Source organism: Hyaena hyaena, unplaced genomic scaffold (assembly GCF_003009895.1).
Source record: "Hyaena hyaena isolate Hyena2069 unplaced genomic scaffold, ASM300989v1 scaffold_120, whole genome shotgun sequence".
Classification (NCBI taxonomy): Eukaryota; Metazoa; Chordata; class Mammalia; order Carnivora; family Hyaenidae; genus Hyaena; species Hyaena hyaena.
Genome location: NW_024080752.1, coordinates 3,497,079 through 3,641,257, shown reverse-complemented (window position 1 = coordinate 3,641,257; position 144,179 = coordinate 3,497,079). Strand labels below are relative to the sequence as shown.

Below are 144,179 nucleotides of genomic sequence, written 5' to 3'. Positions count from 1 at the left end.
TGGTCTTGGCAAAGACTGATTTTCTTAGAGTGATCCTATAGCACTTCTGGAACTTGCATCCAAGAGCACAAAGCAGCTGACACCCTCCCTCTCTCTACCATTCTCTCTTCTCTTGTTTTTGTTTTCTTACAGAGTGTTTATTGCTGCCAACATCGTGTATTTGTTTGCTTGCTGTCTGTATCCTCCGCCACTAGAAAGTTAGTAGCAAGGAGCCAAGGCTCCTCTGCCCTCAATACCTAGAATGCCACCTGGCACACAATAGCCCTTCAAGATAACACACTTTAGTTAACTGGTTAATTATACTTCAACTACACACATGCACACTTTGATTGACTGAATTGAATGTATGTCTAAAAATCCAAACACCTACCCTACTGAAAGCTCCTTCTCCTGCTCCAGGCCCAAAAGCCTGATTACCTGGATTTGTCATTCATTCCCAGTCAGTGTCTTGGCAACCAAGAAATTTCAACCCTCCAAGTCCTCACTGTCTACAAAGATGAAGTCTTCTAAAAGCAAGTTGTGCATTCTGCTGCTTCTTCCAAAAGCAAGAGCTGCCTCGGCATGTACGACCTGAACTAAAGCTGGGCTGTGAAGGGGACAGAGCTCAGCACTCTGTGCCCCTCACCCAACTAAGTAGACTCCTTGGCCCACAGCAAATGGAGAAAGCATTTGTTGTTTTAAAGTCCCTCAAGGCAAGCAGAGTCGATAGTGTCTTAAATATATAATCTTCTGGGGAATTTTAGAATTAAATAAGGGAACTTTTAAATGGATTCAGAAGAAAAGTTTCCCTTTGACAGTAGGCAATCCAGGATCCTGCAAATGGAATGTCTTGGGTGCTAGAAGCCCAGATAAGCAATAAAGATCTTGGTCTGTTTGGTACTTTCATGACACCCTAATATACCAGGATATGGACTATCTACAATTGGCCAAAGAACGCTTCCAATTCATCTGAAAACAAGTACCAGTTGTCTGTGGGCAAGGAAAGTATGACAGCCATCTGCATCACATGAGATGGCTATGCCATGTTGCATACCAACAGGCCTACTCCCATTGAGAAGCCCTCACACACAGGGATTTTCTTGAGCTGAGAGAAGTTTCACCTCTGCCTACAGACCTTAACACAGACACAGTCACTCAGCTGGAGGTCATCCCTCTGGCAAAAAAAAAAAAAAAAAAAAAAAGCACACTGAGAACTCTTAGAGGGCTACAACCTGTCGACCTCTCGCAGGAATAACTTGACACCCATGTGGGTGGAGACTCCGACAGCTCTTTCTGCTGCTGGACATGGCCAGAAGTGCCATCCATGCGACCACCTGCTTTTACACAGAGGTTTATTTACACTGTCTCTTTTCACAGTGTTATCTCATTGGATCCTTGTGATAAAATGATGACAGACCCTGAATAAGCATACGATACTCCTTTCACAGATGAGAAAACTAATTCTTAAGGGTTTAATGTTCTGTTCAAGGGTCACAGAGCTGGTTAAGGGAGAAGAACACTTTATGCTTCTCTCTTAAAGAAGAACACTTTAAGAGAGAAGATCTCTTTATGCTTGAAGCTGTGATATGTCATGTTATCTCCCTGATCTGGAGAAGTTTACCATCTCGGGAAGACTCCAAGCCCTGCATCTTTCAAAACTACAAGATAGTGGATAGTGATGTTGGACATTGACTTAAGAGATCAGTGCCTCTTATCGATGTGGCATCTGCTGACAGCAATTCCCCCATGGTACCTGGGTCAGGTAAGAGTTTTCCCGGTGATGCTTACTCCCCTCCACCCACCAAGTGCCCCATGCTCCATGATGGGTATAGTCTGGGGAGATATTTAAAATGAAAATGAATTCAGTAAACCGAAAAACCCTCGATTAAAGATACTACACTGTGTCTCTCCTCCACCCACCCACCCAAACTCTCATTATAAGTAACAAAGAGCAGAAATTGCTCTATCCTTAATACTCAGAATCCTGCCTGGCAGACAGCAGCCCCTCAAAATATACTTTGGCTGATTGAATTGAATATGTTTTTAAAAATCCAAACACCTACCCTGCTGGAAGCTTCTTCTGCTGCTCCACATTCAAAAGCCTGAGTATCTGGATTTTTTCATACAGGGTTTTGTTTTTGTTTTTTTTTTTTTTTTTTGGCATCAAGAAGAATGGTAAGGCCAGCCATCCTCTGTGGGTGGCAGATGTTTAATCTCACAGTGACTTGAAGAGTGACTGCCATATCCACCACCTAAGACACTAAGTACTGTGCTTCATTCCACACCAAGTCAACCATCCTCTGCATTTGTTAGAAAACAGGAATTGCGTTGTACAAAGGTGAATTCTCCTTGACCAAAATATTCTCCATGTGCTCTTTGCAGAAACTCCGTAAGGGCTTTGTATCTACTATTCCATTTTAATGTTTATTGAGATTCAAAAGCTGCACCTAATAGCTTTAAGCTAAGTCCCTGGTGGGGAGAAGCAAGTGTTAGTGCTGTGTCCCAGCCTCCTAAGAAACTTTTAAGAGATTTTACCATTGTATAGGCCTAACCCTAGGAGATGGGAATCCTGTTTTCTATTGTTCTTGGAGAAAGTCTCTAAAGTGGCTAGACTGGTTCCTCATAACGAAAATGAGAATTGGAATACTGGCCCTACTCACATCAGCTGCTTTTGTCATACTAATTGCCGATGCTCTCCTGATGGACCCAGTGAAATCCCAGGTTGTGTCAAAGCATTAATACATTCAAAAGAGAAGTCTTAACAGTGCTGCTTACAGGAAGAACAACTGAATAATTGATCCCAACAGCAATTTAACTAGAGACCTATGGTTTAAAAAGCAAGCTTTCTCTTAAACCCTGGAAGACCTTCATTCTTCTGGACACTTTATCCTTCCCTTTTGTCTTCATTTAGCTACTTCCTCCACTCCTTTCTTTGTGTATGTGGAAGTTGTTAGGACTGTTCTACAAGTACTTCCAATTTTTTGCCTTCCTGGCACATAGTAGGGTCACACGTCTTTGAAGTTGGGGCAGCTCCTGACTTGGCCAATAATATTCAAGTAGACTGTCACTTTGAGGGCAATTTTTCATATATCCTTTCTCTTGCCATTGGAGACCTCAATCCAGGTCCCTAAGGGAGAATAACACAAAGTAGAGCCCCCCAGCCAATTTGCTGTGGGTACATGATATAAGCAAGAAACAAACCTTTTTTGTCGAAGCTGCTGAAAAGCTGGGCTTGCTTGTTAATAGAATGACCTAGTCTATCACAACTATGACAGTAACCACAAAAGGGAAGAAGAAATATGCCGGAGTCTAGGGACATGGGCTTTGAGAGTCAAGCAGGCCTGTGTTTGAATCTCAGCTTTGCAGGTACTAGCTGTGGAACCTGGGGAAAATCACTTTCCATCTCATCTCACCCTTATCTATAAAATAGGGACAATAGCTTATCTGTTCCACAGGGTTATTACGAGGTTCCAATATGGTAATGCGTGTGTGGTGCTGAGCACAGTGATTGGCACATGGAAAGGGCTCAGGAAATGGCAGTGACCATACTGGAATCACAGTGTTATTCTTTCTAATCCTCTTCAGTTCCACCTGCTTCCTAGTTTGGGGAGCTGATGAGTAAGTCTCAACTACTGTGAAGGGACTCAATCAAGACTACTCTTTATAGGAGTGTGATAAACACCACGATGCAAGGTGATATGGGAATGTGTAGGAGGGGCTCCAACCCAGCCTCAGGGAATTGGGGCCGTTTTTTTGGAAGAAGGGAATGCTGGTGTGAGTCATGAAAGGCAACTAAGGAGAGGTTGGAGGAGAGATTTCTAGGCAATGAGCATAGCATAGTATGGTAAGGACAAGAATATGGGGTGCTACAAAACTACCAAAGACTTCAATATGACTAAAATCCAGAGACATAATTAGTTGTCTGTCCACACAATTCAGAAGCTAGGTCTCATTTACTTCCATTTTTAGAATCCAGCACCATACCTGGCACATAGTAGGATCTCAATAAATGTTTAGAGAATGTCTGATGATTATAAGCAAACTTTAGGCCACTCAAGCTTAAGTGTGATGCCAATTTCTCCTCATTCTTCCATAAATTTCCAAACAACACTTCTACCCAGCCCACTTCTCAGACCCAAATAAATACAGGCTAAAAATATAGCCCAGGTCATGAATCATAAATGAGATGGAAAAGCAGTGACTCATAGAAGTTAATCTGCTTTCCCAGGAGAGTGTTGCTGGATGTCCTTTGCTCTGAAAGGTGAGGCAAAATGCCAGCACCATCAATGCATGGATAAAGCTAATGTAATTCCCAGGCCTGCCATTGGGCACCCATCTGATATTCTAAGGCTCCCATTCAGAGGGGCCAAGGGGCGGCAGCCCTGTGCATCCCACACAAGGCAGCAAAGGGATGGGCCCAGCACAGGGGCTAATACGTGTGTGCCCAAGAAAATGGTATAGGGCCCTATCTAACTGTCTCAGTGGTCCAACATGTGCACCATCTTGTTGGCTATGGTCTTAATTTGGTAGCCAAATTGGTAATTTGGTTGCCTTGTAGCCAAGGCAACACCTGTGCAGAATGACTTAGCAGATGATCAACCAATTATGTTTTGTTATCTTTATTTAATTAAGTTGGGAACGTTAATCTAATTGTGACCCTATGTGTAATGTCCCTTCTGCCAACCCATAATCACTTAAAATGTTACATCTTTGGGGATTTAAGGCCTTATTTGTCAGTTCTGAGCTCCTCAAAAATATTAAATAAATTATACCCTACACCCTCAAATCACACAAATCTGACTCAGCCTTCAGTATTTCAGAGCCGAGTTTCTGATTGAGTCAAACATTATTGGAGGAATACTACCCACTCACAAATGAGAGCATCTGCAAGTACCACTACAATGGAGACAAACTTAACAGCTCCATTAAACTTTCTCTTCTATTCCCTTTCCCCCACCCAACAGTGTCTGCACCCATCCCACCCCCACTTTAGAGATTCACGGGCCCTTAAACTTTTGTTCCTGCCCCTGCCTATCAAATTAAATCTCACTCTCAGCAAAAAATCTGAAATCTTAGATAGCAGTATATATATATATATATATATATATATATATATATACAACTAAATTACTATTAAAAACTATAAGTATCATGAAATTAAGTATTACTGGAAAAGGCCAATGTTTTTGTCATCAGTTGTCATACTTAGTCAAACATGATGTCCACAGTAGGAGCATTTGTATATGTGGCTTTAGTCTTTCCAGCTATCTAGGATTATAAGCATGCCGAGTGCATGGTCATGTTTAGAGGCCATGGTGGCCAAAGAACCTCATTCATACTATCCTTTTCCCCCAAGTCACAGCACTCAAGTCCTCCATGAATGGTCGGTTGTTCTGCTATGCTGAAACCACAACTCCCATTAGTCAGTCTCCCACATGATGCTAAACTGCTGAATGACGTCGTATTAGTTTTCAGCTTTTATGGTGTCTCCGAAAAAGAAGCAGCCGCCAACAATATGCCTTTGCAGAATTGCAGCCCAAATGTTAATCATCTCTCATTACACTTCTTTTTACTTGAAACACAAGGGTTTTACTTGAAACACTAGCTCAAGCCAGTGAATTCTGACTCCTGATACTATGACTAAAAGGATATGAGTTTTTGAAAATTTAGAGATTATCCATTCAAACTCCTCTACTTTTCAATGGATAAAAAATTAAGTGGCTTATCTGATGTCACTCAGCATTTAAAGGGCAGGCAGAGTAGAGTCCACTAAAGACACAAAACAAATTTGGAAACATATAAAGAGAAGCAGATGAGTGTGATATGGTGGAAGTCAAGGACACACAGAGTTTCTTGGAGAAAGAGACTGTTAACTGAACGCAGGGCAGTGAAGATGACCAATAGGCTAAGAGGCTGAAAAACGTCCACTAGAATTTGCAAACTGTTGGCTTTAATTGTTGGCTTCAGTTGATCAATATCAGTAAAGTAGAGGAGTAGAGGGCAGAGAGCAGGGGATTGAGAGGGTGATACAGAGGGGAGGAAGTAAACCAGAAAGCATAATGCTCTTGTTTTTTTGTTTTTGTTTTTGTTTTTTGCTTTGAGAACTTTATATTTTAACAAAAGAGGAGAGATACGCTAAGGAGAGGAAGTTATTTAAAAAATGGGACAGACGTGAGCGTGCTCATTTGATAGAAAGGTTGACAATAACAGGAGGGCGGAAGAGGATGCAAGATCACAGCCCCCGGGGAAACAGAAGTGGAGACTGTCCGTGAAATGTGTAAGTCCTGATTCAAATAAGTTCTTATAATAATGAGTCAGATTCTCCCAAGTGCCTGAATCAAACAGCTTTCAAAGTTGGAAGAAACATTTGCCCTTTTCATATGTCTGGCTACTATTTGGGGATTCTTAAATATTCTTATAGCCTCCCAGGACTGAGCCTATGTTTGTATAAATGGAAATGCTGTTAGGATGGACAGCACAAGCCTATGATTTCAGTTAACTGTAGGCTTGCTTCAGAATCAAATCTCAGAGGTATAGCAAAGAGAACTAGAAAGGGATGACCAGCTAAAGTCAATCTTTTTTACAGGAACAAAGCCCTAGACTCACAAAGCCTTTGCACTGGAAAAAACTATTTGCCCCATCCTCTTATTTTCAAAGCATTTGAAAGACTTGAATAGGGTCATGCAACATCACAAAACTCTAAACAGGTACAGAAATTCGCAAATCTGTTAGCTCTATCACACACATCAAGCTCCCAACAAATTCTAACATCGATTTTTGAACTAAACTCAAATAATGCCTTTAGAAAAGTAACACCTTCAGAAAGCAACTCAAATAGAAATTCAGATTCAATTCAATGCTGATTTTATAGCTTGTACTCTTTTTTAAAAAACCTCAGCATCTTGAGCTGAAGAGGAAAAAAAAGCGCAAGAAGACCTCTGTTTTCCTTTAAAGTCCATTAACATGAGGTGAATTATTAGTACGATTGGTTATTACATTAAGTAATGGCTTTCTGTAGGGTGCCTGGCTGACTCAGTCAGTAGAACATGCGTTTCTTGATCTCAGGGTTGTGAGTTTGAGCATCATGTCAGATGGGGAGAATACTTAAAAATAAAATCTTTTTTTTTTTTAAAAAAAGGTAATGACTTTCTACAAGGATATAGAGTTCAATTTATCTATGAAAAGGACAGGAATGTGAAGATTCTAGGGGCAGGGGAGTCAAGTGGTTGGTTATAGCTGATAATGAGGAGTCTAGTTCAGATTTGAGATTCTCATGGAAATCAAGAAGTTTCTTTCCTTCCCTAGCCACTGATTATATTTCAAACTTAAAAACCATTGCCCTAAATACCCCTGACCAATGGCATTCATGAGTACACAAACGGAAACCAAGAAGAGTAGGTGCTACCATGCAGATGGCTCTAGGCTAGCCATTCCCAAAGTACCTGAAGAGGGTCTCTGTTCATAGCATCATTTCCTTTAACATTCTTCTGAAATCCCACATCCTCCAGAAAGTCTTCTGATGCTTCCACTGAAGAGATGGATGCCCAATTCAACCATTACCAACAACCCTCCTTTTCAACAGTCTGAGCCTATAAACTTTGAAATGGTCCAGGGAGGGGATGAGTAAAGCTCTGCACAGCTATGAGTATAACACTGCATCATGACCTGCCTTTGTCTCACCCATTTAAAACATGAGCTCCTAGGATGCATGTCCTCAATGCAGGCAGAGACTCTGGGTTGCCTATCTATATCCTCCCCCCTTCTTCCTTTCCTCCTTTCTTCCCTGCTAATAGAACCACCCCCCCCCCCCGACCATGTGCCCAGCTTCAAAACCATTTCCCAGCTTCCCATGAAGCCAAGAGACTGGGGAGACATAAAAGGGTGTCATCAGGTAGGATTTCACAGAAAGCTTCTTATAATGCAGCTAGAAGGTGCCCCATTTTTGTCTTTGCCCTTCCTTCTTCCTGCTGCCTGGAAAATGTTCCAATGGCTGTGCCACAACCTTGAGTTAACCTGAGAATGGAAGGCATGGGTTAGGGAGGGCAAACATATGGAGGGAAGGACCCTGGGTTATTGATGACTATGGGACCACTATGCGGTCCTGGCCTACCTACCCATGGACTTTTTTACATGAGTGAAAAAAAAAGCCTCTATCTTGTTTAAACCCCAGTTATTTGAGCCTTTATGATAACCTAATCCTAAAAGATACAGAGGCCTTTTAACCTATGCTTTGTAGATGGCATTCGAGGAGTCTGGGTTCCTCTGCAGTTCACTTCCTACCAAGTGAGAGCTCGGGGAACAGGTTTTAGACTAGAATCAGTTCAATAGATCTTCAGCAGATTTCCCTATGTACCAGAAAAGTAACATTCAATCCCTATTATACGAACTTATAGCTTATAAATAACACCTTAAATGGCAAGAATACAGAAGCAAGTGACCAAAGAGATTTTTTTTAATTAGGTCAGGGGTGCCTGGGTGGCTCAGTCATTTAAGCATCTGAATCTCGATCTCGGCTCAGGTCATGAATCTCACAGTTTGTGAGACTGAGCTCCATGTCTGGCTCAGTGTTGACAGCACAGAGCTTGTTTGTGATTCTCTTTCTCTCCCTCTCGGTCTCTCTGCCTCTCCCCCACATTTGTGCGTGCATGCACACACACGGGCACGTGCTATCTCTCTCAAAATAAATACATAAATAAGCATTTTTTAAGAATTAAGTCAAACGCTAAAGCTTATGCTTGTGTTTTTCTCTTAGGAGAGCATCTCGATCCTTCATTCAGAGCCCATTTGCTCTTGATTCAGATACAGTGTTAACAGGTCATCCTCTCAGGAGGCCAGAAACTCAAACTGAAATGCTGTGTTCTCCTAAAGACAGGGTACCTGTCAAGAGCAAATAGTGCCAGCTGACTGGACCCAAGGAATCTGAAAAATTGTGGATATACGGACATATAAATTCAAAAAGCTCAGCCGTTTGGAGACACAGTGTGCTAGCACAACTAGCTCATCACAGTTCTCAGCTCCTGTGGGTATGTCCTGGGTCCTAGTACAGCCCCAGGACTATTCCACTTGAGCTTGGCCCAGTGACAGAGAAGTGATAGCACCATGACTATTAGAATGAAGACTCCTTTTCCATCAGAAGAAAAAAGTGATTACATTCCAGTCTGTACCCTCTCACAGGTGTAAACCCATGAAAGTTCAAAACACATGTCCATGCAAAAACTATGCATGACTGCTCATTGCAGCATCATTCATAATAGCCAAAAAGTGAAAACAACCCAAATGTCTATCAACAGATGAATGGGTCAACAAAACATGGTGTACTCATACAATGGGAAATTATTCAGCCATAAAAAGGGATGCAGTACTGATGCATGCTACAACATGGAAGAATTCTGAAAATACTTTGCTAAGTCAAAAGAAGCCAGGCACAAAGGACCACCTATTACGTGACTCTGTTTATAGGAAATATCTAAAGTAGGCAAATCCGCAGAGACAGAAAGTAGATTCATGGCTGCCAGGGGCTGGGGGTCAGGGGTAGGGAGCTTACAGGTACCTCGCTTCTTTTTGGAGTGATAAACATATTATAAAATCTGATAGTGGTTATGGTTGTACAATTTTTTATTATACTACAAACCACTGAACTGTATCCTTAAAGTGTTAATTTTATGGTATGCAAATTCCCAATAAAACTATAACAAAAAAATAAACCACAGATCTGGAGGGAAACATCTGGCATTTCCCCCTCAAAAAAACATTTTTTTATTCAGTTATCAACCATCTTTAAAGAAAAAGGAGCATATAGTCTTCATTATGCAGAGATTTCCACGTAAAGTATTTTAAGTTTTAGAGGATTGACTTCTAAAGGGAGAAGCTTCAGTTATCTGAAAAAGTCCATGATTTCCTGGTGATGTCAACTAAATGAGTTGACTGTATCAGGACTCCAACCGGTGGGTGTTGACAGTGTCTGTGGGCACCTCATTCAGAAGAAACAGCCCCCCTCTTAACTCACTTGAACAGTTGGGCGATGACTCACAGACTTTCTGTCCTTTCCCTCCCACAGGGTTGCTCAGTGAGTGTAGGAAGCATTAACTCACTAGCAGGTGAGCCACCTCGGAGCCTTTCTGGAAGTCAGCGGGGTATAAATCATAATAAAAATATGACTCGTGAGTGTGCACATTATGCTTTCTGGAGCCCTCTGGGATCAATCCTCGCACCCTGCCAGGACACAAGAGCCTCCCACAGCCACGCCCAGGTCCTACGTCATCCTTCCTGTTCTTTCTTCCTCCATTCCCCCCTCTTCCTCCTTCTTTTCTCAGGTAATAGCATCCTTAGGGAATCGGATTCTTATATTTTACAAAGGGAGACTTGGAAGTTTGCCACACATCCCTGGCAAGAATCCCTTTCATTTGCTCCATGTTGGGGTTCGCTGCATGGCTCTCTCCCCACCTCCCCGGTCATCTTTATTGCTCTCCGTGCACACTCTGCACATGCCCTCCTCAACTCATTCCCACCCTTGGACTAGGCACAGCGATACGGTGCTCGCAGTCTCAGTCTTCATTTCCGCAGAATTTTGCAACTTGTTACTGCTCATCATAAAAGATAAAGAATGTAAGATCTGCTGATGAATAAAGGTTTCTTTGTTTTTGAGTGAATAGCTTATAGCTACTCCAGATGGGTTAACATATTTTTTTAAAAACTCGTCTCTGTATTTAAAGGGATTAAAAAGAGAGACTTGAAATAACTTAGACGGGTCCTGAAAGTCCAGCATTATGTAGACAGCCATGTGTTGGCTCCCATAAGCTGTCTATGCATGATGTATATGTTGGGGAGTTGAGGGTGGGAAGAGTACAGAGGTACTCTGAAAAGTTTTAGACGTTTATTCCAAACTTTCAGGACCTCCAAGATATTTTCTTTTCAAATCAAAAATTCTTTCCAAGTCTGTCTTCATTTAGCCAGAATAAGTATCTTTAACATCATTTCAGAAAGCAAAAGAAAACCAGCACAAAAATAGATGAGCCTCTGGTCAAGGTACTCCCTCCACCCTGCCCCCCCCACCCCCCCACCACCAAAGACTCCTTTCTTGGCTGAAGTACCCGCCTCCTGCTCTCCAGCAAAGCCCCTTGGTTCCGGTTCCGGTTCCGTGGGCAGGAGAGAACAGACCCTGCCTGCCCAGGGGATATTCTTCCACAGTCGGCACCTTCTCCCATCTGTTCAAGGGACACCACATACAACTAGTTTGACTTGTAGAAGATGAATTAAAGTTGAATGGTGAACAAGACATAAAGACTTTAAAAAAATACCATCCTTTCTAGCCTTACATAAGCTCGTCAGTACACTATAATGTCAGTAAAGATTCACACTAGAATTTTCTTTAATTCCAGCATTACTATCTAAGAGAAATACATCAGACAAAACTATAGGCTTTGCTTTCTAAAACAATATGCACGCTTACCTTTTCAAATACACACTCATATACTGGGTGTAGTTGCGGCAGGATGGCTAGTCTTACTTAAGACCCTCCTCCTTTGCTGGGGAAATGGCCTGTCCGGATGGATGCCAGCATCTCCAGCTACACAAGAAATGGAAGAGCATGCTCCTAGACTGAGGACCAGGATCCCATCATATTGGGAGCCCCCACCTCCAGCTTTGTAACAGTGGGGAGAGCAGCTGAGAAACAGAAGACAGCAAGCTGAAACAGCACAGTGAAGATGAAGCTTTCCTCCCAGGGTCAGGAAGTCAGGGAATTGTCTCTGAACAAAGGAGTGGCCAGAGTGTGGCTTTTTCTCTGGGACACTATGTTGTTCCTGGGGCGGGTGGGGAGAGGGGGGATCAGCACATAGTGACATGTGGAGGTCCCCCCATCTACTAGTCACAGGGAGAAAAGCATGTTGCAGAATGGTGTGCATGCTATAATCTTCACCTGCATCAACAAGTATGTTTATGTGTATATATAAATATGCAATTCTTGGGGAGCCTGGGTGGCTCGGTAGGTTAAGCATCCAACTTTAAATTTTGGCTCAGGTCATGATTTCAGGGTTCATGGATTCAAGCCCCACAGTAGGCTATGTGTTGGCAGTGTGGAGCCTGCTTAAGATTCTTTCTCTCTCTCTTCCCCTTCCCAGCTCTCTCTCTCTTTCATAGTAAATAAACTTCAAAAGATAATAATAATAATTTTAAATATGCAATGCTTAGGAAGAATTCTGAAAGAATACAAAATAAACTGTCAATATTGGTAATTACCCTAGAAAAGGGACATTCATCTTCTATCTTCTGCATTGTTTGAATTTTTACCAAAATAAGTATGTATTACTTTGACATTTCAGAAAATACAATAAAGAAAATTAGATTAAACAAAAAGAGTTCAGAAAAGTTAGTCTTCATTACTCTTACTCCTTATTGTATTAAAATTTTTTTATTTGAGATAGAGAAAGTGGGGGAGAGGGACAGAGAGAGAGAGAGAGAGAGAGAGAGAGAATCTAAAGCAGGCTCCACGCTCAGTGCAGAGCCTGATGTGGGGCTTGATCCCACAACCCTGGGATCATGACCTGCGCCAAAATCAAGAGTTGGATGCTAACCAACTGGGTCACCCAGGCCCTAATTACTGTTTTATTATAAAGAATACAGATCAGGACCTGCCAGATGAAGAGACACATAGGGGAGGGTTTGTGAGTATGTCCACCACAGAGCTTCTGTGGCTTTTCTTAGTGAAATTAGGGCATGTCACCCTCCTGGCACATCGATGTGTTTACCAACCAGGAAGCTCTACTGAGCCTCAGTGTTTAAAGGTTTTATTGGGGCTTCACTCTGTAAGCACAATTGATTGAATCACTGGCCATGTATTTGAACTTACTCTCCAGCCCCCCTCCTCCAACCTCCCATCTCTGGAGACTGGACTGATACCACAGGGCTCAGAGCCCCAACCCTGTCACCACATGATTGATCTTTCGGGCATGACCAGCCCCATCCTGAAGCTCTAGGGGCCCACCATAAGTCACCTCGTTAGCATAAACTCTGGTGTGCTTGAAGAGGGGTTCATGAATAATGAAGATACTTCTATCATTTGGGAAATTACAGAAGTCTTAGAATAGACATGCCAGGAACCTGGGACAAAGATCAGGCAAATTCATGATTATACAGTAAGTGTTTATTCAGATCTTTTGCCTGTTTTTTAAACTGGGTTGTTTATTTTCTTATTGTTGAGTGTTAAGTGTTCTCCAAGCATGCATCTTCTCTTTTCTCGCCCTTAGCGCTTCCCTTATTGTACTTAAAAAAAAAATACAAATCAGAGAACAATCTCATTCACCCGGATCTGGTGGCCTGTGCACCCCCAGAAGTGCTGGGTAAATAAGAGCTAAGACATAGCCATTCTGGTGAGTAGAGCATCTTTTTGCTGAGTGTATTTCCACTAGCGAGTGTTATTGCACCTGAGAAAGATATGTACTTTTTACATGAAAACAAAAGCTATAGACAACAAATTAGATCTGCCCTTGGAACAAACTTTATCCTGTTTGTTTATGTTTCCAAAATGCTACAGAGATGCAAAGGGAACCATATAAAATGCAGACTATTATTAAGAAAAACATAAAACAGGGGGTCTTCACCGCATTGTAAGCTGGCAGTAATGTTGACGCCAGTGGGGGTAACTCAAACCTCCACATGTTTTTGGTTTTCTTTATAAAGAGAAGGGTTTAGGCCATACATGAGTTTCTAAATTTAAACCTCCATCCCCAGAGATTGTCTTCCAGTTGCTGATTCTGTTTCATCTCCTGAAAACAGGGTCATGAATAGGATTCTGCAGGGGTCAGGAGACCTGTTGTATTCCCAGGTGTTTTTATTCTCTAGTTTGCCTTGTCACACTCTCTATACATCGTTTTCCCTGATATATACATACTCTCCCATTTGAAGAGTTAAGTACAAAAGTATTCATTAAATGCTGTCTGCTCTTCAAGGGCAAGATGTTGTTGTCAAGTTTAGTAGAAAAAAAAAAGTAGAATGTAAAACATGCTCATTGTGATGACAAAAGTTGGAAATGCATCCTGAGACACATCAACAAACCGAGATGCTGAATTGTTAGCACACTATACGACAATAGAACTCTGCTAACTGCTTGACACTCAGCCAACTTGCCACAGCCCGTAGATGTGCCCACGCCCTCTGCTGCTACCCTGTGGACTGTAGACTCCCTGAGACCCCAGGTGTGTTTGAGCCACCCCTGTATACAGCAGTTGTAACTGCCATTGACATCACATCATTTAAATAGATATTAAACAAACTGAAAATATGAGTTTAGATTTTTTTAGTTTCTGGGGTGCCTGGGTAGATCAGTCAGTTAAGAGTCTGACTCTTGGTTTCAGCTCAAGTCATGATCTCACGGTTCATGGGTTTGAGCCCCACACCAGGCTCTGCACTGGCAGCAAAGAGCCTGGTTGGTATTCTCTTTCTCCCTCTCTCTCTCTCTCTGCCCCTCCTCCACTCACACTGTCTCTGTTTCTCACAAAATAAATAAATAAACTTTTAAAAAACATAGTTATTTCTATGAAAATTAAGTCACAAATTTTGGGAAGATTTTATGAAGGCAAGTTGCCTTAAAATAAAGCTAAACTACATGTGGATAAAACAACTCTAAAATATTTTAAAAATTAAACGTCTATACTCAGTCTGCTTTGAACATCTCTCTAACAGCTCGTAACAGCTCATAACCCTTCAAAGACACTGAAAGGATTGTAAATGAGGAACTATGGGTAGAATTTATACAAGAACAATGAAAGGGGTATTAAACATTGAATCTGTAAAACTGGGAGAAAAGGCATAGACTCTACAACACAAATGTACATTTACATGCATTTCACTGAACCATCAAAAGTGCAGGTGAAACATTACACTGATGCACCAAAGTATTTTCTACACGAATATATCATTTTCCACCTTACCATGATCATTCATCTCCTAGTTTCAACCAAAAGCTGTAACAGCAGCATTTCACAAAGCGTGTTTCATGAAATAGTAGTTCCATAAGAAGCTGGTCAATAAGTTTTAAAATGCTACCTACTTCGGGGGCCTGGGCGGCTCAGTCATGATATCACCATCTGTGAGTTCGAGACCCGCGTCAGGGTCTGTGGACAGTTCAGAGCCTGGAGCTGGCTTCAGATTCTGTCTCCCTCTCTCTCTGCCCCTCCCCCACTCAAGCTCTGTCTCTAAAAAATGAATAAATGTTAAAAAAACATTTTTTAAATGCTACCTACTCTAGTCCTCACCTTAGAAACCGCAGTAGGGATGGGGGGAAATGGATGTGTATAAGAAATGTTATAAAGGTGGGATCGACAGGGCTTGATAACTGAAGGTTGTGTGGAGTGTGACAGTGAGTGACATAGAAGTGCCTCAGACTTCTGGCTTGGACGACTGGGAGATGCCACTCACTGACAGGGCAAGAGGAGAGAGTGTAGATGCGGGGTATCCAGTGGTGTGTTTGGTCTGCAGTAGTTGAATTGAATATCTTAGTGAAGAGGGGTGTAAGAAAATCAAATGCCAAACCAGTGATCTTTCAGTTCTCATATTCCTTCACAGATTCTATGACTACTTCACAGATTTGAACATTGTGCTGTCCATCATCTTTCCCCTCAAAATTCCGCCACCTCTCCCTAGATGACCTGGTCCTCTCTCCATCCTGCTCCTCACGCTGCTAGTTCTGTCACCAATGCCTTTTCTTCCTCCCTCTCCACACTTTATGTAAACGCTGCATCCCAAAGCCCTCTTTCATCTGCACTCTCCCTTCGGTAGGCTTGTCTATTCCCTTAGCCTTGATGACAACACCAACAAAAATAATTTCTCCTCAGTCCTAACTATTCTATTTTCTGCTGGAGATGTCCACCTGGATGCTTTGAGGCCACCTTGAATGCATCACATGAAGAACGGAACTCACCCTTCACTCCCAAACCCTTCCTGCCTCTCCCCTTCTTCCTTTAACAGGTCTCACATCTGCCCTCACTCCTCTGCCACTGCCTCTGCTCGCACCCCGCTTCTCCCTAGACCTCCCTTTCCCCAGTCTCCCTCTTCCTGGATCCTCTCTGAGTACTGTACCCATATGATCTCTCTAACACATAGCTCTGAGATCATGGGGGAAGGGGAGGGGGAAAAAAGTTACAAACAGAGAGGGAGGGAGGCAAACCATAAGGGACTCTTAATGACAGAGAACAAACTGAGGATTGATGGGGGGTAGAGGAGAAGGGAAAATGGGAGATGAGCATTGAGAAGAGCACTTGTTGGGAAGAGCACTGGGTGTTGTATGGGAGCTAATTTGACAATAAATTACATTAAAAAATAAATTAAAAAAAATAAAACATAGCTCTGAATTTGTCGAAGTTCTGAGTTTATCCTTAGGCTACTAAAAAAAATATTCAACGGTTTTCTGTTGGAAAACCCAACCTTTCAGATACTATACAAATTTACTATAGGCTCAGTCTATCTTATTTTCCCACTGATCTTCAACATATACCTCACACACTGTCCAACCAAGTCAAATCACTCACCATTCCCCAAACACATCCTCTGTTTTCCCACCTCCATGCCTTCCCACTTGTCATTCTTTTTGCCTTGAATGCTCTTCCTGCATCTCTGCCCATGGAAACTCTACCTGTTTTGCAAGATTCAATTAAGATGGCTCCTCCATTCTGAAAGCTTCTCTAATCATCATCCCCTTTCCTCTGTGATATCCCATGTGCTTGACTTGGATCACCTTGACATCACGTATTATGTATTGCCTTACGTTACAGTAATTTGTGTGGACATCTTTGCTCCCTTTTCATACTGTAATCTCCTCATGCAAGAACTATGTCTTACTCATCATGGTCGTGAAAAAAGCACTGACCTGGGAGTCAGGAGACTTGAATTTTAGTCCATGCTAGAGCATGAGCCCGGTGACCTTGGGTAAGTTAACTCACTGTGAAATAGAACTTTGTAGTCAATGTATCAGTCTGAGTCCTGAGTCCTGAGTCCAGAATTAAAGGCGTCCTGCTGAGAGGAGAAGGGAGGGGCAGTGCCTTTCAAGGAGCTGGATTTGTTACTAGGTTAAAAAAAAATATGTCTGAATTATATATTTCACCATTTCCTAATGAATGATTCATATAAATTATTATCTGATGACACTGAAGGAGAAAATCCAATTTCTGGGGTTGTCCTTATAGCACATAGTCTTTTTCCTCAAGCTGCTTGCTTTCTGGCACTTCTTCACCTCTAACTAAAGGAAATTTCCAACTCCAAGACAGGCTCTGTTCTTACAATTTACTGGTAAGTTACTTGTTAAAACTGTTAATACAGGGGGGCTCAGTTGGTTAAGTGTTCAGCTTCGGCTCAGGTCATGATCTTGCCATTCCTGAGTTCAAGACCTTCATTGGGCTCTGTGCTGACAGCTCATGCCTGGAGTCTGCTTCGGATTCTGTGTTTCCCCCTCTCGCTCTCCCCCTCCCCCACTTAAGCTCTGGCTCTTTCTCTCCCAAAAATAAATAAACATTAAAAAAATTTTTTTAAACCTGTTAATGCATTTCCATGTGGAAATGAAGGTACCAATACTGGTAGAATACCATGGTTAGGAAACCAAGCTAGCCTGTAAATGCCATTTAGCCCAGAGTGCATTGAGTCAGGGTCAAGTCTGCTACAACATACCTGGTCCCTGGCTGACCTGCCTCTCTCATTCCCACGCCTTGAGATCTTGGTGTGGAAGCCATAGGTATACTGGATGGGTGGCAGTGAGGAAGTTACCTATAACTTTTAGAGAATTTGTGCAATTAAAAGAGAAGAAAGAAGGAAACTTGAGAAAATTAGAAGTAGGTTAGGTTAGATTTGTCAAAAGCTAAACGACTAATCAACTGTTTATTCTTCCATATCCTCTTACCTCCTAATGCACATCGCAGGGTCATGTTCTTCAACCACTGCCTCAGAGCTGCTCAGCTGGCCCCTACTATGTGACAAGCTCTGTACTAAGCTTTATATATATATATATATATATATATATATTTTCATTTATTCCTCTCCCTCACCATAGGAGAAAGCTTATCAGCTTTTATTGTTATGTCTCTGGAAAAATTCATTGTCCCAAACAACTGATATACAAACTAACTTTTGACCCACGATGTCTTCATAAAATAGGGACGGCCTGTACCAGGCCTGGGGCCCCACTATCTTTAATAGATAATGATAGATAATGATGGGCAAAGGCTCTGTGAGTTGGGAAGGCACGGTAGCTCTTGTGCCCTCACCCAGCCCCCTGGACTCTGTCCCATCACATAGAGAAGTCCTGGTGCATTGCCCAAGAAGAAGACCTTCTCAGCTTCTCTCCAGATATTCCAAATTGGAAAATGAAAGACAAAGGGCTTAGGAGTATCTTTCCATTCAGGTGCCACAGGAGGGTATGCACCTCAGGGGCAGACAGGTAAGATAAGTGAGTGAAACTGGGTGGGACGGTGGCTCCTTGGCCAGCCTTGGCCATCTGCCGACACATGGGATGGCTGGCCCAGGGCTGCCAACTCTTCTGAGAAACCAGATATCCAGAGTTTAATATGGAACTTTTTAAATTTTGACAACTAATAAAAAAGGCACTTTTTTCTAATTTGACCAAACAAAACGTGTATTTAAACTGTTGGTTTATGAGTTCTGTGTTCTAGATTCTTTTCTGGGTAGGACACTACCTGTACTATGCATTCTTTCCTCTCTCTTTCTCTCTCCTTTCCTCCCCTCTGTCCCTCAATCCCATCAGCTTTCCACACATAGTATTTTTTCCAACTGCTCCCAAGAACCTTTAGCTTCATTTCCCATCAGAACTCTTGGCTGCCAGTGTCTGACCCTGACAAATGAGAGCAGTTCTTTAAACTTCATTCCAGCTTTGTCCACCTCTACGTGTGAGCTGTGCTTTCCTTTAGTGCCCTTTGGCTGTGCCTTCCCTCCATCAGCACCCCTTTTGGTTGCTAGTTGCTTCTGGATTTCCCATTCACTTGCTTCAGCCATCTGTCTTTCCTGTCCTTTGGGGGCAGTGATGGGAAGAGGGTGGGTATTCATACCAGTGGGTCTCTGAACATTATGGGCCCCCAAGCTGCATTCTGGCCAAGCCACGGGGACATGGCAAGGCTTGCTCAGGGGAATGGCTGGAGGGGCAGCCAGGGAGGCTGGATCCTCAGCAAGGGGCTCTCAGAATGGGTAAGGACTCTGGTGTGCACATGGAGATCTAAACACAGGAGTGCCTTCTGTCTTTAGGAGACTATCAATATTCTAAACAATGAACTGAAGGTCAGAGCCATTTCCTCATTTAGAGGTGCAAAATAAGACCCTCGATTTACTATGTGATCCTGGTGAGAGGCTGGGAGAAGAATTATGCCGAAATTGAAATTATTTCCACCCAAACAAGAAAGGGCTTCGTGTCAGATTTCACATGATTTTTAAAATATATTTTTAATGACATTTCTTGTACACACCTGAGTTTATGGTTACAAATTTATACTTATTTGTCATCATGGCTATGATATCAATAAATTTCATGATTTCAACCAATTTTCTCAGTCAAAAATCTAATTCCCAGAGGCCTCCTGACTTTTCCAAATACCTGCTTGCTAAACTTTCCTGTCTCAGATATAATCTCTTCATATAATGTCCATTTGTGGGCAGCACTAAGGCCTATATCTTTTGGTGACCACAGTCTTGATGCTTCAACACAAATCTGACCAGATCCCTCTCACTCTGCCTCTGCCACCCCCCAACCAAAATCTGAAGTTTGTATCATTTAGGAGAGAGAAAGAAACCCCAGGTACCTCATTTCCCTGCTGTTAGGGACGGGGGTTGTGGAATGGCCTGGCCTCATGAGCTACGCGCATCATTTAGATCACTATTCTGATGGAACAGTCATACTGGGAAACAGAGTTGGTTCAATGAATCCGTGTGATAACATGGTATTGGCTTTAGAGTAATATGAAAATGGAAGTTAGGGGAGAAGCCATATTAGGGAAGTGACCTCCACAAGTTGTGGAAGATGAATTAATGGAAGCCAGTCCATGCACACTGTACAAGTCCTGGTCTACACCAACACGTTGTCATCCACAGGGACCTCCTCAAACACAAAGGTGAAAAATTGACAAAGCCAAGGCATTTTGGGCTCCTTGCTTTTTCCTTCTCATTGCTTTTTATGACAATTTTTTCTATTAGAAAAAAAAGTTTTCATTCCAGTCTTTTTTGTAGCATTGTAATCAATAGAGACATTTGGCATAGAACGTTTAGTTCAGGGAGTGAGGACAGGTGAAGCAAGATGGAGGTAAAAAAAAAAAAAAAAAAGTTCTGTACACAGAACTGGGAGTTCTTGTCTGGGCTTCACAACTAGCTGTGTGGGTTGGGGCAAGTTACTTCATATCTCTGAGCCTCCATTTCTTCAACTGTAAAATGAAGGTTTTGAACTTTGGGATCACTAAGCCTCTTTCTCTCAGGTAATGCTCGAGTGGTCAGGGATGGGCAAGGACTGGACAGATCAAAGGATGTATGAGCGTTTAAAGGGAATAACAGGAACAATAGGTCAAATCTACCAATATATTCTAAATTCCAGCAGGATCTACTTTTACATTCACTCTAAGAAAGAAACAGGAAAGAAAATATAACACCCTCACTGATAAATTGTCAGTTTTAGATGGAAATATTTCCTCCCACCGATATTGCCTCCTTTTCAACCACCAATAACTCAGAAAAGAGAGAAATTAGCAGAGGTAGAAAGCCATCCTGTTACATGTGGGGGCTTGACCCACACCACTCAGGTCTGCCTTTATTTTGCATAAATCATGGGACTATCTCGTCAAGGGTTTCCCAGAGTTATAAATCTCCCTCTTTCAAGGTTCAGATTACTAGACTGGCTATGTGTGTGGTAGGGCCTTTTTCTCTTAGCACTTTTATCCGGAGAGAATCGAGAAGGGTTAACTCCTGCTGTTCCTACAGTCCTCGGGTTGGACACCAAGCCCTGGCCTGGCCTGACAGGCTAGACCATGTAAGCAATGATCCCAGTCACCATCATTCATCCTGGCCTGCCCCCTGACCTGGCCTCCCCTCCACTCCTCCCTGAAATCCTACACCTGGATGCTTTCCCATGACATGACCCCTCTCACACTGCTCTATAGAACAGAGCATCTGTGCCCAGGACACCACTCTCAGCTTTTTTGGTGAAGCCAGCTTAGTGTTATTAAGAGAGTGCTAAGGACATTTCTTCTCTCTATTAACACAAAGGTGTTAAAAATTATTTCCTTTAGGAAACTGTCCTGAATCCATTTTCCAAGCAAAAGAGATTCTAACAGAAGGAGATTTCAGACCAGTTGGGAAAGGAGACCTGAAGTCTCAGGAACTTAGGCAGCATTTTGTTCAAATCTCTTTTTTAAATATGAGACAATGAGGCCCGAGGTGAAATGACTTACCTAAGGTCACACAGCCATTAATGCAGCCCTTGTAACTCCTATATCTGTCCCCTTCAGTGTGAAAGATATTAGGGCAGACAGAACATCGTAGTACCATGGGTTACATGTAGTCTAGACAATAGTCAATACTTGTCTACTGGCTCTGTAATAAACCATAATATTAGACAAGGGAGGATGGATGGTAAGAGTAGGCTGTGAGATTTACAAAGGAAGTAAAGAAAATTCTTCACATGAATTCATACTTGCACACAAAGCTGATGAGCCCAATACCCAAGAACACTTACATGGGCAAACACATTGCAATAAATGTTCTTGGGGGACTGTTATGGTTTGAGTTACAGACCCCTCAAAAATAAATTGAAGTCTTAACCCCCAGAATCTATGAATGTGACCTTATTTGGAAGCAGGTATAATCAAGTTAAGATGAGGTTATACTGGATTAGCGTGGGCTGGAATCCAATGACCGGTGTCTTTATAAGAAAAGGGGAATTTGGATGTGGTCACAGAGCCAAGGAAGCCATGTGAAGATGGGGGCAGAGATTGGAGTGATGCTTCTCAAAGCCAAGAAATGACAAAGATGGCGGGCCACCACCAGAAGCTGGAAGAGGCAAGGAAGGATCCTCTCCTAGAGACTTCAAAGAGAGCATGCCCCTACCAATACCTTGATTTCAGACTTCAAGCCTCTAGAATTGTGAGAGAATAAATTTCTGCAGCATAAGCCACCTAGTTAGTGATACCTGTCACCGCAGTCGTAGGGAACTAATACAGTCTGGGGAAGTTGTTGGGGTGGGTTGGGTTGAAGTGAGGAGGATGAAATCATGCAAGTCAATGCAACCAGGCAAGGTCTACAGCTCGGTCCTATAATAAAGCTGTCTGCCCAGTGTGGTCCTTCTTCTACAACACTCCATTCCACAAATTTCCAGGACTGCAAGGTGCAGTGAGAGGGTGGGAAGAAGAGCACTGGAGAGAAACAAAACGTGGTTTGAACCCTGTCTTATATTCACTTGGGTTGGAAAGTGTGGGGTAGAGAATGTACTTCTGAGGGCTTGGTGTCATCATTTGGAGAAGGGAGCCTCCCTTGGACAGCTATGGTCAGAACTACTGGCTGGGGGCGGCTCCCACCTGGTTGGTGTCTTTGCTTCTGCTTTATTTAGGCTATCAACAAAGTTATAAGCAATTTGGGGGTTGGGAATGGGCAAGGTTTTAAATACCTCCTATATGAAGAGCAGAGCCCTGGAGTCATTAAATGGTGCCTGAGCGACCTACAGACCAATCCTCTCATTTCAGAGATAAGTCACGTTGTATATTTTCCACACTCACCACAGACTATGTTGGGCAATTGAGAGACCTCCAAGTGAACATTTGGTGATGGATAAAGTGACTTAGGAATGCCTCATAAAGAAATGGGACTAATCATATGGTAAGTACAAAAGTCACTATTTGGCACCATTGAACTCACTTCACTGCTTTGCTCAGACTGGGGTCTGGTTGTCCCATTTCTGCTGTGATATCTCTTAAAGAATAGTTTTCTGGCCTACTGTCCTTGAGAGATCTTCAGGGGTGGGGTGGGGTAGGGTTCAAGGTCTGAGCTTAAATGAAAGTTACTCAAACATAGGTGCTCAGAATTCATAAAATGTTTTCAGCTGCACAACTGATTCTATATCATAAGACCAAAAGAAGAGTCCATTTTTAAAGGAAAGATATTTAACTCAAAGTCAAACCTAACTTAGAGTAGAAGGCAAATACAGTTCCTATTGTAAAGATAAAAGATGCAAGAAAACAAAACAAAGAATAGCTGTAACTCTGCCATTTCTCCCCAGAATGAATGAAATACCTTCCATTTCCACCCAAGCAACGACCTTTCTTGCTTTCCCTGTGTTTTTTTTTTCTTTCTAGCATTATTACATATGACATATCATATTGGCTTATTTATTCAATCAGGGCCCATCTCCACTCACTAGAATGTGAGTCCCATGGAGGCTCTGACCTGGTCTCTTTTATTCACTGATGTATCCCCAGAGTCTAGAACAGTACCTATCACATACCTGGTTCACAGTATATATGTGTTGAATAAACAGGTGAATGAATAAAAAATAGGTTTGGGCAGGGAGAGGAGCAGTCACATGATATGGATGAGGAAGTTGATATGTGGCTACCTTTGCCTACAAAAGTTGCCCCCATGTCCACTAGCCATCAAGAATCTCTCTCTCACTTCTCTGCTCTGATTCCATCATCACTAACCAACTTTTGACTTAAAACTTCCTATGTGCATCTTCCTACAGATGGGAATACAAGGATCACAATTCAGGTGCACTTGGTACAATAATTTTTAACTGTAAATTAATATGCTGGCACTTCATTTTTTTTAAATTGGTTCACATCTAAAAGAATACTGAGGAACAGGATCTCAACCAGGATGGAAACCTGTGTTGAAAAGAGCAAAGAATGGCACACAGGGGGCTTGAGTTTTAACTCTCCTTTTGACTCACCTGTGTGGCCTTAAAAAAAATCACTTCTCTGGGCTTTAGTTTCTCCAAGAGGCATTGAACTTGGTGACTTCTGAGTCCCTACCAACTTTCAAAGTTAGGATTCTATAAAATGAATAAAGTAGGCTCTTCCATGTATTTTGACTTCCTATGAGAAGTGATAACTGGGGTCTTATGTCACTGTCTATTGGCAACAGTGTGGGTCACTTGGGTCGGGGGTGTGTGCCTTCCCTTGGGTCTGTTATCAGCACCATGAAAAGACAGATGATGTCCTCATTAAAAATCTAACATGTCAGTGGAATCACTCCCTAGGGAAAGTGGAGATCACACAGCAACTCCTTTCACATTCAAAATTGTACAGGTGTGTAGGTGTGGGGAGTGGAAGGTGGTACAAGAGGGAAGGCAAGGCAAGGCAGAGAGCAGAGGAGGTCTAGGTGATGGGAAGGCAGGTGCAGAGAACACAGGTTTGGGGTTGCTCATTTTCTCACTAGAGCCTGGCAGACACTTAGGTTGACAAATGAGAATGGGCGCATGAACTTTCAGTAGATACATGAAGCTATTTCCATTATGAGCCGAGTCACTCTGGGGGAGGGCAAGAACTGAGTGTCCCATAAATTTGTCTTCCTTAGAGGTTTTACTTATCCATTTGCCAACACTGTCCCAAGCCTGCTCTCTCTGTAACCCTTTTAGCATTCATTATCTGGCCTTCCTTGAGATCTTAATTGTCTATTTGTGATAGTTATTGGGTTATCTCTCAAATTTACACCTTCAGATCAGGCTTCCGACCTGAGTGCCGGTCTTATATGACTGTTTACCTACAAATTAATACCACTTATATGTCATTATTTTAAGCATAATATGTCAAAAGCAAAGTTAGCATGACCCCCTTCCCAACTCACTCTGTTTCTATCAATGACATCACTAATCCCATGAGGCTTAAATTTGGAGTTATTTTTCACTCCTCAAAACTTTTGCTCAACAATCACCCACAACCTCCATAAACAACAGTAACAAACTCACCAATCTACCCATTCTTCAATAAATGTTCACTATTCTATTATTTGTATCATGAGCTGAAATGATCTGATCGATTGCCCAAGACTGTGGAGGCTTCTCTCAGAGGCTCTGTCTTCATCTCCTTTTCCACACCTCCACCTTAATCCATGCCCCCACCCCTTCATGCCTAAACTCTCAGAGTTTCCTTCTGACTGGCCTCCTGATCTCTATTTTCCCCCTGCTTCCATCCATCTCAAATAAATTAAGATTGATCCTTCGGGAAACACTTTCATCAAGTCACAGCTTGCCAACAAATCAAGCGAGGGTTCTTGGTTACCAATCACAGTATTTACAAACTCCTCCTTTGACATGTAAGAGCTTCAGTCAATTGCTTGCTCTTCCCCAAGCTACCCACAATCTATATTTGTCTTTATTCAACTCACATTTGCTGGAGCACCACCTATGTGCCAGCACTCTCTGTGCCACCTGCCACCCTCCAGTATTCCCCACCTCCACGAAGCCCAGGTTAGATGATCCTCTGCGGCAGCCACCACAGAGACACCTGCCTTCTAGACTGCTCACGTTCTTGCCCTGCCAGGAATCCCCTCCCTTCTGCCAATCCAGATCTGAGATCTCTTCCAAGACACACCTTCTCCTGAAGGTTTCTCTTGTGAGAGACTCCCAGACCACAACCTTTCCCTTTCTCTGAATTCCTTCAGCATCTGTGCACGAGATATCTATTTCTGAGCATTGTTCTCTTATTATTTCACATGCATTTGTTGGCCTCCTGGATTGAAATGTGGACTCTGGAAGAGCAGGGGCCAAATCTTCTTCTCTTCTTTTACCCACATCTGGAATGAGCCAGGGCAAATAGGAGACCAGGAAGGGCCCTGATTTTGCACACAGCTCATGGACAAGGCCCACTTGCCGCAGTGTAGGCAATAAAGGCAGAAGGGGGCGGCACCAAAGACCTAAGACTGGCTCCTAGCATAAGCACAGAGAGTCTCGGCCATATTTTGAGAGGTGCCTGTTAAATGCTGAGTTACATTTATAAAAATAATTCAAGTCCCTTACACATCATGCATTCCTCTAGCACAAAAATCTCTACTGAAATACAATGGCCGATAGAGCCTAGCAGATCTCAGTCACTAAACAGACTTGAAATTCTCGACTCTTCTTGGCCAGAATGCTAGGTCCAGGGGGGACAGGAAGGTGCCAGCTCCCTGTCTCTATCAGAAATTGTCCTTGCTCCTGGAAGCTACCTATACATTAGCATCGGTTCATGTCCTTGAACCAAAAGTTATCTGACTTCAAGACAAGCCAGATATTCCTAGGAAAGCCTGTAAGCCCAGCTCCCTTCCTCTCCTTGGTTGTTACACAAGGTCTTGTCCAAACCATGACCCCAGCCAGGGTGTGCAGCCCCTTGCCTAGAGCAGGGAAGATGCCCCTTTCCCCAGGAGTTCCTAGAAGGAGGACAGGGAGGGAGACAGACTTACCCTCACATAGTAGTTCATGCCCATCCCCAACAGGTGCTGCAGAAAGTGCCTGTCCTGCCTGCTCCCGGGGGTTGGCTCCCCAGGGCCAGGAAGGGGGCAGGCATCGGGAGTTAAGACAGCTGCCCTGTGCCCCACCAGGTCTGGTTGCGGCAGAGGTGCAGACCCAGCCCTATTTAGACTGGTTTCAGGGGAAGCTGGGCTGCTGGGTGCCGGGTCCTGGCTTTCCTGGAGCTTCAGCCGGGGCACCTCTTTGGTACCCAAGCAAAAGTTTTTCAGACTCAGCAAGGTGGCTGGGTTGGCCAGCTTCACGCTGGCCATGCGAGGGATCAAGGTGCACAGTGGGGTGGGGCTCTCCTGGGACGCCAAGGTGGCATCTTCAGCCGCCGGCAGGTGAGGTGCCAGGGTGGGGTAGGGAGGCGGCGCCGAGCCCTTGTTCCCCACCGAGCCTCCGGGGCTGCTTTCGTCCAAGGACGTGATGGACTCATTCCGAAAACGGCTGTACTTGGCCCTGTGCAGCATCCCGGGGTGCCCGAAGAGTCCTACATACAGCACAAGTCCTGCCAGGCTGTCCTGACCGCGTTTTCGCATAGCCTTGGCAGTGCTGAAACAGGATACTGTTGCATAAATCGCCTCTTCGTCTGCTACATAAACGGCACGGAAAGCAAACGCCTCAACGCCCCGTGCAACTCGCGGCAGCCACCTCTCCAACTCTGCTCTCGCCCTCGCCCACCTCGGCTCCCGGGCCCTTCTGGGTGACAGCCCGGGGGGCGGGGGGCGGGTGGGGAGGAGATAACGCCTCCCCAGATGATTTCAGTCCCTCCCTGGCCCTAGCGGCAGCACTCGGTGTTCTCGCCTTGGATTCCTTGCTGGGAAAGCCTGGACCAGGCTCGCGGCGGCAGGGATCGCTCACCGCCAACTCTCAGGCACCGAACCGGGCCGAACACGGGCCAGCCCGTCCCGCCGCATCGCCGACGAGCGGTGCAGGAGTCCTGCAGAAATATTTAGCGCCCCCCACCCCCAGCCTTCCCTTCTGCACACAGGAACTTTCAAACCTGCTCCCTCCGGCTCCCACAGGGCGGGGCAATGACTGGCCTATTAACCCTTTATTTGTTCCAGTGATTGTTCATTGGAAAAAGAAAACCTATATGTGAGCCAAAGGCCCTTCAGCCTGAGTTCGTTGATTCTGACGGCTGCCCTCTCTTGGAAGATCGTGTCTTGCATCCCGTCCGGGCCACAAGCCAGAAGTACTAGTGACGGGCGCTGCTCCGCATTATTTCTTGGACTTGGCGATCCCTCCGTGTTCCTCAGATTCCCTCCTAGCCTGTCCACCCTAGCTCAGAGCTTCCCTCCCTCCTAGACTGGTCTCGGAGCTTCTGTTAGGAGCCCGTGGCAGCAGAAGGCTGAGATGTGCAGGATGATGCAGAGTGTTGAAATTTTTATGAATGAACTTTGCTGAATGAATTTCTCTGTGTGTGTGCAAGCTAATAAATCTGTGAATGAAGCTGAGAATAGCTGTAATTGACTGATGGTCTCAGGGGTGCTTGGGTTTTATCCAATCAGGCGGCAGCTTGATGACTCATGCACCATAAATATACTAAACTAGTAGCCAGGAGAAATAAAGCTGGAAAGAGAGATTTTATCTTGTGATATCTGATGAAAGGGTTAAAAGGAACGGCAATTGCTACTAGGAATCATCAGAGAGCTGGGTCGCAGCAGGCTAAAAGGTCTAATTTCTTTTTTGTTGAGATGGTAGGGAAAGCCAAGCAGAAGAGCTAAAATTTAGATCCATTGTTCCACGGATATTAGGACATATGGTACACAACTCCGGTGGGAAGCCGTGATGCATTTTTCTTAGAAACACAGTTCTTTTTTTATTGATTGCTGTTTCCATCTCCCGTCTGGTGCAACTTCCTGTACCTATCAAATGCATTCTGAAGACATGATGACAACTGCAAAGGCTTAGCACACAGGAAGGCAGGAAGGGAGTCAGGAAAGGGAAATGCAGGTTCTTTTAGGAATAGAGAAGAGGAAACTGCTGAAACACGGGGGAAGATGTGGACATCACGTATCACAAGACACAAGAAAATCTCTGCGTAAGGTTTCGTGTCTCTGTAGGCCAAGCCTCTCACATCTGAAATTGTTCATTAATTTAAAAATTAAAACAAACTGGCAACCACGGGAATCAGGGACGGCACCTTCGTTGTCTTACTTTTGGCAAGGCTGCATTAGGCTCATGTGTATTCATGACTTTGGTGGCCTGAGCTCCCTTGGGATCTAAACGCAGGTTCTGAATTAAATGGTTGCTTATGACCAACCGAACAGCATCCTTGCAGGCTTCCTCCTCTTCGCAGAGAAACAATGCACCTTTTCACGTCCTGCCTGCCAGAGCTGTTAGGATGTGTTCTTCCTTGGGCAGGCCCGTTTTGCATCTGCATAAACCTTCCCTTCACACCTTCTTCTCTCTGCCTTGCTGACCTCTTCTCCTACCCCCACACCTTCCCCTGGGCAAAACTCGGAGAGTGGCTAAGTCAGTTGGACCCCACATCCCCAGGGACTGAGTAGACAAGCCCTGAGCAAGGTGTGAAATAGCCTTCTTCTTTATCTTCCTTCCCCTCCGGTCTTTTCCCCTCCCAGACATGTTCACTCCGTTGCTGTTACAGACTCCCATGCTATGCTGCCTTAAGAAAGTTACTTTACCTCTCTGTACCTGAATGCCCTCATCTGTTAAAAGCAGCTATCTAATGGAGATTTTATAAGGATTTGTGAGATAATGCTAATCCCTATGAAACACTTGCACCATGTGCCATACAGTGTCTGCCTCACTGAGCACACACCAGTCACCGTAAAGAAAGGCCATTTGAACCACGGCCACCTGACCCTGAAGCTAGTACTCTTACCCATTGTGTCTATACAGAGTTACAGAGTCCACATCATTGTAGACAACTGAAAACTGAGCACAGAGCAGGAAAAGCTGAGAAAGCCAACACCATTCAAAGAAACAATTTCTCAACAATCGTGTGGGCCCGGTGAAAGAAGGAAGAACAGGAACACACCTGGTTAATGGGAGTCCTTGCTGAGGTCTTCATGACTAGAGGAAGGGGTGCTCAGGGCAACCAGCCCACCCAGGTAGGCACTGTGCTGGCCAGACTCCAGGGGCTCAGATGAGCCCACATTCCTCAGGAGGACTGAGTGTTAGGACAGTTGAGGGGCAGGGTGGATCAGGTGGGCCTAGGTAAGGTAGAAAGCGGTCATGGCCCCCGTGGGTTGCTTCTCTGTCTCTGCGGACCCTGGAGACCTTGGCTGTCCTCGGCAGCTCTGCCAGGGCCTTTTATGAGGGTGAAAGAAATCAGATCTGAAACTTGGGAGTGGGAACTGCCTCAGAGGCCAGCCAACATTGTCAGGCAGCTCTGAGGCCAGAGAAGGGTTGAAAAGCTGCCCCTTCAGCCCAAGAGAAGGCTCATTAACTGAGTGCATCTCCATTGTAGGTGGGTGGGCAAGGTGGATGGTTTCTTTTTTCCCAGAACATTAAAATATCCTTTTCAATTAGTAATGATGGAAATAATTAAAATCAAAACTATGATTTATGGAGCAAAAGACAGTTTACCTGCATTCTCATTCAATCACTATAACAACTTCTGGAGGCTGGGACTGTTTTCATCTCCACTCTATAGATGTGGCAATGAGACTCAGAGTAAGTTTAGAGGCTTGACCAAGGTTTCCTGGCTATGGAACAATGGTGATGGATCCTTCCAGCAGCTCTGACTGCAGAGCCGGTACTGGTGGCCACTATACTCTGCTTGCCTCCCAGGGCACCAGGGAGCTCAAGTCTAGATCCAAGGCCCATCATCTCCATGTCACAGAAGAGGCATTGAAGGTATGGCACTCTGGTTTACTGGCTGGTCCACACAGCCAATGAGCCTACACAGCAGATCTAGTGTACAACTGAGCAGTGACTCACTTCAACCACACGCCCTTACCCACTGTGATACCAGCCGGTGTGTACAGGAAACTAACTGATGATTGGTGCTCACTAAATGTTGGTTTTTGCTCCCTTCTCCTCCTTGGAGATCATATCTATACAAGTCACCCTAAACACTTCACAGGATTGCCAGGAGTAAAAGTATAAATAATAGATAAGAAAAACCATTCCTGTCATTAAATCATCAGGTTATCATTAACCCCTCTCATCACTGCCTTTGGGGAACAGAGTTCTGCTTAGACCAATACATATACCTCCTTTGCTTAGAGACCTCTCCCCACCCTCTCCAAGGATGCCTACTGTGAATCAACATGCCAGCTTCTTTAGGGACAGCCTGCCCAGGCTGGGCTTCTTGAATGGAATGGGCAGGTTCAAGAAAGACTTGGGTCAGGCTGGACCATGATAGAATTTGCCAGGTCCTGCTAGGATTTCTTAGAGGAGTGGGAGAGAAGGGGGCCTGGCCAGCCCTGGAAGATAAGCCCCATGTGAGATTTGGGGTGGAGGCAGGGTGCACCAGAGAGTGCAGGGGGGAGGGGACAAACAAGACAAAAACAACTCTGGGGGATGACAGGCCAATTGCTACTCTGGAGCCAAGCAGAGTAGGTGGCATCCGTGTACTCTACGGCACAAGGTCTATTACTCCAGTCACCAGAGCCGCGTCTAACACAAAGCAGACCTACCCGGGAAGAACTCACACTGAAGATGAGTTTAGCAGCCCATCAGCAAGTAATGAAAACACTGCTGAAGCTCTATTTCAGGGAAAAAAGAGGTCCACAAGGCAGTATTTACATAGAGTTCTTGGCAAGGACCAGTTTAAGAATGGGGAAGTGAAGTGGTAAGAGGAAGGGTTGAGTGTCTGAGAGTCGGGACCTCACTGCACAAAAATGGAGGCAGGTCTATTCCTCTAAGAATTATTATTAACTCCCAAAGCAACATCTTCCTTTTGCCTCCTGAACCAAATGCTCTCAGTTTTCCTACAGTCTTCAGCCTCGGCAGGCTAACAGCTCTCTGATGATTGCTATTGGCCCTTACTGGCTCTTCTCAAACCAGGGCTTGCCAGAAATAGCACAGGAAAATGGGTATTTTCCTAATTGCTGAAAATGAGATAATGTACCTGGAAGTGCTATGTAAAGTGTTAGACATCATGTAGATGACACATAGATGAGTTATTCAGGGTCAGGTTTAGATGCAAAAACACAAACATCCAAAAGAACAGTGACTTAAACAAAAAAAAGAAAGATTTCCCTGGAGGTTGGAAGTCTAGGGATAGTGTCAGCTGTTGGCCACCCTGTAAGTATAGTTGACCCTTGAACAACACAGGAGTTAGGGATGCTGATGCCCTATGCAGTCAAAACTCTTGTGTAACTTTTGACTCCCCCAAAACTTAACTAGTAATATCCTACTGTTGACTGCAAGCCTTACTGATAATATAAACAGTCAATTACCATATATTTTGTATGTTATATGTATTATATACTATATTCTTACAATAAGATAAGCTAGAGAAAAAGAAAATGTTATCGAGAAAATTGTAAGGATGCCAAAATAGATTTATAGTCCTGTACCATATTTGTTGGGGGAAAAAATCTGCACATAAGCAGACTCATGCAGTTCAAATCCATATTGTTCAAAGGCCAGATGTATATCTCTCCTCCTCATTGTCCAAAATGGCTGACGGTGTTCCAGCCATTTCATCTGCACTCTGGGTAGCAAAATGGATGACAGGACAATGAAGGACATGCTACTCACTTTAAAGAAACATCTTGAAAGCCCAATACAATGTTTCCACTTATATCACATTAGCCAGAACTTAGTCACATGGCTGCACCAAGCTGTAAGGGAAAAGGAAATCTTCATCTGAAAATGAAGAAGTCTTTTGTCTGGTGCGCATAAAATCATGGTCTGTTACTGAGGCAGGAGAGGAGATTGAATAGACAGTAGTATCTCTGCCATACTTATATTCTCAGACGTCCTTCTACTTTGACAGAATTTAAAGCTATCATAGGATAAAAATGTCCTTGGTCAATGTGGCCTGTTTTTCTCCCTTTTTTCTGCACCTGTGCATGTGGACACATGTGCACAAACACATGCATACACACACATGCACACACACACACACACACACACACACACACACACAAAGCATAAAAATGACCCATGTGAAAACAGGTGCTGTCAGAATAAAAGTCTGCCTCTGCATAGCCCGTGGGGTTGGGGGAGTCTCTTGGGCTGTAAAAGGTGATCAGGTGCTTCCAAGGGCCAGCAGCAGGTGGTGACAGGCAGTGCATCCAGGCCAGTGCATGTGGCAGTCTCAGTGCTTAACTGGGATCAAGGATATCTTACAAGAAGGAGTGAGTGGGTTGTGGGACAGGAGGTCAGAGCACAGTCATCAGGAGGTGTCCAACTCAGGAACAGGATTTCAATTCTAATTGTGGACTGGCATAAGAAAAAGGCAAAGACAGGGTCTTGGCCAGATTGAAATTCTGGCACTCTGAATTGGCTAATCCAAAGTTCACTTCCAGCGTTCTTTCCCTTTGCCCATCTCTACAAGGAAAGGCTAAATACCCACTTTCTCAGGCTTCCTAGCTGCAGGGTAAGGGCATATGACACAGCTCTGTTCTATGGGATATAATGAAAGTCTCGTGGGTCTTCTGGTAAAACATCTGTCTTCCTTATAACAGGGGCAGAGGAAACTGAACTTCCTTTTCCCACGTCTTCCTATCTTCAATGCAGATGTGATAGCTGAAGCTGTGGCAGCCATATTGCAACCATAAAGGAAAAGCCAACCAAATTATCAAGCCAATGGCCTTGGCATCACTGATTCACTGAAACAAGACCAGCAGCCATCTCAAAATATGTTGTTATGTGAAAAAAAAAAAAAATTTACTGGTTTAAGCAGCTCAAGCAGCTAGCTCTTGGTTAAGTGTTACCTATTACATATGGCCAAAGCATTACCATCTGATACAACAGAAATGGCAAAAAATAGAGGTACAAGATGAGCAGGGCCTCTGGGAAGTTATGAGAGGACACTATGGAGTCTGGTAGAAAAAGTCCAATGCTGGGGTTCATAGGTGGCTCAGTCCATTAAGCATCCGACTCTTGATCTTGGCTCAGGTCATGATCTCACAGTTCATGAGTTTGAACCCCACATTGGGCTCTGTGCTGGTGGCATGGAGCCTGCTTGGGATTCTGTCTCTCCTCCTCTTTGCCCCTCTCCCACTTGTGTGCACACACACACTCTCTCTCTTTCAAAATAAATTAATTAATTAACTTAAAAAGAAAGGAAGGAAGGAAGGAAAGAAACAGAGAGGGAGAAAGGGAGGGAGGGAGAAGGAAGGTTGGTTCCGTGTGATCAGTGTTCCTCCTCATCAGGGAAATACAAATCAGAACCACACTGAGATACCACCTCACGCTGGTCAGAGAGGTGAAAATGAACAAATCAGGAGACTCTAGACGCTGGTAAGGATGTGGAGAAACGGGCACCCTCCTACACTGTTGATGGGAATGTAAACTGGTACAGCCTCTCTGGAAAACAGTGTGGAGGTTCCTCAGGAAACTAACAATAGAACTCCCCTATGACCCAGCAATAGCACTGCTAGGAATTTACCCAAGGGATACAGAAATGCTGAGGCATAGGAGCACATGCACCCCAGTGTTCATAGCAGCACTCTCAACAATAGCTAAAACATGGAAAGAGCTTAAGTCTCCATCAACTGATGAAGGGATCAAGAAGATGTGGTTTGTTTATACAGTGGAATACTACATGGTAATGAGAAAGAATGAAATCTGGACATTTGTAGCAATGTGGATGGAACTTGAGGGTGTTATGCTGAGTGAAATAAATCAGACAGAGAAAGACAGATACCATATGTTTGCATGTATAGGTGGATTAGGAGGAACTTAACAGAGGGCCATGAGGGAGAAGAAGGGGAAAAATCATTGAGGAGAGGGAGGGAGGCAAACCATGAGAGACTCTTGAATGCTGAGAACAAACTGAGGGCTGATGGAGGTGGAGGAGAGGGGAAGGGGGGTGAGGGACATAGGGGAGGGCACTTGTGGGGATGAGCACTGGGTGTTATATGGAAACCAACTTGACAATAAACTATTTAAGGAAAAAAATAAAATATTACTAAGATAAAAAAAGAGCTTTATAAATAATAAATATGTATTGTCCATTGTGTAAGCTACGTTGGTGGTAATTTATTATAGCAGCAATAGAAAATGAATGTGGATTTGACAGCAGGGATAGGGTGCTACTGTGACAAATACAGAATGTGGAGTGGCTTAGAGACCGGGCAACAGCAAGTGGCCGGACGAACTTTAAGAGGCATAATAAAAAAAAGCCTACGTTTCTCTGAGTGGACTGTTAGTAGAAACATGGACGTTGCAGGTACTGCAGATAAGGTCACAGAACAAACTTAAAGACACGTTACTGGAAGCTGGAGGAAAGAGAATCTTTGTCAAACCTGACAGAAAACTTAGTGGAATTGTGTCCTGCAGTTGTACAAAAAGCAGAATCTGTAAAAAATAAAACTGAACACTTAGCAGAGGGGATTTCCAAGCCAAGTGTCAAAAGTGAGGTCTAGCTTCTTTGCTGCTCTTAGTAAAATCAAAGAGGAAAGTAATAAATTGAAGGAAAAAAATGTTTACAAAAATCCCCAGGATTTGGTAGGTTTGATAACCCTCAGACTATCTGGATGGCAAAAGTAGTTAAAATTTAAAAAATTCTGTCAGAAATGTGTGCTCTGTAGAAAAATGCCAAAATCGTGATACCTCAGAAAGATCAAAAAGGTCAGAGTATAAAGTCACACTCATAATAACTCCAATCAAACTAGAGAGCTTAAGGTGTGTTCTCTCAGCCGTATCAACAGAAGCCAAAAATAGAGATGAGATTATCTTGGAAAGGTCTATGAATAAGCCTCTTGTCTAATGGAGTAAATCCCTATAATACACAGGAGACCCACAGCTTCCTTAAGAATGTCACACCAGCAGAACACTGCCGGCTCAAGCTGAAATAGACAAAACCCAAAATGAAAGAAGGTTATCAAACCACCAAAATTCTCTATGCAGAAAACGGGCTGATAGAACTGCTCGGCAACAAACACATAGTAGCCTTCATGAAAAAAGAAGACTGACTGAGAAGACAGCCACGAGCTCAGGGGACAGAACCATAGCCACAGAGGATTATTGCCACACCTCGACACCTAATGGAATTTTCTCAACTGGATGTAGAAATTGCTGAAGACCAATAACTCTTTTTTGCTTTCAAGTGTCTGCCTTTTTGAGCTGAAGTACCTAGAGCTGTTATCCTAAGTCTGTCCCACCATTATATTTTGAGACCAGATAGTTTGTTTCTTTAGTTTTATGGGTCCACAAATGGAAAGAAATCATGCCCCAGAATGGCTCATTCCCAGAGCTTCACCCAAACCTGATTTCGATGATTTAGATGATAAAACTCGGGACTTGAGAGCTGATGAGATTTTGGACTTTGAGTTGATGCTGTATGCTAGGTTGAGACTTTGGGGAACCCAGATCAAGGTGAATGTATTTTGCATGGTGGACAGATGTGAGCTTTGGTGGCCAAAGGATGGAATTACTTATGGAGAGTTAGAATAATAAATTTGTGTTGTTTAAGCAGCTAAGTTTATGGTAATTTTTTAATGGCAGCAATATAACCAATAATACTAATACAGACACCTTGTATGATGAGTCTCGGGAAAGGAGCATTTTGCACCCTGAAATTAAAAGCAACAACTACCAAAATAAATAAGTAAATAAATAAATGAGAAAAAAGTTTTGCCCCATCTAATTCTAGTTCCCCAAATAAATGATAGAACTGCAAGATTGGGGGTGCATGAGTGGTTCAGTCGCTTAAGTGTCTGACTTTTTATTTCGGCTCAGGTCATGATCTCCCAATTCATAAATTCAAGCCCCGAGTCAGGCTCTGTACAGTCGGAGCCTGCTGGGGATTCTCTCTCTCTCCCCCTCTCTTTGCTTCTCCTCCATGCTCTAATTCTCTCTCATAAATAAATAAATAAATAAATAAATAAATAAAATAAGCAAAACAAAAGAACTTCGGGATTAACTGTACAAGGTGTTCAGTTTTTTTATTATGCTCATTATTATTTATTGTGCTCATAATTATGAGCACAATCTAAACTTCCATTCCTGAAACAGACATTTGTCGATCTGAGCCTTCATTTCTACAAAGTAAAATGGGAATGGGAAAACATATTCTTTGCCAAGGTATGCCCCTGAAAAGCTATGGACTGTTCATTGTTCATTAGCCTGTTCATGGCACTAGCCTACTGTAATTGAAGAGGATGCCTTTGCTGAACCACATCATCACTGCTTAGCCAGAGAAGTAGTAAAGAGGTTTTCCAAGGATATGCTTTCCTTCAATGATCATATACATGTCCATGGCTTCTATTCGTAACCAATACTAAACCTCAATATTCTTTCTAGTCTAAGCTCATAAGTTCCAGATTCAAATTTCAGACAATCTTCAAACTCAGCAGGTCACAAATACAGGCTTCTACCTTGATCACCATCACCTTCCTTTCATCCATCCAGCTGTCATCTCAGACTCCTTCCCCCTACATGCCTCATCAAATATGTCCACCTTACCCTTTGAATTGCCTTTCAATGTTATACTCAATTTTCCATTCATATATGTTCCCAAAGTGGTCACACCCTGGTTATCTCTCACTGAGACTTTCCCTTCATACACCCATACATTCTTATCAGTATTATCTTTCTTTCTAATTTAAAAGTATGATCGGGGGCACCTGGGTGGTTCAGTTGGTTGAGCGTCCAACTTCTGCTCAGGTCATGATCTTAACAGTTTGTGGGTTTGAGCCCCTCATTGGGTTTGGGTTTGAGCCCCTCATTGGGCTCTCTGCTGTTAGCACAGAGCCTGCTTTGGATCCTCTGTCCCTCTCTGTCTGCCCCTCCCCATTTATGTGCTCACTCTTTCTCTCTCTCTCTCTCTCTCATTAATAAATATAAAAAAATTAAGTATGTTCCTATCATTCCTTTATTAAAACCCTTAAGGACTCCCATGATTTACAGAATAAAATTCTAATCCTTCACCATGGACAGCCCTAACTAGCTTTTCAACCGCTTCCCCAGTCATTATTCCTTCAAAATCCTATTTCTAGGGGTGCCTGAGTGGCTCATTTGGTTAAGTATCCAACTCTTGATTTTGGCGCAGGCCATGATCTTGTGATTTGTGAGTTCTTGCCCTGAATCTGGCTCTGCACTGAAAGCACCCAAAGCCTGCTTGGGTTTCTGTTTCCCTCTCTCTGTCTGCCTCTCTAACTCTCTCAAAATAAATAAAAAATATAAATAAATGAATAAATAAATAAATAAAAATCCTATTTCTAGCAAAGCATGCTACTGGCCATTACTCAAGGACAAAGGAACTATATGGAAAAATGACAGTATTCTGATACCACTGTCCTGAGAAGTTTGACTAATTTCCTCTCCCCTGATGCACCCTCTTCCTCATCTTCCTCAGATCCTAAATGCTGCATCTCTCAACTTCTCAAAATCTATTCCCAGATTCTTCATTCACCCTGCGGCAAATGATTGATAACATTTTAAAGTGGTCTTGGTGGTGACTGCCTTTAAATAGATTTTATTCAGCTCATGAAAGAGGGACCAAACCAGCAGGATGGTAACTCTGGTTCAAATGTGGATTAGCAGGGGTTTGTACAGTCTACCAGGAAAAGTGTTATAAAGTAAGTGTGCCATGTTAGAGACAAAATTGGCTAATGTTCGACAGGGTAATAAACAAGAACCTTTGGGGTTATCTTTTCTACTGGACAAAAATTATTTGCCTCTGTTCCAGACGGGATCTACAAGTTAACATGTAACTTCAGAGTCTGAGCCCTTAATTAATAGTAAAAAGCAAAGTGACAGACACAGCTACCTCCCTCCAGATAATTAAATAATTCTAGGTTGAGCCTGTTAAACAATGCTTCAGTCTAACACTGAGAGGATATACTGTCTACCTTTTTACCTTATTCCCTGATGTTTAATGGTTTTTCCAAACATACCAGTGGAAGCAATCAAACTGGAGGACTTGCTGGCATCAGTCAGTAGATGTATTTGAGTAGATTAGAATTCTAATATGTGCTCCTTCTCTTGGTACCAACCACAAATCTAGCTTTGCTGGTAAAGAGCATAATGGAATTTGGGTGGACCTGCTCTGAATGGCTAATACCATCTGATGAGCTCAGTGATTTTTGGATCAAAGCTTAAAATTTGATCCACTGGGGTTTATTCTAGTGACCCAAGTCTAGCCAAGACTTTGAGAAGCAAATCAGGCCTATTTTCTGTCTACCTTTTCCTGGAAAACCTACAAGGGCAAACTTGTCAGATGCAACCTGGAACAAAGGGAAACCCTTGGTTCTGGAAGAGACAGATGTGAACTTGAATCCTAATTCAGCCACTGAGGCACTCAGCTGATGGACTCTGAAACTTTGTTTCCTCACTTGCAAGTGGATAGTTATAAGTATCAAAGCCAGTGTAGAAATGGTTCCCAAATGTTGGTTCCCAAACCAGGGCTTATCTGTGAAAAAGTTTTTGCCAGTTTCAATAGAAATGGTAATGATTTTTAAAGTATCTAATAGGAGAAGTAAGCTGTACAGTAAGTGTTTAGACTTAAATGTAAATACTGTTGTCGTTCTTAAAATTGGAGATTGTCCTTCCTATTTCGTGCATGTGGTATAATTTTTTTTTTTTTTTTGGTTCGGAAGTAGTTTTTTAAGTGGTTTTATGTGGCAAAATGAAAGTTGGCAGCCATATGTCCATCTCCAAAAGATTTTTTAAGGTTTATTTATTTAATTATTTTGAGAGAGAGAGGGCACTAGTAGGGGAGGGACAGAGAGAGGAGAGAATCCCAAGCACGCTCTGCCCTGTCAGCATAGAGCCCCCTGTGGGGCTTGATCTCACAAACCACAAGTTCACGGCATGAGCCGAAATCAAGAATCAGACACTTACCCACCTGAGCCACCCAGACGTCCCTCCAGATGAGTTTTACACTGCTCTGGGAACCACGGTAAGAGTGCGTGGGGGTACTTTGGGAACTAAAAATACATGTACAGAGTGAGCTCCTATTATTGTAGCCAAGACTGCCACTGCTTGCACGGTGATGATGATGTTATCCAGCTGGTCCTGAAGGCTCCTGGAAACCCACACTAAAGCAGCGCCTCCCCTGGGGGTCCAACTGGGGGCAGGCATTGCACAGAGAAAGAACGTGGGGCCCCGGGGCAGCATGGGCCTCTGGGTTAAGCCCTGGCTTTCTCTTTAAGAAGAGGAATTTCATCCCACAGACTTTTACTTCCGGGGGGTGGGGGGTTGAGCGGGGAGTTAACATCATGCTAGGACCCTCACTCTTGAGTGGCTACAGCACCTCCCTGGCCTGAGTCAGTGATGAGAGAGGGAAGAATCCAGTCTGCTGTAGGAGAGCAGGGAGAGAGAAGGAAAGGAAGGCCTGCTACTCCTATTTGAGAACCACAATCCTGTTAACATTTTAATATGTACCTTCAGTGTCTTTTTTTTTCCTGCATAGACTTTTTTCCAAACAAAAATAACATGATATTGTACATACAGTTTTCTACCTTTTTTCTCCCATTAAATAAAAACCATTTTTCCATGTCACTACACAAACCATGTTATTTTAATTGCTATGTGGTAACATTATGCAAATGTGTCATAATTTAACAGTGAGTGGGGGCATTTAGGTTTCTACCCACACGGGCACGGACACACACACACACACACACACAGCACACACTATAGGGCAGTGATAACTCTTGTAGCTAAATCCCTCCATACAAAACGTTAACTGCAGACTCTAGATAATGTGTTGTACATGAATATCCCATTCTTCCAACTTTTCTGCATGTTTGGAATTTTTTATAATAAGATTAGAATGAACAGTTTTTCGTGTCCTCGAATACATAATGAGTTCCTATAAGTAGCACTGCTGGGTCAAGGAAGATGCCAGTTTTCAAGGTCAGGGATGAGAGCTGGATGATCGGTTTCCGGGATGAACTCTGGCACAGAGTTCCTCCCAGGATCCTCCCAGGCCGGCCCAGCGCCCCCTCGGAGCGGAGCGGAGCTGCGGTCCCGGCCGCGCGCCTCTCCCGGGAAGCCCGGCGGCCGCAAGAGCGCCCTGTCTGCGCTTTCGCACGGCCTCCCTGGAAAAGACAGCGGAGGGCCAGTCTGCCAGGCGCGCAGCATCAAAGCTGCAGGCGCTGGGAGAAGAAAAGGGCCAGTGTGCATTCGCGAAACTCAAAAGCCCTTCTCCAGGCGCAGCGACTCACGGGGGAGGGGGAGAGGGCGCTGAAACTGCGCTTTAACAGAGTGGGCAGTCAGGCTGTGGGTGCCCCGCCAGCACAAAAGGGCCTCAGTGCTGGAGAGGAGGCAGCCCCAGGGCTTGGTGGCAGCATAAAGGGAAGCTGTGTCCCTGCAGCACTCAAGTTCACCTTTGTCTTCTGAGTCCAAGTCAAAGGAAGGTTACAGAAGGAGCCTGAAGGCTCTCCTCCCTCTTCAGGGGTCTGGTCGCTAGGAATGGCCAAGTTCATTCCCCAAGATGCTGGGAATTCAGATGAAAATAGAAATGTGCTTGCCTGCTAGCTGGGACCTCGGTCAGTGTTTATGTCACTAGCTGTGTCCTCTAGCTAGGGCCAACAGGAGGGGAAGGCCAGCACAAATTACTGGAACTCATGACCCCGAAGGGGATCCAGGCAAACATGGTACATGCAGTAAGAATTTGCCTTTGTTTGGGAGCGGGATACAGATTGGAGGTGAGCGGATTTCTTTCCACCAGACCCTAGGCGGCTATGGGCAATACAGATGCTGCTGCTGCCCCTTTCCCCAAAGAGAAAGGCCACGTTATATTCTGGCCTGATAGCTGCAGCCCATTGATCAGCAGGGGGAGGTCAACCGCTGAAGGTTAAAGGCTGCCTTTCTCGCACCTGACCTTTGCTGAGTCTTCTCCTAGAGCTGGTACAAAATCAGTCATCTTGGACCAGGCCTCTGTTGGCACTTACAGAGAATTACCTAAATATTTACAGTGGCTCGATGCAGAGTGAGGAGTACCTACAACGAAGCACCATTCACAAGTGCCCCAACCCCACCCCATTCAGCCACACATCCCCATTGTACATAAATTTTGTAATCCTACTTCTCGCTATAGAGGTGAGATAGTTAAAAAGACAAACAAATAAAGGAGCTAACACACAAACTCTGAATCCCAGACCTGAGTTTCATTCCTAACTTTGCCACTACTATCTATGACTTTGCACAGTTAACCCTATTCAATGGTCTTATCTGTAAAATGCACATATGATAATCTGCCTTATAGAATTGCTATTAAGATTAAAAGGAGAAAGCATAGGTGAATGCATCTAGCCTAATAGTAAATTTTCAAATAAAGTTTTTATTCATTTGTTTTAAAAACTTGGTTATTCCTAATATTGTTCCAAATAGATTTGAGGCTACCTGCCCAAATAGAGAGTACTATACCATAAATAATAAATGAACACTTTCAAGCTTTGCTCTGTATAATTCTGATTTCTTTTCATCCTTACTTCAAGAATGTATTCATCCATTAACTTGTGAAATAAATACACTGAAGAACCGAGTGAAGATAGCAAGTAAGGAAATTAAGGTAGAAGCAGTGGTAACAGTATATAATGGATTTGATACAAGAGCAAGTAAACTTGCTGGAAGTCAGCTGTCAGTTTAATTCTGAGCTCCCAAGCAACCAAGACAAAGAGGGAAACATGATCATTTTCATAATTCATGGAGTCCACTGATGAAAACAAACCTGTTTCTCAGGCTCACAATCCATTTCTTTAGAAGTTTCTTTTCAAAGTTTGCAAAAATAGCCCTTCTCCCTTGGTTAGTGCTAACAGTGTGGAGTGTGTGCTCTGGACTCAGAATACACACTTATTACTAAAAAAAAAAAAAAGTTTTAAAAAAAATGTTTATTTACTTTTGAGAGAGAGAGAAAGAGAGAGAACGCAAGTGTGCTCCTCAGGGAGGGGATGAGAGGGAAGGGGAGACAAAGGATCCAAAGTGGGCTCTGTGCTGACAGCGAAAGCCTCACATGGAGCTCAAGTTCAGGAGCCATGAGATTATGACCCAAGCCAAAGTCAGACTCTTAACTGACTGAGCCACTCAGGCTCCCCTTAAAAAAATCTTGAAAAAATTTTTTAAGTTTGCATAAATAAACACTGTGCTTTTATGAACAACAGCAATGCTCTTTAAGAGTAGAAGGAGGGGGTGCATGGCTGGCTCAGTCAATTGAGCCTCTGACTCTTGATTATGGCTCAGGCCATGGTCTTATTGTTTGTGGGATCAAGCCCTGCCCAGCATGGAATCTATTTAAGATTCTCTCTCTCTCCTTCTGCCCCTCTCCCCTACTCACTCTCTCTCTCTCTCTCTCTCTGTCTCTCTCTCTCTCTGTCTCTCTCTAAAAGAGTGAATTTGATAATAGGGATCTTTTCAATGATGCTCTTCAATGATGGCCTGATGTCAATGTGCAGCTCAGTGAGGGTGCTCCTCCAAGCAGCTTGCTTAAGCATCTTCACCACCAACAACAGCTACAATAGCAGTGCTCATTTACTCCCCAACAATCCTGTGACTTGATCAAGGCCTGTGCTAGAAGATGACAGAGCTGAGATCCCAAACCAGCTTTGTACACCTGCACACTTGGTTCCATCAACATTGAATAACCCCTGGGCAACTGTAAGAGAATCAGAGAAGAGACCTAATATCTTATGACGACAGTATCTAATGGGCCAGAGGAAAGCAATGAGGGCAGCTAAGTTCATCAGTCTAACTTGAGCATGAAGAATGTGAGATGAAAAGCTAAGAAAGAAGAAAGAAAGAGTTTAAGCAGCAATGGGGAGAACACTGGAGAGAACTGGTTAGGTAAATCCCCAGACTCAAAGCCTGAAGGTGGACATGGAGGGTAAAGATGTTGGTCATGAGAGCTGTAGTCATCTACTTGGACGGCCACTACAAAATACCATAGGTTGAGTGGCCTAAACAATAGACTTTTTAAAAATTAATTAAAAACTAATTAATTGAAAATTTTTAATTTACGTCCAAGTTAGCATATAGTGCAACAACGATTTCAGGAGTAAATGCCCCTGACCCATTTAGCCCATCCCTCCCTGTCCCAGAACCCCTCCAACAACCTTCTGTTTGTTCTCAATATTTAAGAATCTCTTATGTTTTGTCCCCCTCCCTGTCTTTAAGTTATTTTTGTTTCCCTTCCCTTATGTCCAGCTGTTTAGTATCTTAAATTCTTCGTATGAGTGAAGTCATATATTTGTCTTTCTCTGACTGACTAATTTCACTTAGCATAATACCCTCTAGTTCCATCCACATACTTGCAAATGGTAAGATTTCATTCTTTTTGATCACGAAATAATACTCCATTGTGTGTGTATGTGTGTATATATATATGTATATATATATATCTCACATATTCTTTATCCATTCATTCGTCAATGGACATTTGGGCTCTTTCCATACTTTGGCTATTGTCAATAGCGCTGCTATAAACATTGGGGTGCTTGTGTCCCTTTGAAATAGCATACCGGTATCTTTTGGGTAAATACCTAGTAGTGCAATTGCTGGGTCATAGGATAGTTCTATTTTTAATTTTTTAAGGAACCTCCACACTGATTTCCAGAGTGGCTGCACCAGTTTGCATTCCCACCAGCAGTGCAAAAGAGATCCTCTTTCTGCAGATAATTGCCACCGTCTGTTGTTGCCTGATTTGTTAATGTTAGCCATTCTTACAGGTGTGAGGTGGTGTCTCAGTGGGTTTTGATTTGTATTTCCCTGATGATGAGTGATGTTGAGCATTTTTTCATGTGTCTGTTGGCCATCTGGATGTCCTCTTTGGAGAAGTGTCTGTTCATGTCTTTTGCCCATTTCTTCACTGGACTATTCGTTTTTTGGGTGTTGAGTTTGAGAAGTGCTTTATAGATTTTGGATACTAGCCCCTTCTCTGATATGTTGTTTGCAAATATCTTCTCCCATTCCATCAGTTGTCTTTTAGTTTTGTTGATTGTTTCCTTCGCCGTGCAGAAGCTTTTTATTTTGATGAGATCCCAGTAGGTCATTTTTGCTTTGGTTTCCCTTGCCACTTGGAGACGTTGTTAAGTAAGTAGTTGCTGTGGCCAGGTCAGAGAGGTTTTTGCCTGCTTTCTCCTCGTACCTTTGTAAGCTTCCTGTCTTACCGTTAGGTCTTTCATCCATTTATTTTGTGTATGGGTTAAGAAAGTGGTCCAGTTTCATTTTTCTGCATGTCCCTGTCTAGTTTTCCCAGCACCATTTGCTGAAGAGACTGTCTTTATTCCATTGAATAGTCTTTCTTGCTTTGTCAAAGATTAATTGGCCGTATGTTTGTGGGTCCATTTCTGGATTCTCTATTCTGTTCCATTGATCGGTGTGTCTATTTTTGTGCCAGTTCCATACTGTCTTGATGATTACAGCTCTGTAATATAGCTTGAAGTCCGGGATTGCGATGCCTCCAGCTTTGGTTTTCTTTTTCAAGATTGCTGTGACTATTTGGCTAAACAATAGACTTTTATTTTCACATGGCCCTGGAGGCTGGAAGTCCAAGATTTCACTGTTGATTTCTGGTGAGACCTATCTTCCTGGCTTGCAGAGGTTGCCTGCTTAGCTACCCTCATATAGCCTTTCTTTTGTGCATGTGTGGAGAAAGAAAACGTCCTGGTGTCTCCTCCTCTTATGAGGATGCCAATGCTATTTGAATACAGCCCCACCCTATGTCCTCCTGAAAGCTTTCTTGCCTCCTTAAAGGCCCCATCTCCACATACAGTCACACTGGGGGTTAGGGCTTCAACTTCTGAAATTTGAGAGAACACAATTCAGTTCATAACAGGAGCTAAAGGCGAGATGGGTGGGGTATCCTCAGAACATAGGAAAGGAGAAAATCCAGGTATGCCAATGAGAACTATTCCCTCGGGCCTAGAGACTAGTTCTACTTGGTAAAGAATGTAGAGACAAAGGCTTTTTGGTGCGGGGCAGACACTGCACAGGTTCTGACACGGGATCAACAGGTGGCATCACAGCCACTACAAACACTACAAACCAAACTCCTGGCTTGGCCCCATGTGAGCTCTGCGACCTTCGGCAAGTGACTGAAGTGCTCACAGCCTCAGTTTCCTTATCTATAAAACAAGGCTAATCATAACTACCCAGTTTACCTTAGAAGGTAGAAAAGCAAGGTAGAGTGAGGTGCAGCAGTGGGGAAGAGCAATTCCCAGCCTCCCTCTACACACACACCCAATGGCACATAAACATGGTAATCTACTGTGAAATAAAATGAAACAGTGGATGTAAAAGTGCTGGTAAGCTAGCAGGTGCCATAGGAACGATGTAAAGGATAATGTCAACAAAGGGATGATGACAGCAGCAGAAGTTGTACTTTATGTGGTATTTTGTCAATTCAACATCCACCTGGCTGCCTGGGTGTGAGAGGGATGTCAACTGCCAGCGCCCCACGAGGTCACTGCCCTGTGATTGCCAGGCTGAAAAGGAACTGTTATCCCCCTTCCTTCAATGATGTGCCTAATTACTTCCTCTTCTGTTCCTGGTCTCTCCCTCCCTTCCCTTCAACCTCCCCCCAAAACTTAGATGTTGGGGAGAGCAAGAACAGGCAGCAATTAGCCCCAAATCCTCCCCAACTAGGTTAGGGCCAGTTGGTATGTCCCATTCTTTTTACTATCACAGTGTCAGTGAGAGGCGCCTGGGTGGCTCAGTTGGTTAAGCATCTGGCTTTGGTTCAGGGCATGATCTCATGGTTCATGGTTTGAGCTCTGTGTCAGGCTCTGTGCTGACAGCTCGGAGCCTGGAGCCTGCTTCAGATTCAGCGTCTCCCTTTCTCTTTGTTCCTCCCCTGCTCATGCTCAGTCTCTCTGTGTCTCTCTTTAGACTAAAAAATAAACATTAAAAACATTTTTTTAAACAACTGTCAGTGAATCAGGGGGGCATGCACTAAGCTTGGTGGTCTGTCTCCCCATAACAATGGATGCTCCCCAGGGGGCCAAGGCTGCCATCTCGCTGCTGTTGCCCAGACCTAGCCCAGTGGCTCAGACACAGCAGGACTCAGGGCAGGCTGAAGAGCAGGGAGTGAATGATGCCCAGGGTCCCTGGTGTCCGGGTCCTAGTGGCTCTCTGCAGAGCCAGATGGTAAAAGGAGAATGAGAGGAAGTTGCCAAAGCCTCCACCTTGGGAGACATTCTCTATGGCTTGGTTTCTTCCCATGAACAGGGAGTGATACATCCTTACAGGGAAGCCGTGAGCTTTATGTGACAAGTGAGATGCCAACAAGTGGCCCCGCATGCAGTAAGCCCAACGGAGGGGTGCCGTCATGGTCCTCGTGTCCTTGGAATGCTCACCCCTCCCCAAGCTGCCTTGGCGCCTGCTCCACATTCCTGCTTCACGTTTGTTCAGGCACAGAATTCAGTATCACAATCACTAAAACCACTCTTTACTGAGTGTCCGTCATGTGCCAGGCACTGTTGTAAGTACTGCACATTAGCTCACTGAATCCTCACAATGCTGTATTCCTATTTTATACGTGAGGAAGCTCAAGGGAAGGTAAGTAATTCTTTCAGGATAGGACTGGAAGCCCAGAACATCTGAATCCCAGTGTTCTTAGCCTCTACATAAATTGCTTCCCGCCCTTTCTGAGGTATTGTAGTTTGTTTGCTTAGGTCTCCTTCTCCTAGTTTAACTCATAAGCAGGTTAAAGGCCAACACCTTGCTTCACTCACCTCCTTTCCCTTTTACCTAGCACAGCATCTGGTGCACAGCAGGCACAGAAGCAGCAGCCACTGTTTACCGCACACCTGTGTTAGGTACTAAACACGTAACAGGTACCACATCCCTTACATGGTAGGAGTTATTGTGCTCATTTGTCAGATGAGAAATCTGAAGCTCAGAAAGCTAATGTAACATGCATGTGATCAGTGCCAGCTCTGCCCTCTCTCTGCCTGATTTGCGGGAGCATGTGCTTAACCGTAAGATACACTACCCTCCCCTCAGCCACATGAACATTATTGATCCTTACGGAAAACAACTCCACATGCAGACGTGGAAAATACACAGACTTAAGTAAATACAACGTCTCTCGTGCATTTATACATGTACACATATACATTATTTACATACATACATAAAGCACCGATACATTTCTTCATCCATAAAATGGGTCTAGGCATGCTGCTCTACCTCCCCCACAGGGTCAAATGAGATCAACACAAAAGCATTTCGCAAGCTATATACAACCCTGCATGTGCAGTACGTTAGGGTGTCATAGTTGTATACCCAGAGCATATCCACTCACTCTGAAAACCTGAGGACCTCATAAAAAAACAGCATGGCCTTGTCAGAGATAATTGGCATTTTCAAGTTAGAAAAGAGGTCTCAATGCTTAGCAGAATGAATCCTACTGCACCAAAATGAAACCTCAGCAAAGCATTTGTTATTTTGCCTTCTATCACCGTAACACACCCAACAGGGAGTAGTCTCATTGCTGTTTACGAACAATTACAGAGATGAGAAGATGGCCAGCAGCAAGGCAGCCCTTCTCTGGCCAGTGGAGGTAAATATGGAGAAGACGGTAGAAGTTGCTGGTGGTTGGTGATGCTGCCCTGTTGCTGTCTTCTGCTGGGTTAGAGGAAGATTCCAGGTGCAGGGGAAGTCGCAGCATCTGTGGTGTCAGGGGGTAGCAGAGTTTGGCAATCCATGGCTCCAATGCAGCGAGCGCAGCTTTCTTGGCCAGAAAACAAAACTTTCCGTACAGAATCTGGTTTTCAAAACTTAGAACTGGGGTGGGGGAGAACTCCAGAAGATTTTCTAGCTTCTGAGGCACAAGATGGAGAGGCAAGAGCCTGGGGACTGGGAAGTCTCAGTCCAAAAAGTCTAAGTGACCTTGGGCAGGTCTCTTCATCTCCTGGGTCTGTTTTCCTCTCTGTAAAAGACAGGATTGAACTGAATCATCTCTTTGATTCTCTCCGTACCAAAGATCCTATGTTCTAGAAACTCTGCCTTGGGTTCAACTCACGTTGTCCTTCCCCACATGCTGCCAGGCCGGGGTCTCTATTTGACAGACAGGAATCTGCTGTGTTTCCTCATACTTGTCATCAGCATCTGGAGGCCATACACAGGAAGGTGTCTATCTATCCTGACACATGAACACCACAGCAGGGGAAAGTGCCACTTGCTTGACTTCAAGGAAACCTTGAGCCTCACACTGTCCCTCTGGGGTAGGACTATGGGTAAGAAGCAGACCATGCTCGTGCACGTGTGTGTGTGTTCTCATGAACACACACGTGTATGTTCATTTGCATGTGTTAGTAGGTGAGGCCAGGAAATTGTGACTGTACACCTATGGTGCTAAGTTATATACACTTTATCCTAGAAACAAGGGGAGATCACAACAGCAGTGTCCCACCCATGCAGCTGAAACACTCCATTTGCAACAGCATTGTTTCCCAGAGTTGTGGGGATGTCTCTATCATTTCAACTCCCATAGGAGTTATATTTAAGGGCTGTGGGGGTTAGTGTGGAAGTATCAGCAGCACTTAACATGGTTCCTTTGGGAAAATGTTCTGAGTCCCAAGCAAATGGTTTATACATTCTCAAGCACATAACCATGTATGAGTTGGAACTGCATAAAGTTCTTCCGTCTCTGCCACAGCCCCTAACAATCATGGACACATAACCAGCAATGATCAATCAATTCAATTCAAATATAATCAAGGTCCCCATTTCATGACTTAATAAGTCTCCCTAGGTGTTTGAACTGTAGGGTGACCAACTCTCCCCAGGTTACCCGGGACTGATGTTGGTTTTTAAAATTAAGTCCCATATCTGGGGAACCCCTCATTCCTTAGGCAAACAAGGATGTGATGATGTCTTTAAGAAGAGAGGGAATCCTTTGTAGGTAGGGACTTTGTGCTTCATTCTTCCTCCAAGGAACATACGGGCTACTTGGGCATTTCCAAGCCTCTGTCCAGTGATCCTCCCGAGGGACGTGGTTCTGGGCAGCTGTTCCCTGAGAAGTGGCTGAAGTAACAGGCAGAGGCTTCAATGTGTCTGCCTCAGGGTTATAGTTCACCAGGGCAGGCAGCTGGATCCTACTTCTCAGTGTTGTATAAATGCATAAAACATCATCTTCGCCAGTCTTGCCTGAGTCAACTGTGCAGGCAGGACCAGACCAGCTCATTCTGCAGGCCTTCCGTTAGCACTTGACTCATGCTTTCCTTGGAGCATCCACTCAGCAGCCCTTGCCAGAGGTGCCCCCCTGCCCTTTTGCTCCTTGCACGCCCCCTCATGTGACAGGAGAACATAAGTGGGATACGTGGGAGGAGGCACTGGCATGTGATCAGAAGCTGTGGGTGAATTCTCCTTATCCTCTTCCCCAGGAAGTGGGCAAGGCCTGTTTTATCCAGAAGATCTGGATGAGTCTGGCTAAGTCTACTCTGGAACATTAGAAAATGTCTAAACAGGTGCCAGAAACAGAGGTCAAGAGCATTTGAATGCAGTGTGTGAGTACATGCCCACTAATTTCGGGCCCTGAACCCATACAGGACTAATCCAGCATCCTGACATCGAGTTAGTACAGTTTCTCAATCTCTTCATTACTGACATTTTGGGACAGATAATTCTTTGCTGTGAGGTTGTTGTGGCGTACTGCCTTGTGCATCATAAGATGCTTACCAGCATCTGTGGTCTTGACCTACTGGATGCCAGGATGTCTCTCTCCAGTTGGGACAAAAGTGTTTCCAAATGTTCCCTAGGGAGAAAATCACCCCAGGTCGAGAACTCTAAGTTAGAGCCGTCCAGACAACCCTGTGTTTCCCAACCTCATGGAAACTTCACAGTCTAAGCAACAGATTTTGATGCATGTTACATGAAAAACTAGACCCCAAGGTGTTCATCGTTTTTTGCAGAGAAAGTACTACTGTGGGGCCAAGTTTTGGAGAACTCCGTATTCCATGGTACAACACTTTGGGGGAAATGCTGCATGATAAATAAATCTTACTTATGGAGAGTCAAAATGCATTAGGATATTGGAGTTTCTAAAATGTCTAACAGCAAGAAAACTTGTTCAACACCGTTTGACCCAGACTTTGCTTTTTCATGGCCACCAAAGGCGAGTTGGAGATTCCAATCTTAAAATCCAGGCATTCCCAAATCCAAAAATCCCAAGGAAGAGACCCATTGGCTTAGTGTAGGTTAACTATTTTAAGATTCCCAGACCAATCAAAGGTCTCAGCATCAGTTAAATGTCTGCTACTGTTGCAGTAAGAGATTATATAGCTGGGGAGATCATATAGTGGAAGAGGGGGCGTGTGGAGCCATTCCTTAAAGAAGAGACATACTAAGCAGACACAATAGATACCCAGCATAGTTCTGTAATAGCAATTTCCTTTAAAAGATCTTTTCTTTCTTTCTTTGTGCTTTTCTTAAATGCCTAGGCAACTTCATCATCTTGATTCCTGTTCAGATTTCATGGAAATTGGCGGCAGCATACCTAAATTACTGCAAAAGTTACAAGGACATGAAAAAATGTTCTAAAATTCTTGAATTAAAGGAGACAGTTTGCTCACTATTTCCAGGTTGGAGTTAAGGGTCACCGTAACTGACAAGGGTCGAGCGGGCTCTATATATAGGTCCAGAGCTTTTTTACTGATTATGTTCCAGGTAGTTATCCTTTTAAAGGTTGGCTACCATGAATAGCCAGATGAAGAAGAGTCTTTGAAGAGGTAAAGCAGACCAGGGTATCATGATCAGGCTTACTCAATTTCTATTCTGAGCAAGGGATGCTATCACTTTAAACACTGTGTTCTGGTTGCTAAGGAAACCAGATAAGTGGGTTGCCAACACAATCTTCAATCTTCCTATGAAGATTAAAGCACCTTGCTCCAACCAGAGAGCAGATGGGAGAGGCACAGGTGCGAGACGTATTTCTTATTACTGGGGGGAGGGTTAGGCCAGGTGAAGGATGAGGGGAGACAGTTTCTAGTTCATGGAAAGAAGACACAATCTGTAGCTGCTGGCTATCTAACAAATCATAACTCTTTGCTACTACATCAATCAAGATACGGTTCAAGCGTGACTTCCGGTTGCATTTCTATGACTAATTTTCTTTGTTAAGATACCAAAGTGAGATTTGGTGCCAAGTTTAAAACTCATTTACAGAACAAAAAATGGCTTCACTTTAGTTGGCCTGTTTCTTTTAGTTATCCTCATATCTCAAACATACAAGAGTATCAAGAGTAATATGCCACATTCTCATGTACTGATCACAGGGCTTAAAAGATACACTGGAAGTCGCTTGTGCATTTTTGCTCCCTTCCTGGTTAATCTCATAGAAATGTCTTATATACCTGTCACCTCCCATAATATGGAAATTGTAGTCACTAAATTTACCATGTTTTCAGCTATAAGCAATATAGGGACATTAAATACAGAGTAACTCGAGGAGCCCATTATTCTAGGGTGAGGCTTTTTCTATTTGGGATTCGGGTTAGTTTTTCCTCTAACCAAAGTAAAAAAAACAAAAAAAACAAAAAAACAAAAAAAACATAGTAGTCAGAAGTCAGTATGTAGGAGGGTAAATGCTTCAGAATATGACTGCATTGCCAATGCTGATTTACTTACTTAAGCCTTTATTTATGCATTCAACAGAGATTTACTGAGTGCCTGTTTTGTGCCAGGCATTGTATTAGGCACTGAGGATAAAGCAGGAAAATAATCCAAAGACACAGAGCTTAGTAGGGGAGAGAGACAAGGTGAATAAAATCTATAGGCAGTTGAAATGTAGTAAATGTAAATGGAATTTTTAAAAAGGGGGTTGAGAAAGAAAGTGATGAAGAGGGTATACTTTTGGATAGGGTAGTCCCTGACTCCCCCGAGGCTTCACTACGAAGGTGCATTTCAGAAACTCATCATTTGCCTTGCAACACTGGTTCTAGGAAAGGGAGAGCAAGGAAGAACAGTGACAGGGATGATGATCTCTGATATTTCTCCTGTAATTGAGAAGCCAGTAATTTTCAAACTTTTCTCTCATTTATCTTTAACCACAGGTAACAAAATTGCTTAAATATCAATTCATTATCCTATTCTCAAGCTAAGCGTTTGCAACGCAAGTGCTCCAACCGAGGTAAACAGAGAAGACCAAGAAGCAAAGATAACCTAGGGAATCTGTACATGTCTAAGTAGGTACCACTTTTCCTCACTTCTCTGTTCTCCAAGTAAATAAGGGTGCAATCAACACCCTGAAATCAGAGTCCCACTGTAAGGCTGTGGTTATTACCTGTTCCCTCTGGGTAATTCAAGACCATGGCCAAGCTTTGACACCTCCAAGAAAAGGAAGCACTCATTCCTAAAAAAGAAAAACTATACCATTCCAGGTTCCAACCCATAGCTCAGCAACATACAATTCCACCCCGTCTTTGGTTCCTCAGTACTCAGCTAAAGAACACGATGCTCAGGTAGGAGACCCACATTTCATGCAATGCAGTATCCTCCTTGCTCTAACCCTGCTTCCAGACTGAAACTCTGGATACAGGCAGTTGAGTAAACCCATTTCTGCAAGAGTAAAGGTCTGTTTGCCATAGGGTTGCCAATGAATTACTCAGTGTAATGGGGAGTGGAGTGAGAAGAAATACAGGGATTGAGACTTGGTCCAGAACTGGAATAGCTCCCATCTTTCTAAACCCTGCACTGTGAAAGATCTAGCAGAGCATGCTTTGGCCCTATATTCCACGAGGCTGCCATTGGTAACTATTATCCAATTAGCCACATGCCTTATTTCATACATGTAACATCAAAAGAACCCACATGAAACTAAAATATTAATTGAATTGCCAAGATAATTTAGAAATGTCAAAAGACCTAACAGCTGATCCCATGAGCTAAATGTCTTGACCATGTTCTCTTTCTAAAATGCAATGTAGGATTCTGGAATTCTGAGTGTAGCCTTAGAACTAAGCACTCTTTATGGCAAGGCCCATTGTTCAGGATACTTCTCTTCCTTCTCTCCTCATTTTAAACAATGATTAGTTTTACTGGGTAGCCTTTGACTTTTCAGGTGCCATGCACACCCTCTTCTGGTCAGTTCAAGAAAAACTGATCGCTGCTAGGAAAAGAACAATTGGGAATGATATAAATGGTGGTCCAAAAAAGTAAATATTCTGATACAGCTGATGAGACGTCCCTCCTTTCTCTTTGTGATCAGCAAAAATCCATTTCATTAGGAAAATTAGTGATCCTATTTTCTAACACATGGGTCTACTCTTTGGATTCCATACATTTCAAGGTGACATAGTGACAAGGGACCACTTTTGGGAAAGTGATCAGGTGAGACTCAATAAATCTCATCTCTGAGAAAAGCAGTTCAGTCCTGTCACATTTCATATTCCAGAAGACGCCTGACAAAGATGAGGAAAACAGTTTGGTTTCCAACTCTGAGCACTTTGTGCTAAGGAACAACAAAGCACAGTGAGTAAAAGGACAGCCTTCAACATGGAATGAGTCTGAATCCCAGTTCTGCCGTTTACCAGCCATGGGATCTTGGACAAGTTCCTCATCATCTCCATAACGGTTTCATCATTTAAAAAGTGAAAACTAGCATTTCCTCATAGGGCTGCAGTGAAGATTCAATGAGTTAATACTGGGAAATGGCTTAGGACAGTGCCTGCCACAGAGTAATTAGCATAAAAAGGAGAAGAAATCTGTAGGATTTCTCTTCTAACACCAGGATGGTCTCTGTAGATGCCTTGGCCTGTGCCACAGCTTATAACCAACCTTCCCAAAAGGAAATTTTTACTAGTGACTTCCTCCTGCAGATTTCACAACCTTCTCTGGCAAATACATGAGGGCACTAAGCAGTGCTATGACTCTTTTTTTCTCTATCCTGTAAGTTGGGCAAGTCATGAATTCCTTAAGTACCTATTCTGAAATGAAAGACTACATTTCAATAATCATTTATTAGTTACGGAAGAATCTCCACTAGTATTTACATAGTGCAAAAAAAGCTGTTATTACCCCTAAAATGTGATATAACAATTATCCTTCAAACAACAAAAGAACAAGATGAAAATCTTTTCATGTTATAATTCACTAATTTTGCTATTTTTTTATTAGAGCATTACAATTAAGACATTAAATTATAAACCCGTGGTATATTTAGAAATTAAATTACAAAATAACACAAATACTTTAAGGTGTGTTGTGCCAACAAAGTTTAAATTTTTATCATTAAGATTCAGATTCCAGATTAGGTAAACAGTTTGGCTGATCCTGTGATGTGTATAAAGAGTGGAAGGGGCAAAGGAGGAGGAAGATGTCTTTAAATAAATTATATCACAGAAAAATTTTAAAAGCAAAAAATGATTATGGTTTTAAATGGAATAAGTTAATGTTTTAACCTGTTGGCACAACGTACAGGAAATATTTAAATGACAGGTTTGTTGTTTTTTTAAAGCAAACAGCAGCTTTACAAACAGTAATACTTCTTTATACATATATTAAAGTAACAATGTGTTAAGATTTAACAGTTTAATGTTAAAGAGTTGAAAAATGAATGTAGAATTCACTACTCATTTGTACATTACGATACCCACCCCACCCACTTCCCCCAGCTTATTAAGAAATCAGACAAGTACATTATTTGAATATTAATTTTTCAATACTTAAACTATGTGAATTCCTTTTGACTAATTCTTTTCCAAATACTGGAAGCATATAAAATACACTCTCTGCAAAAATGACCTCCAATCAAAGCCTTTAAAAACTTTTCAATGTATAACACACATTATTTTTCCCATGTTTAGTCAAAAGAAATATATTACATCATTTACAAACATATTTAAACCAAAATTAAGCTAGTGTGAACATCTGTCTTTTGAGAAGTAATCTTCACAGCAAACAATCCTACTGAAGCAGAAATCTAGTTCTGGGAGTGCAATTCATATTATAATTCATATACTTATATACTGAAATAGAAACCTAACATTAATTATTGCCATAAAACAAACTCTACACAGAAAAAAAATCACTATGGTTTTCATTTCTTGTGATGATGGACCCTACTCTTACCATTAGGTCTCCGAAGAGGCACCCACTCCCAGTTCCAAACAAAAAACAAAAAAACTCCACTTTCCTATTTTCCCACCTCCTCCTGTATAGAATATACAAATTCCAGAATTTATCTAAAGGAAACAAATTATAAAGACATTATTAATACTTATTTAAGCATACTTTCGACACAGTAGCATCTCCTTTAATAAATTTTGGGTAGTCCTCTAGAGGTGGCCTGTCCCGTATAAAAAAAGGCTGTGGTCCCTTGGGTTTGCTGGGAGAAGATCCTGCACGTGCAAGAGCGGTTATTGAACACAGACTCGAACACTTCTGAAGTCTATAAATTTAAAAGTTACTGGTGTTCTGGAGACTTCCTCAACTTCTCTTTTGATATAAATGTCAAAAATGTAAAAGGACAATTTTCATTCAGAAGAGATATAAAATATTAGAAACCTTTGAAAAGCCAATACCTCAAGATCAAGAGTCATCTGAATCACTGACACCAAGCAAAGGAAATTTACACCATAAAAAGTATGAAAAGTTTTTAAATTCACTTTTAAGATTGTCAGTAGTTCAAAATCTCTATCATTTCTTTAAACCAACTAACAATTCCAAATGTGTAGACACAGTAAGATCTGCCACATCTACATCCATGATTACTATTTCAGAGGCTTCATTCCTTACATGCTGTGTTCCTTCAAGAACTAAATACTATGTGCCTAAGGAGTCCATACTGAAGAACAGTTTAGACAGGACAGTACAATAATGTCCCCTTTTAGCACACTAATAAAGTTGACAGACTGACATTTTCTATAGAGCAATGCTCCTAAACTTTCACAATGCACAAATACTAAATCATCACCCAAGAATCTGATCTCTCTAGTATCAAATGCCAGCATGAAAAAACTAGTGCAGTAGTCCCAATGAGTTCAGTAGAAAACCTGCCCAATTCTTCTCTCCTGCCTCTGTGAGGCAAAGCCCCACCCCATGAAACCAGAGCAGGGAAAATACCCCTTCCTCCTCAGTTGTGTGCCTGCTTGTGGGAGCTCCTAAGCGTAAAGCTGGCGCCTGTGTGCTTGTGTGTGTGTGTGCGCGTGGTCAGCTGGAAGCTGGGGACGGGGGAAGAGGATGGAGGGAAGAGAGAAAAATAGGTAATCTATAATTCTCCCAACACTACATGCACTTGTAGAGGTCACCACCAGGTGATTGACCAGCAAATAAAACATTTAGCTCAGCAAGTTTAAATTCTCCCAAGCAAATATACACATTCCTGGAGAAGGGCAGAGATAAGTAATAGTGATCAAGAATTAATACCTGCCTAGATCTGTGTCCTCTAAATTATCTTATAGTTTCAGCACAATTAGAACAACTTTCTCTCTTCTTCAAAACTTCCCTTTCCAAGCCTTGATTATCAGGATATACGTTATAAGTTGTGTGAAGCTCCTTTCCCTGACCTCCTATCAGCAACTATGGTCGGTGTTACACGGCAGGTGCTCAGGGCTGGGACAAAATATGTTTGTTTGTTTGTTTGTTTGTTTTTTAAAGGTGAAATGGCTTTTCACTCAGGACAAATCTGGATACCTAAACAAATGCAGACAGCAAATCTAGAGGGTCCCAAATCAGAAGCATGCAAGAGAACACACCAATATAAGACTTTGTGTCAGAATAGTTTACACATAAGTGCTACAGTCATAGGATCGGTTACAGTTATTCATCTGCCACAATCTGCCTAACTTGATGTAAATACAAATATGTACAAGAGCATTCCTGAGGTAAGTAAGAAGTAAATAGGAGACAGAACCTGGAAGGTCCTATCGTGGGTGACTTTTCACTATTAAAGACGTCTATCACTCTCCACAAGTAAGGCCAGCTCCAATGTATTGTGGTGGCTCCTCTGCTAGCCTAAGTATTGGAGGGTCTGTTTTAGCCCATCCCAACTTTAATTGATTACAATGATCAATGGCTTCTGAAATAAGCATCTGTGGACCAAAGAAAAGTTACATCAATTTTTAACACAAAACACTTGTGGACTTAGTTACCCTCTGCCTTTTTTTTTTTTGAGTTTTCCAAATCTACCTCTGTCTGATTATTTTTTAAAGAAGCCCAAACAACTTCTGATCAAATTAGAGTGACGGAGGCATAGTCTTGAAGCAAACACTGGTAACTGCTCCTAGCCTTAGAATCTTGATCTTTAACTTTCAAAATGACTCAAAGGAGGCATTTTAAATTTACTTTTTAATAAAAACCTAGTTGTCTTCTATTTTTAATCATTATTTTCCATAACAAAATAAGCTCAAACAATTCTGAATTTCCACACAGCTCTTAGAAAGACACTTAGATGCTAATTAAAAGCTAAGCTAGATTATAATAAAACAAGGAAAAGACAGCTACAAAAATGTCAGAAATTAAATACATATATTATGTACTGGACAGTGCAAAATGTTGACATGAAGCATAAAAGATAATGGCTGCAACCCTTACACAGTTGGAAACAGACAGCGGACATTTCCTGAGTTATAGACTTGGGGGTGTATAATTAAGATCAGAGGGCTCGTTGTTCAGTGAGCTGCAGCTGCTAGGCTTCTTCTGCTGCTCCTGACCTGCTTGGTTGTCGGTAGTCCAGGCCTCACCTTCTATCCCTGGTTCTAGCACTTCAGGCGCCTCTGTCTCTTCTTCTCCACTTTGCTCTGCATTGTCTTCCTCAGAACCATTAAGGGTTTTTCCAAGCTGAAGAGTCTCCATTGTTCTCTGGGTCTCAGACACCCAAGACTCAATTCTACTATTGAGCTGTACTTCTACAGATATGGGTTCATGAGTATAATCTTCCTCCTCCTCCTCGTCTTCATCATCCTCTTCTTCAAGCATGCCAGGTACAAGAGTGCTGGTGGTGCTGGTGATGGAGGAATTCAAAAGATCTCGGCAACTCCCATCCAAAGAACCGGTCTCTGTACTCTGCTGGGAGGCCCACTCCAGGTCATCTGGCTTCACTTCCTCTTTATCGCTCACTGCTGGTTTCCCAGGGTTGGTAGCTGAGGTAGTACCGCCTGTAGTCAGTGATGATGACTGCTTACCCACAGGGGCTGTGTCAAATTGAAGTTTACTGGGCTTTTCAGAGGTGCTATGCTTAGAGGAAACCTCTCTCTCATTTTCTGATGTTTCTAGTCCATCTGAAGTTTCCACCATGTTTCTCCAATTTGTTTCTGTAGATATCAAAACAGATTTTTTACAAACCAGAACATGGTTTCAGAATCATGAAACTCTTAAAAGAGGAAAGAACAAACTACAGGAACAAACTACAGGCTCACCAACTGGTTGGAAAAACGAAAATCTTAGTTTATTCTAATACTGGTTTAAATGTTATAAAGGAAAACAATTCTCAAAAATATACTTTTAAGATAAAGAAACAAGGAGGCAAAAGTGTATCAATGCATCAGATGCATAAGACCTTATACCAATAGGAGCTGACTGATGTTTATACATAAAATCCATATATTCATGAAAATCATGGATTGCCTTTTTTTTTTTTTTTTTTTTTTTGGCCTAGAGGTGTACTGGGCCCAATGATTCACAAGTCACAGATGGCACAGCCTAGATATCCAGTAGAAATAGTTCTTCCTTTTAAATGTTTTTTAATGTTTATTTATTCTTGATAGAGACAGAGAGACAGAGCAAGAGCAGGGGAGGGGCTGAGAGACACACACACAGAATCTGAAGCAGGCTCCAGGCTTTTCGCGGTCAACACAGAGCCTGACATGGGACTTGAACCTACAGACCATGAGATCATGACCTGAGCCAAAGTTGGACAGTTAACTGACTGAGCCACCTAGGTGCTCCTAAAGTTTGTCATGCTCCTACCCTAAGTTATCGGAGAGCTGTCTTAACCTGCAATGGGACTTATGTTTCCATTTATAAGCAAAGAAGCCATCCATGTGAAATGTTTGTGAAAATGTGTTTTAGATTATATGCTGCTGGGCTTACCAAGTGAATTTGGCAGCTAAAAAACGAAGTGTTACTGCAGTGGTAATAGCCCAAATTATTTTTAATTACAAGAAGTCAATTTAAAGGAAAAAACATACAAAGAATGAGGAGACGAAAGACAGCTCTCTTACCCTTTTTTTCTGTGTCTATTTTTTTCTTTCATTTTTTAATATTTAGGTATAATGGACATATAACATTAATTTCAGTTGTACAATAATTTGGTATTTATATATATTGGAAAATGATTATCTTAACAAGTCAACATTTGTTACCACATAGTCACCAAAAAGTATTTTTTCCCTGGGATGAGGATTTTAAGATTTACTTTATAGCAATTTTCAAATATATAAACAGTATTATCAATTAAGTCACCATGTTTTATGTTATATCCCATGTATCAATTGTATAACAGGAAGTCTGTACCTTTTTACACCCGTCACGATTTCACCTACCCTAAAACTCTGGTACCCACATACACATATAACACACACACTCCGTCTTTTTTATCCATTCATCCACTGATGGGCACTTAGGTGTTTCCATATCTTGGCTACTATGAATAGTGATGAAATAAACATCGGAGTATAGGTATATCTTTGAGATAATGATTTCACTGCCTTTGGGTGTATACCCAGAAGATGGACTGCTCATATATTTCTATTTTTAATTTTTTTAAGGAACCTCCATACTGTTTTCTGTAGTGGCTGCATCAATTTATATTCTCATGGTGTACAAGGATTCTCTTTTCTCTACATCTTTGCCAATATCTGTCTTTTTTTTTTTTGTCTTTTTGACAATAAACATTTTAACAGTTGTCAGGTGGTATACATATCTTGTAGTTTCAATTTGCATTTCCCTGGTGATTAGTGACACTGAACACCTTTTTATGTTGGTCATCTGTGTCTTCTTTGGGAAAATGTCTATTCAGATCCTCTGTTCATTTTTTAATTGGATTGTTGGTTTTTCACTGAGGTCTGTATACATTTTGGATATCAACCCCTTATCAGACACATGATTTGAAAGCATTCTCTCCCATTCAGTAGGTTGCCTTTTCATTTTGTTGATTCCCTCTGCTGTATGGAAACTTTTTAGTTTTTTGTTGATACAGTACCACTTATTTATTTTTACCTTTTTAAAAACAAATAGCCCCCTTCTATTTGCATTATAGCTGCTATTTGCAGTTAAGCATAATGATCAAACTGCAGTGATGAAAGCAAGTTTACTCATACTAATATAGTGAACGTGATTGTCACCTATCAACTATATACTGATAAAGACCATATTTGGGGTACCTGAAGTCAGAGCACATGATTTGGGAAAAATACCTTTCTTTCCTGTAGTTAATTCAAATTTGGAATAGGTCCTTTCCACTCTCTTACCTCATGAAAAAAAAATCTATTCCTCCTCTTATATTCTCATTCTTAATTACATTATCATTTTCATAGTATCAAAGCAGAAGAAAACACAGTAATCCTTGAAACCCTATCTTTTGCCCTTACTATATCCCTTTATTCCACTGAACTTGTAATTACATCATATCACTTCTAACTCAAAAACTACTAAATTTGGTCACTATTGCATACTTAGATCAAGACTTCTTTATCTTACTATATATCTACATATAAACATAATTGGTTTTGTGAATTGGGCACATCACTGTCTAACTGGTTTTCTATTACCCTAGGAGAAGATTCAAACATCTTAGCTTGACATAATCACAGCCCTCCATGAACTGAGCCTTACCTGACTTTCTGGTCCTATTCATTACAACCCTTGGTCATGCATTCTATGCTTGAGGTCACTCTGAATTCTCACTGGTCCCAAAGTCATAACTTCTGTTTACAATTCCTTGTTTTGCATAAGTTGTTCTTTTCATTGAAGAGGTTTTCCTCCTTTACCCTTCAGACTCCCACTCATCCTTGAAAATCATCCTTAAATGTCAATTCTTTTCTAAAGTCTTTCCTGACTCTTCACTAACCTGAATTCCCACAGCACTTTCTGCATATAGTTCCAAAGCACTTACTGTGTGTTTGCTGTGCCCCACCTCTACCTTCCTCCTTCCCACTCCCACTCATCTCGGTGTCCCATGTTTGGCATACAGTAAGCGCTGGAGGCAAAAAAGCTTATTAAATGAAAAATGCCACACATATAATTAATTATGCCCTCCCCAAAACTTTAAAAAGGCATAAAATCTTTCTGAAATTTTAGATGCACTTTTGTAATTCCTTCTAACAGTTTTTTTTCCTCCTTCCAAAGTTTAAGCATTCACTTGGGTCTTGGAAAAAGTTCCACCTCTTCCTTGACCGTTAGTCAAGGAACAGGAAGAAGGGAGGAGGTCAGGATACTAAGTTAGGCTGACCTCCCTCCAAGATCAATCTTGGGCCTTCATCTACTGAGGCAGGTGAGCTGAAAGCCCACATGGGTCCTTGGGAAAGGAAAGGGAGAGATATGACCTTAGAAGCAGAGACAAAGGATTCTGCTATTAGCCATCAAGAGATTTGTCACAACAATTAAAAAGCCACGTAGATCACATATCCACTGGGGAGGGAGGGCCTATGCTCCCACCTTAAAGTAATAGATGAAGCTTGATCAACAAGTGATGAGTGCCACAAACACATGAATACAACATGGAGAAACAGAAGAGTAAGAAGTGCCATCATTATCCAAGGGACAGGAGAAATCTGATTGGAGTGGGGAGGGGGACAGTCTAAATCTAGAACAGAACCTCTAGAAGTCCCCTTTTGATGAAAGGACCAGGAAGCAAGTTAAATGCAGAACCAAAGATCTCAACAAACCTGGAAATGGTACTAATCCAAATCTACCCTGCTTCTGAATTATTGTAGAAGAATTCACTCAATAGAGCTCTTCTCTGCTTATTAATCCCTTCTATGCTTTCCTGTTTTGTTTACTGGGTCTTTGTTAAATTGTCTTTTAAACCTTCAAATCACTAGTGGATTTGTCAGAAGACGAAGTGTGTGTATTTCTCCTTTCAGTCAGTATTCACAGGGAAACTACCCATCTTTAGATAGTTATATTTAGAAGAAGAAGTAAATGAGGTCAAGAAACTAGAGAAGAAGGGGTGATGGCAGAGAATGAGCAGGAAATTCATGACAGATGGACTACGCATTGAGGTTGTCCTCCCCTCATAAGTGGTTACTGAAAACCTACTATATATATTATCCTATTAAGAACACCTACAACAGACAGGAAATACAATCACACTGCTAAGAAAACAGATTCTAGAGACGGATTCACCAGGTGCATGGCACTGGCAAGTTACTTACCTCTCTTCATCTTAGTCTCTTCTGTACAATGCAATACACTATCTCTTATTTCATAGGGATGTTCAGACAACATATTAATAAATATGAAATGCTTACAAAAGTGCCTAGCACATAGTAAGAATTGAGATATTTATTATATATCAAGTGGTCATTATGTGCCAAGTTCCTATATCAAAGACTTACAACTTAGTTGGGATTTATGTTCAAAATTATTTGTTCCATGTAATAAATATGATAGAAATGAGACTCAGTGCAGGTGGAAGGAAAACATAAGCAAAGAAAACAAGAATACACAAAGGGCAGTAAGACTGAACTATCACAGGAGGTTTTCCATTCTATCAATGACTAACATCCTTTTCTAAGCTTTGTTTTTTCTTTACACTCCGGGAGTGGGGGGTACATTTTAGAAATCCTGCATCTTCCAGAAATGAATGACGCTATTTGTGGTCTACCCATTCATTTCCCATTTTCTGCTGGATAAAAGAACCCCCAAACTTGGGATGAACTTGAGCCTAGTTCTAGAGGATGAATTAAAATAGCTCTCAGACTATCATGGTTATCCCATCCCTCCTTTGCCAGATACTCCCTTGCTGTAGCCTCCCTTGGAGCTAAAAGTAGTCACAAGATCAGTTCTAGCCAAATGAAACAAAAGAAGCCTTCTGAAAATGGTTTCTTTACTGATAAAAGGAACCCACTGCCTGAACTTCCTGCTTTTGATTACTAATGCCAAGAGCCACAGCAGCTACTTATGAACATGAGATGATAAGCACAAGAATAAAAAGCTACAGATTGAGAATGGAAGAAAAGAAAGAAGGAAAGGGCTAGGGACTTTGATGACACTGTAAAATACTTATATATCCTAACTTCTTAGGCCACACTAGTGGGTTTTCTATTTGTTGCTGAATGCATCTGATACAGAAAGAATAACTTCAAACTTTCTTCTCAATGTTATCTGTGGTTATTTCCACTCATTTTATTGGTGTTCTGATAAATCAGCTCATCTTTAAGAATCTGTCTAAATTCTTCCTTAGGATTCAAACATTAGCTCTACTTAAGAAAAAAGAAAAAAGAAAAAAAAAGACAACCACAGACCCAAAATAGTGTCACTTTGACTGATTTCCCAAACTGGAATTTAATTCCCAATCAAACTGCAGTCTCAACCTCCTGTACAAATGTAGCCTTAACCTTAGTCAGGAAATTTTCCTTTCCATTCATCACCTGGGTCCTCTCCATCCCCCAAAGAAAGATGAGGTAATCTGCATGATAAGACCCTTTGCGTGTTTCCCCAGCAAATAGTCTCCTTTGGGAAAATCTTTTTCTGCTAATAACTTTCTTGCCTCCCTGCATCTATAAAAACCTTCCATTATGTACAACTCTTCAGAGTGCCTCTCTACCTGCTAGATGGTGGCTACTGCCCAATTCATGAGTCATTTAATAAAATTAATTAGATCTTCAAACACACTTGGTTGAAGTTTTTTCTTTAACAGCTCATAGAATTTTAGCTTTGAGCGGAACCTTATAGATGGCCTAGACGAACCCTCACCTTTTCGCTAAAGAGAAATCTGAGGCCCAGAAATTAAACAATTATTTCTCAGTCCCCCAGGCAGAGTGTGAAAAAGCCAAGGCTTCAATCTTTGAACACTTTAAATTTGGTGCTTTTTGAAAACATCTCCTAAGTCTTTGAGGAGAGAGGTTCTTTTCAGAACTTTTCATGTGCCCAAATGAAGATCACGGTCAATTGCTCAAATCCACAGCTTTATGAATTTACCTTGGGGTTTGCTTCTGAGATCTGCAGACTATACAGACAGAAGTGGATCTCATTTACAAAACTGGCACTTTATCATCTTTATTTTCAACTGGTGTCACTTCAGCCAAAGATGTATGTCTGCCTCTAAGCCAGTAAACTTAACCTTGATCTGAAGTTTCCCAAAGTCTCACAGTAACCTGTTCACTGCCTCTGGCCTAGAACTCTGTCAAAAGCATCCCAAACATTTAACTACAATTACAGACAGGGAAACTAGCAAAGGGAGTGTGAGAAAAAAAAGAAAAAAAAAAATGAGGACCCATTTTTTTAATGTTAACTTTTAGGTGGTAACATGCTATTCAATAAACTCCTAAACAGATTTAAAAAATAAAAAAGAAAGAAAGAAAAGAAGGAAGAACCAGAAGTCAAGTTGAAGGAGGTAGCTATACTATTATTAAAAAGAAAAAAATTGGGAACTGAATTAGAAACTAGATCATGAAAAGTGGGGAACTTAAGAGTTCAAAGTATTACAGAAACAAGGCAAAGAAACTACTAAATGTACAGTGCAGTAAATAATGCTATTTTAAACATTACACACGTTAAAAAGAAAACAAAACCACAGGCCTAAAACAGCATCACTGAGGCCAAGTTACCAAACCAGAGCTGCATAGCTAACATAATCCCGGTTTCAACCTCCCCTAGGAATAGAAGTCTGAAGAGTTTTTTGGTCAGCACCAGTGAGGTAATCTGTCACAAGGGCCCTCTCCACCTCCAACAGGAAGATGAGACAATCCACCTAAATAAGACTCCCTGCCTATCCCCCTCAAGGAAGGTGACCTTGCCAGACCTTGGCAGGAAGGATCCTTTCTTTTCTTTTGCTAATAAACTTGCACCATCCACCTTCCTATAAAAACCTTCCATTTTGTACAGCTCCTCAGAGCTCCCCACTACTTGCTACACGGGATGTCACCCAATGCTCAAATCACTTAGGAAAGCCGATTAGACCTTTAAATTTACTTAGTTGAATTTTTGTTCTTTAACACACACAAAAGCTGGGTTTTCGTCTATATTCTTTTTGACTACCATCAAATTTAACTCAAAACAAATGTCCTATGTCTAGATTTTATAAGCTTACATTCAATAATATTCAGGTCTTTTGTTTACTTAGTAAATACAAAACTTCAATAATGCAGTATCAGCATGAAACTTCCTAGAATTTACTTAGTTACAGGTCACAAAGTATGATACATTTTCACTTTTAAATCCCTTTGGAGATTCTGGAAATGTGACCAAATTACAGGATCTCACAGAAAGTCTCAGCACCAATCGTCTCCTAATTTTTAATGGACAGGTTTAATGCAATTTCTTAATTCAAAATTCCAACCAAAATGTGAATAATCAAAAGATAAAAACAAAAGGTAGCATTTATTTCAAAATTTCAATCACCTGAAATGATATGGACCAACTTACCATATTCCTTTTCATTTACTTCAGAGATGGGTTCAGAAATAACACTGCAGAAAGAAATGGCGCTGGCTGCAGAGGGGTTACGAGAGTGCCCCATGTGGTGTGGCACCTTCTTCACGTTCTTTAAGGCCTCCTCAGCCTGCTCTTGTTCCATTGCGGCAACCATGTCTTTGTATGCTTTCCTGGCTTCCTCGGTGAGTTCTACCAACTTATTAAACAGGCTCTAAAAAGGAATTTTTATTAGTCCATTTTTTGTTATGCTTTTCAATCCTATAAGTAACAATAAATAGGGGCACCTGGGTGGCTCAGTCGGTTAAGCATCTAGCTCTTGATTTCAGCTCAGGTCATCATCTCACAGTTCATGAGTTTGAGCCCCACATTGGCCTCGGTACTGACAGTGCAGAGCCTGCTTGGGATTCTCTCTCACTTCATCTCTCTCTGCCCCTCCCATGCTCTTTCTCTCTCTCAAAATAAATAAATAAAAAATTTTAAACAAAATATATATCTACTGTTCTAGGATCACTTTCAAAGAGCACAAAATCCAAGTGGTATGAACACTGTAGAACTTTATAAAATACTCTAACTTTCAGATATTGTTTCTATAATTCTCACAAGTCTGAGGAAATTTCTCTTATTTTAATTTCTCTTTAATGTTTGTTTATTTTTGAAAGACAGAGCACAAGCTGGGGGCGAGACAGAGAGAGGGAGATACAGAATCGTAAGCAGGCTCCAGGCTTCGAGCTGTCAGCACAGAGCCTGATGCAGGGCTCAACCCATGACTGTGAGATCATGGCCTGAGGAGAAGTTGGATGCCCAACCGACTGAGCCACCCAGGTGGCCCTCTGAGGAAATTTCTTGATTTAATACTAGTCACTAACTGTGATATACTAAAAGATTTTTTTTAATGTTTTTTTTTTTTAATTAATTTATTTATTTCTGAGACAGCACGAACAGGGGAGGGTCAGAGAGGGAGACACAGAATCTGAAACAGGCTCCAGGCTCTGAGCTAGCTGTTAGTACAGAGCCCAACATGGGGCTTGAACCCACGAACTGTGAAAGCATGACCTGAGCCAAAGTCAAACGCTTAACCGACTGAGCCACCCAGTGCTCCATGATATACTAAAAGTTCTTGCAAAGTTTATCAATTAAACAACTGCACCCTTTAGTATCTGGCACTAGAGTACAAAGACCACTGGAACACCATTCTGCTCTCAAGGAAACTTCTGTGTGGCTGGAAGATGGGAGACGCCAATGATTCAAGCAAGGTACCTTACTTATATTAAATGCCATGAGATGTATAAAGTGTTTTGGCTTTTGGAAGAAATATCAAATCTAACTACTGAGCATTAAACATTTAAAAATAAACATTAAATATATAAATATAAAATACATAATATATAAAATCGAAACATTAAATATTAAACATTTAAATATATAAAAATAGTATGGTTGGGAAGAAGGAAAATGGTCCATGAATGGTGTTACAAAATACTTCAAAATGAACTTCATAAAAAAGTCTTAAAATGTTATCGGTTAATAAGTATTATGGGAGATAAATAACTTTTATTCTATTTATTAGTTATCAGCCCATTCTTGTTTATTAACAACTCCTATGGGCAAAGCTTTATTAGCAAATTAGTATCATGAGTGCAGAATTATTCTGACATTTGGTTAGGAACTCCATTTTCTGAAAGAAAATCCTCTCCAATTGAACGATTTTCTCTCTTGACTCCAAGAAACACAAAATATAGCCATTATATAAGCTGAACAAAATTCTTTTATATTGTATAATACTGGATACCTTTACCCAGCAGTTAAATAAATTCTCAGATATTACAAAATTGAACCCAGAAGAAAAAAAAAACACTGTGGGAAAAATTGGAGCCAATGTGTTTACAGCCAAAATACTGTTGGATTAATTTGTAAAAATGGTTTTAACACTAAAAAAGGAAATGTAAGACTCAAGAATTTCCCACTCATCCCTGGGAATCATCTCACTTCTTTAAACGCTTAACCGTAACACAGGTGTGTGTCAAGAGTAGGGGGAACAGGAGGGAGTGAGGGAGTACATCCTCTAAGTCTTACCTCAGCACCAAAGTAGTTGAAGATTCCCACTACGCTAACAGGAACCAGCTTGTTCACACAGCGTCCTAGAGCTTTTCTTCCAAGAGCAAACACAAAAGGAATTTCTTGTTCCCGTGCCATGGCTATAACATTATAGAGAGCCTCATCCAGGCCACCTGAGAAAGTCAACACATGCTGAGGTTTTAATTTACTTATTATTTTTTTCCCCATTAAGTAGTCTTCACACACAGCACGGATGGCACTTGAACTCACAACCCTGAGATCAAGACCTGAACTGAGATAAAGAACTAGAAGCTTAACTGACTGAGCCACCCAGATGCCTCTAATTTGCTTACTTCTGAAATGGAGGTATTTTAGCACTCAACAGCTAAAGCACAAAATACAGCAACAAAGGATTCTATGAATACCTGTGGTACTTTGCTGTCCCACTATTTTCCTATTGGAATTTATATATATATAATTTCTTCCCAATAAATTTTAAAATTCTTCAAAGCAAGTTTTTGTCTCTCCATAGGGATTAGTATAGTGGAAGTCGAACTTCAATACAATAAACATTTATTAAAACAAATTAAAATCGTTAATAGTAACTGATGTCTTTATTCTCTCAGCTCAAGTAGCAACGAGACAGACATATATTACCATGTTTTGTGGCATTTTCCCCCTATGGAGAATATTCCTACTACTGCTACTTCTGCATATATCGTCTCCAATTACCCAATGTAGCTCCTCTATGAAAACAGACAAATCAGGGTGCATGACACAGTAAACAGTACTGTGTGCAGGTTCTCATAAGAGCCTTTGCATGTAGGGGCGCCTGGGTGGCTTAGTCGGTTAAGCGTCCGACTTTCGCTTAGGTCATGATCTCGCGGGTCGTGGGTTCGAGCCCCACGTCGGGCTCTGTGCTGACTGCCAGCTCAGAGCCTGGAGCCTGTTTCAGAGTCTGTTACTCTCTCTCTCTCTGACCCTCCCCTGTTCATGCTGTCTCTCTCTCTCTCTCTCCTAGAAATATAATAAAACATTTAAAAAAATTAAAAAAAAAAAAAAGAGCCTTTGCATGTAATTACTCATTTCTGAGGCAAATCACCATAGCAAGAGCAGAGAACTGTAACTTTTTTTTTTTTTTTTAATGTTTTTATTTATTTCTAGGAGAGAGAGAGAGACAGCATGAGCAGGGGAGGGTCAGAGAGAGAGGGAGTCACAGACTGAAACAGGCTCCAGGCTCTGAGCTGGCAGTCAGCACAGAGCCCGACGCGGGGCCCAAACCCACGAACCGCGAGATCATGACCTAAGCGAAAGTCGGACGCTTAACCGACTAAGCCACCCAGGCGCCCCAGAGAACTGTAACTTTTATCAAAGGAAGGTAATACAAAAATTTTTAGAGCAGAATATATTTGTAGAAATAAATAAATGTACTCTTAATAAAAAAAGAGGCTTGCTCTGATTATAAGAGATGAGACACTTGGGGAATAAAATCCTTAACTAGTGTTCATAGATTAAGATTTCTTTATAGTGTGATCACAATTTTATTGCATAATTTGAGGTAATGAAAAATTTCACTTTCTTTCATGTTCAACATTATGTTTTATACCTAATCTCAAAGAAAGACATCTGGCTTCCACTTTACAATTCACTGTATATCCTACAGTTATACTAAATAAACATGAAAACATCTCAAAAGTAAAATGTTCATACCTTTTGACTGGATTTTTTCACAGTTTGGAGAAATTATCACACACTTGATCTTATTTAACTTCATATGTTTAGTAACCTCCCTTAGACCCATAACCAGCCGTCTCCTTGCTTTTGCTCTTACAGGATCTTTTTGGTAGATGCGTTCCTGAAAACTGACAAGCTCTTGAAGAAGAAGAGTCACACATTCATCAATCTCTTTACAAAGAACCTGATTGCAGTACCTGTAAAGGAAACCAAAACCAGGTAAGTCCATCCTAATTTACTTTTCTGAAATTATAAAATTATGTTAGGAAAAAAAAACATTCAGTAAGAGGTTTTCATTAAAAAATCAACTCTTTAAAATCTCTTAGTTCCTATAGCAAATTAGAAAAAAGAGTTTTTCTGAATTGCAATAGATCGGCTTTTAAGGAATCAGTGGATTATCCTCAGATAAGTACTAACCAAACTGCCAATTATTAAGGATATAAATCAAATGTTAGCCTGTTATTTGATAAAAAGAGAAATAATGTTTCTGGTAAAAAAGAGAAATAATGTTTCTGGTAAGAAGATACAAAGTTATTTCACTCCAGGGAATATGAATGATGCTTCTAATAGGAAAGAATTATTATTTTCTAGAAGCTAACTGAATGGCCTCATACCAAGTCATCCTCCACACTCAGATAAGTCACTATCTCTGGTAATTAGCTTCCTTGACCATAAAAATAAGGAATTAGGTAAGCTGGCCTCAATGATTCTTCTAACTCTGAAAATCTATGGCTGTGGAAGATGAACTCAGTAATTAAATTGAGGCCAAAACCAAAGAGGCCATGAGGTAAAAGTCACATGCCTTTATAGTAAGCAAAGCAACTGAATGGGGTTCTTTGTGAGATCGTGTATGGCTATAATGCAAGAAACAGAAAGGCAGTGAGCGAGTCCACTACAGTACTTAACTTTAGGGATAAGGCAGTCATCCAAGCTGACATACTCTATATACTCTATTTTTCAAGTTCTCATCCTTAACCTCTACTATAAGCCGGTACTTAACAAGGAGAATTGGTCTAATTTCTAGCCTAAAACTAACCTGGTAAGTAAATTTCCACTTCTGAATTATATTATATAGTAGAAAGCTCTAGGCCTGCCCTTCTTTAGTGGGGGGGAGAAGGGGAAGAATTCCCAAATTTTTTTCTTTATGTGAAAAGTGTTTAAATAAGTAATGTTTAAATAAGTAAATAAATGTGACACTAATTCAGAAGAGAAGGTACAGCTGGACAGGCTGAGGAAAGAATAACTATCAAAATTAGCAAAATTAAAGAATGTACTTAAAAAAATAGAACATCAAAATGCAGTTTTCTTCATTCTGTTACTCTTTCAAACTATTTCATACACATGCAATATTTTATCCCCAAGTGCTTCCTTTGCTCCACACCTATTATTTGACATTTAATCAACTTCCCAAATCCAGGCAAAAAGTATTAATTCAAAAACAGTAGTACAAAGAAAGGGAATAGGAGGATCGAGATGGCAAAACAGGAAGATCCCAACCCATCTCTTCCCACAAACACACTAAAATTACATCATACAGAACTGTCTCTGAGAATGACCTGAAGAATGGCAGAATAGCTCTTCTACTACTAAAGAGAAAAAGCCATACCAGAAAGGTAGGAGAGGCAGGAAAGGGGCTTAGTCAGGACCCACACGCCCTGCTCAGTGACCCCAAGCCAGAGGGATATCACCAACACAAGAGGCCAACCTCCCTAAGGAGCAAAGGGTTCAAATCATGTTATTAGGCATGCCCACTCTTCCTGCATCAGGAAGATGAGTCCCCATAACATCTGGCTCTGAAAATGAGTGGGGCTTAAATCCAGGAGAGCTAGAGGGCTAAAGGAAATGGAGATTCCACTCTTAAAGGGCACAGGCACAAACTCACTGCTGAGACCTAGCACAGAGGTAGCAGTTTGATAAGTGCCCGGGCCACATGGGAGGATCTGCTGACTCATACAGGACATGTGCAGGAGGAAAAAGGATCTGTGGGAACTTTTTCCTGGAATAGAAGCTCTGGCAGGAACCATTTCTGTCACTTTTCTGATACTCTGCTAATACCACCTGCCCTGCCTCAGCATTCCCCTGTGGACCCACCTCACTCAACATGCTGGCCCCAATAGGCGTCCCCTTCAAAGTGGCTCCCACCTCACTACACCTAGCGGGTAGCCTCAGCCAGATCCCATTCTACCAGACTCTGTGGTCAGCCTAGGACAGGTTTAAGGCTCCCTCTAAAACAACTCTCACCTCACCACACTCAGCCAAGTGGCCTTGACTGGGATGGGCACCCCACCAAAGCAGCTACTGTCCTGCCACACAGTAGGCAGCTTCAGACTGGTGCCTCCCAAACCACCTACAGCCCCGACCACCAAAATGCCTACCACCATTACAGCAAGGCCTTTCAGTCAGGTGCATCTGAGGCCAAAACCACATACCAGTGTAAACCCAGCAGTCACAGCCCAGCCATAACAAGAGGGCACATGCAGTCCACATAGGGGACATCCTTGAAGTCCCTGGTTTGGGGGACCAGAGGAAGCCTTCTACATTAGGCCACTCCATCAAAACCCTGAGACACAGCTAAGCTACCTAATACAACAAAACAAAGAGCCAAGCAAAATGAAAAGACAGAGAAGTAGGTTTCCAATGAAAGAACAAGATAAAACCTTAGAAAAGAATGAAAGAGTTCAAAGCAATGGTCATAAAGATGTTCACTGAACTCAAGAAGAATGGATGAACATAGTGAGAATTTTAAAAACAAAATATTAAAAAGGACCAATCAGAGAAGAAGATAAAATGAGAACTACAATAGAGGACAATAAGACAAAACAATTTTTAAAAGCAAGGAAAGGGGCACCTGGGTAGCTCAGTTAGCTAAGTGTCCAACTCTTGATTTCAGCTCAAGTCATGGTCTCCCAGTTGTGAGTTCAAGCCCTACAATGATGTGCTGACAGTACAGAGTCTGCTGGTGATATTCTCTCCTTCCCTCCCTCCTCCTTCACTGTCTCTCTCTCCCCACCCCACCCTAAAAATAAACATTAAAAAAAAAATGATAGTTTAAAGAATCTTCTGAGACAACATCAAGCACACTAACACTTACATTATAGGGGTCCCATATAAACAAGAAAAGAAAGAGAAAGGAGTAGAAAGCTTATTTGAGGAAATTATAGCAGAAAACTTGCCTAACCTGGGGAAGAAAACAGACATCCAGGTCCAGGAAGCACAGAAAACCAAAAAAGATAAACCCAAAGAGATCCACACTGAAGATACATAGTAACTAAGATGTCAAAAATTAAAGATAAAGAAATAATCTTAGAACCCGCAAGAAAAAAGCAACTAGTTACATACAAGAGAACATACTTAAGATTATCAGTTGATTTTTCAACAGAAACTTTGCAGGCAGAAGGGAATGGCATCATAAAAGAGGCAAAAGGAAAAAAAACCTACAACCAAGAAATTTCCTTGGCAAGATTATCATTCAGAATTGAAGAAGAAATGAAGAGTTTAAAGACAAAAGTTAAAGGAGCTCATCAATACTCAACTGCCCTTATAAGAAATGTTAAAGAGACTTCTTTAAGTGGAAGAGAAAAAGACACAACTAGAAATAAGAAAATTTTAAAAGAAAAAAAACTCACTAGGAAAAGCAAATCTATTGTAAAGGTAGTGAATCAACTACTTATAAAGTTAGTATGAAGGTTAAAAACCAAAAATAGTAAAATAAATGATACCTATAATATTTAGTAAAGGGATACAAAAAACAAAGATGTAAATAAAGTATGATGTCAAAAACAAAATACTGCAGGGTGGGGAAAAAGTACTGCTTTTAGAATGTATTTTTGCTTGTATTTTTAATTTTAGAGAGAGAGAGAGAGCATGCACAAGTGGGGGGAGAAAGGGAGATGGGGAGAAAAAGAGAGTGAGAGACACTGAGACAGATAATCTTGAAGAGGTTCTATGCTGAGGGTGGGCTCAATCCCATGATCCTGGGATCATAACCTAAACTGAAATCAAGTCCGACTCTTGATTTTGGTTCAGATCATGATTCTCAGGGATCTGAAAGCCCCACACGTGCTCACACTCTCTCTCAAAATTAATAAACATTAAAAAAAAAGTCAGACACACAACTGACTGAGCCACCCAGGTGCCCCAGAATATGCCTGAACTTAAGCAATCATCAACTTAAATAAACTAATATACATAAGATATTATATATGAACTTTATGTTAAACAAACCAAAAACCTGTAATAAATATAGAGGAAACAAGGATAAAGGAATCTAAACATAACACTAAAAAATTCATCAAATCCTAAGGGAAGAAATCCCGAAAAACAACAAGAATTACAAAGACAATCAGAAAAAAAATCACCAATAAGTACATACCTACCGATAATTACTTTAAGTGGAAGTGGAAGAAATACTACAATCAAAGACTCAGTGGCTGAATGGGTAAAAAAGCAAGACCCATCCATATGCTGCTTATAACAGACTCAATTCAGACCTAAAACACATACAGATTGCATTCAAGTGAAGGGATGGAAAACGATATTCTATACACACAGAAGTGCAAAGAAAGCTGGTCTAGCAATAGTTACCTCAAACAAAACAGACTTTAAAACAAATCTGTACAAGAAACAAAGAAGGACATTAAATAATAGATCAATCTAACACGTGGATATAACACTGTAAATATCTATGTACCCAACATAGAAGCCCCTACATATATAAAACAACTATTTTCAAACACAAAAGTAGAAACTGATAGTAACACAAGAATAGTAGGAAACTTTAACACTCCACTTACATCAATAGATGTATTATCCAAAGAGAAAATCAATAAGGAAGCAGTGGCCTTAAACAACAGATTAGACCAGACAGACTTAACAGATACATAAAGAACATTCCATTCAAACAGCAGAATATACATTCTATCCAAGTGCATATGGAACCTTCTCCAGGATGGATCACCTGTTTGGCCACAAAATGAGTCTCAATACATTTAACAAGACTGAAATCATATCAAGCATCTTTTCAACTACAATGGAATAGATTAGAAATCAATTACAAGGGGAAAAAAACCCTGGAAAAAACCACAAATATAAGGAGGCCAAACAACATGCCAACAAAAACCAAGGGGTCAAAGAAATCAAAGAGGAAATAAAAAAATACCTTGAGACAAATAAAATGGAAATACGACTTCCAAAATCTATGAGGACAGAGCAAAAATAGTTCTAAGAAGGAAGTTTATAATGTTATAGGTCTATTCTAAGAAACAAGAAAAATCTCCAATAAACACTCTAACCTTACATATAAAGAACTAAAAAAAGAAGAACCAACAAAGCCCAAAGTTAGCAGAAGAAAGTAAATAATAAAGATCAGAGAGGAACTAAATAAAATAGAGACTGAAAAAGAAACAATAAAAAAAAAAAATCAATGAAACCAAGAGCCAGTACTCTGAAAAGATAAACAATATTTATATGGACCTACATGGTATTCTGTTAAGTGAAATGTCAGACAGAGAAAAACTACCATATAATTTCACTTATATGTGGAATCTAAAAACAAAACAAGTGAACAAATAAAAAACAGAAACAGAACCATGAATACAGAGAATGAAATGATAGGTGCCAAGGGGTGGCAGGTGGGAAGATGGGCAAAATCGGTGAAGAGAAGGGGAGATTATGCCTGCTTTCAGGTATAATGGAATGGTAAGTAATGGGGATAAAAGGTACAACATAGAGAATATAGTCAACGGTATTATAATAGTATTATATGGTGACAGGTGGTAGCTACACTTGTGGTGAGCATAACAAAATAAACTTGTCAAATCTTTATGTTGTACACTTGGAACTAATGTAATATTGTGTGTCAACTATACTTCAATTAAAAAGAAAAAAGATTTAAAAAAAGGACTATGATAAACCTTTAGCCAGGCTGACGCATCAAGAAAACAAAGACAGGGCCCAAATTTAAAAATCAGAAATAAAAGAGAAGTTACAACTGACACCATAGAAATACAAAGAATTATAAAAGATTACTATGAAAAACTATACATCAATAAATTGAATAGCCAAGAAGAAATGGAGAAATTACAAGAAACATAAAACCTTCCAAATCTGAATCATCAAGAAAAAGAAAATCTGAACACTGTTCACTAGTAATGTAATAGAATCAATAACCAAAAAATATCCCAACAAAAGTCCAGGACCAGACAGCTTCACAGGTAAATTCTACTACACACTTAAAGAGTTAATATCTATCCTTCTGAAACTATTCCAAAAACAACAGAGTAAGGAATACTTTCAAATTAATTCTATGAGACGCTGATACCAGAATCAAAGACATTAGTAAAAAAAGGAAATGACAAGCTAACATCCTTGATGAATATAGATGTAAAAATCCTCAACAAAATATTAGCAAACCAAATTCAATAATATATTAAAAGAATCACACACCATGATCAAATGGCATTTATTCCAAGGATGCGGAGATAATTCAATATCCACAAATCAACTGTCATACACATTAATAAAATGAAAGATAAAAACCATACCATCTTCTTAACAGATGCAGAAAAAACATTTGACAAAAATTCAATATCCATTTATGATAAAAATTCTCAACACAGTGGGTACAGAAGGACCATACCTCAACACAATAAAGACCAGAGATGACAAACCCACAGTTAATACCACAGTCCACAGTGAAAAAGCTGAAAGCTCTTCCTCCAAGATCAGGAAAACAAGACAAAGATGCCCAGTCTTGCCACTTTTATTCATCACAGTACTGGGAATCTTAGTCACAGCAATCAGAGAAGAAAAATAAATAAAAGGCATCCAAATTGGTAAGGAATATGTGAAACTGTCACTACTTGCCGATGAATGGATACTGTGCATAGAAAACACTAAAGACCATAAAACAATTAGAACAAATTAACTCAGTAATGCTACAGGATACAAAAGTAATGTACAAAAATCTGTCGTATCTCTATACATTAATAACAAAATAGCAGAAAGAAAAATTAAGTTACAACTTCATCCAAAAAATAAATACCTAAGATTACTTAGAAATTAATTTAACCATGGAGGTATGAAACCTGTACTCTGAAAACTGTAAGACAATGATGAAAGAAACTGAAAATGATGTAAATTGAAAGATAAACTGTGCTCATGGACTGGAAGAATCAGTGCAGTTAAATGTCCACACTATCCAAAACAATTTACAGATATAATGCAATCCCTATCCAAATACCAAAAGCATTTTTCACAGAACTAGAACAAAGAATCCTAAAATTTGTATGGAATCACAAAAGACCCAAAGGCCGAAGCAATCTTGAGAAAGAACAAAGCTGGAGGTACGCTCCAAAATTTCAAACTATACTGCAAGCTAGAGTAATCAAAACAGTATGGAACTGGCATAAAAACAGAGATCAACAGAACAAAAAGCTCAGAAATAAACCCACAGTTACATGGTCATTCTATGACAAAAAAAAAAAAATCCAATAATATAACAAATGGGGGAAAAGACTATCTATTCAACGAATGTTGTGGAGATAAAGGACAGCTACGTGCAAAAGAATGAAACTGGAACTGCTTTCTTACACTGTATACACAAATAATCTCACAATGGATTAAAGACCTAAATGTAAGACGTGAAACCATGGAACTCCTATAGGAAAACATCATCAGTAAATTCTCAAACATCAGTCTTAGCAGTTTTTGTTTTTTGTTGTTTTTTTCTTGGATAGGGGGGATATATCTCCTCAGGCAAGGGCAACAAAAGCAAAAATAAGCATTTTTTTTTTTTTATGAGATGGCATCAAACTAAAAAGCTTTTATACAACACAGGAAACCATCAACAAAACAAAAAGGCAACCTACTGAATGGGAGAGATATTTGCAAATCATATAGTAGATAAGAGGTTAATATTTAAAAAAAGAGAGAGATTAATACCCAGATTACACATAAGGACTCCTACAACTCAACATCAAAAAAAAAAACCCAAATAATCTGATCAGAAAATGGACAGAGGACCTGAATAGATATTCCAGAAAACACATACAGATGGCCGACAGACACATGAAAAAATGCTCAACATCACAAATCTTCAGGTAAATACAAATTGAAATCACAATGAGATATCACCTCATACCTGTCAGAATGGTTAGAATCAAAAAGAGAGGAAGTGGCAATCCCTATCAAAGTAACACCGCGTTCTTCACAGAGCTAGAACAAACAATCCTAAAATTTGTATGGAACCAGAAAAAACTCCAGATAGCCAAAGCAATCTTGAAAAAGAAAACCACAGTTGGAGGCATCACAATCCCAGACTTTAAGCTATATTACAGAGCTGTAATCATCAAGACAGTATGGTACTGGCACAAAAACAGACACACAGATCAATGGAACAGAATAGAGAACCAAGAAATGGACCCAAAAACATACAGCCAACTAATCTTTGACAAAGCAGGAAAGAGTATCCAATGGAATAAAGACAGTCTCTTTAGCAAATGGTGCTGGGAAAACTGGACAGGGACACGCAGAAAAATGAACCTGGACCACTTTCTTAACCCATACACAAAATAAATGGATGAAAGACCTAACGGTAAGACAGGAAGCTTACAAAGGTACGAGGAGAAAGCAGGCAAAAACCTCTCTGACCTGGCCACAGCAACTACTTACTTAACACGTCTCCAAGTGGCAAGGGAAACCAAAGCAAAAATGACCTACTGGGATCTCATCAAAATAAAAAGCTTCTGCACGGCGAAGGAAACAATCAACAAAACTAAAAGACAACTGATGGAATGGGAGAAGATATTTGCAAACAACATATCAGAGAAGGGGCTAGTATCCAAAATCTATAAAGCACTTCTCAAACTCAACACCCAAAAAACGAATAGTCCAGTGAAGAAATGGGCAAAAGACATGAACAGACACTTCTCCAAAGAGGACATCCAGATGGCCAACAGACACATGAAAAAATGCTCAACATCACTCATCATCAGGGAAATACAAATCAAAACCCACTGAGACACCACCTCACACCTGTCAGAATGGCTAACATTAACAACTCAGGCAACAACAGACGGTGGCAATTATCTGCAGAAAGAGGATCTCTTTTGCACTGCTGGTGGGAATGCAAACTGGTGCAGCCACTCTGGAAATCACTAGGGAGGTTCCTTAAAAAATTAAAAAGAACTATCCTACGACCCAGCAATTGCACTACTAGGTATCTATTCAAGAGATACAGGTGTGCTGTTTCAAAGAGGCATATGCACCTCAATGTTTATGGCAGCACTACTGACAATAGCTAAAGTATGGAAAGAGCCCAAATATCCATCGACGGATAAATGGATAAAGAAGATGTGGTATATACATGCATACATACATACACAATAGAGTATTAGTCAGTAACAAAAAGAATGAAATCTTGCCATGTGCAACTACATGGATGGAACTAAAGGTATTATGCTAAGCGAAATTAATCAGTGAGAGAAAGACAAATATCATATGACTTCACTCATATGAGGAATTTAAGATACTAAACAGCTGAACATAAGGAAGGGGGAAAAAGTAACATAAAAACAGGGAGGGGGACAAAACATAAGAGGCTCTTAAATACAGAGAACAAACAGGGTTGTTGGAGGGGTTGTGGGAGGGATATAGGCTAAATGGGCAAAGAGCATTAAGGAATCTATTCTTGAAACTGTTGCACTATATGCTAACTTGAAATGTAAATTAAAAAATAAATTAAATAAATAAATAAATACAAGAAGTGTTAGTGAGGATGTGAAGGAAAGGGAATCCTCATGTACTACTGTTGGGAACAAAACTACCATACAAGCTAGCAATTCCATTTCCTGATACTAACTTGAAGAAGAAAAAAACATGACTTCAAAAACATCTATTCACCCCTATGTTCGCTGCAGTATTATTTGTAATAAAGCAAGGAATGCAAGCAACATAAATGTCCACTGATAAATGAATGAATAAAGAAAATGGGGGTGTGGTTATGTGTGGAATATTGTATACTATGTGTGGCATATTACTTAGCCATAAATAAGAATGAAATCTTGCCATTTGCAACAACATGGATGGACCCAGGGAGTACTATGCTAGGTGAAATAAATCAGAGAAAAACAAATATCATATGATTTCAATTATATATAGAATTTAAAAACACAAAACAAATGAACAAAACAGAAACAGACACACAAATACAGAGAATAAAATTGTGGTTGCCAGATGGGAAGGGAGTGGGGATACAGGTAAAACAGGTGAAGGGGATTAACAGGTACAAACTTCCAGCTATAAAGAAAATCACAAGGATATAAAATACATCATACAGAATTAGTCAATACTATTGTTAATAACTTGGGTGACAGATGGTAACTAAGACTTATTGTGGTGAATATTTCATAATGTATATGAATGAGAAATCACTATGTAGTACTCCTAAAACTAGTATCATATTGTGTATCATCTACACTTCAATTAAAAAAAAAGAAAAGGAACAGAACAAACCAATATGGTTTGGATTCATACTGATTCTACATTCACCCTGGGATGATTTCATATGTCATTTTCAAATGTAAAATAAATGTATCTATACAAATGTTAAAATCCTAAAATCCTTCAGAGCAGTAACTTCTAGTTCAAGATTAGTTACTGATGGGCATTTTAAAACTTAACAAACATTTGCTTAAAAACAAATGGTTTCATGGAGTGTATTTACTTTATGGGGAACAAGGTCTTAGAAATTTGTTATTTATTCATTAAACAGGGTTTTTTCCTGAAAGGCCAATAATATAAATAGCATTTGAGGAGGAAAAAGTGCCTATTAAGGCACTGTATATGTAAATATAAGAAGTCAAATTTCCAGATTTATTTGTAAACACTATTTGATATAAAATATATTTACTGTAAAATAACTTTCATATTAACACTAATAGGTGATAGAAATCAAATGCTTTAAATACAATAAAACTAGGTGTTAAACAAAATTTTAAGGAAGAACTTAAATATGTTTGAAGTGCTGCATGCTCAACCCATCAAGTAATGACAATACTATATTCAGAACTACAATCAAGATACTTAAACTATTCAACCTCAATAATGAGACTAAAACTTACTCTCTAAATCTTTTGCTGTGGATTTTGGTTATTGTAGAAGACGCCATCGGACTGCCTATCCCAGAACTAGCCGGAGAGCCTTGTGACACAGGTGTCATACAATATGGAGAATTCTGACTTGCTGGAGAGAGTGAAGTATCACTGGGCATGCTCAGTCCAGTATCTGTGGAGATGTGGGATGAAAGGAAAGAATTTAGAAACTTCAAATGCAGAAAAGCTATCTAATGAACAATGCTTAAAATGGCAGCTGTCTTTTGTATAACTTCCAAATTCCCCAGAAGCTAATGAGTTGGGCATTGTTTATATTACAAACATTTCTCATATACTACAAAAATGAAGTCTTCCTAATATCTCTTAAAATATACTCTTAAAACTCAAGTACAGGGGCGCCTGGGTGGCTTAGTCGGTTAAGCGTCTGACTTTCACTTAGGTCATGATCTCACGGTTCGTGGGTTCGAGCCCCGCGTCGGGCTCTGTGCTGACTGCCAGCTCAGAGCCTGGAGCCTGTTTCAGTCTGTGACTCCCTCTCTCTCTGACCTTCCCCTGTTCACGCTGTCTCTCTCTCTCCTAGAAATTAAAAAAAAAAAAAAAAAAAAAAAAAAACTCAAGTACAGCCTGTAAGTCTCTACGGAAGAGAGGAGAGAAAGCCAAATGATCTAAAACAAGTCTTCTTAGAGGATTTAAATTGAAGAACAAAAGTAACAACTTTTGAACCTCTTTCCAGATCATATTACCATCCATCTCCTTCATCAAAAATTTTTCACCTATTTCTTAAAAATACATTTTTAACTATCTACAAATTCCCATTGCTGCTGGCAATGATGAATTCTACCTCACTCATTCTCTCCACACACTCCTGATTTCTTCTGATACCACCCCAGTTTCTCTCTCATTTGGTCTTTGCTTCTGTGCTCAGGCAACCTCATTTTTTAGACACCTTCTTTGGATTTGACTGCCCCCTTCATTTACTGCTTCTTTCCCAAACATCTAAACTTAACAAATGAGTTATTTTTTGTATTCCAGTCCACTAATTAGCAAAGTTACACATGTATCTCATCTCCCTACTGGTGATAAGCTTTTTGGAGCAGGACTATCCACTCTCTATTACACTTCTTGACTTTCCTACCCCCAATACAGTTACTAAAGTACACATGGTAGGTGTTCAATAAACACCTAAATGAATGTTGAACGCATCCATTTTTTAATGAATGGATAAACCTAAATACAAAGGCAAAGATATTTAATTGAGAGTAAAGGAGAATGTTAGCCAAATATGTCCTAGCTGAACAATCTTTATAAGCAAACTCATTTTTCTAAACACATTGGAACACTACCAGTTAATATCGTGTATCAGACTTAAATCTGTTGCAGAAAGGAATACATATATACCAGCAGAAAAAGGGACCTAGCCAGGGATCTCTTTAAATCTTTCTTCCACAGTAGTAAAAATATCAGAAAGAATGTACTCAAAATGCTATGTGCTGGCTACATTATGCGACTGTATCTTACTGATCAACTGAATTCTGTCCTACAAAAGGCTTTGTAATTCTCTACTCATTGTGGTATATGTATTAATTCACAAAAGCAAGAAAGAAAATCAACAAAAAAAATCCAATGAAAAATAATCCTGTGAAGAGCCAATAGTGTTCTAGACATGAAAGAAGACAAAATGAAAAGAACTATGAGTTACAGAGGATACGCTGGTGAGACCATAACTAATAGTGCATACAACAAATTCAGAACTTAAGCCTCAAAAATGCCACAGTTCTGCTATATAACACCTGTCCCTTCCACCTGTTAAGAATCTCCCTATTGAGGCATCTTCAAAACAAACCACTCTCAAAAATAAAGAAATTTAGATAAAATATGGAGCATATCCTCCAATTAGGATAGTAACTCATCATGGCGTATCAATTAAAATACTCTGAACCATTCCATGAGAAGGGAAAAAGGGGCAATCTTACCTTCCTGGGAAATAATCTCCTGTGGCAAATCATCAATAAAATCTAAGTGCATTTCTATTGGTTCCTCAGATCCCAAAAGGTTGTGGTCCACAGTTAAACGGCCCTTCTTTTCCTCTCTTTCTTTCAAAATAACCTAAAAGTCATTACCAGTCTTTAATTACTGATCACTCTTTAAGAATGTATTGAATGGTTAAAATGTTCACTATTACACAGATACAGTTCACTTAAAAATGGACATGAAGAGTTCAGTTGGCTACATGTTTAGTTTGCTACAAAGAAAGTGACTGGCAAAAACGTAAATGTATTTTTAGGCCCTGTAGTTGAAAGAGGTACCATATGTAAAATAAAAGAAGACAACTATGCTACATAATGCTACAGCTATCAAACCACATCTGCTTCACTCCTTAACTCCTGATGGGCAAACTAGAGTTTCCACAAAAATGGATAAAATAGTTAAGTGTGGAAACAAGGTCATAGTTACATTAGATTTACATTTTGAAGTTTTCAATTATTTGGACATGGATTATCTCATTCCATTCCTCACAATACTGAGTTAGGGGCACCTGGCTGGCTCAGTTGGTAGAGCATGCAACTCTGGATCTGGGGGTTCTGAGTACAAGCTCCATGTTGGATGTAGAGATTACACCCCAAAAACATAAAAAATTTCTTAAAAATACTGAGTTAAACAGAGCAGATATTATCCCAACTTATATATGAAGGAGATAAGGGTAAGAAAGTTTTGCCTAAAACCATATAAGTTAGTACCAGAATCTAGGACTTCTGATTCCTACAGTCCAATATTTTGGATGTTAAATGTTCAACTTTTTTTGGTTTTTTAACCTTATAGAAAAAATTCATCCTCCAGGGTTTTGTTCAATAAAGATAATCATGATGCTGATGATATCCTTAACTTCCAATTAACTAGTCATCAAAAAGATGTACACCTATGAACATCTCATAATAATCTGTTGGCTAACATGCCACAACTACTTTTGCAAAACAGATTTAAATCCTTACTTATCTTGTAAAATAAACATCCCCAGATGGTGTTTTACCTTTTTAAGTGCTGTGGGCCGTTTTAGTTTTGCAATTTCCTTCTCTTTTCCTTTCTTTGCTTTAGAGGAAGTAATGTCCAAAGAATTAAAGGATGTCAAACAGGGCTGATTTTTGGTTAAAGGTTTTCTGTTAGTAGAATCTTTAGTGTGAAAAGAAGCTGCAGTGACCACTAAAAACAAACAAGAACATTAGTTTTACTATTATAGCCAGCACCGCACACTATGAAATTTTCTAATAATAAATCTATAAGATCATTCTCTTCTGGTGGGAAAATAGACGTCATAATAGTGGGACTAACACAGGGCCATGCAATATCTCTCAGGTACAGCGTTTATACATGTTTAACTGCTGTAAGATAAAGATGACAAAGCCAATGCATGTAACTAATTTAGCAATCCAAAGCAGGGACAAATAAATTATTAGTTCTACTCCACAGCAGCAAGCCTCAAGCATGGCAATTCTTGGCAACTGATCTCCAAGCAGAACCCATTCTACCTCTCTGCAATTTCAAAACTTTGCACCTCTCCTTATTCCTACTGAATCTTAAATAAGAGTCACCCTTATATAGGGGCTCATGGGTGGTTCAGTTAAGCATCTGACTTCAGTTCAGGTCAGGTTCATGAGTTCACGCCTGGCATTGGGCTCTCTACTGTCAGCACAGAGCTCACTTCAGATGCTCTGTCTCCCTCTACCTCTCTCTGCCACTCCCCTGTGTGTGTGCTTTTTCACTCTCTCTCAAAAATGAACACCAAAAAAATTATTAAAAAACCATCACCCTTATACAAAATAATCTGTCATACCTCATTTCCATCTATCAGTGAAGAGTGATCTTCCTCTTTGGCTGCACTCTCAGTACTATTCAGCAGTTCTTTCACACCTGATTGATACCCTCACCCAGTAGTGGTTACCCAGTCCTTCAGCAGTCCAAGGACCCTAACCTAAATCCTCTTGCTCCAGCAGCAAAGCTCTCCTATTACTCCAGAGAAGCTGCTGTCCAATATAAATGTATGTGCCCGGTACCTGGGTGGCTCAGTTGGTTAAGCATCCAACTATGGCTAAGGTCATGATCTCGCAGGCCATGAGTATGAGCCCCACCTCAGGCTCTGTGCTGACAACTCAGAGCCTGGAACCTGCTTCAGATTCTATGTCTCCCTCTCTCTCTGGCCCTCCCCCGCTTGCACTTGCTCACTCTCAAAAATACATATACATTAAAAAAAATTTTAATGAATCAGCATTCCTGTATCTTTTGGATAAAGTAGTGCTATTTCTGGGTCATAGGGTAGCCCTATTTTCAATTTTTGGAGGAACTTCCACACTGTTTTCCAGAGTGGCTGCATCAGTTTGCATTCCCACCAAGAGTGCAAGGGAGTTCCCTTTTCTCCACATCCTCACCAGCATCTGTAGTTTCTGAATTTGTTCATTTTAGCCACTCTGACCAGTGTGAGGTGGCATCTCAGTGTGATTTTCATTTGTATTTCCCTGGTGATGAGGGATGCTGACCATCTTTTCATGTGTCTGAGGGCCATCTGCATGTCTTCTTTGGAAAAGAGTCTATTTATGTATTCTCCCCATTTCTTCACTGGATTGTTTTTCAGGTGTTGAATCTGGTAAGTTCTTTATAGATTTTGGATACTAACGCTTTCTGATATGTCATTTGCAAATGACATTCTGTCCCATTCTGTCAGTTGCCTTTTAGTTCTGCTGACTGTTTCCTTCGCTGTGCAGAAGTTTTTATTTTGATGAGGTCCCAATAGTTTATTTTTGCTTTTAACCCCTTGCCTTTGGAGTTTATCAAGCAAGAAGTTGCTGTGACTGAGATCAAAGAGGTTGTTGCCTGCTTTCTCCTCTAGGGTTTTGATGGTTTCCTGTCTCACATTTAGGTCTTGCATCCATTTTGAGTTTATTTTTGTGTAAGGTATAAGAAAGTGGTCTGGTTTCATTGTCTCCATGTTGCTGTCCAGTTCTCCCAGCACCATTTGCTAAAGAGAATGTCTTTTTTCCATTGCATATTCTTTCCGGTTTTGTCAAAGATTAGTTGGCCATACATCTGTGGGTCCAGTTCTGGGTTCTCTACTCTATTCCACTGGTCTATGTGTCTGTTTTTGTGCCAGTACCATTACCTACTGTCTTGATGATTACTAGAGTCTGGGATTGTCATGCCTCCTGCTTTGGTTTTCTTTTACAATATATCAATATTAATATCAGTATTACTTTGTAATATCTGTAGTAATATCAATATTACTTTGGCTATCTGGTCTTTTGTGGTTCCACACAAACTTTTGGATTGTTTGTTCTAGCTCTGAGAAGAATGCTGGTGCAATTTTGACTGGGATTGCATTGAAAGTGTAGACTGCTTTGGGTAGTATTGACATTTTAATAATATTTATTCTTCTAATCCATGAGCATGGAATGCTTTTCCATTTCTTTGAGTCTTCTTCAATTTCCTTCATTAAGTTTTCCATAGTTTTCAACATACAGATCTTTTATGTCTTTGGTTGGGTTTATTCCTAGGTATTTTATGATTCTTGGTACAATTGTAAATGGGATCAATTTCTTGTTTTCTCTTGCTATTGCTTCATTATTGGTGTACAGAAACGCAACCAATTTCTGTACATTGATTTTGCACCCTGTGACTTTGCTGAATTGATGTGTCAGTTCTAGCAGCCTTTTGGTAGAGTCTTATGGGTTTTCCATGTAGAGTATCATGTCATCTGCAAAAACTGAAACTTTGACTTCTTCTTTGTCAATTCTGATGCCTTTTATTTCATTTTGTTGTCTGATTGCTGATGCTAGGGCTTCCAACACTATGTTAAACAACAGTGGTGAGAATGGACATCCCTGTCATGTTCCTGATCTCAGGGGGAAAGCTCTCAGTTTTTCCCTATTAAGGATGATATTAGCTGTGGGCTTTTCATATACATTTTATGATGTTTCAGTATGTTCCCTCCATCCCGACTTTCTTGAGAGTTTTTATCAAGAAAGGATGCTGTATTTTGTCAAATGCTTTTTCTGTATCTATTGGTAGGATCATATGGTTCACATTGATTGGTTTGCGAATACTAAACCAGCCCAGCAGCCCAGGAATGAATCCCACTCGATCATGGTAAATAATTCTTTTTATATGCTACTGAATTCAATTTGCAAGTTATTTTGTTGAGAATTTTTGCATCCAGATTCATCAGGGATGTTGGCCTGTAATTCCCCTTCGTGTGGGGTCTCTGTCTGGTATGGGAATCAAGGTAATGCTGGCTTCACAGAATGACTCCAGAAGTTTTCCTTCTGTTTCCACTTTTGGAAATAGCTTGAGAAGGACAGGTATTAACTCTGCTTTAAATGTCTGGTAGAATTCCCCTAGGAAGCCATCTGGCCATCATATTTGTTGGGAGTTTTTTGATAACTGATTGAATTTCTTCACTAGTTATGGGTCTGTTCAAATTTTCTATTTCTTTCCATTTGAGTTTTGGTAGTGTGTGGGTGTTTAGGAATCTGTCCATTTCTTCCAGGTTGTCCAGTTTGTTGGCATATAATTTTTCATAGTATTCTCTAATAATTGCTTGTATTTCTGAGGGATTGTTTGTGATAAATCCATTTTCATTCATGATTTTATCTATTTGGGTCCTCTCTTCTTTTTGAGAAGTCTGGCTAGGGGTTTATCAATTTTATTTTTTCAAAAAACCAGCTCTTAGTTTCACTGATCTGTTCTACTGTTTCTTGGATTCTATATTGTTTATTTCTGCCCTGATCTTTATTATTTCTCTTCTTCTGCTGGCCTTGGGGTTTCTTTATTAATCTGCCTCTAGTTTCTTTAGGTGTGCTGTTAGATTCTGTATTTGGAATTTTTCTTATTTCTTGAGATAGGCCAGAATTGCAATGTATTTTCCTTTTAGGACTGCCTTTGCTACATCTCGAAGAGTTTGGATTGTTGTGTTTTCATTATTGTTTGTTTCCATATATTTTTAAATTTCTTTAACTTCCTGGTAGACTCATTCATTCTTTAGTAGGATGTTCTTTAACATCCATGCATTTGGAGGTTTTCCAAAAATGTTTATAGCAGCACTTTCAACAATAGCCAAATTATGTAAAGAGCCTAAATGTCTATCAACTGATGAATGGATAAAGAAGATGTGGTTTATATATACAATGGAAAACTACTTGGAAATGCGAAAGAATGAAATCATGTCATTTATAGCAACATGGATGGAACTAGAAGGTATTCTGCTGTGTGAAATAAGTCATTCAGAGAAAGACAGATATCATGTTTTCAGTCATATGTGGATCTTGAGAAACCTAACAGAAGACCATGGGAGAAGTGAAGGGGGAAAATAGTTACAAACACAGAGGTAGGGAGGCAAACCATAAGACACTCTTAAATACAGAGACAATCTGAGGGCTGATGAGGAGGGTGGGGGAGAGAGGAAAGTGGGTGATGGGCACTGAGGAAGGCACTTATTGAGATGAGCAATGGGTGTTGTATATAAGTGATGAACCATGGGAATCTACCTCAAAAACCAAAAGCACATTTTACACAAGAGTTCGAGCCTCACGTCAGGCCCTTAGTTGACACTGTGGGGCCTGCTTGAGATTCTCTCTCTCTCTCTGCCCCTCTCCTGCTCGCACTCTGTGATAAAAAGCTTTAAAAAAGAAATCCCATCTCAGGATTAATTTCTCAAGGATCTTGCTCTATCCCTTTTCCCTTTCATTTTTCAAGGTCCTCTTCGACCCCCAACTCTTTTCCCTAACTCCCTAACAAGAAGCTAAAATCTTCTGTATATATAAGAAAAACAAAAAAACAGACAAACCAACAAAACCATTCCCCTGACTGGCTACCCCTCACTCTAAAGTACTATCAGTCCCCTTTCCTTCCTTACTACACTTCTCAGTAGTCTGCTTTATCAGCTATTTACGCTGATGTGAATGTTATCTAGTTGTAGCTGAGTGATGAGGTGAGCTTAGTATCTCCTATGTGGCCATCTTCCCCAGAGGTCCTGAAGATTCTGCTTTCTCCTCAGCACTTCCCTCATCATTACAGTCTGGTCTTTGCCCTACCCATGTACTCACAAATGCTATTGTCAAGATCACATATAAGCATGCAATCGTGCAATCACTAAATCTAATTCTTCTCTCTGTCCTTTAAATCTGAGTATTCCAAAGACTTTATCCTTGAATATATTTCTCCTTTCTTTCCCCTAACAGCCTTATGTATTTCCACAGCTACACATCCCTTTTTGAAACTCAATGACTTCTAACCTAAACTGCACATACATAACTACATGTTAAATAGGTACCATTGGGATATCCCTAACTAGCATTTCAAATACAACAGGGCTGGAGTCTGTTCTTCCCAACAAAAATTCTTCTTCCATGATCCCTATTTGATATCATTATAATCACCACAATCCTCCAACTAGGAGAGTTTGGAATCCTCTTTGACCTGTTTCTACATTCCATCAGATACAAAACAAAAAACAAAGAAACCCTACCAATTCTTCATAATCTTTTGACATATCTATAATAATCTCATACTTTTCTTGGACTTCTGAAGAAAGTCAATTTTTTTGCAATCAATACTTTCCAATTTAAACACTGGTGACAGGTTAGAGGTTAATCTCATTTCCATCTGACAAGAACTGTACTCTCCCTTCAAAACCCAATCCAAATATTATCTTATGTGAAGTGATTTGTAACATCCTCCCCATACCTCTCTGTTGACATAAATCACTCTTCTCTTCTACAAGTTCATAAAACTTTGTTGGTATGGTACCCAAGGCACTGCTCTTTATTACTTATTTGTGTATGTCTTTCTCCCCAACTAGATTATAAACTTTTAATCGACAGGTTAAAATTCCACAGTCCTTGACATCCTTTCCATGTAAGTATTTACAGTTGTATAAATTAACATTTGTTAAATAAATCAAAGTTATAACAATAAAGCCATCTGAAATACCAAAGGTTAACAATCTCTTTTCCATAGTAATTAGTTAACATTTATTGGGTGATTATAACCTAGACACCCTTCTGACCACTTTACATGTACTGTCTCATTTATTCTTCAAAACAACCCTGAAGTAGGTACTGTCATTACCTCCATCTTAATGTCAGGAAATAACTTGCCAAGGACATACATGGAAGAACATATTTCAAACCTAGGCAGCTCAACTCCAAAGCTCCTCTGCTTGTCGCCATGAGGCCAGACTCTGTCCGAAACACTGCTAACTCAGTTCCACTGCTACTGTTTTGTGAGATGCAATTGCCTCTCTCCCCAACTCAACAACATGCAACCCAAAAGCTTAGTACACATTCAATATTATTTTTCCCAACGGTTACTCAAAGCTAAGGTTTATACCGGACAGGTAACTAGCTATAGGTTTAAACGTTCTGCACATAGAATTAAGGTTATACTCTAGTAATTATCTTTTTGTCTAAATATAAATGCTTTACATAGCAACAGAAGAAACAGAATATGCAATTCTGCCTCTTAATATCTGCTTTTTGTTGGTGCCTTTTCCTTTCCTTTAGATAAAGGAATTTCTCTCCCTCTACAACCAAGGCTATGAAAAGAAATGAGGGAACGCAAAAAAAACTGCTGAACTTTAAATCGGATAAGGTTTGCTAAGATATACATTACTATTTCAGCAGAAACCCAAATCATTCATATTCTCTCTCTCTCTCTCTCTCACACACACACACACACACCCCTTGATCAAAACTCCTATGTTTCCCATTAACGAATTTAAAAGTTATAAAGCCAAATTAGTTGTGATTCTTATTTCAACCTCCTAAGAAGAAAAACATCAGCTGGTTCACAATTACACCAATTGACATTTGAGAAGAGACCCAAAAGGATCTGAAAGAACAAACCACCACTGATACATGAGGAAAGAGAACTCCGGGGAAAGGAAATAGTAAGCACAAAGATACTGAGCTAGGAGCATGTTGGGTGTGTCTGTGGAACAGCAGGGGACTGACTTACTACAGCAATGTGTGCCAGAGAGAATGGTGATGGAGGCAAAAAGGTCACAGGATCAGCTAAGATGAGGCTTTAGTCAGGACTCGAGCTTTATTCCAAGTGAGATCAAGAGCTACTGGAGGGCTCTGAGTAGTGGAGTGATATAATAATCCTGTTTATATTTTTAAAAGATCACTCCTTTCAAGATAGACTGCAGTTAGCAGGAAGGAAAGGTAGGTAACAAGAGGCTACTACCATGCAGTACAATGAGGGGGCAACAAGGGTAACACAAGAGGAGCTGGTGAGAGGACTCTGGAGTTTTTAGATATATATAATTTAAATTAACAAGTTCAAAATATATTACCAAAAGCAAAGAGCAAATTCCTCAAATAAAGACATCACCTGTATATGACAGAGGTCTGGTGTTAGTAATCTGCCGTGCTTTCATCGCTTGTTGTTGTTTTTCCAGAGCTGCTAACATGTCCCCCAAATCCAGCTGCACAGGTGTTTTATTCTTTTTTCCAGCTGCCTTTGATAAAGCTTCCTGCAAGATAATATGAAAATATTTATTTTTTTGTGATAGTATGAAAGTGTGGCAATTTATGATGATTATATTTGTCTCTCTTCCTGTCCCCAAATCTACCAATTACATTTGTCCATAAAAATGAATAAATACCTGTAGTTTTTTTTGCTCCATACTTATTTCTGAATATTCTTGAGCCGTGGCAAGGGCTGCTGCTAAAGCTTTCTTCTTCTGACTTTTTGCACGTTTAGGAACAGAAGTTGTTATGGGAATTGGAGTCTGAACTATATTGATTGGTGAGTTTTCAGGTAAATCATCCAACTAAGATAACCAGACAAAAACAATGTTAGTGATTCCACAAAAGTCTATCTTAAGGATAAGACAATCCAGAATGTGGGGTGTCCCCCAGCATAAGTGGACCAGACTCTTTTGAGAATTCAACGTCATAAATAACAGAGTAAGATGATATGATCATCCAGACTGGAAAATAATAGAGACAAAACAGCTTAATGCAATTGGTGATGCTTGTCTGGATCCTGGCCTGAAAACAAAATAACTCCCAAGTAAACAAAGTTTTCCAACAAGGGAAATGGACTGTATGCTATATGATCATTTAATTAATGGTATTGTCTTGTCTGTAATAGAACTATGGATTTTACAGGAAAGTGTCTTTGTTCTGGCAATGCTGAAAATAAATATTAAGTACTAAATACATGGTTTTTTGTCTACCATGCTGCCCCACGTCTTTATACTAAAATCTAATACTTCTTTTCAACATAACCATAGTTGAAAAGATGTTCCAATATTTTGCTTAATCTTTTAAAAAGGGCCACTTACTACTTTTGAAGAAAGTTTCTGTTGAATAGTATCATCTTTAGCATTTCCATTCTCGCTTAGCTCTCGAAATCCATCTTCATCCTGAAATAGTTTCACATGTTAACTACAAGAAGTTCAAAGCAATAAACTCTAAAGAAAAACATTTTATAATGCTGAAGAGTAATAAAAACTGTGGGAGTAATTTTTTAAATTCTAAAAGTAATCTATTTAAAGTCAGTCTTAAAAAGGAAATCCCATTTCTCATGTTACAATATAGCTAATTTCATTATTCAACAATGGGGCATACCTGCACATATCTACCCCTTGGATTTCTGTATCTACTATACCATTTTTATTAATTCTACTTAAAAAAACTTTTACAGATGTTGTGAGAGAGAGCGTGCACACACATGCACACATGTGCGTATGAGGAGGAGAAGGGCAGAGGCAGAGACAAAGAATCCCAAGCAGGCTCTGCACAGTTAAGTGCAGAGCTTAATCTCACCAACTGTGAGATCATGACCTGAGCCCAAATCAAGAATCGGACACTTAACTGACTGAGCCACCCAGGAGCCCCTAATTAATTCTACTCTTAAAATGGGTACGTAATTCGAAAGAAATTCAAAAAGGATTGTATCACATGTCAGATAATCTGGAAAATATTTTCAACAGATGGCTTAATATGAATGTCATAAATATATTCCCTAACCTGCAATACTATACCCAACTGTCAATAAGGTTAAAAAACTAAGAAAAAATTTTTAAAACCCTATTCAAAGTAATTTCTTCACCAATATCCTCTTTTACAGTGAAAATTGTATCTAATACTTTTAACTAAATAGAAGTGTGTAACCAATTATATGGTAAAGTGCAAATAATAAATCTGTCACATAGACTGGTCTTCCTAACTGAATAATTGAGATGCACTCTCAATTTCTTTAGGTCAATTACTAAACTTATCTAACATGTTATTCATCTTGAGCCTCTGGCCTCAAGCACATTTTACAGTTTAATTTCTATCTATTGACCCATTTTATAGAAACTATGATCCAACAATGAGTTATTCAAATGAGTTACCAGAGATGCTGCTAACCATGCTGACACAACCAAATTCTACTCATTCTTTAAAATCTGTTCCAAAGGTTATCTCTATCCTACCACAAACTCAAAGCAACTTGTTTCTCCCTTCAATTCCAACCACACCCCAACAAGTATTAGTTGTGCACGCATCTACATTTCTCTACTGTACGGCAACTTCCCTAAGGCTACTGTGTTTACCGAATCACTCATGCACCTTGTCTTACACATATAACAAGCCTCCAATAATAGCCATATAGATGAATAAACAATAAAAATACGGCACAAACTTTCTGCCTAGTAGAGATGTAAAATAGCTTTGTTCTCTGAGATTCTCCTGGCTAGCAGCACAAATTAACTAGACTAAACCATTCAAATCTAAAAAACTTGAAAAAGAGACTAAACGATAATAAGAAAAATTAGGGAGAAAGTTTCATGGTAGGTGAAACCCACGTAATATCAAGTTCTATCTCTACATGTTACCTCAAATAAATACGCATAACGAAAGTTATAAAGATAAACATTAATGAACTTAATGTTAGACTAACTATATGTATCCAAGATAAAAATCAATCAGTACTTCTAAGTAATTAATAATCTAATATCAGAATCATGTATTAAGATATAAAAAGTACTTATGTAAGAAAAATAATTTCTTAATGGAAACATTTGCTATTAACAGTTTACAGAGACTGAAAAAATACCTCAAAATATAAAGACTCAGAATTTGAGTCGCCTCTATGAGATTGACTGGCGTTTAACTGCTTATTATCTTGTCTCTTTTGCAAATTCTGTCTTCTTTCTGAGGAAGTACTATGTCCTCGGCATCTGAGTCCAACCTAAATAAGTCCCAGAAGGAAAAAATATATGTCTTATTATTTTAAGTGGACATTTACCTGAAATATAACATACAGAAAAGTACAAATAACTCAATGAACTTTCATAAAGTGCACAATTATAAAATTTACAATTTATTTTGACAAATTTAAGGAAAATATAAAAATGTGACAATGCAAGTTAGTTTCCCCCCATACAAGAATGCTTCTTCACTTTACACACAATAGCTAAATACTGGAAACAACCCAGACATCACTGATTGGGAGAACAATTAAACTTACTGTGGTACATCCACACTAAACAGTACTCAGCCACTAAAAGGAATAAACTACTGACGTACTCAACAATCTGGACGAATCTCCAGAGATTCACACAAGTCAAAAAGCCAATCCTAAAAGGACTGTATGAGTTCATTTATAAACATTCTTAAAATGACAAATTATAGAAAGTGGGGAACAGATCAGTGGATTCTAGGGGTTAACAAGAGGCTGGTAGGAAAAGGAGAGAAGTGTGACTACAAAAAGGAAAAACATGAGGGATCCTTGCAGTAAGAGATCTGTTCTGTATCTTGACTATATCAATATCCAGGTTTTAAGAACAGATTGGTTTTGCAAGATGCCATCACTGGGAGAAAGTACACATTACCTTTTCATTAAACTATGATAAGTCTTCTTCTTTTTTTTTTTTTAATGTTTTATTCATTTCTGAGAGAGAGGTAGAGACAGCATGAGCAGAGGAGGGTCAGAGAGAGAAGGAGACACAGAATCTGAAGCAGGCTCCAGGCTCTGAGCTGTCAGCACAGAACCCAATGTGGGGCTCAAACCCACGAACCATGAGATCATGACCTGAGCTGAAGTCAGACGCTTAACCGACTGAGCCATCCAGGTGCCCCACTATGATAAGTCTTCTAATATCTGTGGTTTTATTTAAAAAAGAAAACCAATTCCTAGAAAAAGGTTAAAAATTAAAACCCTTATTTCCATGAAAACAGATTTAGGAGAATAAATTTCTCATTCAATCCATAAATCATCATCCCATTAACAAATGTATGAAATGTTCAACTGTCATAAAAGCCAAATTAAGAATCTTAAGACGTTTCAAGACACCCTCTTCTACCCAATACAGCCAACATGAAATGCATCTCTTAACCAGGACACTTAGAAGATGTGAAAATTATCTTCATCACCCAAAAATTACCCAAAAATTGCAACGATAAACAGAAGTTGAAGCAGATCTGGAACAGAAGGTAATAATATACAGACTTTGGATGATGAAATCAAAATTATGCACACAAAGAGCTGGAAGCACCTAGCAATTACCATGCTATGCAACTGGTCTAAAAAGACTTGCTGATAAGAAACAGAATTTTTTTTTAAAGAAAGAAAATTTTTAAAGGTGGCTAGGTGATTCAGTCCATTAAGTGTCCAACTCTTGGTTTCAGCTCAAGTCATGATGTCACATTTCTTGAGATCAAGTCCGTGTCGGCTGTGTGCTGACAGAATGGAGCCTGCTTGGGATTCTCTTTCTCCCTCTCTCTGCCCCTTCCCATTCTCTCTCTTGCATGCATGCATGCATGCATGCTGAAAGGAAAAAAGAAAGAGAAAGACGGAGGGAGGGAGGGAGGGAGGGAGGAAGAAAGGGAAAGGGAGGGAGGGAGGGAGGGAGGGAGGGAGGGAGAGAGAGAGAAAGAAAGAAAGAAAGAAAGAAAGAAAGAAAGAAAGAAAGAAAGAAAGAAAGAGAGAAAGAAAGAGAAAAAGAAAGAGAGAAAGAAAGAAAGAAAGAAATTTATACTCTTTTGCAAGGTAGGCTGCATGGCAGAACAATAAGCCAGAAGACGGTCACACTGCAAATTTAATTCTTCCACTTGGCTACATCCTATAAATATCTGTTAAGAAACTAGATAATATTCCAGATACTCAAGAGTTTCTTAATTTTAAATATTCACCTCATTTTAAAATAGGCTCATAAACGTATACAGAGAAATGGACATAGAAATACATACGCAATAAAACAAATCTCAGTAAAACGTAAGCCGGCATATAAGCTGGTAGCTATATGAATGTTTTCTGTAAAATTACTTCAACTTTACTCTTTAGAAATTTTCACAAAATATTTTTAAAATTGGCTCAGGTAAAGAAACTCCTACAAGACTGGTAAAACAAATGCAATTTATAATGTCTAGGTAAAAAACAACTTAATTCACAAATTAACACTGAAGTGAGTACAAAGACTCAAGCCCCAGAACAGGGAAGACTATAAAAGCAAGAGATTAATTCTTCAGCACAAACTCTTCTTTCTCTGGACAGTCACTATCACAAAAAAGTAAATGTAAACCTGCCCTCCAAAGGCATTCAAATTGTATCACAAGTATGGCCTACTGTAAAGAAGTTAGCGTATTTGCATTAATGTTGCTGCAAACACTAAAACAATTTTTTTTTTTATTTGAGAGAGAGCGAGCGAGAACATGCAAGTGAGAGAGAGGGGCAGAGGGAGAAAGAGAATCTTAGGCAGGCTCCACACTCAGTGCAGAGCCCAACGTGGGGCTCGATCCCATGACCTTGGGATCATCATCCAGGTGCCCCTAAAGATAAACTTCTTAATGCTATTTAAAACATAAACTTGTTTGTGGCGATAATAATGAGCAAAGTCAAAAATAAATATGAAAACCTAGCAAAATATCTGTAACTCACATTATCAACTGAAGGCTCCTAAAAATATTTTAAATATGATAAGAGCTTGATCAACTTGATTTTAAAAATACACCCCAAAAAAAGGAAAAAAATAAATCAATATACAAGAAAAAAAGAGCAAAAGATATGACAAGTTCAAACAAAAAAATACAAAGAGCCAATAAACATATGGAAAGATGCTCAACATTAATATACCATTTTCACCTAATTGGCACAAATCCAAAATCCTAAAAATACACAATCTCTAAAGTTACATGGAAAAAGGCACTCTTTACATTATTGTCAAGACTTAAATGGTATCAAATAACAGAAATGATTTATCTTTTCACCCAGCAGTCCCTTAACCAGCAATTTATTTTGCTGCTATACACACACATTTCTAAATGATACTGCAGCTTGTCTATAACAGCAATAATTTACAAACAATTCAAGTGTCCATTAATAGGAAGACTACAGAAACTAACAAGGATATATCTATACTTCAAACATTAGGAGTTGTTTTTTAAAAGTACGGAAGTCCTCTATGTAATAATACGGAAATGTCTCCAAGATACATTGATAAGTGATAAAAACAGAGCACAGAAAAGAAGGAAAAAACATAAGATACATAATTATATTTACTTAGAATGACATGAAAATATACAAAAAAAAACTAATTAAACAGGACTTACAGGGAAGAGAAGACAAGGGGAGACAGGGTGAAAATGAGTTTTTTTTCGTTGTATAATCTTTTTCATCTCTTCTATTTTTCAACCAACACATAAAACAAAACCTTTTTTTTTTTAAACTAAAGTTTTTAGCTTCTGTACATTGTTTAATATTAAGGTTACAACGAGGCTCCTGGGTGGCTCAGTTGGTTAAACATTCAACTTCAGCTTGGGTCATGATCTTGTGGTTCGTCAGTTCGAGCCCCACATTGGGCTCTGTGCTGACAGCTCAGAGCCTGGAGCCTGCTTTGGATTCTGTGTCTCCCTCTCTCTCTTTGCCCCTCCCCCACTCACGTACACTCTCTCCCTCAGAAATAAATATTAAAAATAATTTTTAAATTAAATTAAGGTTACATCACAGTATATAAAGAATCTGTCTGTTCAAATGTTAAAACACTGGTGAAAACATTAAAAATCAGTTAAAACAGCATGGTACAGATTCCAAAATCTGATAAATGTAACAAACAGCCCAGACACAGCACCTGAGACATAAGAAATTAGTAAATGAGTGAAAGGGTAGAACAAATCAGAAAAAGAATAGATTAAAATTTTAGGACAACTGGTTAACTACTCAAAATTTACATCATTATTATATCATGCATCCAAATAAATCTCAGATAAAAAGGTGTTGCAACATTATGCTATAAAAAAGTAGCAGAAAATACAAGTGAATGTTACTTCATTTCTAAATGACTTTTTAAGCCTATAAACAATCAGAAATTACAAAAGGAGAAAATATTTTAACTTATAGGAAAAAAAAGATTCCGAACATCACAAAACAAATACAAACTTAAAAATATTTTTTTAATAAAAAAAAAAATTTTTTTAATGCTTGTTTATTTTTGAGACAGAGCATGAGCAGGGGAGGGGCAGAGAGAGGAGACACAGGATCCAAAGCAGGCTCCAGGCTCCAGCACAGAGCCCAGTACAGGGCTGGAATTCATGAACCGCAAGAGTATGACCTGGGCCAAAGCTGGACACTTAACCAGCAGAGCCACACATGTTCCCCACAAATACATACTTAAGAAAAGGTCAAACAACATATCAGTAGTAGAAAACACACTGCTCAACATCTGGCTTCAGTTCTTCTGGAATGAAGAGAGATGCAAAATAAACAAAACCTAACAGACTTCATGTATGTGTTTGCATTATTTTTTTTTTTTTATTGCTCTTTTACTCTTCCTCACCAGTTGTTAAGGCTCCACAGTGGTATTACCTCCTCCCCAGTGGGCTATGGATACCAAAAGTCATAGTCCAGCAAGTTACAATTTCAACATAAAATGTCAGCATTTAACTAACCATTTTATAGAGTTTATCTCATCTACATAAACAATTCTTGCTTTAGCTATTTTGTTTCTAATCAAATAAAGCTAGACTGTCTCACATGCCTGGCACAAACAACAGTTGAGTCCTAACCACAGGGAAAAGGGCATTATTCTGCTTGTTTTTCCCACAGCCTAACTGATGTTAGGGTGCATATGAAATACTTCACTTCAGGGAAGCAAATGAGCAGCCAAGTATTTGGCTACTTAATCCATTAGTAACTTATTCTTATTTCAGTTCATACACAGATCTATTCACATGATACCTTTAATTCCTTAACTAGATTTAAGGAGTCCAGGAAGTCTATCTACAAGTTGAAAAAGAAAAATGCTGACCAACAAACAACTCCCTGATTTCACAGACAACCAACACAGGAAGACAGTTCCTGAAATCCATGGCAGTATAGAACCTGGTCTGCTGCACTGCAGCTAGAATGATACTGCTCTCCCACATCACAACATGAGGGAGCTATCGCTGTGGCACCAGGACAGGCACACAGGCTGTAGCTTGGGGTGTTCGTGGTCAGGTAAAGACATATGAACAAGGGGGCAGTTCTAAAGTTTAAAGAATCAATATTTATGGCACTAAAATGCTTTTAAATATTTTATATGGATAAACAAAGCCAGGACAGATGAAGCAGGCCTGAGGATATTCTTCTTTAAAAATATGAAATATACAAATATATTTCTTAAATACAGCAAACTATAAAAGGAACATTTAACTATATACACACCACTTACAGTCAACATTTTGCCATTCTGTTTCATTAAGTATTAATTTTATCGGCTAAGCCATTTTAAAGTACAAACACCATGATATTTTACTATTACTATAATTCAACACACAACTCCGAGAATTAAGGACACTGCTTTTCAAGACCACCATATCATTTACAATAATTCATCTCACACTAATCAAATTTCAAATTGAAATTACCTGTGAATTATTTCTTTGTTCAGTCTGCCTTCCACCTCTAGAAAACGCCTGATTTTTTTCCATCCAAGGTTTTTTCTGAGTTGCCTGGCAAGTTACATTGGACCAATTTACACCACCTGTAACCAATGAGATTTTAAGAAAATTATTTATTTATGAAAAATGCCAAAACCTAAATTATCCCTTAACTTCATGTACTGAAATTCAGTCACTATAAACTAACACTGGAAATTTCTCTACAAACTTTAGGTGGTATTCCAGTTCTTAGTAGTACAAGTGTCATCTCACAGAATTACCTCCAGCTGGCATTATCTCAATTTTCATCTGTACTTTCAAAGTAACGTGAATCTCTCTGGAAGATTTCTAATTTTTTTGTAGCATCAGCAAGCTTCATGCTTAAAAGCAAAACTATGACACAGATAAAGAAGAAAATATAGCAAAAACAGTATGCAGAAAATAAGTACCTGTACATATAGATGATTCCACATGCTAAAAATAAAAACAAAAAGACAATTATTTTCTGCTGAAGAGTCAACACTATATGCCTTGCAAAACATTTCATAACTCAGTCTACTGTGAAGCATGCTTATTATAATCTTAGAAAAAATATTTCTCCATAAATATTTTTATGTTATTATACAGAATAATTTTGATCCATTCTATTTCACAGGAATTGTTAATGAAAATAGATACTTAAGCTTCAGCAAGGATACAAAGATAATACTGACACAGATGACTAGTAAAGAAATCAAAGCAGTATTACATACATTCATGGTGCTAGAATCAGGATTTCTCAAAGCCCCTGCTGCAGGCTGGTTGTTGCTGTGTTTGGGACTGCAGTAGCCACTATCACTGTCAATGTCGGCTTCACTAGCCCCCTGCTCACTAGAGGATTCAGCAGTGGGATGGGATGCTCTTCTCCTTCTGCCTTTGGACTTCCAGAGCATTGTGGCAGAGCTCTCCGAGAGAGATTTGTTAGCAATATCTGACGGGAAATCTATAAAGCAAGGAAGGTGTGACATCTCTTTGTGAGGACCAAGTTGATAAATTCTTGTTAAATTATCATTAAGGTCATAAGAAAATGAAGGTATCTAACTTCATACATGGAGAAAAAAGGCAAAACCTTTTTTGAAAAGCTCAAAAGGTAAGATGTTCCTGACGAGCTGGTTTATGACACATATATATTATGAAAAGAGAATAAAGTATTTGCATACATTTTAAAACAAACCACCATTACCCACTTAAAATTAACATCACCCACCGCATAAAGTCCAACGCATGCCCCCTCCACCACTGCCTCCTTTTCCTCCTTCTGGGTTACCTTTATTTGGAAATCTATGTTTATCATTTCCTCATTTTTTAAAATAGGTTTTTCATGGATTTTTATATTCCTAAGTAAATCATGTGATTTTGCAGTTTTAGCTTTATAAAGATGGAATTATACTGTCCATTTTCTTTTGTGATTTGCTTCCCAGTCTGCCCCATTCCTCAACATTAGTTTTGAGATTCCAATGCATATGGCTATAATTCATTAATATCTTTAAAATCTAGAATGCCTTTGTATGAATATACCATACCATATATTATTTATTCTTTGTACCACTGATGGGACACTTAGGCTGTTCTGGGGTTTTGCGTTATTGAATAATATTGCTGTAACCATTCTATTTTCTTTTTTGATGTTTATTTCTGAGAGAGAGAGAGAGAGAGACAGAGAGAGACAGAGAGAGAGAGACAGAGAAAGGTAGAAAGGATCCACACTGTCAGTGCAGAGCCTGATGTGGAACTTGAACTCACAATCCTGTGAGATCATGACCTGAGCAGAAATCAAGATTACCTGTGCTGTAACCATTCTTATACATACATTCGAAGGTGTTTGTGTGAATATGGAAGTTTTTTTAAGGTAAATACTGCCAGGATTTACAGGATACACATACTTTACTTTGTAATGCCAAATCATTTTCATTCACACTGTTTAAACAGTTTACATACCCAAAAGCAGGATATAAATATCCTCAATGATTCACATACTTATCAAGTATTTGATACTATCTTCTAGGCCATAAATTTTACCAATTGTTAAATACAAAGAGAAGGCTCACTGTGGGGTTTTAATTTGTATTTTTTTGCCTACTAATGAGATTTGATATCTTTTTCTGATGTTTTTAGCCACTAATGTTTTCCCTTCTGTGAAATACTTAGTTTTGAACTGTTCAACTTCTACCTATTTTTCTAGTGAGTTGTCTCTTATTTTGGATTTCAGAAATTATAATTAAAAGACATAAAAAAAATCTTACAATCTCCTCCCAATGCAACAAATAACAATGTTCTTTTTTCCACATTTCTGTCCATAATTTTCACACAGCACCAATACAATTATGAGTTGTACTATTTAATATTATACATATGTTCTTCATAATTATAATGTAAAAAGGCTCCATATTATTCCAGAGTGGATGTCCTGCACTTCTCCTGACTTGTCACCTGTTACTAAACATTAGAATGCTTTGTGTGTGCTAGTCAATCCCTTTTTGTTTTAGGGAAATATATCCATCATGGATACATTAATAGGAGAGGGACATATGGGCCAAAAGAAAAATTCCTATAGTCCTACCAAATTGCTTCAAACCCCTGGTAGGTACTATGTCCCAGGGGCCCTGAGATCAATATGGGATCATTTTCTTATTGATTCATGAGTTTTTATGTCTTCATACTAATACTCTGTCAGTTATAGGCCTGGTAAAAACTCTTTTCCAGGTCTGTGGCATATTCTTTCACTCACTTCTGACAGACAGAATTTATTTCAGATATAGTTCCCTTTCTGCTGTCATAAAGATATATTCCTGTATTTTCTTCTACTGTGATTTTCCCACTTGTCCTTAATCCACCTGAAACAGACTTGCATGTACTGTAAGCTATCCGTAAATGCCATCCCCGTCATGTTCCATGTAGGTGTTTCCACATACATATGACTCTGTTTCTGGGCCCCCTGTTCTAATTTTCATATGCTGCATTTTGTATACTGTATCTTTTGTATAACGAATTAAGATAGTGTAATAGGTCTTGATCTTTAGAAGAAAAGTTCTTTTCTTCTCAAATGATCCTTTTAGAATTAGTTTGTTAAGTTTCCCAAAACTTCCTACTGAAATTTTGATTAGAACTATACTATTAGTTTCACAACCACCATCCTGACTGGAGTCACCGAGAAATCTGAGTTATTGTCTCCATATCATTCCCCATTTAAAACCTTTGAGAACTTCTCACTGCATTTACAAGATCAAAATCACATAACCTGACCTATGAGCCCTAAATCCTCATTTTTTTTAATGTCCTACCATAAAGTTAACGATTTTCTGCATAAATACACATTCCCACTAACAGCATATCAGGAGTCTTTTTTTCTTCACATCTCCAGGAGCACTTGTTATTTCATGTCTTTTTGATTCTAGCCACTCTGGCAGGTGTAAGGTGATACCTTGCTGTGGTTTTGATTTGCATTTCCCTGATAATGAGTGACGCTAAGCATCTTCTCATATGTCTATTGGCCATTTGTATATCTTCTTCGTTTTTGCTCTTTGTTTTATTTTGGTTTGGGTTTTTTGGGAGGCGATTGTTTTGTTTTGTGGTTTTGGGGGTATCTGGAGGTTTTTTTGTTTTTTAGAGAGAGTGGGTGAGCAGGAGAGAGGGGAAGGGCAGGAGAGAAAGAGAAGGAGAGAAAGGGAGAGAGGGGAGGGAGAGGGAGGGAGGGGGAGGGAGAGGGAGAGAGAATATCTTAAGCAGGCTCCACATTCAGTGAGGAGCCCAATGTGGGGCTCCGTCCCATAATCCTGGGGTCATGACATGACCCAAAATCAAGAATCAGATGCTCAGCTGAGACACCTAGGAGCCCCTATATCTTCTTTGGAAAAATATCCATTCAGGTCCTCCATCCCATTTAAATCAATTATCTGTTGTTTTTTTTTTTTTCTGGTACTCAGCAAATATTTTGGATATTAAGCCCCTACTGGATACATCATTTGCAAAAATCTTCTTCCATTCAGTAGGTTGCCTTTTTGCTTTGCTAATGGTTCATCTTTTCACTTTCTATTCTTAGGTTTTAGAAGATTGTCTTCGTAGTCACTTAATGAGCAAGCCAAAGAAGTAAGGATTTTAAAGCAGTCCCAGTGTTAAAAGCATGAAGAAGTCCTTCTGATTAGGAACAACCAAAACACAGAAACTGTTTAATACGTTACACTGTGATCCTTTTTTGTTAATCTTGCTGCTTTATGAGCTACAAACTACACACAATGACTGTACTACCAACAAGATTGCTTTTTAACTGATTCCCAGATCCTTTCTTACTCCTAAGAGATCTAAGCAATTGTAAAACAAAACAAAACAAAACAAAACAAAACAAAACACCTGAACTCATGTCTAAAGAAAACATACAGCCCAAATAAAAGAAAGTATGCAGAGGGCACCTGAGTGGCTCACTCAAACGACCAACTCTTAAAAAATTTTTTTTTTAATTTTTCATTTATTTCTGGGAGAGACAGCGTGAGCAGGGGAGGGTCAGAGAGGGAGATACAGAATCTGAAGCAGGCTCCAGGCTCTGAGCTGGCTGTCAGCACAGAGCCCGATGCGGGACTCGAACCCACAAACCGTGAGATCATGACCTGAGCCATATTCGGACGCTTAATCTACTGAGTCACCCAGGCGCCCCAAATGACCAACTCTTGATTATGACTCAGGTCACAATCTCATAGTTCATGAGTCAGCCCCAACTTGGGCTCTGTGCTGACAAAGCGGAACCTTTTTAAGATTCTCTCTCTCCCTTTCTCTCTCCCTCTCCCTCTCTCTCTCCTTCTCTCTCTTTCCCTTCCCTGCTCTCTTTCTCTCAAAATAAGTAAATAAACTTAAAAAAAAAAAAAGAAAGTATGCACCATCAAATTTGTTTTAAGCCACACCAAACTGCAGACTGGAGATTATAGAGGGGTAAAAAGTAAATGTGCCTTTGAACAGATCTAATTCTTGGTCTTGGATCCTTAACAAAAGTTTTTAGTAGTGTCAATGACAATGGGTGAGAAGAGACAGTTATCTACTCTATAGCTATTAAGCTATGATTAAAGATACAAATTGGAATTTAATAATGTAAACTGGAAAATAGCTAGAATACTATAAGACTATTAATTTTTATCTATTATCAGGATAAAGCTTTCTTACTTAATGTTTATATAGTCCTCTAAAAAACTCTGTACAAAATTATATCCTCCAACTAGCCCAAAATTTTTACTTGCTTGACAGGATACAGGTGCCACTCAGAGGTTTGGTTGAGATCTGTGCTAAAACATGGCACAGAAAACTTCCCAAGTTCTTCCTATAAAGATATTATACAATATTAAGATATTTTATAAAGCATTTTAACCTAGTTATAAAAACATACAATTCTGATTTCTGCCAAAATGAGGCCTCAAATTCCTACAATATCTGCAAAATTCCATCTCTGATTTCTGAAACGCTGCACTAAGGGAATAAGTACACCTCAAACCCTGCTCAAAATTGCACATTAGCCAGCAAGCAAGTTGAAAGAACAGTATAAAGATGGACTGCTTTTATCCTTCCTAGAGAATTTCACAAAGTGGCAGGATAAAGGGATGAAAGTCTAGAATCCTGAAAAGCGGTACAGTCCATAATTATAAAGTCAATACATGACAACAGATAAAAATCAGTGATGTACATATAAGAACCTTGCTTACCAGTTTGCTGTGAAGCATCTACCAGAAGCACAATTTTTGATCGATTATCAGGACCTGCTGCATTTGTTTCTTTCTGAGTAGCTACATTTTTCACCAGTGGCCTTTTGCTTTTTATGTGCTGTTGTAAAAGCTGTTGCTGATTTAAGCACAAAAAAATAAAAATAATAATTTAAAATCCTACTCAATGTACTAAATAAACATTATAAAATACATAACCACTATAAAACACACTTAAATGTATGTTCTAAATTAGTGGCTCCCAACCCACAGGGAAACAGGGTTACTGTATTAGGAATTCATGGAATTATCTGCAGCCAGTTAAATAACATATTGTACACACATTTTAATGCTGTTTTTCAAATAATCATTAACACTATGACTAACAAAGTACTAATCCATTTTTAACTGTTACTTGCACTTTATATTTTCTCAATCAATAATTAATAAATAATAGGAATATAATGTCATATAATGGGTTGTCAATTTTTACTTAGAAGAGTAATAGAAAAGGGTAGTAGCTTATCCAAAAGATAAATTTTACTTTCATGATAGCAAGAAAGCACAAAAATAATTTCTGCTTTAGAGCTTAAAAAGAAAACATAAAAAGACTGATCCTTTTCTTCACTTTTTAACATGAGTATTCATCACTTAAACATGATTTATACAGAACTCTGAATTTAACTTCCTAAGTTCAAGTGCTGGAAATGCAATCTGAGAGATCATGTTTCTTCAACATCTAAAAGTTATATATTACTATAGTATTTCTTTACATTCTTCAGAGGTCCCAAAAGAATTTCCCTTGACCCAGTGTATCCATGAACAAAGACTAAAAGCTTTTTAAAGCAACCTCTGCTGCATGTCTGTATTTTAATTTGTGAAAACTATGCCAGAATACAGCAAAGACTTTTCACTCAAGAAGCTGGGCTGATGGAATCTAGGAAAGCATCAAGTCCTTGATGAAACAGCCCTAAGATGCATCTAAGAAATCATTCTGCCTTCTATTAGCTGAGATGTGCTAAGAAGAAACGTGGTTTTTCTTATTTGCTTTGATATTAAGGCCTCAATATAAAAGTAACCTTTTAGTTAAGAAACAGTTACCTACAATAAAACTTAAATCTCTTGTGTTCTCAAGGCCTTCATGTCTCCCTCTTTTTTTTTAAATTTAGTCAAAGCTGATCTTGACCAAGGGTGGTTTCACAAATTTATCTTTCATTTTCTTCGGCCCTAGGAGACTCTGTGTTCATGTAATATAAGAAAGCAATTCTTGAATAACAAAGTGTTATTACTACTAAAAATTCACAGGATATAAACAATGAAGCTGAAGGGATTTAATGAATCACAAATGTTCTTTTCCATAGTATCACCTGATTTCTGAACACTGAAATATATGTAGTGCATTTGTCATTCAATACCACTAGCATAGGATCCAAACTAACCACTTAGGAACACTGGTGTCACTATGCAATTTTTATCACTAAATTAAAATAAATTGGAAATATCTGTATATTATGATTATGTACAACTCTCTGAAGGAACCTAAAGATAACTGTAAATCATATCATCAATTAAGAATAAGCCACAATAAAAAACAGGAAAAATTATAAATGTTCTACCCTTGACTATTTTATAATAGTGAATGAAATGTCTTATCATAAATTCAGCATGAAAGGCTAATCAATACAAGTAGCAAATTACACAATTATTAACAACAGAAATATCAAACATAAAAGCCAATCAAAAAAAGTCACTTACTTTTGGTACAGCTGGTCCTCTATTACCATTTCTGCTTCGATGACTGGACAATGGGAAGACCTGTCCAAGCTGATTTGGACGCTCAGGGCATTCTGTGGTTATAGTATTTACAGTATTTGCAGCCTGAAAGGTGTTGGAGTAAGGTGTAGGAAAAGGATGATAGAATCCCATAACTTGGGCACATGGTGCTGGCATCAGCTGATAATACGTATACTCTGTAGAAACAGGTGGCTGAGCAGATATAATGGGGTAGGCAAGGTAGGGTCCAGCAGGATTTGGATTGGGTTGCTGCCATCGCATATCATTGTTATACAACGGAAACTGTCTGTTAAAACCAAATGAAAAAAGAACAAATCTATTGACAAGTCTAAAAGTAATGGTAAAGCAAAATCTCTTTAATTCATTTTAATAAAAAACATATAGAACAGTGGCCTCATAATAAAAAAGATTAAATTATCATCTTATGTCTTTGCTATAATCACAGATTATTAAGTATGTGTAGTAACACCTTAAATGACAGTATAAAGGAATTCAACCTGATAGTAGTATTGCATCCCAAAATTTTAAAACTACATACCATTCTTATTTATAACTCAACCTCCTCAAGGTATTTCTGCCTAGAAGTTAGACACCTAGCTGCTGGATCTGTCAACAAAGGCAGTCCAAAGTTCCCATCCAATGCTAACAACTGTGACAGCCCTCTGCAAAAAGCAGAGTAAGGTGATCACAGTGTAAGGTGATAATTACAATGAGTGATCTGATTCTTCCACCTCTCATTCTTCAGCACAGTCCCAGGCCTCCTGCTCCTCTTCCATACTCCGCCAACCACTGGCCAAGTCAAGCTCTTCTCCAGGCTCTCCCCGTTGGCAATGGAAGCAACATTCAGGTCCAAAGGAAAGAAGAGACAAGCCTGTCCACTGCCATCTTATCCCTAGCATTAGAGTTTTCTCTAGTGCAATTCTTACAAAGCATATGTAAGAGTCTTCCTGTCTCAGCACTCCTTCCTGAAGATTGCTGCTGAAGCATGAGGGGTCAGGGGGGAGCTGGAGCATTGAGCTTTTCCTCACTATTCTCCCACAACAAACTGCAATGGAAAAATGTTCACTGCCATAATTTAAAAAATATTCTTAAATAATCTGCTGGCTGGTTTACTCATTAATTCTCAAAGATTATTCAGTATAGTAAGAAAAATAAATCATACTTTACATTTGACCGTTTTATCAAATACAAAAATAGTACTATTACATTCGGCTTATAAGTCACTTCAAACATAGCCCAATATAGGAAAATTTTTTGATATAATGCTAACTTCAATTGGAAAGGATCCCTTACTCTTTGTCCAATCTCCAAAATTATAGTTTTAGAGATTATTAACTGGAATATTTAATATCTGATACAGCAGTTTATTGGTCTCATATCTCTTATATTCAGAATATCTGAAAGAATGTGTCCTGGCAAACTAGTGTGCCACATGATGGCTTAATGAGGTCTAGACTGCCTTCGCCTTCAGGGTAGTGGGGCAGAGGCTCGCGCCCAGCTGCCCTATCCATCTATCCCAGAATGCTAGAGATGCATAATTTTCTATGTGTGATGTTACTTGAAAGAGGCTAAAAGTATTTTTATACAGCAATAAAATGAACTATACCAAGAAATACTAATCATTCAGATAGTCCAACAGGGTTAAAAAGGCTATCATGATTATCACAAGTTACACCCTAACCACTAGGTCACACATTATCTGAACTGCAAGCATTCTGCTAAATCACCCTGTGACCATAGCACAGAAGCTAAATTTAAACTAGAATCAGAACCTAGAAATATATGTTAACCATAAAGGCTTCAATGTTAAGGACTATGCCTTGGTATTTTCTTCTTATGCCAGACGGTCCTGAAAATTGTGATTAGATACCTAATTTTTAAAAAAAGGGTTTCTGCTCACCTCTTTCTGAATAATTCATTCCTCCTTTTGGACCAATTTATTTCAAACTAGTTTTAATGACTTACTATAGAAGATATATCCAAAAAACTCCATTTCCCCTTAGAAAGACTGAGAAAACAACCCAGGTTAATAATTTTCAAATTTCTACATCATTTGGTTTTATTTACTTCTCTTAAAAAAGAGAAGTGGCTAATGTTTTAAAGGTATAAAAGGTGGGGCGCCTGCCTGGCTCCAGTTGGCGGAGCATGGAACTCTTAATCTTGGGCTTGTAAATTCCAGCCCCAGGTTGGGTGTAGAGATTACTTAAAAAAAAAAAAAAGTAAATAAACCTAAAAAAAGTTACAAAAGGGAAAAATTAAGAAGTATGCCTTCTAATTGCTATATTTCCCTACTCACCCATCCCTGCATGAAAAAGAAAATAATAATAAATTACCTATTAGACTGGTTTTCCTGCACAAATGGATAACAGGTAATCAGGTAGCTGGGAATTGGAGTTGGTTCTACACCAGAAACATTTCCATTATCATTTGGGAGTGCCATAGGGATCATAAATGCATCAGGATTTTTCTTCTGGGGAATAAATGGTTCTACCTCAGCTGACAGCTTGACATTCTTCAAAAAGAAAGTAAAACATACTGTTATTATGTGAGGGAAAAAAAACAAATTCACGACTTAATAATAAAAGACTCAGTGTTTACAAACAGTAATTAGAACTCCTCAGTATTTACAAAACATCCAAAGGAACAGCAATGTCAAATAACCAAATATAATTACATTATTTAAGCAAAGACATAAAATAAAACAGGGAAAAACGTATCAAAGGTTACTGCATTTCAATGAAATCATTTCTTACATAACGAAAGCTGTTAAAACAATCAAGGGTACAAGGAAGTCAGACTTGAGTCCAAAAATAAACCTAATAGTAAGAAATCTAGCTGTTCCGACAAAACAATGTGCTTTTAACTAATTTTGAGGGGAAAAATCATTAAACAGAGTTCTGAAGAGAATCACTTATATTTGTTTGAATAGTCTAAAAAATAGTCTATTTCTGTCCATTTCAGGAAATTAGATTAGTATAGTTTAATTAAAAAGGAAAATGTTTACAATTAATGAAAAAAAACCATAAGCACAAAAACCTTCTTTTCACAGTTAAACTAAGAGAAAAAAATGAGTACTTTGGTTTCCCTCGAATAAACTGAAGGAATCCAGAACTCCTATTTTAGTTTATTTTGTAGCTTTTCTTATAAAAAATCTACAGAAACTTAAAAGATATGTTTAAAAAACTAAAGTATTTTAGGATGAACATGTAGGTGACAAAACCATAAAGACAAATAAATAAGACCCACAGAGGTCAGGATAGGAATTACTCATGAAATTACTATGAAAGGGAGTTGTGATCACAGGAGGTACCTGGAGAGCTTCTGAGTGCCTGGCAAAGCTCTACATTCTCACTTGGGTGATAATTACAAGGCATTCACCTTATATATAATTCATTAAGCTGTACATTGTTTTCATGTAGTTTTCCTTCTATATTTAACAACTTTTTAATTTAATTAAAAAAGAAAAATCTAAAAACACATGCTGCAAAAACAGAATGTTAAAAACCACATAAATATTACACTCTAAAAAGATACTGAACACTTCTTTCAGAAACCAGTAAGTGAAATGCAATCCAATGTTTCAAGCACTGAAATCAATTACCTCAAGGCAATAAGTCCTAACTAGAACTTTTTCCCAACCAACCCACTACAGTGGCATTTATTGGAAGCTCTGAGCAAGGGAGAGTTCCCAGAATAAATTTCAAGCCATGTTTCTCACAAAAGAAATCAGTAACAAACCCAAGAAAATCTGAAGACAGAATCTAAAGACTTAGATGAGATAGGCTCAAGAGATAGCTTTTATTAAAAAAAAAAATTCTCTAAAAAGAATCCCCTATAAATATTTAGAATGCTTGTAAAAAGGTGGAGAAGAAGAAGAAATCTGAATTATTTACAGCAGTATTAACTCAATATCCTTCCTACCTGATTTAACTTTTAAAATCTACTTTTATACTATTAACCAAATCTGAAATAGAGACAGTACTTGCACTGTACTATACAGTATCTAGAAGCTGAAGCTGGTTTCTTAAATTTCAACCCTGGTGGCAAAAACTCCTTCAAATGCTTAAATAGTCTAAGTCAGTAATTTTCACTGTGACAGTCATCAGAATTAAAAAATCATTTATGTAAGATATAAAATATCAATCTAATAAATTTTGTTCCCTGGGACAAAAATAGGCAGGAAAAGCTGATTTTCAACAATAATGCACAGATAATGGAAACCTGCTTTATATAGTTCAGGCATAGGCATAAAGGGAGGGAAAACTTAAATCACACTGTAAGGACACTAAAAATGTAATTTTTAGGATTTCTTTGAAAAATCAAAAAGTTCTTTGAACATAAGAGAACTCTGAACAATTTTACAAATCTATTAGAAGGCATTAAGATCTTTAAAGACAAATGATTATATCAAATTCCTATATGAAAAAGACACAATACTAATACAAAGAAATAAGATAATTTAAGGATAGTAAGTTTCCTGACACCTCTTGCCAAATAATGCCAACTCATAAAGAATTTTGGTAACAACAAATTCAAATTCTTGGCTCGTCAAAAGTTGTAACAAGTTTTTATACTAAGTTTCATTTTACTTCATAACAGTCTTATGAACTTATCAACCTGCTGTCCAGAAAGTGGCATGCGTAACTTACAACTAATATCTGTACATATGCACAGTATATACTGTGCATTAAATATTAAAGTTTGCAATGATTTCTATTCTCAGTCCAATTCTAATATCAGAGTTCAACAATAAAACTCACAAACACTGAAGTGATCCTTTGTTTTTAGCAAAAAAGAGAAGCTGCTGTAGTCAACAGCTGCACAAACAGAAGATGTCACTAGTAGGAACAGACTGGCAAACTTTCTCCTATAGTTACAACTCTGTATGGTCTTAAAAGTTGTTTGTTGTGACCCTGGGGACTTCAGTATCATACACTAAAATGAAGCATCTGCTATTCTCAGGCCTAAAAGGTAACGTTAAGATCCCGAACTACTCTTAAATTCCACATAATAAAGTCCATACAGACAATATGTTAAGTAACCAACAAATTCTGGCAGTATTTTAATTATATTAGTATAGAAATCAAAGAAAAATGTCCTACATAGTGGACAACAAAACATGAAAAAATTAAACTAATTACTTCATACAATGATATTCCTCAGTTTGAATTTGTTTTTTAGTCTTTACTTTTGACAGGATCTATTTTTTAGAAATCAGAAATTTCAAAGCAGGGAGTTGTCTCCTTAAGGTAAAAATATATATATATATATGTTTATATATATATATATATATGTTTAAATTACACAAAATCTAACAGTTCCTGTACTATTTGATTTAAAAACTATCTACATAAGTAAAATTATCTTTATCTTTCAGAAATTATTTCAGAATTTTCCCAATTAATGAAAAATCATAATAATCCTAGAAACCTGTACTAGAGAAAAAAAATTCAATCAGCTTCATATTCCTTTTAAATTTAGCATATATTAAAACAAATGTCAATAATATAACTTCTTTGATGTGAATAATCTAGAAAACCCAAGAATTTACCAGAACATGAAACTATAAAAACCTGCTTTAAAAGAGTGTATTAAACAAATGCATTCAAATCACAGAGAACCTATATAAATTCAACAAATATGCATGGTGTTCATGTTCTAGAAAGAGCACTGTACTAGACTGGATTAGAGAAAAGGGAAACTATCATGTATAGGTGGATTAGGAGGAATTTAACAGGGGACCATGGGGGAGAAGAAGGGGAAAAAGAGTTGGGGAGAGCGAGGGAGGCAAACCATGACTCTTGAACGCCAAGAACAAACAGAGGGCTGATGGGGGTGGGGGGGAGGGGAAGGGGGGTGATGGGCATGGAGGAGGGCACTTGCTGAGATGAACGCTGGGTGTTATATGGAAACCAATCTGACAATAAACTATTTAAGAAAAAAAAAAAAAGAGAGAGAGAAGGCAAATAGCAGGAAATGCACACTAAACTCCTCTGAGAACCTCCAGAAGAGTGCATATATTTTTCTAAGATTAAGCAATAGGGAAAAAAAAAAAAAAAAAACACCCACTTACAATCAAAACTGAAGGAGAACATAATAAGGCACTCTCCCACGGTGAAATTTCAGAATTTCACAGCTACAGAAAAAATATGACCATGGAAACCCTCTGCATCCTTTCTATGTTAAGGTAAAAACAGATATATCAAACATTAAGATATTTTACGTCTCATAACCTAAGAAAAATGTCTTCTAAAGGAAAAAATGACTAATGCTTGAGAGATACCTGCTGGCTGTATTGTTTCTGACTGGAATGGCTTGTATTGAAAGTAAACACTTGCCAAATTAACTGCAGTAGTTATAAATATAAGTTTTGCAAGACTTGAGAAAAAAAAATATTTAAGATGGCTCACTTGATTTACTATTCATACCTTTTCATCTTTTCTTAAAACAGATCACCTAATCCTATTAAAACCTAACAGTACTTTTCTAAAAGCCAGCTTTCCAAATTTAACACTGGTTTTTGATTATCGTAAATGTATTAATTTCTGGTTTTATATATTTTTTCTCTCTTGCTTTGATAGGGTTTTCTCACTACTTCTAGCCTTGGATGCTTAATTTTTATTTACCTTTTAAAATGTTTAATAATGAAAGCATTTATGACTATGCATTTGCCTCACAGTATAGCTTCAGCCACATCCCATAGATTTTCATATGTAGTATTTTACTACTTTTTCAATAACCCATAATTCTACTTTTTCACTTCCTCTTTAAGGGCTTAAGGATAAATGTCTTTTTAAATTTCCAAAGGTCATTTTCACTGAATGAGCATAATTTACTTTTTGATTACAAAATTATTATTTTTAAAATCTGTTAAGACAGATCATTTACTGATATTAATAAAGGGCAACTATAAGTATTACTGAATAATGTTTTATAGTAACTTATTTAGAATATATCTAGTTTACAATGCTGATACTATTAGAAGTTTATCAATTATTTAAAGGAAAGAATTACAAGCTAGATGATTTTGTATCTTTATCAGTGAACAGCACTTTGCATGGAGTCATATGTATCTGCTACATGTTTGCTTTTCTGAGAGTTAAAGACATTGATCTTTAGTTTTGTAAGTTGTTGTAATAGAACTTATCTAATGTTAATGTACTAAAAATTAAGCCAATGTTTAAATTATATGGTAATACAAAACAGACTGAAAACTTCAAGTGTTCTGCCACTTTTAAGAACACTGTTTATGAAAAAACAAAAATCTCAAAATACGGTTTCTTAAATTTCCTAAAAACAGAAACATTAAGCCTTTATAAGCAAAAGAACTTCATGATTTATTCTTCATATCCCTTTACACCAACTTTTATTTTTTTAAGGACCAAAAAAGAAAAAAGTAAATAATGCATTATGCCAACTAATATATGTTCTTAGAACATCTAACTCTGGCAGTTAAAATTAAGCTACTTGTTTTGATTCAATACAGTCTTGCTAAAAGAGAATACTCTTAATTATCTCTTCTGATTATAACATTCTTTCAAATAGTCATTTTTGAAATTAAGACTATTATCTGGCATGTATTCCTAGTAACTTTTTATAATCTTGATCAACATAGATACAATTTATTCTTTTATATAAAGATTTTATATATTAAAAAAAAACACAGGTAATTTAGGGTGCCTGGGTGGCTCAGCTGGTTAAGCATTCACCTCTTGATTTTGGCTCAGGTCATGATATCACTATTCATGAGACAGAGCCCTGTGGTGGGTTCAGTGCAGACAGCATGAAGCCTGCCTGAGATTCTTGGTCTCCCTCTCTCTCTACCCCTCCCTTGTCTGTGCTCTCTCTCCCTTAAAATAAACATTAAGCAAATTTTTAAAGACAAACATCTCAAAGAATTCAAGAACAGCAAAGTGAATGCCTTCAGGCAAAACATTCACATATATATATGAATCAAGTTTATTATTATATATATATATATATATTTTTTTTTTTTTAAGTTACACTTGGGGGTGCCTGGGTGGCTCAGTGGGTTAAGCATCCTATTTCAGCTCAGGTCATGATCTCACAGTTTGTGAGTTTGAGCCCCACGTCCGGCTCTGGGCTGACAACTCAGAGCCGGGAGTCTGCTTTGGATTCTGGTACCACCCCCCTTCCCCTCTCCCATTCACACGTGCATGCTCATCTTTCTCACTCAAAAATAAAGTTACACTTGTGCAGTACTCCAAGGATTTCAATTAGGTTAACATGAAATGCTCAGTTTATATTAAGTACTATTTTTAAAAAATCAAATTTCTATGAATTGCTAACTACTACAATATTATAATAAGTCTTAATGCTGTAGGTATTCCCAAAACTTCCGAATATAAACTAACACTGGTTTCAAAACAAATATTTTGTGAAGGAAAATGTAAATTCACCTCTCACATTTATCTTTAATGATTTTTACCTATCTAAACTCACTTCATTAGTAAAAATATGAGAGTACATTCCACATAACCTGAAAAAGTCATTACATTACTCCGTGGAAACAATAAAGAAGTCCACAAAGCAATAAATAAATAAATAAATAAATGAAACTTCGAGAAATAAATATCTGAAACTTGAACAAAATAAAATAAATATCTGAAACTTGAAAAAAGAAATTTTCACAAAGCTGAGAAGTCTCAGTTCTAGGCCCTAATCTGCCATTAAGTTAATGGTTCTTAGCCTTTTTTCAGTGATCGATTCCTTTGAGAATATGATGAAAATAATGGAGACTTGCCCCAGAAAAATGCTAATATAAAATGAAGCACACTTCTTCCAGGTCATCCATGGACCCCTGAATTAACTGTCTACAGCCTGAACAAGGCAAAATAGCATCACTTTTCTGTGTCTCAGCTTCCTGAGTACATAGCAGGCAGGAAGAGCGAGTGGTTAGAATTATTCTCTCACTTAAAGTTAGGATGCGGAAGAGGCAGGAGGTACTAGAAATAAAAAAGGAGGAATTCTTCAACGGAAAACCTAAATTCATCATTTCTTTATAATCCTTAGTTTTCTACAAGGTTTTTATAGGTTGTGGACTTTGGAAAGATGTAGGATGAAAGAGGAATAGGTTCTCTAGCTGAAATAATTTGCTCATAGCACTTGCTGTTAAGATAATCACACACAAATAGCTTTGCTAAATAGTTAATTACATTTCCTCTAAGATGAAAGGAACCATAAGTATACATATGGCAGCATTACTGGTTACAGTTCTGGCATCATGATGAAGGACCAAAGAGTTTTAACCTTTTCATTAGTGACACACATAGGAGAAAATAATTCGAGAAAATTCCCTATTCAATTGCCAGGCTTTGAAACCAAAGGCATTTCTGACAGATCCCTTAAAAAATTATTTTTTATTAAGGATATGGGCTCCTTATATCTTTTTCTTTCGTAAATCCATGTATTAGTTCACAAAACTCATTTGTGTTTTCAAAGTCATATTTTTTAATTAAGAGCTTCAATTTAAGCTTTTGTATAACCAAATATGCACAACTAGGAATCTGCCTGCGAAAAGAGACAGATTTCAAAATCAAAATCGCCTTTGACTAGCTACATATATATATATACAGCAATTTGTGAAATCTTGTCTCATTTATTCAGATACGAATTGTCTACTTGTAAAATAATTATGCAAATCACTAATCTCTTTTTCCTTCATCTATGTGCCTAGCTCACCACTGGGCAAAGCCCTCAACTGAAGAGAATGCTCAGTGAATAAACTTCGATTTCATCAAATTAAGTCGTTTCATAAAGGTCTCAAGGATGGAAAATACTAGCATTTTGGGGGGAAAATTATTATTTTGTATTATTATTTACACTGTCATCATCCCTGCCTTCCAACAACTACTCGTATGGATAATCAAGAATTGAACGCATTTAAAAACAAAATAGAATACTAATTCAACTCCGTGAATATGAAACGGGCTCGGAAATGAATTCACGCTTCGGATCAAGCATTCTTAAAATAGAAGCTCAATTTTTAAAAAATACTAATGTCTGCAAGATAAGTGGACAGAAACACAGGGGAAAACCTTAATATTTCCTATCTTAAAGGAAACACCTCCCTAAAACCAAGACAAGAAAACAATGTTTTGCTTAATGGAACGTAGATCTAAAAAGCCCATAACCTCCCTGCATCTGCAGTTCTCACACATTCTCTGACAGTCTTTCTGGGTGAGAAGCCTTCGAAAGCTTTTCTACCTTGAAAGTACATTCCAGAACTGAAAGGTGGGGGGAGAATTACCCGTTGGAAGTTATAAACCCTCCTCTCGGGAGAGCACTGACAACTTGGGAGTCTCCAGGCCCTTTCCACCAAACCACGGAGGAGGGGCAAAAACGAATCCCCAGCCCTGACGGAGGCGGGTAACCGGGGCTGGAAAAGCCCCCGAGCCCGAGGCAGCATCTGGAACAATGCAGGAGTGGGGCGCCGCCAGGCTCTCAGGCGAGGGGCGTCTGCGCCCGCAGGAACTCGGGGGCTCCAGCCGTCCAGGCCCACGCTCAGAGCCACGGCCCGCCGGGGAGGAAGCGGCGACCCCCAGCACCCGGCCCGGCCGGCCCAGCCCGAGCCCGCGTACCTGGTCAGCGGGGGCTCGGTCCATGGCGCCTGCAGCCGCAGCGGGCCCGCGTTAGTCGGTGAGGAGAGTGCCTCGGGCCGCTTTCTCCATGGCCCCCCGCTCGACTCCAGACCGGGCTCAGGACCTCCGCCCCTATCTGGCTGGCCCCGACACAGAGTCCGGCTACGCCACTGGCCGAGGAGGTGGCCCCAGCTCCAGCAGATGGAGGAGGCGGTGGCAGCCTCGGGGAGGGATCATCTGGGACGGAAGCCGAGGAGGGCCCAAATAGGCGGGAGGAGTAGTCGAAAATGGCGGCACGCGGAAGGGGAAGGAGTGGGGAGGAGCCGCGACAGGGCGTGGGCGGAGTAACTGCAAAAAGCCAGAGCAGGTGGTAGCCGGTCTGACTGACCTGGAGGCTGAGGCCAGGTGGGGATTCTTGACGGCAGGTGCCCCAAACCAGTCTGCGCTTTGAGCCAGACTTAACTGCCCTTTGGACTGTTAAACTGGAGGAGTGTCGGGCCGCTTGGGACCTAGGCCGCCAGGGTTCCAGTCTAAAGGGACCTCAAAGACTGCTGCGTTACCCAAACCACCTCTTAGTAATGTTGGAAAAGCTTTTAGCTGCCCACTGTACTCTATGGTCCTTCCTTATGTTACCCAGCCAAAGGAAATCACGACTGTAAAGGAAAATACCACAAAAGGGCCACCATAAAGAAACCTAGTCAGGAGGCTCCAGAAATGCTTATTGATCAGGTAATTCATTGTCCAGGCTCAGGCTCACCTCTATGACTCCCCTCTTCAAGCTGATCTTGCCTATCTCAGAATCCCTGATTTTACTCAGTCTGTATCACACCAGCCAGGAGGTAACTATGTACTCTGCTATGTTGCTTTCCTCCTTGTGCTAGTGGATTGATGCTCCTTTTATTTCCAGCCCATTAGCTCTTTGAAGAAGGAGACTGGATACTTGGTAAGCATGGCTGATCCCCTCTGGGCATCTCAGACATACCCTCCCAACACATACCTCAGCTCCAGAGTGAGGGAGATAAATAAAAAGCCATATAAGCTAAATTATACTTAAGAGAAGGAAGAGAGTGGAGGTGGCTCCTGTTTGAGGGACTGGAGTGGTGATTTACAGCTGGGGAAGAGAATATTTTTTTCCCTAAAATTTATTTATCCAATAGAGAGAGAGAGAGAGAGAGAGAGAGCATGCAGGAAGGACAGAAAGAGAGGAAGAGAGAATCCAAAGCAGGCTCTGCATTGACAGCACAAAGCCTGATGCAGACTCAAACCCACGAACCGTGTAATCATGACCTGAGCCAAAACCAAGAGTGCGAAACTTAACTGACTGAGTCACCCAGGTGCCCCAGAAATTTTTTCTTTTAATGTTTATTTTGGGGAGAGGGAGGTGGAAGGGCAGAGAGTCAGAGACAGAATCCGAAGGAGGCTCTGTGCTGTCAGTGCAAAACCTGATGTGGGGTTTGAACCCACCAACCATGAGATCATGACCTGAGCTGAAGTCAGGTGCTCCACCCACTGAGCCACCTAGGCATCTCTGGGAAAGAGAATTTTAAGAAGTTTGCTTTGTCATGCTTCAGGAGACATAAGTAAAGACTTGAATTGCCTTTTCAATTAGTTTAGTTTGTTACTCTGGTTTTATTTGAATAGGATTCCAAGAAGAGGCTGGACTGTGAAGCCTCTAACTGTACTTACACTGATACTGTATTTTGAGCAGGTAAAAGGAGCTATGCTGGGTCAACAAGACTTACGTCAAGGCTGGCAGTAGAACTTCTTTGTAAGAAGACATATTTATATTTGTACACAGAGATCTTTAGTTTTATTAACTAAATGAAATATTTTTATTCTCAAATTTTATGTTTGTGGGTATATGTGTTTGTTTAAATTATACCTGTGTGGGGCGCCTGGGTGGCTTGGTCGGTTAAGCGTCCGACTTTCGCGGTTCATGGGTTCGAGCCCCGCGTCGGGCTCTGTGCTGACTGCCAGCTCAGAGCCTGGAGCCTGTTTCAGTCTGTGACTCCCTCTCTCTCTGACCCTCCCCATGCTCACGCTGTCTCTCTCTCCTAGAAATAAATAAAACATTAAAAAATCTTAAAAAATAAAAAAATAAAAAAAATAAATTATACCTGTGTGTATGAATGTTACATATATGAAGAATTCATGTAATGTAGACCCTAGTATCTATCAATGAATGCAGAATAAATTTAGGTTTGCATAGAAAAGCTATTTATATAATGTAGTTATGTAAACCAACAGATGATCATCCACCTTCACAATTGAAAGATAAAAAGAATTCTGAATTTTCAGAATGTCTCCCCACTGGTGGTTTCTAGCTGTAAGGCATCAGGATCTAAGTAAAAAGATAATAATGCAGTACTAGTGTAGTCACAAAAATACCATAGTACTTGGTTTCCTTCCTACTTCTAAGGAGTAATCTGAGGAAATTGAAATAGAGGCTGTCTTAAGGGTCTTTCCATACTCTAGGATTTTTATGACTATGAAATAGTTCTTGTTGAGAATATTCTATGTGGAAGACGTTCATTTAACTTTTAAGAACAGAATTATAATGAATTATATGAGCAAAAATGCGACAATGCCATTCTTATCTAACACACTCCTAGAAAGTATTACAATAGCTATTAGGATAAAAAAACATATGAAGAAAAAAAGGCGCTTAAAAATACTACTTTTGGGGCCTCTGGGTGGCTCAGTTGGTTGAGCATCTGACTTCCGTTCAGGTCATGATCTCATGGTTTGGGAGTTTGAGCCACGCATCGGCCTCTGTGCTGACAGCTCAGAGCCTGGAGCCTGCTTCAGATTCTGTGTCTCTCTCTCTCTCTACCCCTTCCCCGCTCACACTTTGTCCTTCTCTCTCTCTCTCTCTCTCTCAAAAATAAACATTAAAAAAGTTTTTAAATAAAAAAATAAAAATACTACTTTGTATGATGATATGATTGAATTTAAACTAATCATTTCATTAAGCAACATACGTTTAATTGCTAGGTGCTATGTAAAGCATTGGAGGTGTAGCACGTAACAAGAAACTATGAGAGCAGAAACTATGTTTGTGTTGTGGGCAAGACCTACATAGTAAATAATGACAGGTAAGCTGAGTGTCATGAAAAAAGAACTTGAATAGGTTCCACCACAGTGCCTTCCATAATGATGGAAGGTCAGGGGAGTCCTATCTAAGTAAATATCTAAGTCCTATCTAAGCAAAGACCTGAAGAGTGAGTAGAAGTTATGATAAGTCAAAGGAAAGAAATAAAATGTGTCCCAAGGAAAGGAAATGGCAAATGTGAGGACCCTGGGGTAAAAGAATCGAGCATTAGTACTGAAACAAGTTGAGAATGAGAGAGATAATCAAATAGAGCAAGACTTCTGAGACAGTAAAACCAAGGGAAGAAATTAGCCTTAGATGCGAGTAGGCACGTGTTGTCCAGGATAAAGGCAGGAAGAGAAGAAAAGAATAGATATGACTGCATATACACATAGAAGTTCAAGGCATTCCTGCCTATGGCTTCTATTTCCTCGGGGAAGTAGGGAGCAAGATTATCTGCTGGTCATGGAGCCAGGCAGAGCTGGGATGATCACGTACTTGTCCAGACTCAGCGAGCCTGTATCTAAGATTTGCACATGTCATCACGTATATATTTTACATCAAAAGAAAAAACTAAGTTTTGAACTCTAGTTTGAATAAATTCATGTATCTACAGAACCCAAATCTCTATCAGGATATGGAATGTTACCGTGAACCGCGGTGTCTTTTAAAACTTCTCTATTCCTGTCAAATGTTGCACCCTCACCACCTATGCTAATGCCTGTCACATAGCAGGTGCTCAATAGACATTTGTTGAATAAACGAACATGCGATATGATATTAAATCAGGATTTTTTTCATTTGGGGTTGGGTTTTGTTGGGCATGTGACTTTTATTGAAGAAGCAGGATTCTGAAGGGTACAAACACACTTCTTTTTATTTTTTGCTCCACTAAATCTTCAACTGCTCTGAGGGCTGTTCTTCCTTCTTCTCTGGATGATATGTCATGAAGGTCCTACAAACTTCATTATAAGTTAAAGCTTTTCCTTTTCCAAAGCTCAGTCCTGCCTCAGGCTAGAAGCCTTCAATGGGTTTCCTGGCACGGGCCACTTTTGTTTTTACCTTTTATATTTCCACTCTCTCTACTTTAACTACTCACTGATTAAGCTTTCAGATTCCTCCAGGTTTGTATTGTGAAGAGCTTCTCAGATGCCTCAGATATATGACATGTGGAGATTCACTTCCGGGCAACCACTTATGAGAAGAGCCTTAGCCCTTGGGACTTCTTAGGGTTCAGCCCACTGCTTGATCTCTTTGGTGCTCAACAAAGCAGGCTTCTTAGCTGGACTCCCTTTTAAACTGGCTTCAAGTATAATTCTCTCCTACCATCCTTGGGAACATCTTTGCTATACTTGTTTTGTTTTAATGTTTATTTATTTTTCAGAGAGAGAGAGAAACAGAGTCCGAGCAGGGGAGGGGCAAAGACAGAGGGAGACACAGAATCTGAAGCAGGCTCCAGGCTCCAAGTTGTCAGCACAGAGCCTAACGAAATCATGACCTGAGCCACAGTTGGACACCTAACGGACTGAGCCACCGAGGCGCCCCATGCACCCAGTGATTTGTTTTATCACTTATCTATCTACTCAACCATCCCTCTATAAGCCCATTAATTCATCTTATTTTTGGTATATGACAAAGTAAATTGCTGACATCAATATACTTTCCCCTGGGAAAATTCATGTTTCCACAGTTGGTGAAAGTACAGCTTGTTTCCAGTATTTCTTCTTGTCTCTTTCTAGTCTACCTCTGGTTTTCTTAGGAAAGTATCAGATCCCAGGTCCCTGTATTTCCCCAGATTCCAGGTGATGTGTATCAAGTTCTCCAAGTATTTCCCTGAAAGCTCCTCTCACATAGCTTGAGGTTAGGGGAAGCATCTCTTTTTTCCCTGTGGGAAGAGTAGGTAAGTATCAAGTGTCTCCAAAACAACATTCTTCCTGAGCCATCAGCCCCCACCACACTCCCATGCTCTCTGGCCTGGAGACGAGCGAAGAACAATACTAGGCCACAATTTCTTAGCATATTTTGCGTGGCAGACTAACACCTGGCTTTAGGATGTAGGAGTATTTGGCACCTAACGTATTGTCCTTTGGGGACCAGTCAAAACAGACAGCATCCTTATTGAATGTCATGTTACATGTTCATTTATGTATCAACCATTTTCTGAGCACCTCTTTTAAGCAAGGCACTGGTCTAGGTAGTGAGAACACGACAATGAACAAAGTCACTGCTCTCATGGACTTTATAATTTAGTCTGGGTGATAGACAATAAGCTTATAAAAAAGATAATTTTGTGTAGAGATGAATTCTGTGAGGGAAATAAAACTTACTAATGTGATTAATGCAGATGGAGAAGGAGGTATAGTCTGCCCTCTGAGATGGAGATATCTGCCCTGAGATTTGAAGAATACAAAGGTAAGGAAAACAAAGGACCGTGGAGGGAAAAGTCTTGTCACTAGAATAACAGAATGGAGGAGACAGGTGTGAGTAGAGGATGGTGGGATAAGAGTAGTATGAACAACAGGACTGAACAGGAGACTAGAGCCTGCCCAGATCACGTAGGAACCCATAGGCCAAGGTAATTTTAATTTCAAGAGCAATTTGGAGGATTTTGAAGAGGTGCACACAAAATTCACATTTTGGCTGAATGCTAGAGTCAAATGTTAAAGTCAATACTTTATTTCCGGGATATAAGGACAAACCTGAATATTTATTTAAGAATTGAATTATTACATTGGGGCGCCTGGGTGGCTCAGTCGGTTAAGCATCTGACTTCAGCTCAGGTCATGACCTGGCGGTTTGTGAGTTTGAGCCCTGCGTAGGACTCTGCTGACAGACAGCTCAGAGCCTGGAGCCTGCTTCGAGTTCTGTCTCTCTCTGCCCCTCCCCCTTTATGCTCGATCTCTCTGTGTCTCTCAGTAACAAATAAATGTTAAAAAATTTTTTAAAAAAGAATTGAATTATTATAATTTTATTATTCAAAATGTTACAGTCAAGGGGCACCTGGGTGGCTCAGTCAGTCGGTTTAAGCATCTGTCTCTTGATTTCAGCTCACAGTCATAAGACTGACCCCAAGTGGGGCTCCACACTGGGTGTGGAGTTTGCTTAAGATTCTCTCTCCCTCTCTTTCTGCCCCTCCCCTATTTGTACTCACTACCTTGTTGTTCTTGTAACTTATATGCTATGCTGATTAGAGAGGATACTTACCTATGAGACCACTTGATGGGCAGCCATATCAAGTTTTGGGTTGCCAGAAAGTGAAATAGAAACTTGACAATTTTTTAAATTGAGACATAATTGATAATTGATATATAACATTGTATAGTTTAAGTTTAAGGTGTACAACATAATGATTCAATGTGCTTATATATTATGAAATGATTATCATAATAAGATTTATCACCACACAGGTACAAACTTTTTTCTTGTGTTGAGAACTTTTAAGATCTAGCCTCTTAGTGGAGCACCTCGGTGGCTCACTCAGTTAAGCAACTGACTCTTGATTTAGGCTCAGGTCATGATCTTGCAGTTCTTGAGTTCAAGTCCCACTTTGGGGCTACTGGTGCAGAGCCTGCTTGGAATCCTCTCTCCCTGTCATTCTCCCTGTCTCTCAGCCCCTCCCCTGCTCACGCTTACCCTCTCTCTCTCTCAAAAATAAGTAAATAAACTTAAAAAAAGATCTAGTCTCTTAGCAATTTTTAAATATACAATATAATATTATTAACTGTAGTCACCATGCTGTACCTGACATTCCTCAGAACTTGTTTATCATAGAACTGGAAGATTGTACCTTTGACCCCCTTCACCCATTTCGCCCACCTCCCACACTCTACCTCTGGCTCACCACCAATCTATTCTCTCTAGCTAAGGGTTTGGGTTTTTTTAGATTCCACATATAAGCAAAATCATACGGTATTTGTCTTTCTGAGTCTGATTTATTTCACTTGGCATAATGCCTTAAAAGTCCATCAGTGCATCTCACATCCTTTGAATCCATTCATCTGTCAATGGACACTTTGGTTATTTCCATGTCTTGTAAATAATGCTATTATTACAAAGCTATTGTAAATAATGCTGCAATGAACATGCAGTTGTAACTATTTTTTCAAGATAATGATTTCATTTCTCCTTTTTATGTTTATTTTTGAGAGAGAAAGACAGAGGTTGTGCATGCATGAAAGAGAGTGGGGGAGGGGCAGAGGAGCTGAAGCAAGCTCTGTGCTCACATCAGAGAGCCTGATACAGGGCTCAAACTCTTGAATTGTGAGATCATGGCCTGAGCCAAAGTTGGATGCTTAACTGACTGAGCCACCCAGGAACCTTGATAATGATTTCATTTATTTTCTTGTTGTTGTTAATGTCTATTTATTTTTCACACACACACACACACACACACACACACACACAGTGTGAGTAGAGGAGGAGCAGAGAGAAAGGGAGACACAGAATCTGAAACAGGCTCCAGGCTGTCAGTGCAGAGCCTGATGTGGGGCTCAAACTCACAAGATGTGAGATCATGACCTGCGCTGAAATCAGATGCTCAACTGACTGAGCCACCCAGGCGTCCCAGTGATTTCATCTCTTTTGGATAAGTATCCAGAATTGAAATTGCTGGATCATATGGTAGCTCTATTTTTAATTTTTTGAAGAACCTCCATACTGTTTTCCACAGTGACTACACCAACGGCAATTTGACATTCAGCCTTCCAAACCAAGACTAACAATGAACCTGAAAGAGCAGACTTTGGCCAAATAACAAGGTCAGAACATGCTGAAGTTGAGCACACATCTCACTTTTTTTGCAGGAAAGTAACATGACCTAATGGCAAGAGGGTGGTTAAGGCGACAGATCATAGGATGAAAGCTGCATAAAGATAGTATTAACCAAAAATTACTAAAGGTAATACTTGTATGTTTTCAGCATGGAAGATAAATCCACCCAAATTCATATATAGTACCGGCCAAATGATAGGGGAAAAAAGGTCACATTGATAATATCAGTGGTTGGATGGAAAGATCACTACTGGACTAAGAATCAACAACTTGGGTTTCCACCTTAACTCTATAGCTTAGAAGCCACGTGTCCTCGAAAGTCACTTAAGCCTCTCTGAGCCTCCATTTCCTCATCTACATGTTGAATATGGTTGTTGAGAGATTCAAATTAAGGAGATGTTTTTGTGAACAGGCTCTAGAGGAGTGGTTCTCATTCTAGGGCACCTTTTAAACTAAGATGCTCAGGCCTCTCCTCAGTCAGAGTCCATGGAACAAGAACTCCCAGCCAGAGTAGCCCTAAGATGTAACTTGGATTGCATCCTTTCTCTCTTCAAACCCTCCAATGGAGCTTCCCGTCTTATAGTAAAAGCTAAAATCCTTAGAATAGCAAATGAGACCCCATGATCAGGCCCCCACTTCGGACCTCATTTCCTGCTCTTCACCCTTACTCATTCTGTTCCAGCCATAATGGCCTCCTTTCTCCCAACATTACAAACACATTCCTATCTGGGAGCCTTTGTCTGTGCTGCTGCAACTGCCTGGAACACTCTTCTCCAGGTTATCCCATACTCCTCAAGCCCCCTCTTCAGGCTTTTGCTAGAATATAACCTTGGAGTGAGGTCTTCTCTGACCACCCACTTTAACACATCATGCATGCATGCAATCCCTTCCACCTTTTTGTCCATGGTACTTATCACAATCTGAAACACTATATACTTCATTTGTTTTATTTGTTTATTGACTATTGTTTTTCACTAGAATGTAAGTGCCATGAAGGCAGGATTTTGTTTGATTCTTTTTTCCATTGCTGCATAGTCCCAGTGCTTAGAACGCTGCCTAGCACATAGCAAGCCCACAATAGATAATTATTGTTGCTATCCCAAAGGGACTCTTTGAGCATGCACCTTATGTAGTCTAAAAATTTCAATGATAGCTCACCGCCTATGCCAAATATGTTCTGTGCCCTCCTACCTCTCAGACTTCACTCACGTGGTTCTTCCTATTTAGTATGCCTTTCCCATCTTGAAACTCATTTCCTCCATTTCCTGGATGAAAAAGATCCTCCTCAAAATTCCTCTAGCTTATTGTCCCACATCCTGCCTTAAATTATTTATGTACTACGTATAATTATTTATATAATTATTTCCTTTTTTTGGAGGGTACATTCCTTGAGAACAGTGTTACTCAACAATGGTGAATGAACGACTGGCTTGCCTTTGTAGCTGACTCAGACATTTATCAAGGAAGAGAGGCAATTAAATGGTAGATTTAAATGGCAAATTCTCTAGCTCCAATGAGAATGCAGATTGTATGTAGCTAAAAATGGATGGTAACATCCAAAATTAATTTGTGAATGATGAGACTAATGACATCAAAGACCAACAACTATCAATTGCTTAATGGATAATCTAGTTGAGGTAAGAGTGACTTAGAGAGGAATGATTTTATTGCATAAATGGACTCTGAGAACTAGATAAAAAGTTAGACAGGACATTCATTTTTATGGCAGTCAGGTCTTCAGACTCAGCCAGTTAAAACAGGAAATAACTTCCCAGATTTATTCTGATGTCCTTCAGATTATTTCCATGAACTATTCCAAATCTCAATCTTTATTAGAGGATACTATCTTATGATGGTGAAAACAATGAATCTTTGACCCTTCCCCTTCATTTGGAAGTACTATGTAATCTGAAGTTGAAAAATCTCCTTCAACTCAATGCTATTATCATATTTTTTTTGGCTTGCCTTTAAAAACTTCTGTTAATGGGGTACCTGGGTGGCTCAATCCGGTGGGTACCCAACTCTTGATTTCAGCTCTGACAATGTGGAGCCTGCTTGGGGTTCTCTCTGCCCCTCCCCGGCTCATGCTCTCTCTATCTTTCTCTCTCTCAAAATAAATAAATAAAAGTTTTAAAAAATTAAAAACTTCTGTTAACAAACTATCTAGATTTTTCAGGCCAGTGACTTGTATCCTCAGTTCCCCCAAACCTATGTTCTTTCTGGAATGTCCTTTCTGAACCAGCAAGAGCTTACTTATTTCATCAGCAGGGCTTGATTTTTGGAGCCAGGAGTTTATGAAGCTAAATCCATGAATGTATAACTCTTTTTCACTTTGATATGTTACCAGTTTTCCTTAAGGCTTCCAACCAGCGTGACTGAGCAAGACATGTATCATCAGCCTTCTAAAGGAAAATAAGAAGTATAGTTAAGAACTAAAACTGGCAGAGATGAAGCCTCTGAACAAAAATCCCTGCTCCAAAGAATACTATCAAAAAAAGCATTTGTTGTAGATGAAAGAATTTGATTTTTCTTTCCTTTACTTGAGTTTTAAATATTTTTACATAAATTACATCATAGCAATAGAAGCAGAATAAAAAAGAAAGAAAATCACCCACCAACTCACCTTTCTAACAAATGAATGGTTTTTTCTAGTTTCTACTTATCTGTGACATAAGTATCTATATGACAGGTTTTTAAAATTTACATAAGCTAGAGATTCTCAGACCTATTGCACATTCAAGTATCAGCCCACTCTCTAGAAATGAGGTAGGAAGAAATCACTGTCCCCCACTCTGGGGCCTGAATAAATGAGATGTTGGATCTTGGGAGGACCCTCAAGCAGACTGGGGGAGTCTGAGAGATGAGACCCATGACTGATCCCCAGGTATGTTTCACTCAGCCTGATGCATGACCCAGGAGGCCCAGAGACCCATCACTGACCCTAGAACACAACAAGGCTTCTCCACAAGGCCTCAAATATCATTTCCGTCCTGTAACCAATAGCTGGAATTTTCACGTTGGTGATTATATCAAATCCGCACTCTTGCTAAACTATATAGGCCCTGTATTATCTCACCTGTACATAGAAAGTAGTATGAGATAAATATTGATAGAAATAAAGGTAATAATATAAAATCTTAAAACTGTATTGGAGAGACAGAGAAGGCATTGATGTATCTCTGTAGTGGTTTCATCCCCAGACCCATCAATACCAAAGTCAGTAAGAAACTACATAGATGGGGCACCTGGGTGACTCAGTTGGTTGAGCACCCAACTCTTGATTTCAGCTCAGGTCATGATCTCATGGCTCATGAGACTGAACCCCAAATTGGGCTCTGCACTGACAGTGTAGAGTCTGCTTGGGATTCTCTTTCTCCCTCTCCCTCTGCCCCTTTCCTGCTCACCCTCTCTCTCAAAGTAAATAAATTTTTAAAAAAGAAATTACACAGACAAATTGTTTTTATTTTCTTACTTGTTTATAAAACCCTAGCCTTTTCTCTAGTTCCTCCACAAAATCAGAGCTGGCAGAACTCAAAAGGAAGACAACTATAGCAATCCTTCATTTGTCACTTCTGGCTGACCTACTGTTTTTTTACCTGGACTCGTAACCAACCAACCATTCACCTGCCAGTAGACCTTGGGGTCTCTAGCTTCCCAGCTGTGCTGAGCCCTAATGGGTTACATTTCACAGGCTTTGAACTAGTTGAGATCTCTGAAGGAGAAATGATAGGAACTATAGCCCCCAGGAGTCAAAACTCATGGCGATCCTTTAAGGTTGTCCACATGACTGCTTACAGAGTAGTAATAGTAACTATACACTTAACACTGTGCCAGCAACGGTGCTGAGTCCTTTACAGAAAGTATCTCATTCAATCTTTACAACAATATGTGAGGTAAGAATTATTATCTTTTCTTTTCCAGAAAGGGAAATTGAGATTTATATATCTTTTTTTAAGTTTATTTACTTAATTTGATAGAGACAGAGACAGCATGAGTAGGGGAGGGGCCGAGAGAGGGGGAGAGAGAGAGAATCCCAAGCAGGCTCTGCACCGTCAGTGTAAAGCCCAATGCAGGGCTCAACGCCACGAACTGTTGACACCATGATGTGAGCCTAAACTGAGTCAGATCCTTAACTGACTGGACCACCCAGGCGTCCTGAGACTTATAAATTTTAATTAGCTTACATAAGATCCAGTATCGTTAGAACTTGACAGAACTGGGGGAACCTGGGTGGCTCAGTCAGCTAAGTGTCTGACTCTTGTTTTCGGCTCAGGTCATAATCTCACTGTTTTGTGGGTTTGAGCCCCATATCTGGCCCCACAGAGCCTGCTTAGGATTCTGTCTCTCCCTCTTTCTCTGTCCCTCCTCTGCCCTCTCTCTCTCCTTCTCTCTCTCAAAAAAATAAACTTAAAAAAAAAAAAAAAGGTGGCAGAACTGGAACCTGAATACAGCAAGCAAAGGAGCTTGTGCATAAGGAGACCACTCTATCATTCTGATGAGGTGAATGTACGGGACACTTAACAGTTGACCTTGGAACTCAGGCCTGTTAGGTGCTGAGCTGGGCCAGGCTTCCTAATGCTTCATCTCATCACGTGTACTCTGACCCTGACCATGACTTGAGTCATACTGTTTGCTCCTCATTCCAGCCTGAAAATGCCCTGGAGTAGCAAACAACCTCAAACCTACTGAGCAATCAGACTGGGACAGAAAGAGGAATGAAGGCTTCAGGGGAAAGGTCCTTCTGGCAGGTTCACGCATCAATCACAAGGAAGTGGTTTTGGATGACCCAATCAGCCAGGATCGAAGAAGAGCAACAGGTGTTGCAGCAAACTCCTCCGGAGACTCAGATGTCCGTATGTCTGTTAATATATTTTCCCAGGGCACAAGAAACTCTACTGTCTCCTTTGTAGGGAGTAAATGTATCCCTTCCAAAAGATTGAAAACCAGTGTGTTTTTGAGAAGGAAAGGAGGGGGACGAGAAATGTGCAGTGAGGGAAAAGGAAAGGAGAGGAGAAATCAGAGCAATAACGAAAGCAGGGACAGAAGAGGTCTCAGGGTGCACCATGGGCATGGTATGGAGTCTTCCTGTTTCTCAACATGCCCATTACCAAAGCCTGACTGCAGAGCCAGCCCGGAGGCTGGCAGAGGCTGGCAACAGGCCTGGAGGTGGGGGTGGGGGTGGGGGGGTGGTAGGTGGAAGGGGGTTCTGCCTGAATCCCACACACACCTGTCCTGCCCCCATCTCTACGCCACCTCCTCAAAGTCTCCCTTTCTTTCTTTGCTGCTCTTCCTCCCCCGTCCTGCCTTCCCTCCCCCTTTTTTCTCTCTCCACTTCCTTTATTTTCTTTCCCTCTGCCTATTTCCTCATTCCGCAAATGCTCTACTCAGAAGCATGCACTGCTAAATGAGCTCCTAGCCCTGGCTCTGGAGCATGACTCATTACTGCGTAGTTATACTGGGAAATGAAGAGAGTGAGACATTTAAGGCCAAAGCATTCAGTGTCCCTGTGCTCACTGAGGTCAGGTCCAGAGGGTTACCAGTTGAGAACACTTTCAAAGGTGTAACTCAGCTCTGAGTCTGCCTACTCCACTCAGGACCCTGTGGCACCTTTGAAGTACGTCTTGTGTAACATCTTGCAATTCCATTCCTTCAGGGAAAAGATATTTGCTTATTATGGGAATCTGTGACTCTGTGCTATCAAGTCGTATTCCTTCTGAGATCTGGTTTGATGTGATTGTCCCTTTGTGTTCTTGAAATTGTATGCTAGTGTGGTTAGGTTTGGACTTAGTTTGAAAGCATTAAAATATTTGTTTGCCTGCCAGCTGAAAGTATGTTCTGAGGAAAATATGCTATATTGAGAGGGAAAAGATGCGATGCTACTATACACAAAGTTAGACATAAGGTGGTAAAATTCATTCTCTAGCACTGCTGGTAAGAGCGCTAGACCATTCATTCATTCAATACATATTTTAAAATGTCAGCCGTGATACCTGCTATAAATAAAATTAAAGTTTGGTAAAGGGACAATATATATAGGAGGGTTATGTGAGACAAGTTGGTCAGGGAAGACATCACTGAAAAAGTGACATTTAAGCAGCGGACAGAAAGAAAGAGGGGAGTGAACCATGCAAACATCAGGGAAAGAATGTTTCAGATAGAAAGGACAGCAGGTTCAAGGGGCCTGAGATAGAAATGAGCTTGATGAGCTTAAAGAACAGTTAGAAGACAGGTCCAATAAGAATAGACTTACAGGGAAAGCAGCGTGGTCACAACGGTACACAGAGCCTGCAAGGCTATGAAAAATCATTTTAGGGTGCCTGGGTGACTTAGTCGGTTAAGTGTCTGTCTTTGGCTCAGATCATGATCTCATGGTTCATGAGTTTGAGCTCCACGTTGGGCTCTGTGCTGACAGCTCAGAGCCTGGAGCCTGCTTTGGATTCTGTGCCTCCATCTCTCTCTGCCCCTCTCCTGCTTTCTCTCTCTCTCAAAAATAAATAAACATTAAAAATAAAAATAATTATCCCAATTGGATTGTAAATATGAAGAGGAATTTGCTTCAAAAAGATCACTCTGGCCTCCGGTTGAATAGTAGCAGAGAACACAGAAGGAAGCAGGAAAGCAAGTTAAAAGGCTATCAGGGTGGCCAAAGTAAGAGAGGATGGGGGCTTTTAGGTTTGGGATATATTTTGTGGAGAGAAGAGGACTTGATTTGGAAGTGGGTTGTGCGGGGAAAAAGAAGATTCAAGATCGCCTCTAGGTTTTTACCCTGAACAATGGATAAATGATAGAGCCATTTCCTGAGATAGGAAAAGTTTGAAAGGAAGGTAGTAAAATGCAGTGTTCATTTTTATTAAGTCTGAGATTGCCTAAGATTCCCAAGTGGAAGCACCAAATAGGCTGTTGTAAAGTAAGTCTGGAGCAAACTGGGAGGTGATGCTTGCTGTGATGTTGACTAAGACACACTTCTTACCACCACTATTAGACAATAGAGATTTGAGTTTCCAAAAAGGAAATCACCTCCTATTGAGGCCACTGCAGTCCATCTTGCGGAGCCTTGCTCTCTGTTTCAATGCTACATGTGGGCGAGTATTAAATGAGATATTAAGGAATCATCTGGCTTATGTACTTCACAATCAAATATCCAGGATTGTCTCTTGAGCAATGAATATTTGACATTTCAAAAGGGCCCCAACTATAGAGATCATGAGCTCCTTTAAATATTGTCCATAGCCTAGGCAGAAACTCTGGCCACTGAGCACAATGAATGCATGTTCCATAATATCTGCAGATCATTTTCAGGCAAAGTAACCACTTCTGGAAGACCTGGTGAATAATGGATTTAAAGCTATGGAGCATGGATTCTGGATGAGGAAAGGGCACCTTGAAAGAGCATACTATTCAAATAATGCTGGATGGAAGCCCAAAACGTATGCCATAGAATCACATTACCTGGCATTAGATGATCTGGATTATTCACAGAAAAATAGGGTCCAAAGATTGTGTCATATTGACAAGGTTAAGGATATATACCTCAGGATACTTCAGAGTATTTAACAGGATTATTACAGAGCCACGTACACAAAAACGGGAGATTTCTCTCAGCCATGACATTTCGAGAATCAATAAAGACCTTTTCCACAATATTTTCTCGTGAGGTGTTTTGCCAGAATTAGCAAATAAGCCTGGAATTCTTTAATGTTGTAATGTTCACATAGCTGATCTTGCCAAGGACTTCTTTGTGGACAAAGTATCACTCATCCTTTCTAGAGATAAAGCCCTCTGGGAAGGAACACAGAGACCTGGGTGCAGAGCATCTGTGCTCTTACAAAGTCTGATTTTAAAAGGTATCAGCAGAATTCTCAAAGTATTTCCCAAGAGACTAGGAGCTTACAAAATTCATTCTGGCTTTGTCCCCTTTAGGGTCAAGCCTGTATGGCATCTCTTCCTTCAAGGGAATTGCTTACCAACTAGATCCCATTACTGCACTCATTCCTTTGAAAGCTAGACAGGTGTATTTTTGCTCTTAGAAAAACATATAAAGAGCTTGGTTATCTCATCAAACAAGGTCTCGTCAAATCAGTTGCATGTACCACCATGGGCAACATCAGTTGTATACCCAGAGTCACTAAATGGGCCTAACCTTTGAATGGGCAAAGTCAGAGTTTTGTTTTGTTTTTAAACTTTTTTAAAAAATTTATTTATTATTATTATTTTTTTACAAATAGTTTATTGTCAATTAGTTCCCACATAACACCCAGTGCTCATCCCCACAAGTGCCCTCCTCCATGCCCACCCCCCCTCCCCTCTACATCCATCAGTCCTCAGTTTTTGTCAGCATTCAAGAGTCTCTCATGGTTTGCCTCTCTCCCTTTCCCCCACCATTTCCCCCCTTCTTCTCCCCCTTGTTCCTCAGTTAAGTTCCTCCTAATCCTCCTATATGTGCAAACATATGATATTTGTCCTCTGCCTGAAAGTCAGAGTTTTGAATGCAGATTTGCCCTTTACTGCTCAGGCGGGCGAACTTGCACAAGCGCAGATTGAGACAATGACAGTACTCACTTCATAGGGTTACTATGAGGATCAGATGAGTTAAAGCCCTTTAAGAGATTAAAGGAGTACCTAGAACATAGTAAGCATATAATAATGATAGCTATCATTACTATTAGCATCATTATCTTTAAAGCCTATTTGCAAAGAGATTTTTTTTTGAAACATAGATCCAATACAAATAAGACATTTAAGTACACCCTAAGTTTTGGCAGTTTAGTTAACACCATGTTATCTGTTACTTCAGAGAATGACATTTGATATAAATCTTGACCTAGCTCAAGTTTGCCTGTGACTTATATTTTTTAAATTGAAGGGAAATTTACATAAAATAAAATTAATCACATTAAAGTGTACAATTCAGTGGCATTTAGTGCATTCACAATATGGTAAAACAATCATCCCTATCTTGTTCCAAACCATTTTCTTCACCTCCAAAGGGGATCCTTACCCATGAAGCAGTCATTCCGTTAACCTCTGTGCCCCTAGACTCTGGCAAACACTAAAATGCTTTCAGTCTCTGTGGATTTACCTATTCTGAATCTTTCATATAAATGGGATTGTATATAATATGTGACATTTTGTGTCTGGCTTCTTTAACTTAGAGTGACTTATTATTGAAAATGAAACTGCAGATCCCCCCAAAATACCATCCTGTCATCCCAGCATCTCTGATAACTTTGGAATTTTCCGATGCTTAATGGAGACCTTTGAAGGACAGATTCTGCCCTCTGTTAAAAAAAAAAATGCTTGAATTAGCAGTGGATGGATTCTTGGGAAAACTTCAGGAAGTTCTAAATCATTTTAACATCTCAAGTATCTTAGACAATGATGCCCTCAACATCTGGAGACTTTGGCAAAATGATGCAGTTCAACCCTGTCATTTAATACAGAAGGACTTTGGGGCTTACTGTTGTTTTCTTTGGCTAATATAAGACACATACAATCCTTGATGCACTTATTTAAAAAACAGTTCTGCTAAGGAAAGTGTATAATGTGCAAGGGCCTAATGAAAGACATATTTCCTGACTTCAAGAGTCTCATAGTCCAGTGGAGAAAAAAAAAAAAAAGACAAATGATCAAACATTAAAATACAATATAGTAAGTGCTCTGACTAAATTAAGCATAGCTACCATGGGATCCCATGTGAAAGTACCTACCCCGTTAGAGGTGTTAAAGTACTCCTTACACTCCATCACTTCCACAAAAGGCTGAGTCATTGTAATACTTTTCAGAATGTTGAGTGGTTGTTGGCTTTGGAGACTGTGTTAATTTACTGTCCTAAAGAAAGAGCGCTGTTACCACAGGTTCTTCTCCTTATATTATTACTGGTGTTCTCTTTAGCCATTGATGCCGTGTGGCATTTAGATTGTAACCAAAGGATACCGTTCCTTATTGTATGGGACTAGACATTTATTGACTAGGAAATCCTCTCTGGTATTGAAAGGTTATTTGCTTCTCAAACTATTTAGTAATTTAAACTCATCACAGGCTTTGGGGGGGACTCTATTCTAAGAGTAAGTGCATTCTCTTAATTATGTTCTGTTTCAGCCCTCTGCTACAATCTTAACTCTGACCCCATTATTTGCAACCTATGTGTTATCACACATGGCCTTGTTGTCTTTGCTCAATATCAATCTCCAGCTGGATATCAGCTAATCGTATTACCAAGTCGGTAGCATTTTGGGAACAATCATTTTCATAATATTCAAATAAAAATAGCTTTTGAGTACCATCCTCGTCTCCCTTCTCCCCAGAAACTTTAGACTTCCATTTCTCCTAGTCACTCTGATTCTGATGTCCACCTTCTGCTGAATTCTCAGTCTTTGCCCTGGTCTCACCCTCTGTACATACTGAACCTTTTCTGCACCACAGCATCTCATATTGAATACATCTGGTCTCTCCACTCCCCAAAATGTTACTGCTCAAAGCAAAATCCAAATGTTTAGAGACGATTGGAAAGGTCCTAATGCAGTACGGGAGAGCAAATAACTTTCAGTCGATTCCAAAGACACTTTGAACATTTCTTTCTAGCTTTTTTTCCCCCACCTTTTTTTTCTTCCCTAATTTCCCTTACTATGCATTCAGATTTTCTCCCACTCTGTTATTACGCAGAGAGGCATGCTAAACTTCAAGAAGCCTTGGCTTAAGCAAACTTTGACTATATATTTATAATATGCACACATACACAAATCTTCATCATATTTAATGGTTGTATGGGTTTAATAATTCCATACTGATGGACATTCAGGCTGCTTCCAATTTTAATATATGAACATGCACTAGAAGAATACATGAAAAAAATTAAAACAATTATGAGAAGGTCTAGCTATTTTAGATGGAAAAAATGTTTAATTCCGTCAATGTTAGACTATCGTTCAACAAGAGACAGAAATTGGGAGAGAGAACAATGTTAGATAAGTTAAAGACAGGAGGATACAGGGAACACACTGCAGCAGACAAGAAGCTCCATGAGGCTAGGGACCATGTTGGATTTGCTTCCTTTCATATGCCCAGGACCTTGAACAGAGCCTGACACAGAGCAGGTTGTTTAGTAAGTAGTTACTGAATGAAAGGATCAAGTAAGTGCTGGACTTGCCACAAGTCAAGCTCTGGAACTTGAACTTTTGGACCATGCAGGACTGTAACTGAGGCCCTACTTTGTGGCCCAAGGCTTATCTGCTTTGGGGAGATGCTCAAGTCAGTACTGCAGTGAGAAGCCAAGTGTGCATTTCAGCACAACTCTTTATTTGCTCCTTTCTTCTAAAAGACCTTACATGTGACCCATCAGTATTTAGGCTCAGCAGATTGGTTTTACACCCATTGAATACTGGAATATATTAAAGAATTATTGTGACTTTTTTTTTAGTTTTAATAATGCTATAGTAATTACAGGTGACGCTTGAAGAATATGTGGAGTTAGGGGCACCAATCTCCAGCACAGTCAAATTTCGATGTATAACTTTTGAGTCCCTAAAACCTTACCTATTAATAGCCTACTGTTGACCAGAAGTCTTACCAATAACATAAACAGTTGACTAACACATATTTTGTATGTTATATATACTATATTCTGTGTTCCTATAGTAAAGTAAGCTGGAAAAATGAAAATATTATTAAGAAAATCATAAGGAGAAGAAAAAACATTTATAGTACTGTATCAGAAAATATCCACATATAAGTGGACCCATGCAATTCAAACCCATGTTGTTCAAGGGTAAACTGTATATATATATATATATATATATATATATATATATATCAGAATCATCAGGATGAAAGAGTTGAAGAGTGGGGGTCCAGAAGATGGGCCATCAGCTGATGATTGTTGGAGATGGATGATAGGTACATGGGGACTCTTAATGAATATACTGAAAATATATATTTATAAAGAAAAGTGTAATCATTATATCATTCTCTCTTTCTAAAGAAGTTCTTCAAGTCATCAGCAGGTGCTCTCCCAATAACCACATCCTGGCTGTCCCATCTCTATACCAACTCCTAGATACATGTATCTTGTTCCCTTTGGTACAGCAGAGCACACTCTAAATCTTGGTCCTCCTTACATTTTTAAAAAACGTTTATTTTTGGGAGAGAAAAAGACAGAGAGATCGTGCACTTATGCATGCACACAGATGAGGAAGGGAGGAACAGAGTGAGAAGGAGAGAGAGCCCGACATGGGGCTTGATATCATGTATTGTGAGATCATGACCTGAGCTTAAATCAAGAGTCAGACTGCTCAAATGACTGAGCCTCCCAATTGCCCAGATTCACCTACTCTTTTACTTTCCCTGCAGCAGAACAACTACTTTACCTTGCTGAAACACTCTAACATGGTGTTTATCACATTTTATGGCTATAGTATTAGTATTATTATTATATGCTTCTGAATCCAGGCTGGTTAACAATGAACTCTTTGAAGGCATTGAAAAAAGTTTGCCGGGTCACCTGGGTGGCTCAGTCAGTTAAGTGTCCCACTCTTGATTTCGGCTCAGGTCATGATCTCATGGTTCATGAGATCAACCCCTGCAAAGGCTCTGCATTGATAGTGCGGACCTTGCTTGGGATCCTCTCTCCCTCTCTCTCTCTGCCCCCCTGCCATTTGCAATCTCTCTGTCTCTCTCTCTCTCTCTCTCTCTTAAAAATAAATGAATCTAAAAAGAAAAATAAAAGAAAAGTTGCCCAACATTTAAAAAAAAAAAAAATTTGCTGCTATGAAGTCCCAGGAGGAGATTGGTATACTGTATGATTCCAACGACAATGACATTCTGGAAAAGACAAAATTATGAAAACAGGAAATTGATCAGTAATTGCCAGTGGTTTGAGAGGATGAAGAGATGAGGAGGCAGGATATTTTTAGGGCAGTGAAACTACCCTAGTGCATCATGTATATGGATGCATATCATTAAGCATTTGTGGAAGCCCATAAAATGTATAACACCAAGAATGACCTTAACACAAACTATGGACTTTGGGTGAGAATGATGTATCAATGTAGTTTATAAACAAATGTACCACTCTGGTACAGGAGGTTGAGAGTTGGAGAGGCTATCATGTGTATGAGCAGAAGATTACATGGTAACTCTCTGTACTTACCGCTCAGTTTTGCTGAATCTGAAAAAGTACACACACACACACACACACACACACACACACACACACACACGGAACTTGAGCATACCCCATGAAATGAGTCAGGTTGACATTCATGCCTACTTTATTCTAGGTGTTGGGGATGTGGCTGTGAGGAAATTAAACCATTCTTGCCTTTGTGGAGGCAGACATTAAACACACAATCTTGCAGGCTATCCTTTATTTACCATTTAAGAAATACAATGGAGCACAGGGTCTTCCCTGGAAAAAATACAATGTAAGGTGATACCTGAGGGAAGGGAGGAGTTAAACCAATAAAAAGGCTTTATTCAAAGGGCCTAAGGACCACAATGAACAGTGTGTTCCAGGCCCAAGAGGCAGAGAGGAGAGTAGGTACAGGCAGGTTAGACTAGTTGGAGCACAGTGAGCTAAGGAGATATGACTGGGGGGAGGTGAGCAGAGAGCAGACCATATAGGACTTAAACCATGGTTAGGGTTAGCAATTGTGTCCTAAGAGCAATGGGAAGGCATCAAAAGATTTTAAGTAGAAGAGTGATATGGTCAGATTTGAATAATAATAATAAAAAATCTGTCTAGCTTCTGTGCAAGAGAATGGATCAGAAAGGACAACCTAAACGTGACTAGACCAGAAAAGAGAGTCCTGGTGAGGATGAGCCTATAGCAAATGTGACATTCTTTTTTTTTTAATGTTTTCATTTATTTATGAGAGAGAGAGAGAGTGTGTGAGCAGGGGAGGGTCAGAGAGAGAGGGAGATACAGAATCCGAAGATAGGCTCCAGGCTCTGAGCTAGTGTCAGCACAGAGCCCAATGCGGGGCTCGAACCTACAAACCGTGAGATCATGACCTGAGCCAAAGTCGGACGCCCAACCGACTGAGCCACCCAGGCACCCAGCAAATGTGACATTCTTAACTCCTTGTAGATTTGCTCCATGTGGCCACGAGTGACATGGACAGTGGAGAACAGGAAAAGCATGTGGAAACGGAAGGAAGTGTTAATGGAATGATAGAGCTGAATAAATTGACATAGATCATAAAATATAATTCTTTTAAATAATAATTGCTTTTATAACAATGATAATATCAAAAATAATGACCAGTGCCTAGTATTTATTGAATAATTACACTGTGCTAGGCAACTGTTCTGTGCTTTCCACACATTTTAATTCACACATATTAATTTTTCTAGTTATTTGTTGCTTCATAACAAATCACCCTACGGAGGGAACTTGTTGGGATGAGCACTGGGTGTTGCAGGTAAGCCAATTTGACAATAAACTATATTTTTAAAACATCACCTTAAAACATAGTGCTTAAAGCAACTACCACATGTATTTTTTTCCAGATCTGCAGATTGGGCAGGGCTTGGGGGTTGGGAGAAGCTTGTTGCTACTCTATTTGGTGTCACTGGGACAGCTGAGTACCAGAATCTCTGGAAGCTGGCTCACTCCCGTGCCCACGGGGGCTGCCCGCTGTGTGCACCCTCTATGTCTCCTCTTCTGTTGTTGCACTCACCTTGCTTTATTGCAGTGTCTTTGCTCACATGTCCGATTCTCTGCTAAACTTTGAGCTCCTCCAAAACATAAAACATGTCTTATTTATCTTTGCATTACTCCTCTTTGGGGTGCCATCCATACAGTTGGGTGCTCCACAAAAGTTGATTGAAAAACCAACAAATGAATGAATTCTGATCCTCACTAACAGAATATTTTTCTTTACCAAATCCTGGCAGGAAACTATCCATCCCCTGTTTGAACATTCCTGGCAACTGGATTTTTATAGCTTTGCAAGGCTTCGGCTTTATTAGGAAATTTTTCTTTATTGTTAGCCCACACCTACTTTTGTGTCACTTTTGATCAGTGGTTCTCATTTGGACTCACAGAACTCCTCACGATGGGTCTAAGCTAACTTCCATACGACATCCATCCCCTCAGTGATAACGATCACATCACATCTAAATCCTCTCTGAGCTCAACATCTTATTTCCTATCATTGTTCTTCATGGATATGTTTTCAATGGTGACCTCACTCTTGGATAGTGGTTGGGGTACATAGAGATCCAGGACAAGATGCCTGGAGAAATACTGATGGTGAGCCTGTGGACAGAATGAATGGGATAGAAAACCATTCTGAAACTGGCTTAAGTAAGTGGGCCTCAAAAGGAGGTGAAGGATGGGACTGAGAGGTGAGGATATGGATGGGATTAGAGGGAAAATATCTTTTTGAGGTCCTTCCTTGGATACGCTGATCCTGATGAAAAGCAGATGGAGAATGTTTGGGAAGGTAATAAGAGACACTGATCGGAAATGGGGAAGGAAAAACAGGGATAGTGGAGAGCTCAGTTGAAACGTAGGTGCCCACTTTGATTTTAAAATACTGTTTCTTGAAGCATACTTTATCAATCATCTTTATAACAATCCCAAAGCCTGCTGGTGAATACGCAGTACCCAAGCTCAGCCCTACACCTACTGAATGTGTTTCCTTCACACACTCCAAGGCAATTCTTTTTTTTTTTAATGTTTTATTTATTTCTGAGAGAGAGAGAGAGAGACAGCGTGAGCAGGGGAGGGTCAGAGAGAGGAGGAGACACAGAATCTGAAACAGGCTCCAGGCTCTGAGCTAGTTGTTAGCAGAGAGCCTGACGCAGGGCTCGAACCCACGAACCATGAGATCATGCCCTGAGCTGAAGTCAGATGCTTAACCAACTGAGCCACCCAGGCGCCCCCCACAGCAATTCTTAGCTACACAGAGATTCTTATTTTAAGGACTGGGGTAAAATGGGAACTGCTTATATGCACATTTAGAAGAATATTTTCCAAAGTGTTTCACAAACCTCTAGAAATTTCTTTGAAATCTAGAAAGTCCCAGCTTCTGTGTTTAGTCTGTGCACATTCCATCCGCTCAGGTCCTCATCCCAAGCCATCAGGGCCTGAAAAACAATAAAAAGAGCTGCCTTTGTCAAAAGATCCTATCACAGTAACTCTTAGAGAAAGGCCTCCCACCCGTCAAACCCCCACCTCCAGGAAAAAAAGCAGTTGAAGAATTCAGACCCATTATACATTCTTTCCATTCTCTGTCCCCGGCTTTACCGAAATATTAAGTTCTTTCCTTTTTTCTACTGATAGATTTTAAGATAGATTTATCCAATGAATTTTTAGTTAAATAATGAATGGGAAGTGTCAAGTACAGTTGTAGCAAATGTAGATTTTATCCTTAGAATAAGAGAGAAACTAAAATGGAATTTATCCAATATACGTTTTTTGTTCTTTCAGGAAAATGTTTTAAGAACACTTACTGAGCGTCCTGAGGGAATATCAGTGTGTGGGTTTTTTGTTTTTTTTTTTTTATGGAATTGTATGTAACAGGTGAAAATCTAACATTACTACACAAAAATAAAAGGGTCAGTTTTTCACATGTCAAAAAATTCTTGCTCTAATAAAAAGACTCTGCAGTAGCATTTCTTCAAATACAAGTCTTTGCCGGGGCGCCTGGGTGGCTTAGTCGGTTAAGCGTCCGACTTTCGCTTAGGTCATGATCTCTCGGTTCGTGTGTTCGAGCCCCGCGTCGGGCTCTGTGCTGACTGCCAGCTCGGAGCCTGGAGCCTGTTTCAGAGTCTGTGTTTCCCTCTCTCTCTGACCCTCCCCTGCTCATGCTGTCTCTCTCTCCTAGAAATAAATTAAAATATTAAAAAAAAAATACAAGTCTTTGCCTTTTTAGCCCATTTCTTCTAACTATTAAAGCATGTGTTTATAGAGCAGAAGGAATAACACATAAAAAATCGATTCTTTTAATGAGATAGTGCCAAGTGATGAGTCGTATGAAATGGGGAGAAAGCTTTAGTGATAATTCCACCGTTAAATCTTCGCAAAAGGAAAAAGTGTATTCACCAAAGCCTTTCAGAAGCACTGCTTTAAAAGTAACTCAGACTCTGATGCTCACTCACCGACTCCTAAAATATTTATTGAGATCACCTACAACGTGACACTTGTGGTTCAAGAGGTAGCCAAGACAGGTACAAGTCCTCACTTCACGGCAGAGTTCCAAAGTAACCAGGGCCCAAGGCATTTAATTACAATAAAGACGGATACCACAAAGGAGAAATGCAAAAAGCTTTGAGAATAAATTTATCATCACATGAATGTTAAGTTGAGGTTAATCTTAAAGGAGGCGACACACTTAAAACTTTTTTCTTCCAAGCTTCAACTTGGACTGCTTGAAAATTTTGAGAGTTGTTTGGAAGAGTGACCTAAAATATGTGTTGCGTGCCAATACGTTTATAGTTTCCTACACGCTCCTTCTCTGAGAGCAAGGCAATTCAAATTTTTTTTAAATTTTTTTTATTTCTAGGAGAGAGAGAGACAGCGTGAGCAGGGCAGGGTCAGAGAGAGAGGGAGTCACAGACTCTGAAACAGGCTCCAGGCTCTGAGCTGTCAGTCAGCACAGAGCCCGACGCGGGGCTCGAACCCACGAACCGCGAGATCATGACCCAAGCGAAAGTCATGACCCAAGCGAAAGTCGGACGCTTAACCGACTAAGCCACCCAGGCGCCCCAAGGCAATTCAAATTTATTGAGCGCTGACTCTGTAGGAGGAATTGGACCCATTTTGCGCGACGACCCAAAACGTGTGTCACCATGCTCATTTTTGCAAAGGAGAAAACTGAGGCTCAGAGAGATGAAATAATTTGTTGCAAGTCAGCAGAACCTGTCCTTGCCACTGCACTTAGCTAGAAAGTGGAGGAGGGTAGAGGATGACAGATAAAAGGCTAATTTCACTGACAATCAAGCTATTGTTAGTGCAGCTAACGGGCTGAGCCACAGTAATAAGAGCCAACAAAATACTGCCTTTTTATGAAAAGTAAACGCTGGGTCTGTAGATGAAAGAACAACTAGAGGTTCTCGAGAAAGAAACAGCAGTTGAGATTTTGTGTGAAATACAGTTGGTAATAAAATGCGATTGTACCAAACGCATGAAGGAGACTGAGCATTGCATTTCAAGCACTTTGTCGAGATGTTTGTTTTACCTTTAGCAAAGTTTGTAATAGATAACAAGGTAAGACTATAAAGAATTTATTTTGTGAAACAGAAAAAATTGCACAATGTTAATTTACACAACGATTTAAAGCTCTTGGTTTTAAGCAAGAAGTGAAGGAAAGAGCTAACGTAATTGGATCAGAGAAATCATAGAAAACCAGAGTTACGATTTGTCAACAGACAGTAATTTGTGAAATCAAGATTTGCTTTCTTC

General features: G+C 39.8%; 1 protein-coding gene and 1 long non-coding RNA gene across 3 annotated transcripts; one reads left to right on the top strand and one right to left on the bottom strand.

The window, feature by feature from the left end:
* The first annotated feature begins 51,329 nt into the window (after window positions 1–51,329).
* LOC120235019 lies at window positions 51,330–90,504 on the top strand. Of its 2 annotated transcripts, none has more exons than XR_005529275.1 (4): window positions 51,330–51,387; window positions 52,522–52,653; window positions 69,893–70,012; window positions 90,450–90,504. It is a non-coding gene; the product is annotated as an uncharacterized LOC120235019 (long non-coding RNA). The 2 variants fall into 2 exon arrangements; XR_005529276.1 differs by lacking the exon at window positions 90,450–90,504 and adding an exon at window positions 70,756–70,826.
* SECISBP2L (SECIS binding protein 2 like) lies at window positions 54,542–118,123 on the bottom strand. The gene is made up of 18 exons (XM_039237116.1): window positions 117,913–118,123; window positions 109,645–109,823; window positions 107,273–107,597; window positions 105,521–105,656; window positions 100,553–100,782; window positions 100,250–100,274; window positions 99,789–99,904; window positions 94,000–94,134; window positions 92,240–92,320; window positions 91,556–91,723; window positions 91,282–91,423; window positions 83,933–84,102; window positions 82,878–83,010; window positions 80,914–81,076; window positions 69,770–69,990; window positions 68,078–68,232; window positions 65,996–66,215; window positions 54,542–58,719 (listed from the first exon to the last, which is right to left on the bottom strand). The coding sequence occupies exons 1-18, from the start codon at window positions 117,934–117,936 to the stop codon at window positions 58,034–58,036; spliced, it is 3,309 nt and encodes a 1,102-aa protein (XP_039093047.1). The 5' UTR covers window positions 117,937–118,123; the 3' UTR covers window positions 54,542–58,033.
* Window positions 118,124–144,179: the final 26,056 nt, after the last annotated feature.

What these genes read in the sequence shown, in the direction of transcription:
- SECISBP2L (XM_039237116.1), bottom strand. Translation starts at nt 117,936, where the DNA reads ATGGACCGAGCCCCCGCTGACCAG. An exon ending in AACAAAGAAATAATTCACAG is followed by an intron (nt 94,135 to 99,788) that starts GTAATTTCAATT and finishes GGACTTATTTAG; the next exon opens with GTTGGACTCAGATGCCGAGG. An exon ending in CTGAGTCTTTATATTTTGAG is followed by an intron (nt 92,321 to 93,999) that starts GTATTTTTTCAG and finishes AAACTATTTCAG; the next exon opens with GATGAAGATGGATTTCGAGA.